Raw genomic sequence first — 144,179 nt, forward strand, 5'->3', positions numbered from 1 at the left:
AGATCTTGCTCGTTCAGTTCAGTGGCTCAGTTATGTCCGACTCCTTGCAACCCCATGGACTGCAGCACACCAGGCCTCCCTGTCCATCACCAACTCCCGGAGTTTACTCAAACTCATGTCCATCGAGTCGGTGATGCCATCCAACCATCTCATCCTCTGTCACCCCCTTCTCCTCCTGCCTTCAATCTTTCCCAGCATCAGGTCTTTTCAAATGAGTCAGTTCTTCACATCAGGTGGCCAAAGTACTGGAGTTTCAGCTTCAGCATCAGTCCTTCCAATGAATATTCAGGACTGATTTCCTTTAGGATGGACTGGTTGGATCTCCTTGCAGTCCAAGGGACTCTCAAGAGTCTTCTCCAACACCACAGTTCAAAAGAATCAATCTTGCTTGTTAATCACTGTCCATGCTCCTGTGAAACCTGGGGAAGGATTCTCAGTTCTTCTCAATACTAAGCCCAAGGTGGCCATCGCTAATTCCTTCATTCAAAATGTTTTTGTGTCACACCCTATTCCAGGTACCGCTTAGAGTTGTCCATGACCCAGGTGCCAACTGCAATTTCTGATCCTCTAGCTCAGTGTCCTCATGGGAGGTCCAGGCCAGAGAGGAGGATAACCTGCCCACCATCACACATCAGTTATCAAATCCAGTCCCTTGACTCCTGGGCCTGTTTTCTTTCTCATCCATCACAATGCCTCCCAACCAAGCTCCCTATTAACACTGTAAAGCTCCCTTTAACACTGTAACTAAACTCAATATCACAGTGAGGGACTTCCCTGGTGGTCCAGTGGTTAAGAATCCACCTTGCTGTGCAGGAGACGCGGGTTTGATCCCTGATTGGGGAACTAAGATCTCACATGCAGCAGGGTGAATAAGCCTGAGCACTGCAACTGCTGAACCTGGACACTGCAGCAAAAGATCCCGCATGATGCAACAAAGATCTTGGGTGCAGCAACCAAGACCTGACACAGTCAAATAAATAGATAAATAAAAATCTTCCCCCCAAAACCACAATGAGCACCAGCCCTGTGTGAGGAACACATCAATTTCTTGTCACTTGCTTGTCAGGAAGCCACAACAACTAGCTGAATTCTTGCTGCCAGCCCAGAGTCCCTTTATCATTTACAGATGGGATTGTGTTTGGTGGCTTAACTTCACCAAGCAATTTACATACATCCTATCTTGCAAGGGACCTCATAATGTGAGTAGGAATGAATCCATTTCATATATAAGGATACTGAGGTCCAGGGTGGTAGACTGGCTGGTCCTCAGAGGTCACACAGCCAGTAGGGGCCCGGTCAAGGTCTGAGCCAGACTCCATCCAGAAGCTGAGTGCCTCTCACTGCACCTCGTTGCCTTTCTATGCACACGCTGTGTTCATTGCTTCATTCACCCTCAGACTTGTTATCACTTGTCATGGATTTAAATTTTAAACTTCTTCCTTCGAAATAGCCTGCTTTCATTTGGCTTTGGCTTCTGCAACTGTGCAGTTTGAGAACAATATGAAAATCAGCATTTCATCAAGATGTAAAGCTTGTTAAGTTAGATCTTGAAATCCCTAAAAATTATTCTTCCAGGATCCAGCACAACAAAGGATGCTTGAATTGTCAGCATTTATTTTGAAAAAACAAAAAAACCAAAACTGAAATAGATGTCCTTGAATTTCTAAAATATAAGCCCAAATGGAGACAGTTGAGGGATTTTCCATCCTGTGAGTTTTTTTGTAGTGAAGGAACCTCATTGCAATAGTGTAGTGAACACAGTGGAGTGAGGAAAGAGAGGAGCTGAAAGTGGGAGACGGGGGCCTGCTGTGTGATTTTGGAAAGTGTTCTCCCCTCTCAGGGTCCCAGTTTCTCCATCAGTCTTATGAAGGATTGGACTATTTCTGTAACTAGTCCTCCTTCAGGAAATTCAGTCCCAAGTGCAATTGTTTTTTAGTCACTAAGTCATGACTGGCTCTTTTGCAACCCCATAGACTGTAGCCTGCCAGGCTCCTCTGTCCATGGGATTTCCTAGCCAAGAATACTGGAGTGGGTAGACATCTTCTCCAGGGAATCTTCCTGACCAGGGATTGAACCCATTCCTCCTGCATCGGCAGGCAAGTTCTTTACCACTGAGCCACCAGGGAAGCCCATGTGCAATAACAGGGATGAAACTTGTGCCTGAGAGTAGCTTGATGATCAGCCCAGACCATACCAGCATCCACCCCAGGCCTACAGAGACCCCACCCACCCACGCCACAGGAGGGCTGGAAGCTTCAGGGCCTTTCCAGACCCTGGTCCTTTTTGTGTTTCATCTACTCCTCTATCTCTTTCCAGCTGCATAGGGGCCCCAGGGAGGCACGGGCAGGGGTCCCACCTTTGGAGAGTGCTGATGAGAAGGAAGGATTCAGGCAGAGGAAGAAGGAAAGTTCTGGAACCCCACCACAACCGGGAAGCCATCCCAGCAAATCAACGAAAAGGCTTTGATGGGGAAACCAGTTCTCTGGCCAGAAGTCTACCTGTTTGGGAGCCAGTACTACTTACAGGGGGCCTCCCAGGTGGCACTAGGGGTAAAAACCCACCTGCCAGTGCAGGAGACCTAAGAGCTGTGGGCTCGATCCCTGGGTCAGAAAGATCCGCTGGAGAAGGGCATGGCAACCCACTCCAGTATTCTTGCCTGGAACATCCCATGGACCAAAGAACCTGACTGGCTACAGTCCATGGGGTCGAAAAAGAATCACATGACTTAGCTACTAAACAATAGCACAACTCACCTTCCTGCTGGGACCTGGCTTCTCACTGGAGACTTCTACATGTTTTCCTAGAAGTATCTTTTCTCTGCTGTCTCCTCCTGGGTCAGCTCTGGCTCCCCGGCCCCCCAAACATTCCCCACACTTGCATCTCTAAAAGCTCTTTCTAACCTGGAAGATATCGTCTGCCTTCCCCCCGACCCATACCAACCATGATCCTCCAAGGGCAAGAACTATGTCCTGTTCTCCAACTTCTCCAGCCCAGCTCCTGGCCAAGAATGGGTGCTCCATGAACAGCTGAACTAAATTCGGTTGCCTTGGGTAAGTTCCACTTATTTAAAATGTTTCAAGAGATCTGTCAAGATTTGAAACAAAAACGAAAACCAGAGTTGACAGTTTCAGGCCCCGGGAGCCTCGGTGGTCTGATAAGAGCTTGCCAGTGCCCCATCCCCCATCCTGAAGGCTGAGTGATTAGCGTGAATCTGAGATAGAGTGACATTCTGATGGAATCCTCTTCCTTTCTTTAGCATCCCCTGGCAGCCTTCTAGCACCAGGTTTGAAATGGCTGTTGATCCAGCTCCTGTTTCAGGTCTTGAATATTCTCATATAGAAATGCTATGTGAAGACTTCATATCTGAGGGAACAGCCACCACCTAAGAGTGTTTCCAAAAAGGCCACTTGCTCCTCCTCCTTTGCTAGGAAAATGAAAGATTCGACTGCCATTCAACTCTGAGTGGTGGCCGGTCTACTGGTACGAGCATCACTTCTGGAGTCAGGAAGATCTGAATTAAAAATCTGGTTCTGTAACACACTGGCCGTGTGACCTTGGGCAATTCTGTTCCCCCTCTCCGAGCCTCACTTTTCTTATCTTTGAAATAGGAACAGTATTAGTCGCTCAGTCATGTCTGACTCTTTGCAACCCCATAGACTGTAGCCCACCAGGCTCCCCTCTTCATGGAGTTCTCCAGGCAAGAATATTGGAGTGGGTTGCCATTCCCTTCTCCAGGGGATCTTCCTGACCCTGGAATCAAATATGGGTCTCCTTCACTGCAGGCAGTTGATTTTACCATCTGAGCCACCTGGAGTGTTATTCAGGATTTAAAAAAAAAAAAAAATGTGAGCACCCAGGATGGGGCCTGAGGCACAGTCGGTGCTCAGCAAGTGGTAGCTTTGATCTTAATGTTTGAAGGTGACTCCAGGCAAGTCACATGATTCCAGTTAGTGGTACAACCTGCTTCTCCAGTGGATCTTAGCCAAGTAGGTTGAGGACAACTGGACTCTCCATGAAGTCATCTCCATGTAAAATGCATCTGAAACACCCCCAGACCCCTCCTTGGGAAAGGAGTAAGGAAAGGGGGGCGGGCCAAAGCCCACAGGATACCCAGGGAGGAGGCGGCTGGGATCTTGAATAGCCCATCTCCATTGCCAACTCCCCTGCAGTGTTAGTTAGATAAGGTCTAATTATAGATCTTCATAGATCTTTATATCCTAACCCTTTAACTTTTGGGAAAGCAATGCTCAGTTCTGGCCCATCAGTGGGCATTTCCCTTGTTCTGCCTCTGCGCTAGGCCAGGTCTTACGAGGAACGGGAATCAAAGGAGGTGGACAGCAGGGCTGGCCCGGGAGCTCTCAGTAGTCTGGTGGTCATCCGTGTTTACCTTTCTTTCTTCTTTCCTTCCTTCCTTCCTTCCTTCCTTCCTCTCTCTGGCTGCTCCAGGTCTTAGTTGCAACACATGGGATCTCTAGCTGCCACATGCGAACCCTTAGTCGAGACAGGTGGGATCTAGTTTCACCTGACCAGGGATGGAACCCAGGCCCCCTGCATTGGGAGCACAGTATCTCAGCCACTTGACCACCAGGAAAGGTCCCAGCATCCATTTTCTTTAATCACACCTTCCCTAAGGCCTGGCTTCCCTGGTGGCTCAGATGGTAAAGAATTTGCCTGCGATGCTGGAGACAAGTGTTCTATCCCTGGGTCAGGAAGATGCCCTGGAGGAGGAAATGGCAACCCACTCCAGTATTCTTGCCTGGAAAATCCCATGGATAGAGGAGCCTGGCAGGCTGCAGTCCATGGGGTTGTAAAAAGTCAGACACCACTGAGAGACTAACATTTTCACTTTTCCCAAGATCTGGCCTCATACATGCTGCAGTGCTGAGCCGGGTTCTTGTGTTGGAAACTGAAGTCTAGTTGGGATGGGGAAGGGGGTGATGGACCTACGACAGCTGTGGCCTGGCAGGGAAAACCCCCAAAGCCAGGACCTTCCCATCTCCCCTGAGGAGTCAGCCACTGCGTGGTCCCCGTGTGGAGGGAAGAAGGAAGCAAAGGGCCGATCAACTGAAGATTAGAGATGCTAAGGCAGCAAGCAGGATTTACCCCAGATAAGCAGAAGCGTTTACAGTGATAGTGAGGGCAATGGAGAGCTGGGTTTTAGGAAGAGACTGAAATCACTTTATTAAAAAAGGATTTTCAGAAGCTTTGCCAGGTGTGAGGAATGCAATCTTTCTTTGATATTCCCTTCAGACACTGAAGTCAAGATTTCTGTTGCATTTAAACTTGTGGATGCTGGATTGTCATTCACTGAGTGGAACATGGGCCTCAGGGTCCCTTCACCTCCATGACAATCTGCTTTGGGCTCCAAGTATAATGAAATGCCTTTTGCTCTCCCCTCCCCCTGGTAGCTCAATTGGTAAAGAATCTGCCTGCAATGCTGGAGACCTGGGATGGATCCCTGGGTTGGGAAGATCCTTTGGAGAAGGAAATGGCTACCCACTCCAGTATTCTGGCCTGGAGAATCCCATGGACTACAGTCCATGGGGTCACAAAGAGCTGGACACAACTGAGTGGCTTTCACTTTTACTTCACTTCCCCCATGCCAACCATGAGCCTCTTGAGGGTAGGGTTAGTGTCTCATCCACGATTGAGGCTCCATAAACATTATTTTGAAGGAATGGATGCTGACGGCAGAGGTGGAAGCGGGCTTGAGCCAGACTCCGCTGAGGTCATTTATCTGCACCCTCCCTTGAATCATTTGTTCTGATTACCAGTGGGGAGGTTTAAAGCCCTAGCCCATGGTGGCTCAGATGGTAAAGCATCTGTCTACAATGCGGGAGACCCGGGTTCGATCCCTGGGTTGGGAAGATCCCCTGGAGAAGGAAATGGCAATCCACTCCAGGACTATTGCCTGGAAAATCCATGGACAGAGGAGCCTGGTAGGCTACAGTCCATGGGGTCGCAAAGAGTCGGACATGACTGAGCGACTTCATTTCACTTCACTTCACTTCACTTCCATGCTCAGTCTAAGAGACCACACGGAAGGACAGAGAGGGATGTCAGTGTCAGTTGATGGACCTCCTTTGAACCCTTCCTGCCTTGTCTGTTGGCAGGATGGAACTGAAAGGGAATGCAACCCTCTGGGAGGTGAAGCCAGGCAGAGGTGACGATAAGAGGAAGGAATAGGACAGTAGGCTGGAGGGTGAAGGAATGGGAGGGAGAAAGAGGCCACAGTTCAGATACAGGGAGAGAAGGGCGGGTGAGATGGAGGGAGACAGGCATGGCGGGAAGGATCCCAGCTGGCACCAGGAGATGGGAGAAGTTGAGGCCAAGGCTCATGTCCTACATGAAGGATGCTGCTCATCCCACTGCACAAATACAGAAGAGCTTTCAAAATGGGCCTGGTGCTTTGGTCCATCATCTCCACCCTTCCAGCTTCCTCTCTTCCTTGGAGACACAGACAAGGCTGGATTCCCCATCCATCTACACAGCATTCCGAATGGATCTTCTGGATGAGGTCTTGGGTGGAAAACCTTAGTTGGAATGAGATCCTTCTCCCCAAGTGACTCCACCTTCTCGCACGGGTTCCCCACTCATCTCGCCTCCACCCTCTGGTTAACAGACAGCTGGAGCCCCCCTTCTGAGGATGATGGCTGGAGGCCCACTTTTCTGGAACAAAGCAGTGATTTCCTCCAGTGCCATCATGGACCCCCTCCTCCACCAAGTCCTCAGGGAAGGGCAATTTGTGGAAACGGAGCTGCTGGGTAATAGATTTCTCTGTCAACATGATGAGTGAAAGAAAGACCGAGGTAATTACCAGTAATGCACTTCAATTATTGCCTCTGCCTCCCCATCCCCCCACCCCCCCCACCCCAGCAACACATCCCCATTTAATTTTCATTTAAAACAAAACAGTTACAACAGACCCAAGGCTAAAAACAGAAATCCCTTTCAGCTCCTGGCAAATTAGCAGGGATGTCTTATTATGGAAGCGGTGGGCGATGAACTTCTTCCAGAGCAATACAGGAAGCGGGCCTCCCGGTCACCCGACGTCCCCTGCCACACAGCTCCGTCCTCCAAGGCTCCAGGCAATTAACCTTGTCCCTCCAGGACCACAGAGCGCCCTCCCCTCGCAGGCCCACGTTAGCCTCTTTCAAAGCCCTCGCCTGAGCCATTCTGTCAAAAATCAGTAGCACCTTGAGGAGGCCTGAGGTCAGGGGACTTCCTTGCTACACAGGAAGGCGTGTTCTATCAGAAACGGGAAATGTTCTCAGCCCCTCAGATCTTGGGCGACTAAAAATAAACGAATAGGCCTTAAATTAACTTTTTCTTTCTTTGGCCCCCTCCTTCCCCTGACTTTCCACCAAGACTTTTCAACTTGAAGGAAAAGCATTTATTATCTGAGAGTGACACACAGGAAATTAGACTTATAAATTGTGCTTAAAACGTTATAGTTTCCAACTTTCTTTAATGCTAATCTTAATGCTAATAGGTTGTGAGATATGTGTTTAGACTTGAGAGATTTTTTTCTTTTTCTTTTCTAATTAATTCTCGGCTTCAGCACATGAAGCATTTGTGGTGGAGGAGTTCCAGGAGTTTCTACACTATTGAAGAAGGGGCCTGCTAGAGGGGTTCGAAGGGCCATTTTCCTAAAGAGACTTTCAGAAAAATTCAGTTTGTCCAGAGAATCAAAGCACTCACTCTCTACTGATGAAGTTCAGAAGACAGGATTTGCGTTGATATCCACTCTGACCCAAGCCACCTCCACCATCCTGGTCTGGATTCTACCCTGCTGTCTCAGGTTCTCTCTGTTCCTGTCAGAAATTCCCACAAAGTTTCCCATTGGGACCAGGTTCTCCCAGCACCACCATTCTATTTACATGACTCCTCACCTGGGCTCCCATTGGGCTCCCTCACCTCCACGTGTATTCTTACAATGAAGGCCCTTGCCTTTTGGCATTTGTATTGTTTTTCAGGAAGGGCTTACCAGGTGGCGCTAATGCTAAAGAATCAGCCTGCTAATGAAGCAGACATAATGAGACTCGGGTTTGATCCCTAGGTTGGGAAGATCCCCTGGAGGAGAGCATGGCAACCCACTCCAGTATTCTAACCTGGAGAATCCCACGGACAGAGGAGCCTGGCCGGCTACAGTCCATGGGGTCGCCAAGAGTCAGACACGACTGAAGGACTTGGCACACACATTCTTCAGGACAGTTGTTATGTGAGAAAAACTCATAATAAGGCTGAGAAGCGCCCTCCTCCAGGGCAGGGCTGACATCTCTGGGCCCTACAGCCCCTCCTAGACACCATGGTAACACCATACACACCAAATCAGTGTGGTGACATGAGGGAAGGAGTCAGGAACTCTGGGTGTGTCGCCAGGTACAGGTATTGAGGATGGGAGAAGGTGTGATGTGGGAGGGGACTTCTCATGGTTTTCCAGATGAGCCAAAGACCTTGCCGGAAGTTTAGGTTGATGGATTTGGGGACCAAAATGAACCCCCACTGGTGATTTGGAAAAGAAAACTTGCTTTCTCTAATCTTCAAGAAGAAAAATAAAATTGTTGTTGTTCAGTTGCCTAGTCATGTCCAACTCTTTGTGACCCCATGGACCGCAGCACGTTAGGCTTCCCTGTCCTTCACCCATCTCCCGGAGCTTGCTCAAACTCATGTCCACTGAGTCAGTGATGCCATCCAACCATCTCATCCTCTGTAGTCCCCTTCTTCTCCTGCCTCAGTCTTTCCCAGCAACAGGGTCTTTTCTAATGAGCCAGCTCTTCACATCAGGTGGCCAAAGTATGGCTTTCTCTTATCTTCAAGAAGAAAAATAAAATACATGGACTCTACAACTATCAGTGAAAGAGATTGGCTAGTTGGTCCCCAAACCACCTCCCATTTCTCCTAGACACACCATATGCTGTCTTTTCCAGCCTCCCTTGCAATCAGCTGTAGTCACGTGACAGAGTCTGTCAAATAGAATTGAGGAGCCATGCCACATGTTCCTTCCCCTAGTCTGTCCCTTCCCTTAGGTAGAGATGGGGGACCCAATGATGCCCTAGTCTAGGCTCTCAATCAGTAGTTTTCAACTGGGGACAATTTTGCCAACCATGTAACACTGTCACATCTAGGGGTGTGAGTATGCTGTGCAATTGGCATCTAGTGTGTAGAGACCTAAAGTGAAAGTCACTCAGTCGTGTCCGACTCTGTGACCCCATGGACTATGTAGTCCATGGAATTCTCCAGGCTAGATAGAATACTGGAGTGGGTAGCAATTCCCTTCTCCAAGGGATCTTCCCAACCCAGTGATCAAACCCAGGTCTCCCACATTGCAGGAGGGTTCTTTGTCAGCTGAAACCAAGGATGCTGCTAAATGTCCTACAAAGCATAGGACAGCCCCCTCCAACAAAGATTGCTTGGGTTCCAAAATGTTAAAATGCCCAAGTTGAGAGATACTGCTCTAGATGGAGGGAGCCTGGGTCTTGGAATGGCCGTGTGACTCTGCCAGCCTTCCTGGCACTGTCATAGAACAAGAAAGAGATCTTTATCAGCTGATGCACAGATTTTTGGTGGTAGTTTATTAGAGGAGTCAGGCCACTTTGATAGGTCTGCTGTTCCCTGACACTAAATACACCACCTGAAACAGGAGGTGGGCTGGTACACACCAGGGGGTCCCCTATGCTCCCCCAAGCCACAATCTCCATGCTTGTGACACAGTCTCAACACTGTAAATTCCTATTGCCCCACCTCTACTCCACCTTGAAAAAGTTAGATGTGTCCACAGGTGTCACCTGAAAGTCACTGCGATGTCTTTGAAGGTAGGGACTGAATCTCAGGCAAGTTCAGATGAGTTTAATAAGCTCTTTCAGAGGGTCTTTGCCATTTCAGTCTTTGCATATAACTGAGGGTAGAGACCTAGCTAAGCTCTAGTCTTTGCCCTCGAGGAGTCATCAGTCCAGTGGGAGGGACAAAAACTTAAAAAGACGGTGGAACACTAAACTAGCAAACATTGTAAGGAAGATGGGCACAACCTGTGAGAACGTCACAGACTGTCACATGACACAGTGGCTTCCTTTCTCTGGGGCTCATTGCTAGAAGCCAGGGCTCCTTGGCCACACATGGAGGAAGTGCTGGGGAGAGCTGAGGGCAGCCAGACCCTGTTGATAGCACTCGCCAAGTTCTTCATCAAGACACATGACCGCTGCTCTCCTCTCCACAGCTCCAGCCCCGCCTTGGTCTGAGGCCTCTGCTTCACACATCCACGTGACAATGAAATCTCTTTTGCCTCTAGCCGTGTGTTCCACCCTTTGTGCAAAAGTGCTACAAACTGCACGTAAGAACAGAGCAGTCACCAGCAGAGCCCCACACGTGCTCAGTAAATATTTACTGAAAGAATGAATAGATAGATGAGCACCTACAGGTTTATGCAGCCAATTCCTTCTAACAAGAATGGCTTGTTTCCATCTTTTCCTCCAAAGGCTTATCTGGTCTACTTTTCTGGTTATATCTCCATGTCGCTATACAGACTAAAAAACAGACAAGAGCAAGATGCAGGCTGCAGAGGGGACACAGTAAAGAATGTGCCTCCTAGACTTGGGGACCAGAAAAGGTTTCCAGATGGAGGTGACATCTCAGTTACAATTTGCAGGAGGCATGGAACTGGGAGAGGTCGGGTTGAGGATGTGAGACGAGGAAACAGAGCTACCCATATGATGGTGGTCCCTCAGGGGAGAGAGAAAAAGCTGTTTTTGAGGAGCAATGAGTTTGTTGGCAGAGGACAAGGTGAAAAATGACAAGAGCTGAGCTCGACAGGTGAACTGTGGCCAGACCATGCAAGGACTGTCTGATGGGGGGTAGGAAACTATAGGAGGCTTGAAGCAAGGAAGACATGGTCCTCTGTGTGCTCCGGAAGGATCAGTCACACTGCCTTCTTGAGAATGGATTCAAGGTGTACATCCGGAGATGGTCACAGTCATGGGAGGGGGGTGGAGGGGTGTGCTCCCAGAACTACAGTGAAACTTGGATGAGACACTGGACTCTAATTCCATCCTTCATACAGGTGCCAGAGAGATTTTTGCAAACACTGATCTGACCATGTCCTGCTTCTGCTCCAAGTTCTTCATTGGCTCCGAGTGCCACAGGATCAAATACCAACTCTTCACAATCAAGCTCCCGCAAGGTTCTGCTTTGTTTGTGTCTTTCTGGATGGCATCCTCTCATTATCTTGAGCCTTACCTTGGCAAACCTAGAACTGCTCTCCCACTTCAAGTCTCAGCTTTTGTATCTTCTTCTTCATAAAATAAATCCTCTTTGTTTCCATCCAGGCCAGGGTTGTGCCTTTCCTCTGTATTGTATTCTGATTGGCAATCTGCCCACCTAGACTGGGAGCTTTCTGAGGACAGGAATTGAATCACTCAGCTGAATGAGCCCAGCACCCAGCATGGTGCCTGAGCACCACACATGCTCAGTAAATATGTACTGAAAGAATAAATAGATGGAGGAATACCTACAGGTTTATGCAGTCGATTCCTTACAACAAGAATGACTTGTTTCCATCTTTTCCTCTGAAGGTTTACCTTCAAGGTCTTCAAGGATATGTTAGTTAGAACTAAGCGCTACATTAAATAGCTCTCAAGAAGGTTGTAGCTTTAAAAACAAGAGGTTCATTTCTTTTTCATACAGTCATGGATGCTGGGTGGGATGTTTGGGTGGCTGTTCCCATAGTCAGGAATCCAGGTTCACTGTGCCCTGACATCTTCAGCTTGTGAGTTCCAGGAGGGAAATGCATGGAGGTGTACATTCAGAAGATTCTATTGCTTAGGTTTAGACATATGACATATCACACACCCTTTTTGCTCCCACCTTGAGGACAGATTTTGGCATGGTGCCAAGTGAGCCTCAAGGAAGGATGGAAAACATGGGTTGTCTGGGCAACCAGGTTGCCAGCTACCTGGGAGAGCATGATGTGATGGAGAGTTGACCAGCTTCATCATAAAATCTGGCCCAAATGTCACCAACCTGAAGATTTCCCAGCCCCGTGAGCCTGTGGGAATTTCTTGTTACTCAGCATCAGTGGATCCTTGTGCTTCCTACTAACATGGCCGAGATCATACACCCTCTGGCTCCCTGTGCCTGTGCTAGCTTCTCTCCTTTTCAGAATAACCAAGAAAACCATTTATATCTTTGTTTTCTCCCCTTTGACTTTGTAACAGGGCAGCAGAAAGACCACTGCAGTCAGAATCAGGAGAGCTGGCTGATTAGCTGAAGGCAGCCACTGTCCCCTTTCTGGGTCTCAGTTTCCCCAAGTACATTAACAAAGAGAGTGGGCAAAGTGCCTTTTAAGTTCTCTCCCACTTCTATTATTCTGTGGTCCTGGGTCCTCGATGAGCAGATCTCAGCCCTCAGCCCTGGCCTCATTGCCCCTTCTCAGTTCTTCAGGAAACTCAACTCTGGGCTCGCTGTGGAGGGTGCCGCTGATCACCACCTATGCATTCATAAGCCTGCGAGAGAGAAAAAAGCTGGAAGAACTGGATCCAAGTCTTGGCTTCATCATTCTGCAGCCTTGTGCAATGGGTGAGTATTTTCCTGAATCTGCCTTCTCTTTTATAAATGCAAATCCCCATATCTGCCCCATGATGCAGTCATCTAATAGGGAAGATCAAGTGAGAGCATGAAGGTGAAAGCCCTTTGGAAACAGTGCTTGCGTGCATGCTCAGTTGCTCAGTCATGTTGGACTCTTAACAACCCCATGGACTGTAGCCCGCCAGGTTCCTCTGTCCATGGGACTTCCCAGGCAAGAATACTGGAGTGGGTTGCCATTTCCTACTCCATGGGATCTTCCGAACCCTGCATTGGGATGCAGATTCTTCACCACTGAGCCACCTGGGAAGCCATAATATATATATTATGTATCAGTTCAGTTCAGTTCAGTTCAGTTCAGTCGCTCAGTCATGTCTGACTCTTTGCGACCCCATGAATCGCAGCACGCCAGGCCTCCCTGTCCATCACCAACTCCCGGAGTTCACTCAGACTCACATCCATCGAGTCGGTGATGCCATCCAGCCATCTCATCCTCTGTTGTCCCCTTCTCCTCCTGCCCCCAATCCCTCCCAGCATCAGAGTCTTTTCCAATGAGTCAACTCTTCACATGAGGTGTCCAAAGTACTGGAGTTTCAACCTTAGCATCATTCCTTCCAAAGAACACCCAGGGCTGATCTCCTTTAGAATGAACTGGTTGGATCTCCTTTCAGTCCAAGGGACTCTCAAGAGTCTTCTCCAACACCACAGTTCAAAAGCATCAATTCTTCGGCACTCAGCCTTTTTCATAGTCCAACTCTCACGTCCATACATGACCACTGGAAAAACCGTAGCCTTGACTAGATGAACCTTTGTTGGCAAAGTAATGTCTCTGCTTTTCAATATGCTATCTAGGTTGGTCATATATATATATATCATATATATATATGATATATATATATATATATATATATCATATATATGCTATGCTATGCTAAGTCTCTTCAGTCGTGTCCGACTCTGTGTGACCCCATAGACGGCAGCCCACCCGGTTCCGCCGTCCCTGGGATTCTCCAGGCAAGAACAGTGGAGTGGGTTGCCATTTCCTTCTCCAATGCATGAAAGAGAAGAGTGAAAGTGAAGTCGCTCAGTCATGTCTGACTCTTAGAGACCCCATGGACTGCAGCCTACCAGGTTCCTCTGTCCATGGATTTTCCAGGCAAGAGTACTAGAGTGGGGTGCCATTGCCTTCTCTGATCATATCTCTCTCTCTCTCTCTCTCTCTCTCTATATATATATATATATATATATATCTCACAGCCACCTGGGAAGCCCTTTTTGGAAACAGTAAAGGGTTATATTTCATTTAGCCTTAAAAATGTGTATTTCCTAGAACATTTGCTGTTTTACAGTCTGAAATAACCACATTTTTCTCCTCATGTTCCTGGAGCTTCCAGAAGCAGGGTAAGGAGGAATGGGTCCGGGGCAAAACATTTCTCAAGAGCCTCATTTCAGGCCAGCACACCCACATGTGGCCCACCACTCCTTCCTGGGCAGGTGGGAAAACACCAGGGCTAGTAAGTGAGCCCTTGAGACCGAGGCAGCCAAAGAAATGGGGGCAGACAGCATGAGTCCCCTCTGGGCTAAGGCATTTCAGGGTTGCTGTGCCAGGATGACCTTGGATGCCACCTGCAGAGATGGTGGCATCAGGGGACAGAGAATCTGACTCCCTGAGTCTGGAGTGACCATACAATTTGCCACCCACACTGGGACATTTCTGAGAGTGAGAGAGAGGGGCCAGTGATCATCAGGGTGGCATGGCCAGCGTAAGCCCCAGGCAGTCGGCGTGTGCACTTGGTCCTCCTCCCTGAATCTCAGGCTAGAGGGGAGCCCAGGGACCTGCTCGGGACTTAGAGCTGGTGGCTTGTGTCAGGCTGTGCCTTCCGGCTCTCAAGGCTCTTAGGGAACATTGACCCTGATTAATTCATTCACATCACCAGGTTCAGTTTCCACAAATACTCCACGAGGTAAGCATGATTTCCCCCAGTCAACACAGCGACCACAAAAGGTTATGGCAATGAACTTGTCCAAGATCACACAACTAGTTTAAAACCCAGCTTTGCCGAATTCCAAAGTTCATGCTCTTTCTTCTACTCCATCACGTGGTCTTCCTCACAGCCCAGCTCGACTTCCTAACTCCCAGAAGACCCATGAGAAGAGGCTGGAGTTTTAGAATGAAATGTCTGTGGCCCCCGCCCCATTAACCCCCGAGAACACAGCCCCCTGGCCGCCCCTCCACCTGCAGGGCTCAGAAGGCAAGTGCCCATATTTCACTTAAAAAAAAAAAGGAAAAGGAAAGATCAAACGCCCTCTGCCAGTGACTTTAACTTATTTATGGGCTTGATTTTTTTTCCCTGGATCATTTCCTTTCATTCCTGCCAGAAGTCCTTGCTTACAATCCTCCCAAGTTATTAATAAAAGAAGTCAAACGGTAGCAAGCGCAGGGGGACGTTCTTGGCTCCTGCTGATGTTTAGTTTGTGCTGGAAGCAGATGTTCTCACCCAAATCATAGACACTTGCCAGGCCTTTCACATCAGTCCCCTTTTCAGAGGAGGACAGAAGGAGTTCAGAGGAGAAAGCTGATTTCCAACTCCAGTAAGAGAAAATGAAGGATAAGGACCCTCACTCAGATCATTGTACAGACGATGCACACGTGACGTGCCTGGCTCTGTGTGAGACACCAAGGACCCCGCCTGAGCCAACCAGCCCTGACCTCCTCCCAGCCCCCTCCTTCTGCCTTACTCAGTTGAGATGTCTCAGCAATTTCTGGTGAGATGGTAGATGACTACATGACTCAGTTCTGCTTTGCAGTCTGGGCTAAGGCTTTCTCAATAGCTTTTTTTTTTTTTGAGTTCTGAATTATTGTTGCTATTCAGTCACTAAGTCATGTCCAACCTTTTGCGATCCCATGGACTGAACTATGCCAGGCCTTCCTGTCCATCACCAACTCCTGGAGTTTACTCAAACTCATATCCATTGAATCAGTGATGCCATCCAACCATCTCATCCTCTATCATCCTCTTCTCCTCTTGCCTTCAATCTTTCCCAGCATCAGGTCTTTTCCAATGAGTCAGTTCTTCACATCAGGTGGCCAAAGTATTGGAGTTTCAGCTTCAGCATCAGTCCTTCCAGTGAAAATTCAGGGTTGATTTCTTTAGGATTGACTGGCTTGATCTCCTTGCTATCCAAGGGGCTCAAAAAGTTCTTTTGAGGGTTTTCCATAAGAAGTTGCAGAAAACCTCCAACAAACTTTTTGGCCAACCCAATTAAAAAAGAAATACTCAACAGAGAAGTTCTGGGCATATATCTAGGGCAAGTACACTACCTATGTCTTTTGCAGTGAAGACTCCTACCCCAGAAGAGGAAACTAGGTAAGTAGTTTCTCAAGGGAACTTTATCTTGGCCAGGATCCTGTCTCCCAACTCGCCATCCTGGCCTCTACTGAGCCACTTAACAGATTCATGTCCTCCTGGTTGTCTGAATAGACCGTTCCTCACCCTGGATAACCAAGTTGAAAAGATCCTTCTTGATCTGAACAACGTACCTGTTACAATCTTCTGTCCACTCTTTCCAGATGGAAGGAGCCCTGCGATTGGCTTGTCGATGAATGAAGAAGACCCAAGAGCCGGCAGGCAGAGCACAAGTTAGAATGAGCTTCGAGAACAACACGAGGGTGATGGCAGCCAGTGGGAGCCCCGAGAAAGGAGAGTCTGGGCCCAGGGCCACTGGGCAGGTGCCAGAGATACCGAGCAGAGGGAGGGTAGTTGAGGGAGTTGTTGTCATTCAGTTGCCCAGTTGTGTCTGACTTTGCAACCCAGTGGACTGCAGCACCCCAAGCTTCTCTGTCCCTCACCATCTCCCAAAGTTTTCCCAAGTTCACGTCCATTGCATCAGTGATGCTATCCAGACATCTCATCATCTGACACCCTCTTCTCCTTCTGCCCTCAATCTTTCCCAACATCAGGGACTCCATCCCCTAGCCGAGGGAGGTGGGGAGGACAAAAGGCTTCTGACTAAAAGCCAAAATAGTTTGTTTCTAGTGCCAGCTTTGCCCCCCATTGGGCTGATTCACCTGTTCTGGGCAGACCTCAGCTTCTTTATCAGGAAAAGATATTTTCAGGGAAGAGGCTTTCTGCTTCCTTTACCTCCAAAGCTTAGGGACTTCCCTGGTGGTCCAGTGGTTAAGACACTGTACTCCCAATGCAGGGGGCTGGGGTTGAATCCCTGGCCAGGGAACTAAGATCCCACATGCACTGTGGGTGTAGCTAAAAAAAAAAGTGTGGCTGTGAGAATCAAATAACAGAAGAGAAATGGCCACGTGACTGGTATGTCTGTTCTAACTCGATGGTAATCTTGTGATTATGAGTTTGTCACTATCAAGGTTTGGGGGGCTGACTGTGTCCAGGGATGCAGGGAGGCGTGAATTCCATGTTCTCCTGCCTTGATGTGTGTCCACGAAGGCACGTGTGGATTCTGTTAGGAATGGGATTGGAAGGGATTCTGTTAAGTTCTAGAGGGTGTTGGGGCTGGCAAGGGTTTGACGGTACAAACCCCACGTTCATTGTAGCATCACTGACTTGTCTCCATGGACGGGCAACCTTCCCCTGGGTCTTGGTTCACAGCAGCCCTGAGGGCTGAGATTGTGAACCCAGGGGTCCCTCTGGGCTGACCCCCACCCCAACCCGCTGAGTAGCTCATTTGCATGTGGCCTCGTTGGTTTCCGTGATGAAGCCACACAATGAGGCAGTCACCCTCAGCCGTTGCCCTCTGGGCTCCAGCCTGGGGTCCGCCTCTCTCTGTGAGCTCCATTCATCCCAAAGGACACGCAGCCTTTGGCTGGGGTCGCCCACCCTGGCTCCGGAAGGTTTCAGGGCCCCATCTCTCTGTGGGGGTGGCGGAGGCCGGTTCCACGCGTCACGGGACATTGCTCACATTCTTGGGGAGGGCGTGGAAGGGTGCCAGCCAGTCTCCCGGGCCAGGCCAGCCTGGGGCGCCCTGGAGGCCTGGCTTCTTCCCTCCTGGGTCTGTCCCGGGCTCAGTGGCACTTCCTCCCTCTGGCTTCTGCTCATGCCACCCAAGTCTGGCCTGTTACCTTTGGGCCAGGGAGGGCAGCTTAGGGGTGGGAGTGCCCTTTCTGCCAGGTTCCACTCTGTTCCGAGACAGGTGACGGGGGTGTGAGTCCAGATCTGCCTCCATCCCACTGTGTGACTTTGGCCAAATTGCTTCCCCTCTCTGGGCTTCTGTCTCCCCACTCGTAAACTGAGCTTATCAACGTTTGTCTCTCAAGATGGTTAAATTTTGAGAGACAGTCAAATCAAATTTCAATAAACCTAAATTCAATTTAATTTCCAGAACAATAAATCAGATGAAATGTGTCCCCAAGCCTCTGCAGAGTCAGTGCCAACAAGGGACTGTGGAATTGAGCTCAGGGTATGACTTTGGTCATTTTCTCTCTCGGGCTGCCCCGCACCTGGGAACGGGGTGACCGTCCCTACGCGCCCAGTGCACAAGGGTGCCATCACCGCAACTGAAGGGCCAGAGAAGGAAGCCCTTCGTGCGCCACAAGTCCTGTCCTGGCTTTGTGTCATGTCCTCTGAGATATCAAGCACTCACTGAAACGGTTTAAAAGCCCCTGGCATCCACTACATGTGGGCGGGTGTGGGGGAGGGGAACAGGGGTGTGCCTGATGCCAAACACACACGGTAGAGACTTCAGGAATTCTAATGGTCGCATCCGGTGGGTCTTCCCCTCGACGTGTAATTTCCCGTGTTCATTGAACCCAGGCAGGCCCTTTCATGCATGTGTTTCTGATTCTGATTAGACGCGCTGACATCACTGAAACGGTATGCCCGGGGTTAGTCTCACGACCACCAGGCTGGGGGTGCAGGAATTTTGGTGCCAGAAAAATTGGATAATGTGGGACAGTCTGACTTTGCTCTCCAACTTCCAAAGTCTCCTGGGACTCTTCTAAGCTGGCCTGAGGCTGTGGTCCCTGTCACACACACACACATACACAGGGAGGATGGGGCTGTGGTCCCTGTCTCACACACACACACACACACACTCATGGAGGATGGGGCTGTGGTCCCTGTCTCACACACACACAAACACATACACACATATACACACACACATATACACGGAGGATGGGGCTGTGGTCCCTGTCTCACACACACACACACACACACACACACACACACACACACACACGGAGGATGGGGCTGTGGTCCCTGTCTCACACACACACACACGGGGGATGGGGCTGTGGTCCCTGTCTCACACACACACAAACACACATACGCATATACACGGAGGATGGCGCTGTGGTCCCTGTTTCACACACACACACACAGAGGATGGGGCTGTGGTCCCTGTCACATACACACACACACACACACACACACACACACGGAGGATGGGGCTGTGGTCCCTGTCTCACACACACACACACACACACGGGGGATGGGGCTGTGGTCCCTGCCACAATCTCACACACACACATACAAGAAGGATGGGGCTTCAGTCCCTGTCACACTCACACACACACTCACACAGAGGGAGGATGGGGCTGTGGTCCCAATCACCAGGCACCGAGCCTCTCACTTGCCCTGGCTCCTTAAGCAGGGAGCAGCCAGGACTTCGGTGCTGGGGTCTGAGCACCTGCCTGCCTGAAGAGCCATCCAAGAGCCTTGAGGGCTGCCTCGCACAATTCCCCTGCCAGTCCAGCAATGACCGGGGGCAGGGAAGGAGAACGCCAGGTGAGGATGCCGGGTGAGGAGGCCAAGCAACCCAGACTTGAGACCTGGCATTGTCCCTCCTGGGATTCTCAACTGTGGGTGTCGTTTCCTTCTCTCTATCACAGCATCCAGATCTGGAAACTGGTTATGGTAAGAATTAATGCCAAGCACTTAGCACAGGGGGCTTCCCTGGTGGCAGACTGTAAAGAATCTACCTGCAATGCAAGAGGCCCTGGTTCAATCCCTGGGTCAGGAAGATCCTCTGGAGAACAGAATGGCTATCCACTCCAGTATCCTTGCCTGGAGAATCCCAAAGACATAGGAGCTGGGCAGGCTATAGTCCACTGGGGTCACAAAGAGTCGGACACGGCTGAGCAACACACACACACACACACACACACACCCTACAGACAGGGTGTCCCCGGGGTGACACAGTTGTGCGCATTTACTGATGCACATTTATCTACACGCTCGAGACGCCCAGAGCAATGCCTGGTACTCACAGCTGCACCAGTGCTGAGATTTGTCTGGTCTTTGCTGAGCACTTGTTCTAAGCTCTGCCAGGGACCACCCAGAGAAGAATACATCCGTTCTCAAGCAACCTTCAAATCAGGGTGGCCAGTGCTCACACCTCTGACCATGAAACCAGAGCCAAAGCTGGAGCCTTGACTGAGAGAGGCCGGGGCTGGGTGCTGGGTGGGAAGGAGGCAGGCAGGCCATCAGCGAAAGGACTTCAGGGAGGAGGAAATTCAGGGCCTCCAGGATGAAAGGGGAATTCTTTGGACAGAGACAACAGAACAGAGGACACAGCAAAGAACCTGTCCTTCGGGTCTAGAGAGACCGTGGCTCACACTGCATCTCTGTCTGGAATGTTCCAGGATCTTCCGTCATCCTCCAAGCCTCAGTCCAGGCAGAGCTCCCTCTGATCCCCATCTCAGGCAGCCATGGAGGTGTCAGCTCACCCCGGAAGCCCCTCCAATGGAAACACTCACTTCCCTGCGTTGTTCTCGTCTCCTCTGCCCTCCCAGAGATGAGTGTTCTTTGAGCCAGATGCCAGATCCTCAAAGCCCAGGGAGGATCCCACCCAGGTGAGAGATGAGGACCAAAAAGCTCAGAGACGAGAAAATGGGGTGGGCTATTAGGTGATGGCGCCAGTTCAAGGTGGATGATATGAAGCCATCCACCTGGTTGTGTATGTGTCAGGAATTCACTCATAGTGGGAGATGAATTAAGAAGTGACTTTTAGAGCCAAATTATGGGGGCCTTGAAATTCAAGCTTAGGAGATTGGGCTTTTCCCCCAGAAGTGTCTGAATCAGTGTAGCTTCTTTTATAAATACGCATCTACCATGCCCCTCCCCACTCCCCAGCCAAGACCAAGGTCAACAGCTCCAATGTCTCAGGGCTTTCCTCTAGCTTCCTCCCTCCTTCCTTCTCTTCTCCCTTCTTCCCTCCTTTCCTTCTTTCCATCCTTCCTCCATTTCTTCCTTACCTTCTTCCACCAATATTTATTGCAGTTGCAAGGTAAGGACTCTGTTTCCAGATATTCTGTTTGCAGATTAACCAGATGAAAATCTTATCCTTGAGAAACTCAAGATCTAATGCAGAAAATGATGTAAAAACAAGTAATATAGTGTGCTATAGTCTATATTAGGAGAGTCTGTGGGAGCATGGAGGAAATCAAGTAACCTAATTTGGAAGTAATCTGGAAGACTTCTTGGAGGAGGTGACGTCTAAGCTGAAACCTGGGCAGTGGTTAAGACTTCTCAGCAGGAAGAGAGGAGACGCTTGGAGAACTCATTCCGGGCAGAGAGAACTGAGTGTGCAAAGGCACAGGGGTGCAAAAGCAAGGAATCTGGAGCAAGTATGAAAGGTAAGCTGGAGTGCAACATACATGAGGGACACAGACTGAGGGATACTGTGTGCCAGGCTAGGGAGCTGTAGAGCACCGGGTGGCACCAGGAGCCACCTTGGGGCCTCAAGCAGAGTAAGTGATGTGAGTTCTCTTTATGAAAGATGGGCCTGGCTGCACACCTCAATGACCCAGGTGTGAATTGCTGGTGGCCTCCACTCGGGAAATGGGGTGTGGATAGAGAGAACAGGATGGACTATGGCCAGTGGAATGGGCAGGATAAGATCATGGGCTGGGGGGAAAGGGAGGGCAGAGGAGGAACCCTGGAACATGCTGGGCTTTCTGGCTTTGATGATGCAGGAGAGATGGCAGAGCCAGACGCTGGGATCGGCCGTAGGGGCAGGAGTGGACACTTTTCTTTTGATCCCACTCCAGCCACATTTCACAGTCCTTTGGGGTCAGGGTGAGCTGGGTGTTCCAGCAGGGCCACATCTCTGTGCCTGATTCATCTTTGGAGAGCTGGTTATTGTACCATTTGATTGCATCTGCATGTGACCCCTTGGTCCTCAGGGGCTGCACACCTCAGATGGCTGCACTTCTCTAGAAGCTACGCCCCTTTGTGTGCCAGGCTGCTGTTGGCCACTAGGGTTGCATGTCCTACATCTCCAGCCAGACCCCGGCCATGCAGGGCAGAGGGCTGCCCAGGGGTTTTGGAGTCAGATAGGCTGGGGCAATCATCATCCTTCGCCTACCCTGGGGCAATCCAGGAAGACTTCCTGCAGAAGGAAGCTGAGACCCAGCTGAGACCTGCTCAGCCAGAAAAGGAGTCACAAAAGAGGCTTCGGTGGAGTAAATCCGTTTACATCGTGTAAACAGGGAGAGAATGTTGGCTGCATGTTCTACTTGTGAGTATTCGGCGAGGGAGTCTGAGAAAACTAGGAGGCGAGGGGCCGTGACAGCAGAGCCGTTCTCTGTTCTAAGGGAGCCACCAGCAAAATACGGTCCACAGGAGCTCAGAGAGCAAGAGACCCACTGCTGGGGCAGTCAAGGAAGGCTTCCTGTAAGAAGAAAAGCCAGGCAGAATGGGAAAGACAGCCTAGGTGCTGATGAATAGCAAGGAGAAGGGCCCAAACCATCCAAGGACTGGGTGAGCTGTGGGCCTGGGAAGAGCCGTTGTGGGGGCCTGGAGAAGGGTCTGTTTGCCCTGGGACTCAGGATCAGCCCCTCCCCATCCCCTGCTTTGTATTTCCAGCTCTGTGGTTTCCTAATTTATTTGGCTTGAAATTTGTGTCAAACTTTTTTTTTCCACATGTAATTGAAACCTAACCTCTAAATGCGTGTTCATTCCTGAGGGAAATTAAAGGTGATTTCAAGCAGGAAGATCACAGATCTCAGAAAGGGAGCCTGGGGCGGGAAGGAGCGGGAGGAGGCGGGGGAGCCCTTTTTTTGCCAGAACACCCGGCTGCTGGAGCCCCATTGGGTTAGATTTGCTGCCCTGATTGCACTTTCTGGAAAGAGAGCCTGGGAGAGCCTGGGTGACATCTGTTGTCCAGGGTAAGGAGGTCCCCTCAGGACCCCTTACCCAGCAGAGAGCCGAGGCAGGGTACCCAGCTCAACTCACCTCCTCGGAAAGTTCCCCAGCCCCATTCCGAAGGGTAGATGACAGAGGACTCTTAGGGAAAAGCGTCCCTAGTCCCCTCACTCTGGAGCTGTGTGACCTTGGACAAGTGGCTCAGCCTCTCTGAACCTCTCTGCACCTCAGTTTCCTCATCTGCACAGAAGGAATGGAAATAATACCTGAGAGTTGCAGCAAGGATTCATTTCAGTGAGATGGTGCCCATGACGCCCTCAGGTCTGGATTCTGATGGAATCTAAGTTGGCGCCTCAGCAGTTGAGGGAAATGGCCTTTGGTTAAACATAGGGACTCAAGCAAGACACACATTTTCCTTAGGGAGTGATAGTGGGTTTCATAGGTGCTTTTGACACAAAAGCTAGCTTTTCTTCACTTTCCTGCCCATCCAAAGATATTTTAAAAGGCTGCAACCTCTTCTGTGCTAACCATACTCCATGTATTTGCGCATTTAATACTCACAACAGAAATTAAGAAGAGATTATTGGAGCTCCCATTTTATAGATGAGAAAACCAGATCAGAAAAGCAGTGTGATTGACTGAAGGGGAGGTATAGTAGAGCCTCAGTGAGTCCTCCCAGCCCCCTTCACCACCTGTCTTAGAGCCCTTCTTCCTGGTCACCTAGATGGACATACACATTCCTGGTCTCCCCAGTTCTGCATGGCTCTGTATCACCAACAGTGGGCTCGGCACCATGGAAAAGGATGCTCAGGCGACTTTCCTCGTGGCCCAGTGGTTAAGACTGCAGGCTTCCACTACAGTGGGGCACAGGTTCAATCCCTGGTCAGGGAACTAAAATCCCACATGCCACACAGTGCAACCAAAACAACAACAGCAAAAATAAAAATAAATAGTTCCTTGTGGGAATTCCCTGGTAGTCCAGTGGTTGGGACTCTGCACTTCAATTGCAGGACGCATGAGTTCAATCCCTGATTGGGGATTCTGCAAGCTGCTCAATGTCACACACACACACACACACACACACAAATGAACAAAAAGGGATGCTCTGAACCAAACTCACAATGAAAGAGGTGCCACTGACTCTCTCACCTGGACATCTCTCAGGTAGTCTTGGATAGCAAGCTGCTTCCCCTGCCACTGAACCTGGGACCCTCTGCAGGGACCACCCAAAGAGCAGGCGGTATCGCACTCCAGACTCCCGGGCCTTGAAACCAAAGGGCAATCTGTGGTTTAGGCATTTGTTCTGTGTCTCTAAGGCAGAAATCTGGAAGATGCAGAAGGAAGATTCCTTTTTGTCACGATGAAGTCTTGGCGGGACTTGGGGACAGGGATACAAGGTCAGTCTCCTCAGGAGGAAGTGAGCTCTCTTCTCCTGGAGGTGTCAAGCAGAGAGTCTAGACTGACCCTTGGCAAGAACACCACACATCACAGAGGGGACTTGGGTTTCCACTGGGAGGTCTAGGTGAATGCCCCCTGCAGAAACCCTGTCCCACCTGGGGTGGCATCAAAGGTGTTCCCACACTTGCTCCTGGCCTGAACCCCCATGAGTGGTCCTCTCGAGCTTTTTTCTATTTGTCACTGGTTATTTTTGTTAAAGGACTCCCCTGGTGGCTCAGTGGTAAAGAACCCGCCTGCCAATATAGGAGACACGGGTTCAATTCTTGGATTGGGAAGATCCCCTGGAGAAGGAAATGGCAACCCACTCCAGCATTCTTGCCTGGGAAATCCTATGGACTGAGGAGCCTGGTGGGCTACAGAATATAGGATCTCAAAAGAGTCAGACACAACTTAGTGACTAAACCACAGCAACAGTTTCTGTTAAAATTCCCAACAGGCTGCTCTCTCACTGAGATCCAAGGTCTGCTCTCTGCCCAGCTGAGGCCAGCCTGTGAGGGGCCCAGGTTGGCCTGTCTCACCAGCTGGTCCCTGCCAGCCTCCACGGGCCTGGTCCTATCAGCAGAATGTCCTGCCTCTCCACCTCCATGCTTCTGCTCTAATGGAAAGCATCACGTATTGCAGGCAGGACAATCAGAGATGGGATCTGGGAGCAGAACCCAGGAGTCTTCTCTGTTAAACTTGGGATATTCTGGTGTGGAAATGCCCCCCTCCTCACCTGAGGGTAGGGGCTTCTTCGGCTCCCATCTGGGCCCTCAATCCATCACTACTCAGCCCTGACTTCCCAGGACCTCTGCTGCTCTTCTCTGGTGCTTTTGACAATGCCCAGGACAGAGTCAGGATTCCAGTTGGCCCTGGATCACACTCCACCAAAATCCTGGGGGAGCTGTGTCCACACCATCGTGACGAGGCACTGGGCCACGGCCACGTGCTCATCCTTGCTGTCCATTGTGCGACACTTCACTGGACACTATCTGTGTCAGGACGGGGCACTCGGCACGCAGGGTAGACGGGGAAGTATCCTGTGCTCCCAGCTGGACAGGCGCAAAGGAAACAGATCACTGGGAGACGGGTCAGCAGACTTTTTCTGTAGAGGAAGTCAGTAAATATTTCAGCTTTGCACTTATGGTCTCTGAAGGAACAGCTCAACTCTGGCATTGTAGTGTGAACAGAGCAACAGGTAACAGGTAAGTGAGGGAGCCTGGACCTCTGTGATGCAAGGTCCCCACCTGTGCACTGGCCTGAGAGCTGCAGGGGCTGAGGGAGCGGGCAGCTGCCTTGCAAACCACACAGACTCTGACTTAAATCTGTGTGTGCTTTCTTTTTTTTTTTTAATTTTATTTTATTTTTAAACTTTACATAATTGTATTAGTTTTGCCAAATATCAAAATGAATCCACCACAGGTATACATGTGTTCCCCATCCTGAACCCTCCTCCCTCCTCCCTCCCCATTCCATCCCTCTGGGTCGTCCCAGTGCACCAGCCCCAAGCATCCAGTATCGTGCATCGAACCTGGACTGGCAACTTGTTTCATACATGATATTTTAAATGTTTCAATGCCATTCTCCCAAATCTTCCCACCCTCTCCCTCTCTCACAGAGTCCATAAGACTGTTCTATACATCAGTGTCTCTTTTGCTGTCTTGTACACAGGGTTATTGTTACCATCTTTCTAAATTCCATATATATGCGTTAGTATACTGTATTGGTGTTTTTCTTTCTGGCTTACTTCACTCTGTATAATAGGCTCCAGTTTCATCCACCTCATTAGAACTGCTTCAAATGTATTCTTTTTAATGGCCGAGTAGTACTCCATTGTGTATATGTACCACAGCTTTCTTATCCATTCATCTGCTGATGGACATTGTGTGTGCTTTCTGTTGAACACTTTCCCTGTGTTTATTTGGCTGTGCCAGGTCTTAGTGTGACATGAGAACTCTTAGCTGTGGCATGAGGGATTTGGTTCCTGACCAGGAATCAAACCTGGGCCCCCCGCTTTGGGAGCATGGAGTCTTAGCCACTGGACCACCAAGGAAGTATCTCCCCTTTATTTTTTTTTTTATTGTACACCTATAGTTTACCTATTGAGCACCAAGAAGTACACCAAGAGGGCTCTTCACACTCATTATCTTATTTAAACCTTAAAACAATCCAGTTGGTTATTGCCCACATTTTATAGACAAAGAGATTGATAGAGGAAACATTCTGATTAAGTAAGCTCCTCTTGTATGCAGCAAGCCTCTCTGTCCTAGACAGGGAGGGGGTAAGGTTCCAGTGAAAACCCCTGTGTTTCAGCCACACAAATCTTGGTTCTTCTCTTGGCTCTTCATTTATCATTTGGGTTGGAGAAAAACATCAGTTCCTTGAGGCTTCATTTCCACCCCAGAGAAGCGGGGATCTTGTGCCTGCCTTCCAGGATTTCCTTCAGAATTAAAGAACCGGAGTTGATGCACATGAAGGGCCTGGTACAGTGCCCAGTATGCAGTAGGTGCTCAATAAACGGACGCTGGCTAAAGAAATCAATCATGGGGCCCTGTTGTAGGAACCTCACAAACCCCTCACGCATCCTTCCTAGAGGTCTGTGTTCCGGAAGAGATCTTTGGCTGACCCTGGGCCCAGGGCAGAAGGCCTCACTTCCATGTGGTTACAATTGGCCCTTTGAGGGGCCGTCACCCGAGGGGACAGAGCCAGCATCCCCCCTTCTCCACATCAAGCGGTCGGATTCGAGCCAGCCACCAGAGAGGGCCATCCGGGGGCAGAGGCCGGGCAGTGATGGATAACCTCGTCCCGGGACGCACACACAGGGCAATCTCAGGGCCTCCTGCCTGGGAGGCGGCCTCCTCGGGGCATGGGGGCCACTGACCCGGAAACAAATTAAAGGCACATCTGTTGGGAGGCCATTTCCAGCCGTGGCTCCGAGCGGCCGCCTGCATTCTTGGAACAAGGGGGCTGTGTGTGTGGTGAGCCAGGCTCATACTCTTCAGGCCGAGGAAGGAGCAGCCGTGGGGGGTGTGGGGCCTGAACAGAAGGAAGGGCCAAGTGAGCCTCAAAGAGGGAGTTGTTTTTCTGGGTCTTGAGTGACTAAGAACATAAGATATCAGGACACTGGATGTTGAAGGATTTTCCCAACACTTAAGTCAACAGATCGGCTCTCTGTACTTGAAATAACTGAGGAGGGGCCCTCTCCTCCAATTTCTCATGGACATTTGGACCCCCTCTTATGATAATGCCTGGACCATCTTGGCTTATGTATTACAAGGGGTGGGAATTCCCTAGCCTCCAAACTATGCTATAGGGCACCTTGACATGCTTGCTTGTCGATAATAAGACAATATTTTGTGTCTGGGTCCTCCATTCAATGGCTTCAACGTGCCTCTGAGGCACCACAGGGTAATGCAAGCTCAGTAAATATTCTATGGATGGATGGATAGATGGATGGATGGATGAAAAGTGGATGGGTGGATAGACGGATGGATAAATGAAGGGTGGATGGGTAGATAGATGGATGGATAGATGAAGGTGGATGGGTGAATAGATGGATGGATAGATGAAGGGTGGATGGGTGAATAGATGGATGGATAGATGAAAAGTGGATGGGTGGATAGATGGATGGATATATGAAGGGTGGATGGGTAGATGGATGGATAGATGAAGGTGGATGGGTGAATAGATGGATGGATAGGTGTATGGATGTATAGATGGACAGATGGATAGATGTATGGACTGATGGGTGGATGGATGGATGACAGAAGTTATAGTGAATGAATAGTCTGTGATGGACACAGAGAACAAAAAAGAAGATAAAAAAACACCTATATTCAAGACATCAAAAGAGACTCTGTGGGAGAAGGCAAGGGTGGGATGATTTGAGAGAATAGCACTGAAACATGTATATTACCATATGTGAAATAGATTGCCAGTCCAGGTTCGATGCATGAAACAGGGCACTCAAGGCCGGTGCGCTGGGACAACCCTGAGGGATGGGATGGGGAAAGAGGTGGGAGGGGGTTTCAGGATGGGGGACACATGTACACCCATGGCTGATTCATGTCAATGTATGGCAAAAACCACCACAATATTGTAAAGTAAGTAGCCTCCAATTAAAAAAAATTAATTAATTAAAAAAAAACACCTAAGGTATAGCCTCTGCTTTCAAGACTTAGCATTCTCTCCATATGTAAAGAAGTCTAACCAGACCTTCCTTAAACCTAAAAGGCTAATTCTTTAAGGCCCAGCACAAATACCACTTCCTCTGTGGAGCCTTCCATAAGGTTAGCCTTCTCTCCACTCTCCTCACCCAGTAACAGAAAGAAAATTTGACAGACACCGTCAAAAAAAGAGGAGAAATAAATTCTGGGACCTTGAGTCAGGCTAATGTACTTGGGGGAAATGGAGCAGCCAGCAAGATTTTTTTTCCAAAAAGAATTACATGAAAAATATTGTCTGACGTGGTTGTCTGCCTGAGGACTTTAGCTTGTGTGAGAGTCGCCATTGACTAAGCTCATTGACCCATTTGTTGAACAAATACAGTCTGCAAGCGCTCGCTTACTCTGGGGCCGGCTTTACTGGAAGAATTGGGGAATCAGCATAAATCATCAAAGTCCTGCTCCCAGGCTCTCACAGCCTGATGGAGGAGGCACATTAGCTTACAGGTAGGCAGCATGGTGGCATCAACACCACGCAGTAGTGAAGGACGGCGCTTTGAAGCTCGACCATCTGGATTTGAATCCCAGACTCACCACTGTGGGACCTTGGGAACACCGCTTGACCTATCTGTTCCTCAGTTTCATCATCTCTGAAATGGGGATAATAGATTAGAAAGCACTGAGGACATAGGAAGTTCTATTTAAGGGTTAAAGAAAATAGCAGAGGAGAGTTCCTGGTGCTTCCTGAGAAGAGCAATGTCAAGCAGCTTTCAGGGACAAAGCCCAGTAAAGTAGGTGGCATCCTAGTGGGACCTTACTTACTCCACCATTACTTAAACTTGCAGCCACTTTCTGTGTTCCATGCAAAGAAATAGAGGAAAACAATAGAATGGGAAAGACTAGAGATCTCTTCAAGAAAATTAGAGATACCAAGGGAACATTTCATGCAAAGATGGGCTCGATAAAGGACGGAAATGGTATGGACCTAACAGAAGCAGAAGATATTAAGAAGAGGTGGCAAGAATACACAGAAGAACTGTGCAAAAAAGATCTTCACGACCCAGATAATCACGATGGTGTGATCACTGACCTAGAGCCAGACATCCTGGAATGTGAAGTCAAGTGGACCTTAGGAAGCATCACTACGAACAAAGCTAGTGGAGGTGATGGAATTCCAGTTGAGCTATTTCAAATCCTGAAAGCTGATGCTGTGAAAGTGCTGCACTCAATATGCCAGCAAATTTGGAAAACTCAGCAGTGGCCACAGGACTAGAAAAGGTCAATTTTAATTCCAATCCCAAAGAAAGGCAATGCCAAAGAATGCTCAAACTACTGCACAATTGCACTCATCTCACACACTAGTAAAGTAATGTTCAAAATTCTCCAAGCCAGGCTTCAGCAATACGTGAACCATGAACTTCCAGATGTTCAAGCTGGTTTTAGAAAAGGCAGAGGAACCAGAGATCAAACTGCCAATATCTGCTGGATCATCAAAAATGCAAGAGAGTTCCAGAGAAACATCTATTTCTGCTTTATTGACTATTCCAAAGCCTTTGACTGTGTGAAGTGAAGTGAAGTCGCTTAGTCATGTCTGACTCTGCGATCCCATGAACTGTAGCCTGTCAGACTCCTCTGTCCATGGGAATTTCCAGGCAAGAATACTAGAATGGGTTGCCATTTCCTTCTCCAGGGAATCTTCCCAACCCAGGGATGGAACCCGGGTCTCCTGCATTGCAGGAAGACTACTTAATGGCTGAGCCACAAGGGATTTGACTGTGTGGATCACAACAAACTGTGGAAAATTCTGAAAGAGATGGGAATACCAGACCACTGGACCTGCCTCCTGAGAAACCTGTATGCAGGTCAGGAAGCAACAGTTAGAACTGGACATGGAACAGAAGACTGGTTCCAAATAGGAAAAGGAGTACGTCAAGCCTGTATATTGTCACCCTGCTTATTTAACTTATATGCTGAGTACATCATTAGAAATGCTGGGCTGGAAGAAGCACAAGCTGCAATCAAGATTGCCAGGAGAAATATCAATAACCTCAGATATGCAGATGACACCACCCTTATGGCAGAAAGTGAAGAAGAACTAAAGAGCCTCTTGATGAAAGTGAAAGAGGAGAGTGAAAAAGTTGGCTTAAATCTCAACATTCAGACAACTAAGATCATGGCATCTGGTCCCATCACTTCATGGCAAATAGGGAAACAGTGGAAACAGTGGCTGGCTTTATTTTTGGGGGGGCTGCAAAATCACTGCAGGTGGTGATTGCCGCCATGAAATTAAAAGACACTTACTTCTTGGAAGGAAAGTTATGACCAACCTAGACAGCATATTAAAAAGCAAAGACATTATTTTGTCAACAAAGGTCCATCTAGTCAAGGCTATGGTTTTTCCAGTAGTCATGTATGGGTGTGAGAGTTGGACTGTGAAGAAAGCTGAGCGCCGAAGAAGGGATGCTTTTGAACTGTGGTGTTGGAGAAGACTCTTGAGAGTCCCTTGGACTGCAAGGAGATCCAACCAGTCCTTCCTAAAGGAGATCAGTCCTGGATGTTCATTGGAAGAACTGATGTTGAAGCTGAAACTCCAATACTTTGGCCACCTGATGCGAAGAGCTGACTCATTTGAAAAGACCCTGATGCTGGGAAAGATTGAGGGCAGGAGGAGAAGGGGACGACAAAGGATGAGATGGCTGGATGGCATCACCGACTCAATGGACATGGGTTTGGGTAGACTGAGGGAGTTGGTGATGGACAGGGAGGCCTGGCGTGCTGCGATTCATGGGGTTGCAAAGAGTCAGACACAACTGAGCAACTGAACTGCAACTGCTGTGTTCTAGGCTTTGTGTCAGGTCCATAGTAAACTCTATCTTCGGTCTTTCCCCTGTAAGCAAGTGTGATCCTTAGGCTCACTTCACACAGGAGGAAACTCATTCAGCAAGGCTAAGTAACTTGCCCAAAGTTACACAGCAGGTCAAGGGCAGAGCCAGGCTGCAAACCCACGCATTCTGGCCTTTGGCTTTGCCATTTAAAACAGGTTCATAAACATTTCAGGGTCGTGGTTTGCACCAGGCAGGTAATGATGGTACCTACTTCCGGGTGAGACTGGGTGAGTTAATGCATGCAGAGCAGTTGGAGTAGCACCAGGCACACGGTCTGTTTTGTGATGTTGGCCAATACCATCCTCTCGCACTCCCCAGTGGTGGTCTGACCACGATGCTCGGGGATCTCAGAGCAATGCGGATACCCAGTGGGCAGCCTCCCCTCGACAGGAAAGGCTCCAAGTTCGGAACCCACGTGTCTGTCACCGTGGCAGTGGTGGGTCGGGGGGCTTCTCTTCTTTGTGGACAGCATGTGGTTTGAGTTTGAAAGTTTACTTCCTCAAGGTCTAATGAGCCTCTGAAAGTGATTAAGCAGAAGACAGAAAGGTTAAGCCAACGCCTTTTTATCGGAAGAAGTAATATTGAGCCTAATGTCCCCAGTTCCTTTCCCACCAGCTCCTGTGATCTCTCCCAAGAAGGGGCTTATTTCCTGATGTGGTGGAAATTCCAATCCAAGTCCCCAAACCTCCAGGCAAGACAAGGGACTGGCTGGCATATCCCTGCCCCTACCTGCATCTAGCCCCTCACCTTTTGAGGGAACCTGGCTGGGACAAGCCAGCCCCTCTCTGCCTGTTGTCCTCAGGGATGGAGGCTCCCTCGTGTCTCTTCTCTGCTCAAGCTCTTTCTGCTTGAAATGCCCTCGCAGCTTCCCCGCTGGGAATGTCCCTGCTCTTCTCCCCAGGTGTCCAAGAGGCTGGCCTCACTTTTGGGGTATCCTCTTGACTGAGCAAGGGGTCCTCCTCCCTCTATTGATATAGAGCTATTACCTATCTGGAATCCCAAGTGAAAAGTTTAATGGCATCAGGCAGAGTTGGCCGAAGGAAACTACTGCTTGATGCCAGAAAGGGGGGTTCAGCACCCCAGCCTAGGAGGAAGCCCCCTCTTGGACTGCCTGCTATTAGAGGGAGACGCTTCTGCTGGCCCCCTGGTTGCACCAAGGGCTTGTTTGAGCTCTGGGTACCTTGCTGATCACAGGGCAGTGACTGTAGGAAGGTGTGGATGGAAGCAAACATCACCTTGACAAGTGGCATCCACAGAGAAGCAGAGGGTAGGTCTGCATGGGGTTGCTCCGATTGCAAGGAGACTGTGAATAAACCACGAAGTGTCCAGAGGCCGGCAGGCCTGCGCTGGAAGCAACGGTTCTATCTTGCTCTGACACACGTCACTGTATGGGCACTCCTGCGTTAGTCCTCCAGTTGCAGAGCCTGGGAAGAAAAGCAGTTTTCCTGCCACTAAAACTTAAAAGTAACATGATATCTTATACTCCAACCACTGAACTGGTCCTTAAATGCCCTTTATCATATCTACACTTAATCAGCTCACGTGCTCCCAACTCCAGGCACGGGGACCTCACTACCTCTCAAAACAAACTTTTCCAGCATTTAAATACATATATCTATATAGATAGATAACTAATAAGAGCCTACTAAATAGCACAGGGAACTCTATTCAATACTCTGTAATGACCTATGTGGGAAGAGTATCTAAAAAAAGAGTGAATATATGTGTATGTATAACTGATTCACTCTGCTAAACAGCAGAAACTAACACGACATTGTAAATCAACTATACTCCAATAATTTTTTTTTAATTCAAGTATGTTTCTGATATTGAATTGGAGTCTTAAAACAACACCTATTCATTAAGGGGTGGGAACAGGAGTGCCACAAGCTTCAGGGCAGATACGATCCTTTGAAATGGTACTAAACACAAAGCCAACCCTGAAAGAACGTCTAGAGATGGTGAGAGCTACTTTAGAGCTGAACACCACAAACTAAGAGTAAGAACACATGGAGCCTGGTCCCACCGTCCCCCTTCCTTGCCTGTAAACTGCGACTTCATCTCTTCAAGCCTTAGTTTGCTTATCTGAAAAAAATGAGGTAAATTCTTGCCCCTTTCCCAGGACTATTAGAATAAGCAAATAAACTCTTGGGTGTGAAAGCGCTTTGAAAAGGAAGAAGCACTTTCTCAGCGCAAGATGTTATCATTAATAATGATGATGACTATCGTGAGTGTCGGTGGTAGTGAGAATAACAATAATAATTCATCCAGTAGAAAGTGTCTCTCCTCGGAGTGTCTTACAAGCACAAACCCAAGATAAACATTCAACCTGCCGACACGGAGGCCAGAAGACAGAACTCAGCTCTGGGGAGGTTTTTTTGAGCAAGCTGCCCTCCAAAGGAACACACCCTGCCCCGCCTTGGAGGAGTGAACACCCCATCACTGGAGGCATCCAAGCAGCCTCTGAGTAGCCCCTTGCCTCTGATGAAAGGGGACTACTTCTCCAGGGGGAGTGGGTTAGCTGGGTGAAGCACAAAGCAGAGATGTCTCAGAATACTCTGGCTCAGAGGAGACAACTCCAACTGTTATTTGTTGCTCTGGTTCCCGTTTTTCACCTGCTCTGCCCTTAGCAGCAATGGCTGTGCCCTTGTTAATTCCCATTCTTGGTTCCTGCGGGCTCCCTGCCCCCACATCCATCCCCCTCCTCTCTCCCAAGCCGTGAAGGTGGGGGTCCTGCATTCCTCTGTCAGGAGCTTCGAAGGGCCCCCAGGCCAGCTGGAGCATCTAGGGTGGTCAGGACACCCCCGCCCGGGGTGGGGGTATGGAAAAGAAGACTCCACGACCTTCCTCTGCGGTTATCTCCCCCATCTGTAAACAGCGCCCGGCCCTCCCCGGGCAGCCTCAGCCTCACACTCGGGGTGACAGCGTGTTTGGACGTTCCGGGACCCTCACCCAGCCGCCTTTGTTCTCCGGGTTTAATGAAGGGACTGCTAAAACCCCACTTGCCAGATAAGATGACAGGGCCGTCTTTTAGGGTTATGGATGGTACACAGAGGTGACAGGACGAATTCCTGTGTGCTGAGGGGTCTGAGTGCACTGCCTTTTGTCCAGTGGTGGGCTCGTCTCAACTGGTACAAGGTTGGTCCTTCAGCTTCCAAAACAAACATTTCTGACTCAGGCCAAAAGATTAGAGGAAGACAGCAGGAGACAGGCTTTCTGTCTCCCACCCACCTACCCACCGCACGAAGCCCCAGCTCACCAAGCAAGGGCTGTTCCCACCTACTGCTCAGATAGGCTCACCTCCGATTTCCTTCATATTCATGATGACAGCCACTTCTTGTTCAGTGCATTTTCGTTTACAAAGTGCTCTTACTTCATTCAACTTGCTCATCACAACTACTTGAGAGTCAGGCTCTGGAGGAGGCCCCTGGATGACGTTGCCTGCTTTACTACTTATATTAGCATTTTGAACTTGGGCTAAATCCCTTACATTCCTGAAGATGGAAATTGTCGCCTGGCTATGGGGGGACCACTGTTCATTGGCATAGTGGGAAAAGCCTGTAACCGCCACCTTCCATACGAGGCACCGTTCATTTCACCTGGGATGGGGGCTCAGGAGGGTGGGACTCCTCTGCCGTGTCTGCTGAGTTCCAGCACCCAGAAGCCCCACGGGCTGCAGTAGGTACATGCTGCCTTCTGGTTCACTGCAGACACAGCTGGTGGGTGGGGGAGAGGGCTCTTGGCATCTGCCAGAGTGGTCCTGGAGGAACCCGTGTATCCATGTAGAGAACCAGGCTCTTGTCCTGACTTGGAGGGTCTGTACCCCACAACCCTCGGGGGCATCTCTGGCTGTGGACGGAAGTCCTCCCTGGGCTCTGCTGCCATTCAGCACCCCGGGGTCAGGGGAGCTGCCCTCCTCCAACCACTGGGCACTGTGCCCACACCCTGCCTCCACATCCTAGGCAGACTGGGTCCCAAAGTGGGGGCCAAAATTTACAGCAGCTCAAGAAACAGTCTCTTCCACCTCCCCACTTCAACACACACACAACCACACACAAATATACACACATACATACACACACTCAACCACACACACATACACACAACCACACACACAATCATGCACACATACACACAACCACATGGACATAGAGACACACACAATCACACACACATACACACAACCCCCCACACACATACACACAATCACACACAAAACCACACACACATATACACACAACCACACACACATGTACACAACCACACACACATACACACACAATCACACACATATACACACACAATCACACACACATACATACACAATCATACACATATATACACACAATCACACACATATACACAACCACACACACATACACACACAGATACACACAATCACACACATACACACAACCCCACACACATACACATATACACACACTATCAGGCACACATACACAGAATCACACACACATATACACACATACACACAATCACATACACAATCACACATACAACTACACACACATATACACGCAATCACATACATACACACACACACACTGAGTTCCTGTGTGTTCTGCTCTGACTGGTCTAGGGACCAGGGCCTGATTCCTTGGACCTGCCCAGTCCCCAGGCGGGCTGAATGACTAGAGGTAACACCCAGGGGTCTTCTCACTTGTGAGTTGTTCAGAACTCGGGGAGCAGGGTCAGCCCTTTTTCTTGATCTCTTTCTCCAACCTTTAAAGGCCACAGAGATGAGAGGAGCCATGACATCAGTACTGGAGGTGTGGGCCCAATTAAGGGCCGGGTGGTACCACTGCTGTTTATTTTCTTCAACGTTGAGCCATCTCTTCCTGCGCTTTTTATTTCGCCAGAATCTTGCTCTCTCGCAGGGCTGGTCGGTAAACTGGGTCAGTGGCTGTCCCAAGGCAACGATCAGGTGGGGAGGTGTGCTTCCCTCACACTGTCATCTGCCTTGGTTTGCCTGCAGTTGCGTCTCTTCCGTCCCCACCAGGAGCGGAAGCACCACCAGGGGCCCAGCGGCCTTGGTGAGCCCACCCACCGGAGGAGACTAAGGAGGGGCTGGTCAAGGGGTCTGTCAGCCCAGCAGCCCAATCACAGGTCCGAGGGCTGGGGCCGACAAAGGCCCCTGGGGCAGAGTCTGCGGGGTAGGGGTCAGCCTGATGCATTATGTAGCAGAAAATAGACTGCGACAGAGAACAATAAACACTGGGCCTGGAGAGCAACTTCCTGGCAACTGCCCCGTTGGTGCAGAAATGCTTCTTCATCCACTTTCTTCCGCCCACTGACACAGCCACGGGCAACTCCTACTCACGGGAGGGCCCGAAGTTCCGTCCTGCTCCTGGTCTCCACCCGCCCTCATCATCCTTCACCGGTTCTCAAGAGCCTCTGCCTCAGTCTCCCTGCCTTCTCCACCAGGGCTAACCTTCCTGAGGCACACGGTGACTGCAGCCACCCACAGCCCTCAGTGGCTCCCCATTGCCCCAGAACAAACAGTGACGACTTGGATGGCAATCCAAGCCTTCCTCAACTCCCAGGTCACTTCTTTCGCCCCACCAGGCAGTGTGACACTTTCTGAATGTACTTTCCACTTTCTGGCACATGCTGTCATTGTTGTTTAGTGGTTAAGTCGTGTCTGACTCTTGCAACCCTACGGACTATAGCCCATCAGGCTCCTCTGTCCATGGGATTTCCCAGGCAAGAATACTGGAGTGGGTTGCCATTTCCTTCTCCAGAGAACCTTCCCAAGCCAGAAATCGAACCTGCATCTCTTGTATTGGCAGGAGGATTCTTTACCACTGAGTCGCCAGGGAAGCCTGGCAGATGCTGTTACTACTGGCTGAAATGCCCACCCTGCCTCTGTTCTTCCTCACCTACAAATCTTCCCTATTTTTCAGTCTCTAATTAAAAACTCTCCCTGTCACTGTACACTCCTGCTCTGTACACTCAATTATTTCTTCCTCCAAAACATATTCCTCACAGCTTCCTTTTGTAGTTGTCTTTTTATATGTTTGTCTTCCCACGTCACTGTCAGCTGCTTGAGCAAAAGGATGGTGACTTATTCGTTGTTGTGCATCCGTCCCGGCTCTGGAAGAGCTCAGATCAAGAGGGAGAGGCAGACGTTTAAACAAACGCATGCAGCAAAGCTTTAGAGGTGACACGGCAGAAAGACGCATGGCATATTTGTTTAAACGTCTAGGTCATGGGAGCCGTCGGGCAAAGGCAACGAGAGAGGAAATGGCTGGTGTATACAAGGGAACGTAGAAGTTAGTTGAGTACTACTGGAATGTTCCTGGGGAAGAGGACCAGGCTTGTATGTTATGCTCACTCTTTGAAAGATTTTTTTCATTACAAATCAAAATTAATAAACTATTGTAATATCACAAACCCTCACTCATCAGAGTTTAAGTCTCTACTAATATGAGACATCCAAAATATTAATAACACCAAATCTCAAGGATAACAAGCAACAAAAAGAGAAGAAAAACCTAGAGAACTCAGATCATGCTCTGCTTGGTCACTTTGCTGACCAAAGGGAAAGGGCACCCACAGAAGATGTTGAGCCACGAGCTCCAGAGGTGCCAAGTGGACAAGAGAAGAGGCTGCAGAGAGGAGAGATGGAGAGATGACAGGAGGGCAGGATGGGGGAGGAAGGGTTGGGCGTAATTTATCAATAACTTCAAACAAAAGGAAATCAAGTTGACAGATTGATAACAGACAAGTATACTTTTTCTACTTTGCTTCATCCCCAAAGACACTTGACTCAACAGGGAGAAAAATGTTTTTAAATAGCAGATGACAGTAAGAAAAGCTGATAATGAAGTCGAGGCACCAACTGCAGGGTACAGAATAAGGACACCGATAAGGAAACTATTTAGAAATTGAGAAGGGAAATTGACACAGGTCAGTTAACTCAACATTCTGTCTACCTGCTCAAGTACACAAACATAAAAAAAGAACAGTTTACAAGGGAGGATCAATAGCCACACAGGAAACTGTATTTCTGGTCACTTCCCAAATCTCTGATTAGACCAGTCCTCAGAAATGTCTCCTTCTGTTAACCCCATCGCCACCATAATTTAGTAGCACATTGATTTACTCATCAATTATTTGGGGAATGTCTACATGCTAAGTTAATCTCATTGGTCTCCTCACTGATACACCAGTTGTACCTAGAATAGAGCTAGACAGATAGTAGGTGGTAAAAATGTTCTGGTAATAAAGAAAACATAGTGTATACACACAATGGAATATTAGTCAGCCTTGTGAAAGAATGAAATTCTGACATATATTACAACATGGATAAAACTTGAAGACCTCATGTTAAGTGTTCATTAAGCCAAAAAGAAAAGAACAAATGTTTTATGATTCTCCTTATATGAGATACTCAAAACAATTAAATTCATAGAAAAAATAGAATATACATTATTAGGGGCTGGGAATTGGGAGTTTTTGTTTAATGGGGACAGAGTTTCCATTTAGGATGATGAAAAAGCTCTGGGGATGGATGGTGGTGATGGTTGCGTATCAGTGGCAATGTACTTTATGCCACTGCTTTGTAGCCTTGAAAATAGCTAAAATGATCAATTTTATGTTATGCGTATATTTTACTACCCAAAAAAGGTGCTGATAGAGCAAAAGTTTCCGAAAGTGTAGCAAACAAATGCACAGCTTTCCTCTACTACTCTGCGCCACCCCCCCACCCCCACCCCCAGTGTAATTCACAGTAAGCTCTCTGGCTGGAGAGTTGACCAAAGGGAATTCAGCTTCCCGCTCCCTGGACTGTTTACTCAGGTCAGGAGATTAAATAATTGGCCAATAGGGTTAGGTAACACTGAGGGCTACCATGAGCTCCGTGGCCCTACCAGCTGTTCATCAGAGAGAGGGCAGAGGGCCTCAGGAAGGTCAAAAGAATGAGATGTATGGTGAAATGACGTTATCTGCACTGTCAACACACAGAAAGGGAACATTGACATGCTCCCCTCTGAAGTTGCATGGATTTTTGTGTTCAAAGACTCACGGGGAAATTGTTTATGGATGAAATATTTGTTCTTCTCTCTTTGGGGAAAAGTTTCGGTCCTTCTAAGCTCTTTAGCCATATAGTCAACAGATGAGCCAGTGGTCCCCACTTTCTTGGGTCCATACTATGCTTTCACTTACTTGAATTTTGGGCTGTGCATCTGCAAAAATTAAATTGCACGCATAGTACACAGTTCCTCTGGCGCCTATCAACCATGTACCTGCCTAAACAGAACTAGCGACTACACTGATTTCCTTCTCTTATACATCCACAGAGCAAATAATCATGTAATCTGGTAAGCGAGTGGTCTTTCTTTCCCACTGCTTGACATTTGATCATTCCTCTATTTTTTTTTTTTTTTTTTTGCTGGTAGCAAGGCAAGTCCCACTCCGCAGTGTCAGATATAGGACCCTCCACCTCCATGACTTGTCCAACAGACAGCATCATAGCACGTATATCTTCAGTTACAGACCAATGTCCACCAATGAGATTTGGTCCACAGACCAGTGAGATTCGGTCACGTTGACACCACAGACATTGAACTTGAAATTAGGTGTTTTCTAAGGGGTTGAATTTAACTCCTCTGATTTTCAATCTCCTCTCGTGCTGTATTAAATTCAAGGCAAGCATTCTTTGAGCTTATGTTCTGTGCCAAAAGCTACCTTAGGTGCTGTGCCTGGAATCCAGACCAGTTGGTAAGTGATCCGGTGTGGATGGACAGAGGATGGAGCACCCATGTCCAGTAGCCTGAGTCCTAGTCTAGGCACTTCCGCTGTTTAGTTTTGCCTGATCTTGTGTCTTCATCTACGAAACAGAGAAAATAATAAGACTTTTTATTGAGTGCCGACTGCAAGGAGATCAAACTAGTCAACCCAAAGGAAATCAGTCCTGAATATTCATTGGAAAAGCTGATGCTGAAGATGAAGTTCCAATACTTTGGCCACCTGATGCGAAGAACATTGGAAAAGGCCCTGTTTCTGGGAAAAGATTGAAGGCAGGAGGGGAAGGGGATGACAGAGAATGAGATGGTTGGATGGCATCACCAACTTGATGGACACAAGTTTGAGCAAGCTCTGGGAGTTGGTGATGAACAAGGAAGCCTGGTGTGCTACAATCCACGGGGTCACAAAGAGTCAGACACTACTGAGTGGCTGAACTGACTGAACGACATATGTCTATTATCCCCAATTCTTTCAACCACCACCTCTTCATCATTTTTTCAGATAAGAACAATGGAGTTCAGGGATTGGAATGACTTGTCCAACACCACACAGCCAGCACATAGCAGAACTGAATTTGAACCCGGTTCCAATCTGTCTGGGTCATAGCCCATGCATATCTAATAATACAGAGCCGATTTCTCTCTCACTGGTTAATTTGTGAGTATTCCATGAGATAAGAACAAAAGGCCAGGCAAGTTACAAGAGCCTGTCAAATTTAAATTAATATTTTTTATTTTATTAGGAAAAATTAAAGATACATGATTGAGAAGTAAGTGGTATTTTTACTGTTTTTTAAAATAATTTGGCATAACTTTTAAGCAGTCCTACTGAAATATAATTCACATACATTTCACCCATTTAAAATGTACAATTCAGTGTTTGGTGGTATATTTATAGTGTTATGCATCCATCACAAAAATTTTAGTACATTTTCATCCCCCAGAAAAAGAAATCCCACATCATTTAGCAGTGCCAGCTCCCCAGCCCTAGGCAACCAATATCTACTCTCTGTCTCTATGGATCTTCCTATTCTGGACATTTCATATAAATGGACTCATACAGTCTGTGGCTTTGGACTAGCTTCTTTCACTTAGTAAATATTTCCAAATTTCATCCGTGTGGTAGCATGGTATTATCGCATGTATCAGAACTTCATTTTTAATATCAAATAATATTTTACTGTATGGATATGACACATTTCATTTATCCACTCACCCACTGATGGGCATTTGGGTTACCTGGCTTTTTTGGCTATTATGAATTATGCATCATTTGTCTTTACTGAAATATAATTTATACACTATAAAATGGATAGATTTTCAGTACTTCGTTTTTGAAAAAGATCTCCCTGGGGAACCACCACCCCTATGAAGATAAAGACCCTGATGCTGGGAAGATTGAGGGAAAGAGGAGAAGGGGATGACAGAGGATGAGATGGTTGGATAGCATCACTGACTCAATGGACATGAGTTTGAGAAAACTCCAGGAGATGGTAAAGGATAGAGAAGCCTGGCGTGCTGCAGTTATGGGGTCACTAAGAGTTGGACACAACTTAGGGACTGAACAGCAACAATGGTGAAGATAAAGAACATTTTTAGCAGCTACAAAGCCCCTTCTGGTCAATCCCTCCCCCACCAAGGGGCAACCTCTGCTCTTGATCTCTACCTCCGAAGGTAAATTGGCTTGTCTGCAAACTTCAAGGAACTGGAATCATACCCTTTGTGTCTGGCTTCTTAAACTCTACGTAACACCTCTGAGATGCATCCACATGACGTTTGCTCTCACCCGGCTTTGAAAGAATACACAGTATTTGGACAAGTGAAGCAGAGAGAGAAAGGACCTTGGTGGAGGGGAGCCACACAGGACAGGCCAAGAAGGGTAGGCAAAGCTCGGGAGTTCTGGCTGACCTTGAAGGGAGACTCACAGGGGCCAGGACTGTGCTCAGACTCCAGGATGCGCCAGAGGAGGGTTGTGACGAAGAGAGAACAGACGACGACTGTGGAACAGGGCCACCCTGCCCCAGACCTTCATCTTTGTGTCATCTGACCCTCCCAATGGCCCTAGGAGGTTGACAGTCAAGCCCTCTCTCTCCAGACTTCTCCAGCGCCCCCTGCAGGTCTCACACAGGTGCCTCAGCTTCCCCTCTGGACCCTCGTTTGACCAACTAATCCTCCACTCCTCGAACCCTTAGCTCTGTCGTGAAGCAGAGCCGACTTGAGCACAGCCCCTACCCCACCCCATCCCCAAAGGCTCTGTTGAAAGAGGCGCCACCTCCTTGGAGACCCCCAGCCTGGTTGCCACCTCCCCCAGGCGGCTTGTCTGCACCCCGCCTGCTGGCATCATGCCCTCTTCCTCTCTCTTGCACCAGGTAGCATGCCCACCGCTCAGCCTGGCTGGCTAGGATGATGTTGAAACACGCATGTGATGTCACATAATTAACGCCCATCTCCGGATGCTGCAGGAGCACACCATCAGGTGAGCGAGCTGTGGCAGCCTTGGGCTCACGGGTGCGATCCCAGGCCCCTTTCCCGAGAGGGACCACCTTACCGGACCCCAAGAGTAGAGGCCCGCCCCAACTTCTACAGTCCTTGGCTATCGCTTTGTGTCACCCTCCCTGTCAAGGTGCCAACCTGACCAGGATCAAAAGACCAGGGAGGTTACGAAGCAGAAAGATGGCTCCTCCTCCCAAGGACTGATGAGTGGGAGGGTTTGCGGTCTCAGTCCTGTGGATAGTCCAGATGGGCAGGGGGAGATCTGGTTCCAGCCCCAGCCCCTCACTTTCATGCTGGGGGACCTGGGACCGTCCTCCTCTGTCTGGTCTTCAGGCCTCTAGGCCTCCCTATCCAACCTTGCTGGGCTCTCATGAGGCTGGAAGAAAATCATGCACAGGGAGCTCTTTGGGAAAACATAATGTCCTCACGAATCAGCCCTGGGAGATGACCTTTCAGCCCTGATGTCCTTAGTCACATAAACTGTTGTCCATTTGAGGCAGGGAAGGAGGAAGAAGCTGACATTACCAGCGTGGCCACCCTGAATCGGCTCTCTCTCAGGCCCCCGCCGCCCCTCCCGGAGGAAGGCCTGAGGTGTGTGGGACATTGTTATCCCATTTCACAGGAGCAAAAACTGAGACTCAGAGACATTGACGTGGATCTCAGACCTAAGCATACAGTAGATGCTCAGTGCTTGCTGATTGTCATGGGGACAGCGCCACGTGAGAGGGCTAACATCAGCTCTACTGAATATTGACCACAACTAGCAGAGTTGATATAGTGTTTCTAGTTGGGCCATTGAGAATTATACCAATATTGTGCTCTTCAATTTTAGACGATTTTTGTTTATTCACTTGATTGAGCCAAGTCTCAGCTGCAGCACGGGAGATCTTTAGTTGTAGCATGTGGGATCTAGTTCCCTGACCAGGGATTCAATCCAGGCCCCCTCCACTGGGAGCTCAGAGTCTTAGCCTCTAGACCACAGGGAAGTCCCTTTGTTGATTATTGAGTTGTTTTCTTATTGTTGAGTGTTTTCCAGAAAGGTAAATAATAGAATATTTTAAGACTTAATATTTGTGTATCTGAAAATCCCTGGAGTTGATGACCCCATTAGCTCTGAGTTTGGGTCCCAGCTTCACCACTTCCTGGATGTTTGACTTTAGACAAGCTATTTAAACCTCTGAGCTTCAGTCTCCCTATTGGTAAAATGGGATCATAACAGTACCCTCCCCTGCAGGATCACTGTGAGGATTAAATGAGAAAGTGCTTTGAAAGGTCCCAGCACAATCGGTGGCCTGCAACAGAGAGCAACTCTAGAGATGGGAGTTCCCTCTTCTACTCAATCTCCCTTTCTCTCTCTTTATTTTTTGGCTCAGTAATTTTTCCCCAGGAGGGCAAGTTCTGTTCTGGGAGAGATTCAGGGAAGATGGAAAGCAATTCCTCTGCCCACAGTTCTCTTGTTGCACTCGGAGGAGTCTGCAGAACTGGAGAAGATGAGTTGGGCCTGGAAGGCAGGCAATCACCGGGTCAGGCTGCAGACTGCTGGGGAGAGACATGAAGGTGATGACCAAAGTGCAAAGCATGTTTGCTTCACAGCCAGGGTTCCGGACCCTGGACCAGGTGCTCTGTGCACTCTTTAATCTCACCAGCAGCCTGCCGAAGAAGGCCGTCTTGTCCTCCTGTTAAAGACACAGAGATTGCGACTCTGAAAGCAGGAACTGAACCTTTCTCGCTGCCTGGGGCCTCTTGAATGCCAAAGAGCAAAACCGGAGGAGAGACTGTTTCCGGACAATAGCCTATTAACACTCATTACCCATAAAACGGGTAGTTTTCAAATAGCCAGATAATTGAGGCCATTGGGTGGAAGGGGGCTGGAATTACCTGATTAATTGCCTCACTTCTGGGCCTCACGTGTTTAGACACAGCCCAGGAGAAGCTGTTGGTGCTTTGAAGTCTTCCTGCACTTTCCCTGTCTCTGCTTTTCCAGTCTGAGCCTCCAACCCCGCTTCCTGCTTTGTGCGAGAGCGCCCACACCCCATCAGTCAATGCAAGACAGCCATAAACTTTTATTCTTAATCCTCATTTGAAAAAGCAACCCTTTTGGCCTTTTCTCTGCTTTTATCTAGATCCAAGAACCACAGATTCATTCATTCATTTGTTCCTTCAATAAAAATGTAACCAAGTACCTAGCGACCTGCCAAGCCCTCTTCTGGGCTCCAGGGGACACAGTGGCAAAAACAACAACAACAAACAGAAATAGAATGGGGTGATTGGAGCTCCAATACTAGCTCAAGGCAGGAAGACTGCGGCGAATGATTGAATCCCCCCAGACTTCTTTCTTTCTCTGTAATATGAGGACAGAGACAGTGCCTGCCCCTTAGGGTTTCTCAGAGAACTAAAGGACATATTCTCAAAAAATAAAAACAAAATCAAACTCCCTGCTCATATAGAAATTACATTCTAGAGGGGAGAGAGACAAATAAACAAGTACATATACAATATTCCAGATGGTGAAGCTTTGGAGAAAAGACAGCAAGGTAAGAGGGGCGTAACTGACATCTGATGGGTTGGGGGAGTCTGAGCAGAGGAGAGGAAGGGGCTGTGTTCAGTTCAGTTCACTCAGTCATGTCCATCTCTTTGCCACCCCATGGACTGAAGCACAGCAAGCCTCCCTGTCCATCACCAACTCCTGGAGTTTACTCAAACTCATGTCCATTGAGTCAGTGATGCCATCCAACCATCTGTTGTCCCCTTCCCCTCCCGCCTTCAATCTTTCCCAGCGTCAGGGTCTTTTCAAATGAGTCAGCTCTCCGCATCAGGTGGCCAAAGTATTGAAGTTTCAGCTTCAGCATCAGTCCTTCCAATGAACACCCAGGACTGATCTCCTTTAGAATGGACTGGTTGGATCTCCTTGCAGTCCAAGGGACTCTCAAGAGTCTTCTCCAACACCACAGCTCAAAAGCATCAATTCTTCGGCGCTCAGCTTTCTTTATAGTCCAACTCTCACATCCATACATGACTACTGGGAAAACCATAGCCTTGACTAGATAGACCTTTGTTGGCAAAGTAATGTCTCTGCTTTTTAATATGCTGTCTAGGTTGGTCAGGGGCTGTGTGAGCAGGGGCTTCTCCGCTCAAAGGAAACAGGCGGTACTAGAAGTCCCACATCTCAGGGAACCCCTCAGTCCTGGGGACATAGGGGTGCTGGTCACCCTGGGAGCAGGATGGACCGAGTCTGGAGTGAGCGTGGATGGAGCAGATTCAGCATGGCCAAGAGCATCCAGCAGGAGGGTAGGGGCCTGAGCAGGGTGGCACACACTACGCAGGCTTTTCCTCTTGCTGCTTTACCTTTCCATAAACTCCCTCAAGCTACCCTGAAATGCATCAATGTCAGGGAAGAAAGGTGTGCTTTTAACAAGAGAGGATGGGGAGATATTGATCTTAAGGAGCACCTAGTATAACATGTGGTGTCTTAAAAAATGCTTCAGAATAACCCCAGGAGGCAGAACTGTCGCCATCTCTGTTTTCCAGCAAAACAAGTCGAGGTGGGAGGGGCTCACCAGCCCATACTTTCCCGGCCGTGAGCCAGGGTTTGGAACCAGTGGCTGGCTCCCAGGACGCTGCATGTCTCCCCATCCCTACACACGTGTCGTCTCTTGTCCCTCCATCACGTGCTGGCGAGGCGGGCAGGACAGGGAGGAACCTTGCACTTAAAAGATGGGGAAACTGAAACTCAGAGTTGAGAGGGGTTGGTTTATCATAACAGAGTCAGCGGTCAGTTCACACCTTAATTGAGACTTCGTGAGGCCCGATCCTGGCTTATTCTTTCCTCCCGTGACACTGGACAACAGATAATGCCTGTAAAGAAAAGAGATTGTCTCTCCCCAGCCCCCAAGCCAGGCTTCCTATAGCGGCCAGACTCCCAGAGGAGACCTGAGGTCTAGTGAATCGGTGGAGTCAAGGGGCATTGCCAGGGCGGCCCTGGGTCCCTTCCTCTATCCATATCTTCCCCCTCCCCACCATGGCTGGGTGGGTGAGGGGTCCCCTGCCTCGGGGGAACCTGGGGGACTCTCCTGGACCACTTTCCGCTCCTCCACCCCCGACACAGCCCTGCAGCTCCTTTCCCAGGGGGGAGAGGATTATTTGTTTTTCCTGTTGCCCTGATTTATGGGCCGCTTTGTTCTTTATCTATTTGCACAAACTCAGTAAAGTGACCCGCTCCTTCCCAGAGGTCAGAGATTCTGTCAACACCTCAGGGTCACAGGTCAGCCGACCTGCCTGGGGTGGAAGGGGTTACAGGAGGTCACCTGGGACCAGCCCGGTAGATGCCAATTTTGCTCAGGCTCTGTGGCTGCACATGGGGTCCTTCCTGGGCAGATGAGAGAAGTGATCCCAGGCTGAACACCTACTATGCACCAGGTTCTGCGCTCAGTCCCGCCCTCACCTTCCGACAAGAGTCCTACTGGAGACAGCTCTTCCCAGAGGTGGGAGCCGAGGTTTTGATGGAAAGATTCACCCAATAAGACACCTAGCGGGACTCACTGTGGGTCTCCTGACTTGTCATTCCAGGCATTTCCACATCACATTGTCCTGCCGAGGTACACAGATCAGGAAGGCTCCACTGACCAGGACTGACTTACCCCTCTTCTAGCTGGGGGCTTGGATCAGAAAGGCCAGATGGCTCTCTGTCTTCCTTTCATCCTCCCTTCTGTTGGGGACCACTATCCTCTCCTCCCACCCCACCCCATGCTTTTCTGTGTACCCCAGGATGGCTCCCTCACAGGGTCTCTGGGTCAGATCAACATGAAGGTCACGGGCAGACAAACTAAGCCACTCCATGGGCAGACAGCACCATGTACATTCACAGGCAGGTCAGAACCCCCTGCCCAGAGTCCAGTGCCAAGCCCCAGTGTGCCTCTGAGGGGTTCAGCAAGGAGGCCCACCTGAAGGGCTCTACAAATGGCAGGTGCCCACTGGCTGTGTGGCCTTGGAGAGCCGTCATCTTTCAAGCCCAGTCTCCTCCACTAGTACAATGGCATCAACTTCCCAGGAATGGAGCCAGCGTCCCTCAGAATAAAGCATGGGCATGCTCTGTGAACTAAGAGGAAGTTCAGTCTCTTTACGTCATAGATGAGGGATAGAGGCCCAGAGAAAGAAATGAATCTCTGACGGGGAGCAAAATGGGTCCAAACTGGCTTTCCCTAAGATGCGGCTCCACCAGACTGCCTGGGAAGCCACAGCACTGGTGTGGGTCCACAGGCACCTGCTCTCTCCTCTTACCCTGCAAACATACCCCCCAAATGGATTCACCACACACAGGAAGTTTGAGAAATCTCTCAAAGGACCAGCCTTACTCAACCAATGCTGACCTAATGTCATCCAGTCTCCTCCAACTGGTTCCAAGTCAGCCACTTGGAATTCTATTCAGGTCAGCCAGATGAACTCCTCGAAGCCCAGAATAACCAAAGAAATTCAGTCACGATAAATGCAACTCAATTAAATTTGAACCCTGCCAGCTCAATGTTTCCATCTCACAAAAAATCCCATCATCTTCCAACTAGTATCCAAACAGTCCAGTCCAGCATAACCCAACCCACCCAATCTAGCTCCTTTCTGAGAACAAATATCCCAACCCAGGCTCAGACGGTAAAGAATCTGCCTGCCATGCAGGAGACCCTGGTTCGATCCCTGGTTTGGGAAGATCCCCCTGGAGAAGGGAATGGCTACCCACTCCAGTACTGTTGCCTGGAGAATTCCATGGATAGAGGAGGAGCCTGGTGGGCTGTCATCCAGGCCTGAGTGACTTTCACTTTCACTTTTTCAGACTAACCCTATCAGCGCACACTGATATGATGGCAAATGCTTCCTCACCCCAAACAACACAGTTCAACCTATGGCAAATGTCTAGGCAAATGTCTCTAGACACATCTTGAAGATAAAAACTTTTTTTTAAGATGAGAAATCAAGTCTAATGAAAGTAGCACCTTCTGATATTTCCAACTATTTACCCTTCAATAATTCCTTCAAGGTAAGCCTTCTTTTGATCTATCCTGCACCCTGTTCTCTTTCCATGCTCTACTCAAGAATTTCTTGCATCTTCCACTTATATCCTGTGTGTCCTTGTCAGCGCCCTGGGCAGCCCTGGCCTCCAACACAATGACATACCAGGAGATCTCAACCCATGGTTTCTCTCTTCATCCTTTTCCCTGAGACTTACTGAGACTCTTGCTAGCCCAGGGGAAAGCTTTATAGTATCTTTTACTGGTTGTGTGGATGGAGTCCTCTTAGTCACACCGTGAGCTTCTGGAGCCCAGGACCAGTGTGATCGTAATTTGCCTATTCGGTGATGTACAGCAATTTCAGTGATCCTTTTAACCATGCACACTTTTTACTCTACATGTCATCTTTGTCTTTAGAATCTCACTCTCCTAAAATGTACAGTTCTATTGGACGGCTTTTCCTTCACTCTTGCTAGATAGCTGACTCATTTCCCATTCTGTAGCTAGATTAAGTTTTTAAAACCTGTCACTTGTAGACTTAAAAATCCTTGGCTGGCTTCCCATTACCCTTGACAAAGCCCAGACTCTGTAACATGGCTTCTCAGGTCCTTCACAACAACATGTCCTTCACTTACCCCATCAACCTCAGTTTCCACTGTCATCTGCTCTCCACCCTCCTCTGGGTCTTTGCATTTACTACTTCTGATACTAAAATATCTCTACCCCACTATCCGGTTAGTTTCTTCTCAAGCTTAAGTACTTAGCTTAAGAGCCACTTTATTTCAGGACTTCCCAGACCCTTAGACTAGATTTGTTTCCCTTGCAATAGATCCCCGTATCATTCTACTCTTATCAATTTTATTGCAGTTTCTTGTGTAAAGACCCCCTTTCCCCATCAATGTAAATTCCATAATGGCAAGGACCGTGTCTACTCTTTTTCTTTGACATCCGGTGTAGGAAATAAAGTGGAATGAATGAAGGAGCTGCTGCTGCTGCTAAGTCACTTCAGTCATGTCCGACTCTGTGTGACCCCAGAGACAGCAGCCCACCTGGCTCCGCCGTCCCCGGGACTCTCCAGGCAAGAACACTGAAGTGGGTCGCCATTTCCTTCTCCAATGCATGAAAGCGAAAAGTGAAAGTGAAGTCGTTGAGTCGTGTCTGACTCCTAGCAACACAATGGACTGCAGCCCACCAGGCTCCTCTGTCCATGGGATTTTCCAGGCAAGAGTACAGGAGTGGGGTGCCATTTCCTTCTCCCAATGAAGGAGCTACTTTCCATTAGCTCTGACATAATTACGAAGTTTCCACTTCACTCATTCATTTATTATTTCAACAAATATTCCTTGAGGACTTTTCACATACCAGACACTGCTATGAGCTCTAAGAGGTCCAGTGAGAAGAACCTCACCTCTTCACATTTACTCAGGTCTATATATATCTATAAAAGGACCTTCCAGTTTATTCCTTCACTCCACCATGTATAAACTGGAGACCTGCCTTGTCTCTAGCTCCATGAGGACATAGATGGGAATAAAGGTCTGATGAGCTCAGACTTTTCATACTGTTCATGGAATTCTCAAGGCCAGAATACTGAAGTGGTTTGCCATTCCAATGGAAAGAGTGACAGACTTTATTTTGGGGGGCTCCAAAATCACTGAAGATGGTGACTGCAGCCATGAAATTAAAAGACACTCGCTCCTTGGAAGAAAAGTTATGACCAACCTAGACAACATATTAAAAAGCAGAGACATTACTTTGCCAACAAAGGTCCATCTAGTCAAAGCTATGGTTTTTTCAGTTGTCGTGTAAGGATGTGAGAGTTGGACTATAAAGAAAGCTGAGCACTGAAGAATTGATGCTTTTGAACTGTGGTGTTGGAGAAGACTCTTGAGAGTCCCTTGGACTGCAAGGAGATCCAACCAGTCCATCCTAAAGGAGGTCAGTCCTGAATAGTCATTGGAAGGACTGATGCTGAAGCTGAAACTCCAGTACTTTGGCCGCTTGATGTGAAGAACTGACTCATTTGAAAAGACCCTGATACTGGGAAAGATTGAAGGCATGAGGAGAAGGGGATGACAGAGGATGAGATGGTTGGATGGCATCACCGACTCAATGGACATGAGTTTGAGTAAACTCCGGGAGTTGATAATAGACAGGGAGGCCTGGCGTGCTGCAGTCCATGGGGTCGCAAAAAGTTGGACACAACTGAGCTATTGAACCGAACTGAACTGAGCTCAGACTGGATTTGTAGGTAGGGTGAAGTCAGGGAAGGCTTCACAGAGAGAAACATGTGAAGGCCTCAGAGATTGCGAAACAGTTTGCTAGGCTGCCAAACGTATAAGAACGGAGGCAAAGGGAGAGCATCCTGTGAAGGTTTGGGCCACAATTTTGGACGGCAGGGGTTAGGAGAGAGCAGCAAAGTGAGAGAGAGTTCCACTCAGCCTTGCCTGGCCTCTCTTCATGATAGCTCGCTCACTCGGGGAACACCTTTGGACCACCTGAGGACAGAGCCCACTCCTAGATAAGCATCCACTAATTTATCCTCATGAAGGACAGGGAAGTGAAATGATTTGCTTACAGGAACCTAACGGTAAGTGACAGAGCTACAGCCCAGGTTTTCCTGAACCCACAGACCAAGCTCTTTCCCCTCCATTCTGATTTTCAAGGAAGGCCCTGACAAAGGTTCACCTTCCTGGGCTTGGAAGGGAAGATTTAGAAACTGTCTTGTTTTGGGGAAAATTCGCTTTAGTGAGACTCCTTCTAAACATGCTAAATGAATATCTGAGGCAATTATTCAGATAATTAATGTCAGGAACACTCCCACAGATCTTTTTCCTCTCAATTATCAGTATATTTCAGGTATAAAGTGGTGGGTTTTTTACTGAAATTATTTGGTTAATTGACTTGCAGGTGTGGACGCATTCTCAGAAGGAGGAGATTGCCAAATCCACACGCCCAGACCCCGGCCCCAGGCACCTTGGCACAGGCAGACCTTTGTAAGTGAGCCATCTAGTAGGAACAACAGTTATTATTACAGGAGAACATGAGATGCTGGAAATTTGGCATGTGCACAAGTGCAGGATATATATCGCCCACTCTTCCCCCAGAATTGCCTGTATGGGCACAGGGATTAATGAGCTGCCTGGTTATTATTTTTAAACTGACCTGGTAGAAAATGTGGCTCCTGGAAATACTGCCGGGAGTTTTGAAATGAATATGTGCAGGAAATGGTTAAACGTCAGAGAAAGGAGAGCTCTTCAATTACCTAAGCAATCCCCCTCACTTGAGGGATGGGAAAACCAAGGCCGGAGAAGGGCACTCCCTGCCAGGGGGCCACTTTGTGCCCTCCCAAGGACTCTTCCCTGCAAGCCCCCAGAGACAACGGCATCTACGGGGCACATGTGGGGTCTGATGATATCTGGGCAACCACATCCGGGGCTTTTGTCCTCACTCTCCTGTCGGTGTCTTCAATGCACCAGGCGTTTAATCATCACAGAGGCTGTCGTTACTATCTCCATCTTGCAGATAAGAGAAACTGAGATTCATGAAGCCAGGTGGCCTTGACAGAGCCCCCAGTATAATCATGATGATTTGAAAGCCCATATAATTCATTGACCAGCTGGGCCTCCATCATGTGTTTGAAGATAGCAATCTGGAATGGATATAGTGAGATTGAGGAGAAGAGACTAGATATGGAACTTAGTCATCATGTGACTTCTGGAAAGTCCCTCCTTGTCTCCAGGCCTCAGTTTTTCCACCTTTAAAATGATGCTGCTGGGGACTTTCCTGGTGGTCCAGTGGTTAAGACTTTGCCTTCCAGTGCAGAGGAGGTGGATTCTATCCCTCCTCAAGGAGCGAATATCCCACAAACCTCATGGCCAACAAAACAAAACAAAACAGAAGCAATGTTGTAACAAATTCAAAAAAGACTTAAAAAATAAGAAATGACGCCATCAGACAAGATACTTAAGGTCTTTCAGGAACCCCAGATCCCATCAGCATCTCCATCCTAAAGCTCCACGTGCCCCTGCAAGGGGCCACTCCAGGTAAATCCACCCTATCACCCACTCCATCCACAGACACTCATTCAGTTCAGTTCAGTTCAGTCGCTCAGTCGTGTCCGACTCTTCGTGACCCCATGGACTGCAGCACGCCAGGCCTCCCTGTCCATCACCAACTCCCAGAGCTTGCTCAAACTCATGTCCATTGTGTCAGTGATGCCATCCAACCATCTCCTCTGTCGTCCCCTTCTCCTCTGCCTTCAATCTTTCCCAGCATCAGGGTCTTTTCGAATATACTCATTCAGTTCATTTCAGTTCAGTTCAGTTGCTCAGTCGTGTCTGACTCTTTGCAACCCCATGGACTGCAGTACGCCAGGCTTCCCTGTCCATCACTGACTCCTGGAGCTTGCTCAAACTCATTAGGGACACTTATTAGGGACTCATAATGTCCTGTCTGCTGTTCTATCCACATGCTCCATCATTCCTCACGATTATCTCTTACGAGAGGAGAGAAAATTGAGGCTCCTTGTCCAGGCTGTGCACTGACGCTGATGCAGATCTGGGGCTGGTTTGGGGTCACATGACTCAAAATCAGGGCCCCTCCCCCCAGGACCAGAAGGCTTTCCAAGTTCACAGGCCGAAGTCATCACAGGAGTTTCTTTCTGGCTCTGGCATCTAGGCAGACAAGGTAAAACGTGGGAAGGCTACCCCTTTACAGGCTGGTTTGGTTTCCAGGGTCCAAGGTCCAGGGCCAGGATGTTCCGCTGGCCTTCAGGCACCTCAGTAAACTGACCACAGCCCAGTTACCAGTCGGGCCCAGTCTGGACCTTTCACTTATGCTCTGGGGCAGAGACTTGGTAGTTTGAACCCAGAGTCAGCTGAGGCCCCAGAGAGCTGAGGATCCTGCCAGCTGTGGCCTCAGAGAAATGTGCTCCAGGGTCCCCATGGGACCAGAAGATGCACGAGGAACCATCCGCCAGCCTCGGGGCTGAAAGATCAGACATTCCTGAGTCCCGCCCCCACGCACAGCACTCCCACACAGACCCCCCTCGAGAGGCACAGACAAGAGGGGGATTCAGTTCAGGCACAATAAGCTCACAGAATGTGTACCCACCCTCCATCTCCTATCTGATCTGATGCATATCCCTGGGCCCCACTGCCCCAGCCCAGATCATGTGTCAAACAGGCAGAGCCGGTTCTGAGAAAAGCCCTGCTTCCTGCGGTGCCCTGGTCTCCGTGTGCTCAAGGGAGGTTTGGGTTAGAATTCAAATTCCTGGCTCCAAGAGACCAGCTTGCCGTGGTGACCTCCGTGACCTTGGGCAGGTCCCTTCCACTCCTGGGCCTCTGTTTCTTCATCTGAGAAGCCCTATCCTGTCCACCTTGTGAGGTGTTTGAGGGTCCAGTGGGAGGTCATCTGGGTTTAGAACACAGGCAGTGGCCGCCAAACTGTGCCCCTCCCCACTATGGCCCTTTTCTTTTTCTTCTTCTTCTCTAGGACCCCCAGAGTCAGCCTCACATACACAATGAGCTCAGGAAGGATGTTGAGTGGACAGGTGTCATTCTCTTAGACCAAAAAATAATCTGAACCCCCGCTCTGTACATTAGCCACGCCTGAGTCTCAGCAGGAGCAGAGCCTGTCCCCATGGTACAAGCTGAAAACAATCAGTCTTGATATTGCCAGTCTGGAGCAGGGGCTCCTGTCTTGGCCTTCACCATCAGCTGCAGCTGCCTAGACCTGACTCAGGGCTGGTGATCCAGGAATTGGGGACCCTCTTTGGTGGCAGTCAGGGGTCAAGGGAAGCAGAACCTGCAGCAGATGGAGCTCCAGGGAAGCTGTGCCCTCTTGGCTGGTAGCTGTGGCCGTGTCCAGGGCCCAGTGTGCAAGGCTGGGCACATCAATGAGCAAGCATCAGCATCTAGTACTCGTGGTGAAGGTGCCCACCCCAGGCCTGGGTCTCCAGCCCTCCTGCACTCTCAGTAGCACCCCTTTAATGAATCTTCTTCTTTTCAGGGACTCCTTGCAATTGCTGGCAATTAAGAACTTGCCTGCAGTTTCTGGCAGTTAAGAACTCTGATTGATAAAGATGCCAACTAAGGGATCATTTACCAAATTGTCTAAAGACTTGAGTTTTGGTCTTGGTCTTCATCCTGACCATGTGTGACTTTGGGCTAATCTTTAATCTTAGAACCTTCATTTCCTCCTTGGTAGCATGCAAATTATAAGAGCTGCACATGGTATTGCTTGAGAGGGTAAATGAGGTCATGTATGTGACCTTTTTCTATGATGAAGATTTAAAGCCTGGATCATGGCCTCGAAGGCTACAAAATTCTTCACTAATTGCCCACCTCTTCCCTTTGCTAAAGCCATTGCCCTTCCTTCATTTACCACTGAGGCAAACTCCACATACCTTCCCAGTCCTGTTTCCAACTTCCAGCCCAAACTCTGCTCAGCAGATAGATACTTTGTTTCCATTTATCCACCCACAGATTCTTCCCTCCTTTCTGTTTACCCAGGTCCTATCCAAACCCCTCCCCAAATTTTCCTTCTTCACCTGCCGTGAACACCCCTTTGGAGCTCTCCCGGGGGAGCCTAGCAGAAGGCCATTCCCCTGAGTCCAGGGGCTGTCTCCTTCATCTCCAAACCCCCAACCCCAGCCCCAGGCCTAGCACCTAGTGGGTCAAAACAGTCAGCCTGACAAGTTTGGAACAGTGCAACTCAGAGCATTCCAAGAAAGAGAGGACAGGGATCAACATCCCCATCTGAAGAATGGGAGAAACTCAGCCTGGGAAAGGACTCGTCTAAAGCCAGCATGGAGAAGGAAATGGCAACCCACTCCAGTGTTCTTGCCTGGAGAATCCTGTAGACAGAGGAGCCTGGTGAGCTACAGTCTGCCATGAGGTTGCAAAGAGTCAGACACAACTGAGTGACTGAGGATTGAGGAAAGCCAGCATCTGCAGGCAGGTCTGATTCCAGCCCCAAGGGTTTCCCCTTCCTCCAGCCTGAACCCCCTCTTGTAAACACTGTCTCTCTTCATTTGCCCTGCAAGCCAAGGGATTTCAGCAGGAGTTCAGTTTGCTAATGGCTTGGAGGGATATCACAGGGATATTACAGCCATGTGACTTATTTTGTTCAACTTCTTCACTCCCTACAAATGTCTATATATATATATAAAAAAAGAATGAAGGGAAAAAAAATTTAGCGGGGAAGAAACAATTGTTGTCTATGGAAAATTAGAGGTCTATTTTGGTGCCAAAGCAGGGAACAGGCTGAGAAAGGTGACAAAAACAGTTTCACAAAGCTGTGATTGGTCTGACTTTCTCTTGGGTGACAAACAATTTGCATCTTTTCCCTGGAGAGGAATCTCCGGATAGTGAACGTTACCAGCCTAGGCTGACAGTGGACCTGGGAGGAGACTGAGTCTCGGGGCATGGCAGGGTCCTTGGACAGCGTCCAGCCGGAGCCCTTGCTGTGCAGGGAGAGGAAACCGAAGCCCCCACAGGGTCAGAGCCTGGCCCAAGGCAGAGGTGGGGTCTTGAAGAGCCTGCCATCCAAGGCCTCACAGCTGAAGGAGCCCGCCACATCACACCCCCCCATCCCCAGGACCCGGTCATCAACTCACTTCTGCCCTGGAAACTGCCCCTGCCCCTGGGTGAGCAGTGTTTGGGCAGGAAACATCTGGGCTGAGACTCTGGGGTTTGTGCCTGAAGCTTTGGAGGCTGCAGGGTCAGGCTTGCATTTGAAAAAGATTCTTGCCCAGTGGCTTGTCCAGTGTATCTGATACCCAGAGCTTATGATTTTTCTAACACCCCCTCCTCTGTACAACCAAATGATTTTCAGCTATCATCAATGCTTTCTTGATCACTTCTTTAGCTTTGGTTTTTTAAATATATATTTTATTTACCTATTTTTGGCTGTGCAGCATGTGGGATCCCTGGACTAGGGATTGAACCCGTGCCCCCTGTAGTGGAAGCCTGGAGTCTTAACCACTGGATCCCCAGGGAAGCTCCACTTCTTTAGTTGTAAAGCGAATAGTTAGCAATTACAGAAGAAAAATGCATTTCACTTTAAAGATACTATGCAAATTCAGTAAAATATTTTATGTACAAACTAAATTTTGTACTTGCTGAACAAAAGAATACTCCTCACGGTTCACATCATTTCACTACTTTAAACTTTAAACACAGATATAAGCTCCAAGCAATCACATGAAGAACTCATTCTATATAAACTATATATTATATATATATATATATATAAAATGAAGAATTCATTATATATAACCTATATCTTCTCTATGTATATGAAGAACTCACTCTATATAACCTATATTATATATATATATGAAGAATTCATTCTATATAACCTATATATTTTATATATATATATATATATATCTCTTCTATATATAGAGCACAGAGTCTTTATAACCTCTGTGCTGTCATTATTTCAAATCTATTACTTAAAGTCAGTAATGAGTAGTACCATGGGGGTTGAAGATGTGATCAGCACCAGAACAAATCAGTCCTGAATATTCAGTGGAAGGACTGATGCTGAAGCTGAAACTCCAATACTTTGGGCACCTGATGAGAAGAACTGACTCATTGGAAAAGACCCTGATGCTGGGAAATATTGAAGGTGGGAGGAGAAGGGGATGACAGAGGATGAGATGGCTGGATGGCATCACCGACTTGATAGACATGAGTTTGAGTAAGCTCCAGGAGTTGGTGATGGACAGGGAAGCAGTGGTATTCTGCAGCCCATAGGGTTGCAAAGAGTCAGACACGACTGACCGACTGAACTGAACTAGAGCATTGAAAGTGAAAGTGCTAGTCGCTCAGTTGTGCCTGGCACAGGGTAAGGTCTTCAAGCAATAGCAGCTCTGGTTAATACTGAATTGAATTAGTCATGAGAGTCAGAGCGGGAAAGGCAGGGGATGCAGAGGAAAGGCAATGGGTGGAAGGAGTCTTGAGTGTTACTATGCAGTGGCTAGTCACAGAAAGACATGTCACTTCACGTGGTGCTTGGAGGCCTTGCCAGATGAAGAGGGCAGCTTGGAACCTAGAGGGCCATGGAGTCGACAGCCCAACACCCTCACTCACCTGTCCTGGCCCAGGGACCTCAGGCACCCTGCCCAGCATCCCCTTCAGGAGCCCCACATGCCTCCCTCTCAGAGCCCAGTCCATGCCTCTTCCCTGGTGGGTGCCCCCACCGTGGCCTCCATCACCTCTCCATCACTGGAATCACCCACCCCTCCACCAGCCCCCTGCCTAGCTCCTCTTGCCCCATCTAGCGGGCACCTCAACCTCCTGGGGTGGCATAAGGCACAGCCACCCACCGTGTCCTCCTATTCTCGGGGCCTTCAGAGGTCTCCTGCCACTGTGCAAAAGATGAGGGAGTGACCAGCTGCCTTCAAGGGCAACCCAGGGCATCTACAGAAACTTGAGCAGTGGTAGAGCCTCCTAGTGCCTCTGTGTTCTCAGGTGGCTTATTACATCACTTTGGCTTGAGTCACCTCCCCACTCTAGACCCCAGTTTCCACATGCCTAAAATGAAGGACCATAAATACACGTGGTGCAAAGAAGGGAGTATTAACCTGCGTTTGAGTCACTATCATCACCATTTAGAATATGCTGGCATGTTGTAGATTTCAGCAAATATTTACTAAACAGATGGATGAGCCAAGAGAAGTCTTCAGAGGACTTAACATCTAAGCAACTCTGAGGTTCAGACAAAGTAGTAGGTGCTCAGGTAGAGGGGTCACCTTGTCAAAAGTGACAGAACAAATCAAGGGACTGAGGTATATGGGGGTTGGTTAGGGACAACCTTCGATATCGCACCACCCTTGACTGCAAACCACAACCAGAAGGTGTTGCCGACCCATCCAACCAGGCAGTTGTTGCCAGCTGCTTATTTTTGGTCTTCTTGGAAACCCAGACAGAGGAGTTCCAAGGGGTTGGGATCATGATTCCAGCCCCCAGACCTGCCTCTGGCTCGTTTGTTATTCTTTCTGCATTGTGAGGCGCTGTCATCCTACTCCGGGAAGTGCATACTTCACACTTTGTTGGATGGGACAAAAGAACTTAGGGGGCCAAAACAGAAGTCAGATTGTTGTATTGTTCTAAATAAGAATGCATTGAGCTGCTGCCAGAGCTTCAAAAATGGCAAGAACGAATTCTGTATATTTTGCTGCCAGAGAGCAAAAATATTATTTTTGGAAGGTGTCCTGTAGACACTCCCTTCACCACATATCAGGAGATAAAATGTTTCAGTTACTGTGCTCTCGGCATTGTGCAATGGAAGGATGGAAAGACCGGCTGGCTGTGAGTGCCAGTGGTGGAGGAAGGTCTGGGAGCCCTGAGACTGGGGTCAACCCTGCTCCCAACCCCCAGGCCATGTGACCCAGGGCATGGCCCTGCCCCTGTCCTGGTGACAGGCTCTTAGTGTGAATGAGCAAGGAGAAGGTAGAGCGTCTCCCAGCATGGCTTCCATGGTGGGAATCTGGGCAGGCTGACCCAACTGGAACTCAAGGATGGAGCATATAGACTTGAGCCGCGATGAAAGCTCCACACCCCAGTAAGAGGAAAGAGGAGATGAGGGGGACACACTGAGTTGGTGAGACCCTCAGCATCCAAAATGACCTTTCTGCTCCTCAGACTCAGCATCTGCAGCGGGCAGTTCCCAAGGTATCTACAAACCGGGTACCCTGTTTGAGGCTCTCAAGTGGAAGGCTCCCAGGGCAGAGACCATCAACGAAGCTTTTGCCTTAGGAAAACTGAGGCTCCAAGAATCCAAATCTACCTGACTCTTCATCCCAGAGTCCTTCCACACCCCTCATGCCCACCTTCTGAGGATGCAGAAGAAGGAGACATAAACCCTGCCTCCTAGAGCACGCAGGCTCTCTGCTGCCTGAATGCGGGTAGAAGCCTTCACAAGATGTCTGTGAAGAGCCCCAAGGGGGACCAGAGCCCAATACCTCAAGAGGCCACAGCATATTACAGGCTTGTTTGAGGGACCCATCAGCTCCTGCTCAGTTTAAAGAGTCCCAGGTTCAGGGGACAGTTCCTTCTCTCCCTCCCAGCTCTCAGATGTTCACAGTGCTTCGAGGGGCAGGGACCGGAAGGCAATAGAAGGGATGGGAAAGGAACTTTCATCACAGATAGGATTCATGAGAAGACACAGTCAGCTCCTCCTGAGAGCAGAGACTTGATAATTCCAAATGTTCTCTATTTCTGGCCTCAATCAAGTTCTCCTTCTTCAGTCCTGTCCAAAAAGCAATCATAGTTCCATGAAATTGAATGCTGGTGGTATATCCACAGGACTGAGCACTGTGCCCAGGCTTCATAATTGTCTCGGGTCTAATTCTCCCTGCCGTCCTGGAAGATACATGATGGCTTTATCCCCACTTTACAGGTAAGGAAATGGAGTCTTAGAGGTACAATCTGTACCCATGAGAAGTCAAATGTGATAAATATTCATTTATTCAATGTTAGAAGGTGCTGTGCACTCAGTCGCTCCGTTGTGTCCAACTCTTCTGCAACTCCATGGACTCTAGCCCGCCAAGCTCCTCTGCCCATGGGATTATCCAGGGAAGAATACTGGAGTGGGTTGCCCTTTCCTCCTCCAGGGTACCTTTCCAACCAAGGGATGGAACCAGCATCTCTTGCATTAGCAGGCAGATCTTTACCACTGAGCCACCAGGGAAGCCCCTTCGATGTTAGAGACAGGAATATTAAAAACCAAACTATGCCAAGCCCATATTAGTCCTTTTGTTTTCTCTATAGACATTAATTTTCAGAGAATGTTCGGTTCACAGCAAAAGTGGGTGGAAAGTAGAGATTTCCCTTGTGCCCCCTCCCGCACACAGGCTATGACTCCTTTTGAAGCCAGAGAAAACCTTTCCTACAGCCTCTGCCTGTCTTCTGCAAGTGAGGTGAGTAAACTGTTCCATACAAGCCAAAGTTCCAGATTACTGACATTTTCCATTTGAAGTGATAAGCTTTTTATATTTTCAACCACTGTGTTGGGAGTATGAAATGGATTAGAGGGCATCCCCGACTTCTTTACCAAAGTACAGGGTGTAACAGAGAAGAACAAATCCGACTCCATATTGGATCTATTCTTTTAGCTCTAATGTTTGTGCTCCCTGTCCCATGCTTAGTCACGCTGGCCCTGCACCTTTGTAAAAGAATGTTGCCAACAGCCTGCAATATATAGGACAGTCTATTCTCAAGGCTCTGACCTTTAAAGGTGTAATGCTTTTCCATTCAAATAGAGATCAAAAGTTTCAGAACAGAAAATACCATTTATCTTGCTGGAGGTTTACAGGAACATTGTGACCAGATCTAGGAGGACAGCTGCAAGAACAAAGGATTCCTGTACCAAAAAGTTTGCCACAACCAGCCATACTCCTCCCCTTGCAGTATAAAAGAAGCCCGAATTCTAACTCAGCTAAGATGGTTCTTGAGATATTAGTCCATTATCTTCTCTGCTGGCTTTCTGAACAAAATCTCTATTCCTTGCCTCAACACCTCATCTCTAAATTTGTTGGCCTGTTGTGCAATGAGCTTGGACTTGGTAATGAATACAACATTGGTGACTTTAAACAGACTTTGATTTACTGTTGTCCTCTGAAAACACCAAGCTGAGGGCTGGGTGAACCTGCACTTAGTGACACCAACCTGTCTTCAGCAACTAATTCTGTTTTCTTTCCCAAAACCGCTCCCTCTAGCTATTGCTTCTCTGTAGCATCTCTTGATGTGTCCTCAGTTGCTTCTGAACCTTAATTCTCACTACCAAAGCAGAGAAATTAGGTTTTCCAGAAGAAACTAGACACCCAGCATGATTAAGTCAATCATTTTCATTCCATGCAGAATTGTATGCCACCAAATTTGGCCAAGAAAGCACAAGGTTGGTGGATGAAAGTAGCCTTTGCAGAAGTTACTCTCCTTGTTACCAGGTATATGCCCTGCTTGCTTTCAGGGTGATGGCCACGCTCTGGAGTTGAGTCTTCTACATCTGACCCCCCAGATGGGCGGAATGTTGATTGGATTTTAGCCAGTACCAACTGCCATACTGGCTAGGTAGAAGTGAGGACGACTACGGTGTTGGGCCAATCCCGGAGATGGCGCAAGAGGGAGCTGAACCCAGATACCCAAGAGGAGACTGTCTTTTCCAGAGCCACCTGGGCTGTGACTGTGAACTGGGTAGGAAACCACAACCTGTGAGGAGGAACCATTGCATCAGGAATTATGCGAGGTTCACCTTTACATACATGATCTTATTGAATTTTTACAGTAACCCTATGAAACGGGGCTTTCCATATGGGGAAATAGGCTCAGAGGTTGAGGAGGCTGCCCTTGGACTTGAAGGTAGTGAGGGTCAGAGCCTGCATCTAAACCCAGGCTGCCTGACTCTGAAGCTAGTGCCCTTCCTCCCATGCCTACGGCCACACGATGTCACGACGTACGCTTCGCCCATGTCACCAAGAGCTGCCCTGAGAGGACCATTGGGATTTAGGGCTTGTGCAATTGAAAACTGAGTCATCCATCTTGGCAATAGGACCTGATTAACCCCAGGCTAATTTTAGATTTCCTCACAATTGCTCATCTTAATATAGAACAGCCCCTAAGGATCGTGTTGGCCAATGTTTTGTTTTTGTTTGATGTGACCAGAAAAAAGGAGGACAGCAAAGGAGATGAGGTAATGGGTATAATACCACCCACCCATCATTCTGCTCCTTTGAAGGGTTTCAGGAAGCTCTGATAAGGGACTGCGCCAAGAAGCCCCATCAGTTTTTTTCCAGCTATTATTCAAGGGTAGTGTCCCTCAAGATATACAGTCTTTAGCTTCCAGGGTGAGGAAAAATAGAGCCAGCCTCCCCTGGGCTCTCTGACGCCTCTGACATATAACGGGTACTTTCAGAACAGCTACGTGTTTCAAGGTGTGGAGGCAGGCGCGATGGGAAAGGGAGTAAGACCAAGATGGGTACCAGTCCCTCGGTGACTGACACAAGCCTGCACATCATGCAGCCAACACAGTGCCAAGCCCACGGTATCCTTGGATACATATTGTGAATGGATGTATGGCAATGACCGTGGCCACGTTACTTAGAATTTTAAGATTTTTTAAAGCAACTTATGTGTTCAAGTCAATTGTCCTTAAGTAAATTATCGTAAACTACAAGAGAATGGTTCTTGCTCATCATATGTCTACTTTTGAGATTTGAGGTGTGGTTCAGCGGGCTTCTCTGATTTAAAGGAAGAAACCAACACAAAGCTTTGCTCAGCTACTTATGAATCAACCCAGTTCCGACTTGCGTTATTGATTTGTTGCGTGACCTTGAGGTCCCTCAGCCTAAGTTTTTGCTTCTATAAAACGGGGAGAAATACAGGCATACCTTGGAGATGCTGAGGGTCCCTCACCACACCACCACAATAAAGCCAATATCACATGAATTTTATGGTTTCTGAGTGTATATAAAAGTTGCATTTATACTGTATTGTAGTCTATTAAGTGTGCAATAGCAGTATTTCTTTTCAAAAAAAGTTGTCATCCTTTAATTTTGAAATATGTTATTGCCAAAAAATGCTAGTCATATCTGAGCCTTCAACAAGTTCTAATCTTTTTGCAATAGTCACGCCAAAGATCATGGATAACAGATCCCATAACAAATATACCAACAATGAAAAAGTTGGAAATATTGCGAGAATTATCAAAATGTGACACAGAGACATGAAATGAGCAAATGCGATTGGAAGGATGGCTGCAATAGACTTGCTCAACACAGGGTTGTCACAAACAACTCGTAATCAACACAGTATCTGTGAAGCGCTATAAAGTAACCCGCGGTAAGACAAGGTCTGCCTGTACCCCTCAAGCAGACACCCCGGCCCAGCGCTGGTCACCAGGGCTCAGCTGGGCACAGGTGAAACATGTCATGTCCCCAGTCTTCCACATTCTTTTCTCCTCTAATCTGCAAAAATTTTGTTCAATGAAAAGTATTAAAAGACATGAAGGGACTTCCTTGGCAGTTCGGCGGTTAAGACTTCACCCTTTCACCTTTCAATGCAGGAAATCCAGCTTCAGTCCCTGGTTGGGATAAGATCCCTTATGCCTTGTGGCCAAAAAACCAAAACATAAAACAGAAACAATATTGCAACAAATTCAATAATCACTTTAAAAATGGTCCACATAAAATAAAAGACACTTTAAAGGTGGGGAAACTGAGGTATCTAATAAAGAATGTTTGATTATGAAACCAAAGACATCAGGAGTCCTGGTATGTGCCTTGGGCCCTAAGACCCCCTCAAACACCAAATAAGGACGTGGAGGAGGTGATGCCCTAAGGTTCTTTACGGGAAACTCATAGGACTGACCACCCTCCCACTCTGGGTGCCCTCTATGATGCAAACGGGTGGGATTCAGGAAGCCGTAGCATCATCTTTCCACACTGTGAGGCCACCATCCTCCATCCCCTTCCCCCTTCCCCGCCCAGTAAGAGCCACCTCTCAGAAGCACAGGGGTGCCACCCCCCTCTTCCCCGGCCTGAGGCCTGCGGGTGATTAGAGGGAAGATAACATTCCAGGGCGCTGAGGGTGGGGCGGGCCGGAGGTGTGGATCAAGGCCCTGCCACTGCCCCCCACCTGGTCTGGGCTGGTTCTCTCAGCTGTCTGTCGATCACGGCTCCAGGCGCTTCTGCCCCCAGCCCTGGGAATGTCAGGAATCCCCTCCCAAACTCCAGCGGCTCCTCTGCCCGAAGCCTCCCCTCCCCACCCCGCCTCCCGAGGCATCCATCAGCTCTGGCCTTTCAGGAATGCGCTCACTCCTGGCACCGCCAGGGCCGGGAAGACGGCTAATCCCCGGGCGCATTCATCACTCATCTCAGGGAAAAAGAGCTTGCGGCGGCCAGGGAGAGGACTTGCCCCAACCTGCCAGTTTGGCCAGGATGGAAGGATGGACGGATGGATGGATAGATGGATAGAAGGACGACACCAGCTGGAAGGGCTGGAAGATGGCCAGGACTTGCCCAAAGACCCAACCAGAAAGCTCTTCTCCCCCTCTTAGCAAAGTCTTTCTACCTCCAGGAATCTTGATAACAGGAAACTTGGCTTGTTTGATCGTGAAGATGGTGAAAAGGAGTTGACTCCTTCCTGTTGTTGGGAAGAGACAAGATTGGTAAAGCTGACAGTTCAGGGGCCAGGCATGACCTCACCTTAGGGACCAGCAAAAGCAATGCTAATCCTTCCCAAGCTGCCACCTCATTCCAATTCAACAGCTGCCTCTGAGGTGGGGACAGAAGCTCTGGTCCACCCCCCAGGATCCTGGCATTTCCAGCTTCCTTGCCTTGTACACACTCTTCCCGTTGCCTCCCACCCTGGTCCAAAAGGCAAACCTCTAGGCATGCATTTCTGCTCTGATGGTAATTTTGCCCTTGCCTCCATCACCATATTTTTCCCAGTGATGGGTCATTGTCTTAGCACCTGGGTGTTTCCCGTGCTGTACTAAAGCCCCTGAAGGTAAAAGCCATTGTAAATAATGAGACAGTCCCAAACTGCCATTTCCTGGCTGTGTGTCCGTACCAAGTTAGTGAACCTCTCTGGGCTTCCACTTCCTTCTTTGTAAAATAGGGATTAAGACTTCTCAGAGTCCTACTGACAAGGACATTCTCAAGTCTCATCCCAAATATCCAGTTCAGAAAGACATCTAGGTACCAGCAGAAACACCTGCGAGTTCGTAGCTCCTTAAAACAAAATATACAAAGCATGCTTCTTCCTTTACGGCCTGGACATTGGAATGTTTCCTTTGTTTGTGTCTATTCATCTTCCATCTTCATCCTTGAAGTTTTGGTTTTAATTAGTTAATTCAACAAATATTATTAAGCATTTCCATTTTTTCCCCCCAGATTTACATTCTGAATTTTATTTCCTTATTGAAGTACAGTTGATTTACAATGTGGTTTTAATTTCTGCTGTCCAGCAAAGTGACTTAGGTGCCCATAGACAGATATTCTTTTTTATATTCTCCTCCATTATGGTTTATCACAGGACATCGACTATTGTTCCCTATTATTAAGCATTTCTTATGTGTTCAGTGTTGTGATGGGAGTTTGGAATACTGCAGTGAACCTGGTCCTTTACTTGAAAAGAGAGACTCGTAAACAGGCAGATACTGAAAAGTCCTATGAGGGGTGAGCATTGGCTGGGAAAAGGCATTCAACCTAATGGATGCAGGAGGGAGGTATGCAAGGAAGGCTTCCTGGAGGAAGAGGCATCTAGGTGAACACCTGTGGGATAAATAGGAGTTCTTAGGCAAATATGATGAAAGAAGAGGGGACACAGAGGCCCAGAGAACCCTCCACAGCTCCAAAGACACTATGGCAAGCTTGCTTCACACAAGCTGTGTTTCCAGGGAGTCTTCCCAGAACTCCAGCCCAAGGGGGCCCAGAGGCTGGGAGCACAACTTCAACACAAACCATCCAATCCACGGAGGCCTCTCCATGGGCTGGTCCAGTCTCAGGGAGGCATGCAGGAAGGGTGGAGGGCACACGGCCTTCAACTGGGGTAATTTTAGATGCATTGTCACTCCTGCCCCGGGGCCACCCCTCAGCCACTGAGCTGGGAAGGGCTCCTGGTCTCCAGATCTTGAGAGGATGTGGGCTTTGGAAGGAGGCCAGGTCCGCAGCACAGCAGGCCAAGTCCAGGCAAGGCCCTTCCTCAGTGCGGGCAGGCCCTGGACACCCCTGTCAATATCACTAACACTGAGGAGGCCCTACTGCTGATCTGGCATCCCTAAAAGGAAAATAAAGCATATCAAAGGCCGTTCATTTGGGGGCAGAGAGATCCTAACACTGAGAAATAGGGGAACAGGCAGAGGAACAGAAGAGGTGAGCATGGCTGGGTGCAATGGCCTTGAGCTTGGAGCTCCTAGTTGGCCCCTGGGCCTCCCCAGGCACTAGGTACATGAGCTTCGTCAAGTTATCTAACCTTTCCAGAAATGAACTCGAAAGCAGCAATATTCCTCCCAGGGTGTTGTGAAGAATGCATGAGCTCATCCAGGTAAGTGGACTAGCAGGGTATCATAGGATCAAGGAAATACTGGCAAACTATTAACCACGCTGCTGCTGCTGCTGCTAAGTCGCCTCAGTAGTTTCCCACTCTGTGCGACCCCATAGACGGCAGCCCACCAGGCTCCCCCGTCCCTGGGATTCTCCAGGCAAGAACACTGGAGTGGGTTGCCATTTCCTTCTCCAATGCATGAAAGGGAAAAGTGAAAGTGAAGTTGCTCAGTTGTGTCGGACTCTTCACGACCCCATGGACTACAGCCCACCAGGCTCCTCCATCCATGGGATTTTCCAGGCAAGAGTACTGGAGTGGGGTGCCATTGCCTTCTCCGATTAACCATGATTGATTTCTTATTAAAAGCCTCAAATCCCCACCTCAAAGCCCCAGCTTGGGTCTCAGTTCTAGTCCCCAGCTGGTGTCTCCCCCTCTCTCAGCCTTGTTTCACTACCTGTAAAGTGAAAGGTTTTGAACAGATTCAGAGGTTCTCCTCCAGGCAGGGGAGAGAGGACGAATGTCATTCAGGGCCCAGAGTGTTTGTTCTGACTTCGAAGTTCAAGGCCATTCAGTCAACCCCCGGAAACGCTGATACCATCCCTCAGGGGATGGGCACCTACAGGCAGTGGCTACACATGGAAATGCTTTGGAGACAGAGAAAAATAGAAAAGCTCTGAGAATCTTCCAGTGAGCTGGGAAGTCCCATGGGTGGGAAATTTCTGAGAAAATCAGATTGGACAGGACATTATGGAAAATAGGATTCCTGCTCCCCCATCCCCTGCAGTATTAACAGAGCTAACTTATGATATTATTCAGCAGGCTAGCTTCTGGGAATATATCTGAAGGAAATGAAATCAGGATCTTGAAGAGATACCTGCAGTTCAGTGTTCACTGTACATAATTCACAATATCCAAGACATGGAAGCAACCTAAGTGTCCATCACCAGATGAATGGATAATAGAAATGGTATGTGGCACATGTGGAAGCTCAAAAAAAAAAAAAAAAGAGAGCTGATTTTATAGAAACAGAATGTTGAATGGTGGTTTCTGGCAGCTGGGAGAAATGGAGAAATATGGGTCAAACGGTATAAGAGGCACCCAGTCATAAGATGCCTAAGCACTGGGGCTCTAATACACAGCATAAGGACTATAGTTGATAATATGGTATTACAGCCTTGAAATTTGCTGAGAGTAGATCTTAAACACTCTCACCACAAAAAAAAAAAAAAAAAAAAGGAATTAACTATGTGAGATGATGGATGTGTTAGTTATCTCAATTCTTGATCGTGGTCTTCATTTCACAATGTGTATGTATATTAAATCATCACGTTGTACTATTGAAATATATACAATTATATTTGTCAATTACCTTTCAGTGAAGCTGGGCAGGGGGTGGGAATCCATCTTAAAGAAAAAATTAAAAAGGAATGGACAGGAGTGAGGAAACCTGAGTTCTAGGGTGGCATGGATGAGTCCACCCACAAAGTCTCAGTGTTCTCATCCTTAAGGGACAGAACAAGGCCCCACTTGGCCACAGTGAGATGACGTCAGGAGGGTGCTTGCATCCAGAAGAGGCAAGACTCCTGCACCTGTGACTGGGGTCCGAGAAGTGTGCTCACTTCAATCACTTCCCAACCCAGGGACTGAACCAGAGTCTCTTGCATTGCACGCAAATTCTTTACTGTCTGAGCCATGAGGAAAGCCCCCCCAAAAGAAAACTAGTATTCTCGCCTGAAAGATTCCATGGACAGAGGAGCCTGGCAGGCTACAGTCCACAGAGTCGCAAAGAGTTAGACATGATACAAGGCTTCAGGAAAGAGATTGATCGTCTTTAAGAACATTGATGCAAAGGCCCCCCAAAACGTATTTACAAATTGAATCTAGCAGTATTTAAAAATTTGAATACCTAGCAACCAAGAGACCTTTATTCTGGAAATGAAAGGCTGGTTTGATTTTATAAAATCTATCAATGTAACCCACCATGTTAACATTTTAAAGAAGAAGTGCCACATGATCACATCGATTGATGAAGAAAAATCATTTGACAAAATTCAACACCCACTGATTTAAAAACTCCTAGTAAACTAGGCTTGGAGAAGGAAATGACAACCCACACCAGTGTTCTTGCCTGGAGAATCCCAGGGACAGCGGAGCCTGATGGGCTGCCGTCTATGGGGTTGCAGAGAGTCGGGCATGACTGAAGCGACTTAGCAGCAGCAGCAGTAAACTAGGACCAGGTGGCAATAGTGGTAAAGAACCCGCCTGCCAATGCAGGAGTCATCCGAGACACAGGTTCAATCCCTGGGTGGGGAAGATCCCCTGGAAGAGGAAATGGCAACCCACTCCAGTATTCTTGCCTGGAGAATCCCATGGACAGAGGAGCCTGGCGGGCTATAGTCCATAGGGTCGAAAACGGTCAGACATGACTCACACGACTTAGCACAGCACAGCAAACTAGAAATAGAAGGGAATGTCTTCAGCCTGATAAAGGACATCTATGAAAAGTCTACAGCTAACATTCTTTGAATCTTAAAGTACAAGGAACAAGCAGGCTGGAGTGGTTGAGGACCCAGGGGCAGGGTGGCACTGGTTACAGACCTTGGACTGAAAGCAGAAGTCTGACAGGGAGGAGAGAATGCCCGTGGGGGACAGAAGAGGGGCGCCAAGTGCTCTGGCTGTGTTCCAGAGACCCTCAGAGGAGACACACCTCCCACTGCCAGGCGCTTTGTATGCCATGTCATTTAGTCCTCGAAACCACCCAGAGCAGATGAAGCTGTGATCCTCAGTTTACAGATGCAGAAATTGAGGCTCAGCTGGGCAAATCACACACCACAGATCCTACTGATGATGGTCGGCAGTGCCTAGACTTGGAGAAGGGGCAACAAATGGAACCGCATCTCAAGCCAGAACTCTTGTCTTCTGCTGCCCACAAGTATCGGCTTCAGCTTCTCGCATAAAGTATCTAGCAAGCACAAAACCTACTGGTTAAAGTTATCTTCCCTGATTAAGGCTGTTGGTGAAAGTGTACTTGTGATCCCAAAAGGCTGTGTGAATTTCACACCTTGCGCTTCTTGGTGGGACTCAGGCTCCGCCAAGAAAATCATGAAGCTACAACTATAACCAAAGCCCAAGTTCTCAGACTATACATAGTCTCCAGCTGTCGATCCATGGGAATTTGCTGCTCACTTGCTCCTACAGAGGCTCTCCAGGCTGCTGCATTAGGAACGAGGGACAAGGATGAAACCTCGATCCATGGGTGTGCAGTGACCAGACCTGCTGCTGCCAAACCCAGATTCCAGTCCTTGATCTGCTCTCATGAGCTGTGTGACCTTGGCATGGAGGACACTAAGCTCCTCCTTGCCTCAGTTTTGTTATTTTTTTAAATGGGAGATAAAAATGCTTTCAGGCTTCTCAGGTGGCTCAGTGGTAAAGATATTGCCTGCCAATGCAGGAGACGCAAGAGACGTGGATTCTATCCCTCGATCGGGAAGATCCCCTGGAGAAGGAAATGGCAACGCACTCCAGTATTCTTGCCTGAAAAATCCCATGGACAGAGGAGCCTGGTGGACTACAGTCCCTTAGGTCAAAAAGAATTGGACACAACTGAGCAACTAAGCAACAAAAAAATGCCTTCATGATATAGTTACCAACTGTCTGACCATAGCAAACGCCAGTGATGATTACGACAACACGCTCTCAGCCAGACAGGGGTCCTCTACTTGACCTGAACATGGATGATCACAGGGCGGCTAAATGGTTCCTCTGAAAAGGTGGACACATACAGGTAACCAACATCTTCTTTCTTGTCCATGTGCAGGGAGCCCAGCAGCTCAGAGGATCCCTGGAAGAGCCTGGAAGCTCTGAACCTGAGGCTAAAGGACAAGATCAGACAAGGGGCAGCACCCACTAAGGAACTAGACCCAGATGGAGCTACCTCCAACCTTGGGGAGAAGTTCCCATCCAATACTCGTCTTCTAGGGAGCAATTTCCCTCCTCCTTCTGGGAAATGAAAAAGCAGCCAGATGCATGCTTTTAAAAATAAACTATGCAAGAGAAAGAAGCAGAATATCATGTGTTTTGCTCCCAAACCAGTCTGAAATATCTGAGAACCACAGAAAACTGTCAGGACTCAGCAGAGCTCTTAAGGTTTGTTTCAACATTTGGGGTGAAAAACAAAGGGATTCAAATCTGTACTTAAAAGCTGTCATGGGGCATTTGGGATTGCCATAACAATAAGCATGTTTCTCCATCAAAAGAGAAAGGCAGATCGGGCCCCATATAAAAAACAGCACCGCTAATTGGAGCCCACAGAGGAAGTATTTGAGATCACCAGGACGAAGCTGTTCTATCATTTACAATGATTAGGAAGAGGGGGTTTGCCCTGTGGCCAAGTGAAAAGAGATTTTTATAAACACGTAGAGCTTAGAAGTTTAAATCGAACACTCAGGAGCCAGACAGCCAAGGTTTGAGATCTGGTTCCACCACTTCTAGGCAACCCTGGGCAAGTGACTTACCCCCACTGGGCTTCTGTTGGATTTTATGAAAATTAAATGAGCAAATATTTGTTAAGCATCATGTCTGGCTTGCAGTAAGTGCTATGAAGTGTTTGTAAAATAATAATATTTAAAATTAAAGGTGGAAAATTTGCAGTGCTTTTGAAGCCTTTTCTCACATCCGCTGGGCTTTTTACATTTCAGTTTTATCAGTGTTGATTCCTTCAGGATCTCTCAAGTACAAGATGAATGCGCTGTGAATTGCATTTCTAGCTCAATTCAACTTTTTTCTCTTGGGGTCTTACTCCATGATAAAAGTTGGGGAAGGGACTCTTACTTTTAAAGATTTGTCAGGTTCTTCACAGGAAAGTTCTGATCAAGAGGGTTTTATCATCTGACAAGCCTGGGAACCACTAACTCAAACTGAATTCCTCCTTAATCAGTCTTAATCAGTAGGAATCAGGGTTTGGCCAGCTGCTTTCTTTAGTACCAGGATTTTGCCCACCGCTCTGTCATCCAAAAACAAAAGAGAAGGGACTTTCAGGCACAAAACTCCCTTAGGAAATGTGGGGCAGGAGTTTCTAGGGAAGGAACCAGGAGACCCTCCTAGAATTTTCATTCCACCTGTGAGCTTAGTTTAGAGAAAACCTCGTACCATTGCAGCGGCACGTAATACTGACCCCTTCAGCTCTTAGGGCAGTGGGTGGGGCTGGGCAGTCCAACTTGCTACTGGGTGCTGGCACTCAGAACATCTCTGAGAAGCACTGGCCAAGGGAGGGTTCTTCGGTGTGGGACCCTAGTCCTCCCAGGCACCGGGGAGGTGTTAGGTCAACATTGAGCGATGAATAGTGCTTGTCAGCAGCCTGGGTTCAGCCCACAGGTGTGGATCCCTGTACCAGGGCCACAGGTACAGAGCCTCACACCAACCAAGGTTATCTCTGAACTGACTGAGTCCCGTAACAACTGTTGCCAAAAGCCTCTCTGATCCTTACCAGCCAGCTCCCTGATCCCATATTAGGTAAAAATGCCCACCCCAGTGCACATCCTTCAGTGCCCTAACCAATCACCTAATGCCACCCTTCCGGCAGGAATTTTCTTTGTCTCGCAGTTATCCAAATTGCCTACTACCCCACAGAAAGCACTCGCCCTCCCCTGAGCCGTTCCACTGTTCTCTAACAGCATCCCGTCAACTCTCCTTGGTCTGTCAAGAGGTTGCCCACTGTGATCGCAACACCCGCTTTATCTCTACTCTTTGCTCTTAATAAACTCTCTCCTTTCTGCAGTACTCTGCTTCTGGAAATTCTTTTCCAACCCCGCTTAGACGACCACAATCCCAGGGAGGATCACTGAGGAGCACGTGGACCAGCCATGCTCCACCCTGGCACTGAGCAAAGTCCGTGTGGGGCTTTTCAGTTTCACATATCCATCTCGTTGCATTCTGGATTGCATGTCTTTCCTCTCCCCACACTCACCGCTCTCAGAAGGGTCCCATAGCCCGGACTCCATGGACCTCCTGCCCTCCGCATAGGTCAGCCAGTGAAACCACATCCCAGTTGCTGACCGGCTGCCAAACCACAGCCGCCGGCACCTGCCACCGAGCTGGCTGAGTGGCCTGGCTCCATTCCCAGCCTGTGCAGCTGGGAAAGAATGAGTCAGCAGTGTCTTGCCTCCTTGGCCTTAGGTGGAGCGTGGCCTAAAGGCCACAAAAAAGTACAAAAAGTACATGACTTGAGGATGGCTCCTGTGGAGAACACACTGAGACTCAGAGTCTCAGCGATGGGAAAAAACCTTAGAGGCTTTCTTGCTCAGACCCTCTTCGTGTGCTCAGGGAGCTCAGACTCTGGACCCACATGGCATGACCCACCTGTGTGACCCTGAGCAAGTTAATGGCTTCCCATGCCTCAACTTTCCCATCTGTAAAATAGGGATAATAATAGTACTTACCTTACAGGGTTGTTGGGAAAATTAGATTAGTTGGTCTCTGTACAGTGCACGTGGCACATAGCAACACCTGACGTTAGCTGTTGTTGTTATTATTTAGAGAAATCCCTTCCCCACTAAAGGCTTTTCCAGGGATGTGATGATTTCAACCTGCAGAGGCAGTAACCCACATACCTGGCTCTAAGTGGTCTCTCCCTGGGCCTGTATTCTAAGAGGCAAACCGTGGACAAGACGGAGGCCCGCCCAGCCTCCACCTCTCGTGAAGACTTACAAGGAGGCACCACAGCCCCTGAACCTTTCTTGACATGTCTGGGTCTATTTTGGAGACCAACAGAAGCTACAGGTGTCCACTTGCTATGGTACATGCATGAGTGCTAAGTCACTTCAGTCTTGTCTGACTCTTTGTGACCCCGTGGACTGTAGCCCACCAGGTTCCTCTGTCCATGGGATTTTTCAGGTAAGAATACTGGACTGGGTTGCCATGCTCTCCTCCAGGGGAATCTTCCTGATCCAGGGATCAAACCTACATCTTCTGCAGCTCCTGCATTGCAGGCAGATTCTTTACCACTAAGCCACAGGGGAGGCCCCCATTTGCTGTCAGGGAAGTTCAAAAGCCAAGGTCAGACCGTCATTGATTTTAGCTGCGTCTTCCACCATCTTATGGCCTGAGCAAGGCTGCAGTTACCTCACTTCCCTGAGACCCTGGACGGGGTTGAGCTGTATCCCCCTGAAAAAAAGCCAAGTCTTTCCCAGAACCTCAGGATGTGACTTAATTTGGAGATAGGATGGTTGCAGGTATAATTAATCAAGATGAGGACATATTGGAGAAGGGCAAGCCCTAAATCTGGTACGACTGGTGTCGTTACAAGAAGGGAAGACACGGAGTCACAGACCCAGAGGGAGGTGACCACGTGATGACAGAGCCAGAGGTTGGAGTGAAGCGTCTCCTAGTCAAGGATGGCTGGTGACAACAGAGGGTGAGAGAAAGGCAGGGAACAGACTCTTCTAGAGCCTTCAGGGAGATCACGGTCCTGCCTACAAATTGACCTTGGACTTCCAGCCTCCAGCTCTGCGAGAGAATCAGAGTCTGTTGTTTCAAGTGCCCTGTCTGCAGGTAGGGGGTGCCCAGTCTGGACAGGCCCCAGGGCCTCAGTCCCCACCCGCAGACTTGTCTCCTGCTGTGCTCTGCATCTCTCTCGGCATGTCTGGGATCATTCGTTCTTCAGATTTGTCCAAACCTTTCCTCTCGAAGGCTTCTCTGTTCTCACTCGCTGGTGGCCTCCCTCCTTCTCTGAGAAGCAGTGACTTCGGGGCACCAAGTCCCAGAAAATGAAGGCCCTTTCAAGGCTGTCTTCTTTCCTAGGATGTCCCTGGAAGTCTGACGACAGGGCTCTGGCCCTAAATGCGGGACGCCAATTACAGAACACGGCAGCTCTCTCCCATGCCCACATCCACCAACAAGCAGAGGGAGGGGACGAGGACCAGGGAGGGGAGCTGAAACTCTACAGGGACAGTGATCTGGCGTGCTGCATGGGGCCTCAGATAGGAGACAGCTGGCTGTCAGAATGTTGCTTTGCCACTGCTAAGCTGTGCAACCTTGAGCAAGTCACGTCTCCTCTCTGGGCCTCCATCTCCCTGTCTTTCCAAGAAGGAGCTGAGTTGAGGGACATCCAAGGCCCCACAGTGCCTGTTGCTGAGGATAGCAGATACCCCTGGAAGCCACCCTCCCTCTCTTCCCACCCGTGGATGACATGTCAGCCCTGCTGCAGGACAGGAATGACAGTGTGGTCATGGTCCCCAGATCAGAAGATATTAAGGGAGAGACCTCAAAGACAATGCCCAGCAGAGAGGATCAGGCAGACCTGGGACAGACAGGCCCCCTTTTGGGTGAACCCAGCTCCTCTGCTAATTGTGCAGAGAAGGGAAGCCCTGTTTCTTTGCAGTGGCTTTTGTGTTAAAACCTGGGCCTGCTTACGAAAATAATCACACACAAAAAATTCTCCTCGCCTCCCACTCTACTCCCCCAGGCCTTCAGCTTTCTTGGAGAGGGAGGGGCTGAGAGAGTTCTGGAGAGCTAGAATCAAAGGCAGTAGAGAGGACCAGGGGGAAGGCGACCACAGAAAGAGAGAAAGAAAACCAGTGAGGAGAGGCTTGCTGGGAAGGAGTTGGGGGCTCGGCGAGAGAGAAGGAACCATGGTGGCACTTCCTCTGGGCTTTCCCACGCTCTGCCTCGTCCGGTCCTTGTGTCCGAGTCTCTCTCCTCCATTTCTCCTTCTTAGCTCTCTCCTTTCTCACAGTTCCCTCCAACATCCTCCCACACTCTCTTCTTCCTTCCTGTGATGGCCTGAATTGTGTCCCTCAAGATTCCTGTGTTGAGGCTCACCACACCCCCCCAGTACCTCAGAATGTTGTATTTGGATATGGGCTCTTTTTAAAAAGGTGATTAAGTTAAAATGAGGTCACTAGCATGGACCCTGATCCAATAAGAGTGGTGTCCTTACAAGAAGAGGAGATTAGAACACAAATGTGAACAGAGGGAGCGTGACATGCAGACACAGCTAGAAAACAGCCATCTGCAAGCCCAGGAGACAGACCTTGGGTTTCTACCAACCCTACAGCTTGGCCTTGGACTTCTAGCCCCCAGAAGTAAGGGGAAATAAACCTATGTTGTTTAAACCTGTGGTTCTAGGTCACAGCTGCCCGGCAAATTGATGCACTCCTGTCCTCCCCTCTTTCTTCCCAGCTGCCACACCACCACCAGCACCCCATTACCACAGCTGTCCACTGCAGTGACCACCAATTCCTATGACATCAGGAGCCAGAGAACTTCCCAAGAGCCAGCTGATTTGGTTCTGGGCCAAGCAGGCCACTGGCTCGCCGTGTGGCCTTGAAGGACTCACTTGTTCCCTCTGGGCCTTTTTCTCCTCTAAATTCTACCCAGGTATTAATTACCTGGCTTGTTAGGAGAGTCTCATTTAATTTCAATGTGACAACTATTTGTTAAATGGTGAAAGAATCACAATGAAAGTTGTTATTTGTGTGGCTACAGTGGCGGCAGGCGGGGGGCAGGATGGGATGGTGGCAGTCGGGGAAGAGCTGCCAAATGCATTCCAACAAGTGAACAGCCCATAGATACTCTTGTTTTCTACAACATAAAGGATATTCCAGGACTTGGGACAAAAAGCTAAGATGCTACATGTTTCGACTTAGTTCTGATTTAACACACTTCAGAGGCAGGCGTCCAGCTTTGTGGACAGGCAGTGTCGACTCTCCTGGCCCCGCTCTGCCTTCATCATGAATGGCCTTTAACTCAGCTCTGTGCTTGGCAGTGAAGCAGGGAGGCGGGTCTGCACACAGCCTGGGGATGTCTTGGAATCATGAGAGCCCACGAGGCAGCATGTAAGAAAATGGATTTTTATTCGCATTGTGTGGTTCATTTCCTCCAGGATGCCAAGCACAGGGAGGAAAACGCTGGGTGATCTTCACTCGGTCCCTCCCCACTCTTTGAACCTGGGTTTGCCCATCTGTAACATGAGCTGGTGGAATGAAATGACCTGTCGGGTTCCCTAGCCCCCCACCCGTGAGCCACTTCCAGAGTCTATCATTCTGAGTTCCACGGGTTATCACCGCAAAGAAGGAGTGAAGCTGGTGGCTTCAGGGAATTCTAGGTTTCCAGTTTCCAGTCCAAAAATAAACAGCCTTCCAAGTTCAAAGAGAAGTGCCTTTCACAGGGAGGGCTCACTCGACAGCGCAAGGCTTGTGGGAGGAAGGTTTCAATGAGCTGAATGTGAAGGCACTAAAGCCATATGAAACGACTTTGCCTTAAAATACACAACTCTGCCAGCGAGAGGGAAACGCTCCAGGCACAATGTGGCTGAGACTTTAGCAAACCCAGAACATGTGGCTTCTTAGCCAAACCCTTGGCCCCCACTCTCCACCCCTGCAGCCCCACACAGAGTCAGAGTGACACACAATCCCTATTGGTTCCTAGGCAGAGACTTGAGGATCCCGGAGTGTCTGAGACGGATGCTGAGTGGGACTCGCAGGATTTGTCCAGGAACATCCTCAGTTTCTCCGAACATCCTGGTGTAATTATTAATAGCTCCCCTCTCACACTTGAGTCGGAGTATGCAAGAATATTATATAGTCACCCTCTCCAGAAGGATTATGTGCTGCAGAATATGTAACCTGGAGACCAAGGCTGTCAGTTTTACATCTTGTTAAGCCATTACTTGGAAACCTTCTACAAACACAGGTTGCTAAGTCACGTCAGTCGTGTCCAACTCTTTGTGACCCTGTGAATTGTAGCCCACCAAGCTCCTCTGTCCATGGATTTCTCCAGTAAAGAATGTTAGAATGGGTTGCCATTTTCTTCTCCAGGGAATGTTTCCGACCCAGGGATTGAACCTGAATCTCTTATGTCTCCTGCATTGGCAGGCAGGTTCTTTACCACTAGACAGTGTGGGACACCTGGGAAGCCCACAAACAAGGAAGGTGGGATGGATACAAAATCAACAAAAAAATGGAACCTGCATCTCCTGCCTGTCCCAGATTGGACAGAACTGCTTACAGACATCTTAGCACAGCCTTCAAGGCTGTGAATAACTTTTCTCATTTCTTCTACTAGTCTCCTTTCCCTAATCCCATGCAACTATAAACCAAAAGAGAGAGAGAGAGAGAGAGACTTACTCTATTCCTATTTAGAATAGGTAAGTATACAGATGATTGGTGAACAGCTGGAGAGAAATGAGATGAGTGCTGTGCTCTGGGAACCAGAGTATGAGCTTGAAGAATAAGTTATTTTAAATTTCATTTCCTTCCTAAGATGTTCCCTGGCCTGAGATAGCAGAAAGATTCAGTGGATGAAATGAATCCATACTTCAGCTAGACATTTGACAAAGTAGGTCATGTTCTCCTTATGGACAAGTTGGAAAATAGCATGGCTGCAAGGTTCACTTGCTAGTAATCCAAAGAGAACCAAAGAGAGGGCCTCACCTGGGCTCAGTGCTCAGCAGCAATTGAATTAGTGCTGCGACAGGAAGTGGGCACAAGGCAAGTCCAGTGTGGATGAACCACCACTGGAGGGAAGGTGACCTCAAGGAGAGAAATGTTAGGATCCAAGGGATCTGTGAAAATTGGTGATGGTTCAACCAAGAGGCTATGAATGTGCAACCTATCTCCCTGTTCCAGTCTAAGGACCCAAGCAGGAGGTGCTGGAGGAAGACTGGGAGCTTCCATCAGCACAAGGCCAATGTCAGTCCCCAGGGATGGGGCAACACCAAGCTAAGGCCAGCACATGCTGCATTGATTGAATTTCAATGCCCAGAATGAGAACCTAGGAGACTCCACCCAGAGACAGTCTGGATAGGCCCCACCTGTGATAAGGGACCCAGAGGTTAGTGTCAAGCAGATCAAAGACAAACCCCTCAGAGAAGGGAGTGTGAGGTGGACAACCTGGAATATACAGTGGGCAGCATGGGTGAAATATACAGGGGGGTGGTTTCATCTCCGTGTAAGGGAGGATTCCAATGATCAGAGCCTTTAACGGCTGGCATGGTCTGCCTTGATACATGGTGAGCTCCCCATCACTGGAAGCATGCAAGCACATGCAGGGGAACTACAACCTGCACGTTGCTGGGGGCAGGAGGACTCAACCCGTCACTGGGAAAAGTGAGACCATTCATTGTCAGGATCACTTCCAACTCGGAGCATGCCAAGTAGCAGGCACTCAAAAATATTTACTGAATCAACACGTGGGTGATGGAACTACTCAACCAGGGACTCAATACCTCCCAGACCAGGACCACAATCGGACTGGTGAGCCACTTCTTCCTCCATCAACTGAGAGGGATTTTGCTTTCCCTCCTCACTTCTTGGGGCTGTTATGAACATCGCATTAAAACAGAATTTTATGTCGTGATGATCTAATTAATGGGCATGAATTTTGCTTTGAAAGAAATGTACAAGGCACCATATAAAGACCACAGCTGTTGTAAAAGTCAGCCCCGGAATGGAAGTCTCACAGCAAGCGTAGCCTTCCCATCATAACAATTCTGACAAGAAAGGGACCCCCAAAGAATTTGGCTCCAGCCTTTTCAAGGAAAAGACATGGAAGTCTTCAAAGAGAGATAAAGTAATTTGTATTTATATGAAGTCAGTAAATTCTCTTTTTTTCCTCCCCAGTTCCCACAATTTAGCCAGTTAAAAGAACCCTATTACAAAACAAACCACTCTAAATAAAGAGAGGAAGTCAGTCGCAGCGTAGACCTTGTTTAAAGAAATCATTTCAAATCCCACACAAGAAAAACATACACCGGCCCTGATAAATGCTCTGGAAGCCGGCGGGGCCGGGGAGGCGCGCGAGGCCATCTGGGGCAGAAACGTAAACACCCGCGTGCAGAGCGGAAAAGTGTGGTCGCACCCCGGTCCCTGTGGCCACAGGATGGCCTGGCAGGAGGGCACCCAGAGGCAGCGCGTCTGGCAGGGGGGCTAGAGGAGGTGAGAGCCCTGGACACTGTGCCTGCCAGAACCCGGACCACATAGATCGAGACTAGAAGGTCCTCCATAGATTTCTCCAGGGGGCATCAGCAAACTCAGAAGAAACAGCAATTTCTCTCTACCATAGGCCAAGGAGGCAGAGATACGACTGGGTGGAAAAAGCTCCAAGACTCAGGCTTGGCTCTGAGCCCCTGTGAGACGTGGTTTCCTGACCTGCCAGAGCCTGGTGTGGTAAGCGCTCAGCTAGGAGGGGTTCCACTAAAGAAAGGTCTTTCTGCATTGAGTGCCATCACTGGGCCCAACCCACAGCACCCCAACTTCAAACAAAACCTCAGCAGCCACCAGCCCCTTGAACATCCTCCCGGCCCTGAACATCCCAAGGTTTTGACTTGGCAAAGCCAGTTCTCTCTGCTCAGAAACATCCCCCTCTCATCCTAACAACTTCCCGACTCCACTGTCCCTGCCCTGTGAGCCTGGTCTGAAACTCTATTACAGAGTGAGCTGCTTTCTCTGGATTTTCCATCATTTTCTAGTTCATCACAGTGGATTGCCAAAAGCCATTTTCTAACATCTCCTGTGCTAGGTCGTGAGTGACTCGAGGGCGGAGGGGAAGCTTTGACTTCTCAGTGACTCCTCAGAGCAGGAAGAAGGGGCCAAGGACACAGGAAGGGACAGCAGGCAAAGGGTCTGGGTTCCGTGAGGCAAGATGTGGGAGGACGGATGGAACAAAGGTGAAAACGGAAGGAAAGGACCCGAAGGCCGGGGCTCCTGGTGACTCCTTTGACTGCCTCTCCCTGACCCCAACACCCTACACCCGTGTCTGCAGCACAAGTGGCTTCCTCTCCTAGAAGACACCCCTGTTCTTAGTACTATCATTTGCCCCACCTTGCAAATTCCCTTTCCTCCAGGAAACCTTCCCCAGCCTTGGGTCAAGTTCGTCCCCTTCAGCTTGGAGCTTCCTCCAGAGGCGCCCCCGTCACAGCTCCTCCCTTGCTTCCTAGTAGTTTGTAAGCCATGTAGGTCATTGCTACCCTGGCCATTATTGTCACCAAAGATTCCCAAGGACCCTCAGCAGAGACCACTGGTCCTCAGGACCCTCCCAGCAACTGTGGGAAGCAATTGGTCAGGGCCACGTGAAGGGGTGGTACGCCTGCCCCACGCCCAGCCCACGGGGCTTCAGACAGATGCCCCCGAACTCCTTTCTCATGTACCCACATTGTCTCAATGTTGTTCCCAAACACACCAAATTTAGCAGCAGCCACCCTGTGTTCCCTCTACCAGAGCAACACCAGAGAGGGCCAATCTGGAGCCCAGGATGCAATGTTCAGCTGGTGACAGAAGGTGTGAAGACGTGCAATTAGATCCCTGTTAAAAAGTTTCAGTAATTTCTCCACTGCAGAATCGATCGCTCTTGTTTATGCAAATTCCCTCTGTTACTAGAAATGCTTGTTTCTCTAGCTTTGAGCTGAGATGGGTGCAAAACCGGAAGCCTCAGTTACTGCAAGGGATTGTGAAAAAAACACCTGGTGTGTAGTAGACTCATGAAATGGTTATGTGCATGTACGCTAAGTCACTTCAGTCAAGTCCAGCTCTTTGCGATCCTATGGACTGTATGGGATTATTGGGGAAGGTCCAACAATTTACCAGTGGTCCATCTTCCATCATGGAGCCCCCAAACCTGCCTCTCTGGGTACTTGGGCCCTTGAGGGAACTCCACGCCTGGGATAGGAGTCAAGCCCTGTTGTCATGGCAGCAAGCTCTGCCCTTACTCAAGACACAAATCTTCAACTGGTAAAGACTTCACCCTTCCAAGGAATGTTGCCAATGACTCCCTAAACCCAGAGAGGTTTTTCCTAACACAAATGTATTTTTCTGGAATTTCTAAGGACCAGATAATTTTCCCTTGGTATATAAGATCAGCCCATAGACCTCTGGTTGTTTAGTTACTAAGTTGTGTCCCACTCTTTTTTTGCTACCCTATGGACAGTAGCCCACCAGGCTCCTCTGTCCATGGAATTCTCCAGGCAAGAATACTGGAATGGGCAGCCATTTTCTTCTCCAGGGGATCTTCCCAACTCGGGAATCAAACCTAGGTCTCCTGAATTGCAGGCAAATTTTTTACCACTGAGCCGCCGGGGAAACCCATAGCTGGGAGAAAATAGCTTTCTCCTGCTGTGTGCTCACCTCACTGTATTGTTCTGAATCTTGGGACCCTTTTCCTTTCTCAGCCCAATAGGGAGCTCCCCAAGGGCAGAAATCAAGCTGTTTTTGCCTCTGCATGGTGTCAGGCGCGGGTACTGGCCTCAACATTTCCAGTTGAATAAGTGAGCACTGCTCCCTACTCACAGGACACAGCTTTGACCTGGAGATGCTTTTGTCTCCCAAGGAGGTCATAGTGCAGAAAATGGGCTGCAAGAAATTTTAGGTGGGTAGACATTCACCAAGGATGTCTAACTGCTGACTTTGCTGGGTGCTGGGACAGGATCCAAATTATACAGTCCTTGACTTGGGGAGCTCACAGTCATTTCCATGTAGTTAGAGCTGCTGTGGAGGTTCCAGAAACAGATTTTCAGAGACCAACATCTCATTTTGCAAGAAAGCATGGAGAGGGGTGGGCCTCCGTCATGCAGTGAACAGCAGGGCCAAGGCTCCAATTCAGACATCTCTGCTCACAAAGCACATGTCTACTTACCACTGTCTGTTCTCTCTGGGTAATCCATGAGGTATTATGTAATTAATTCAAATACTTATTAAATGCCAATGATAAGTACGCCTCTGTGCCCTGAGCTGGGGATGTACTGGGAGCCTGCAGACACTGGATGTGTCTTCATGGGGCTTACCACCTGGTGGGTGGACAGACATGCCAAAGAGAACTTGTGAGTAATTGATACTGTTAGGAGGGCATCAGGGTGTTGGGGGAAGGCAGTCATGAGCATCACCTGAGGGTCTTCTGCATTCATTCACTCTCTCATTCATTTCATTCCTTCTATAACCAGTTGGGCTTCCCAGATGGCACTAGTGATAAAGAACCCACCTGTCAATGCAGGAGACATAAGAAATGAGGGTTCCATCCCCAGGTCAGGAAGACTCCCTGGAGGAGGGCAGGGCAACCCATTCCAGTATTCTTGCCTGGAGAATCCTGTGGACAGAGGAGCCTGGTGGGCTATAGTCCATAGGGTCACAAAGAGTCAGACTCAACTGAAGCAACTCAGCCTGCAAGCATGAATGAACCTCAGAAGGGACTTTCTTAGAAGGATGTCAGGAACTTCACGTAGAGGATAGGTGATTAGGGAATGAACAGACGGAGCTCCAAGGCTTGAGAAGTAGAAGGCAGGACACACAGCGGCTCCCTCACAGTGGAGAAGGTCAGAGATGCCCTTTTCTGCAGCTTTGCCCACCAGGGACACCTGAGGGACCTGAAACCTCTCCCTTTGGCCCTCACTCAGGAGCCACTGGGATTCAAAGACTGGGGAGACAGCATCTAACGCCCTGTTCCCTGCTCTACAGGCAGGACAGGGAAAATCCAGACCATAAGCTTCAAGATTGGGAAGCTTCCTTCCCACTTCCACAAAGGCCACACATTCCAGGAAAAGTAGCCACCCCAATGGGAAAGTGGGTTGTTATCTGGAGGGGACATTGGATCTTAGCAGACAAGAGCATCACAGGGCCACATCAGACTCTGCCTCTTTTTAGGAACTCTGAGGTTCTACTCCATTTGCAGCTGGTCCAGAATAGTCTCTCCAAATTTTGCTGAAACGGGAGCTCCAGTACTTTGGCCACCTGATGGGAAGAGCAAACTCATTGGAAAAGACCCTGATGCTGGGAAAGATTGAGGGCATGAGGAAAGGGGGGCAATAGAGGATGAGATGGTTAGATAGCATCCCCGACTCAATGGACATGAATTTGAGCAAACTTTGGGAGACAGTGCAGGACAGGAGAGTCTGGCAGGCTGCAGTTCATGGCGTCACAAAGAGTTGGATACAATTGATTGACTGAACAATAACAACAAAATTTTGCTGAATGAGTAAACGAATGAAAAAAGAAATCTGTAAGATGGAGATAGTGCTTTCTCCCTCTTTTAGGTTATTGTGAGCATTAAGTAAGATAATTTGTGAAAAGAACATAGGAGACTATCCAGCAGAAGCAAACACTCACTAAAGGCTAGCAGTGAATATCCATTTCAGCACATCAGCACAGTATTGCCTTGGTGGGGTATGTGTGCTGCATGGACAGGAGAGATGCGCAGGAAAGGGACTCCAAGGCCAGCACATGATGTCTGTCATGTGAAAATGAGAGAGTGTCCATCTCACACTCAACAATCTGGCAAGAATAAAAAGTCTGACGGCATCAAGTACTGGTGATGATAAGCAAGTGGAACTCATTTCTACTGTTGTAAGTACATGCAAACTTTTTGGCAATATCTAGCAAAACTGAAGATGGATACACCCTATGATCCAGAAGTCCTATTTATCTATCTATACATACAAATACATATACAGACATACATATATAGATAGATAGATAGACATAGATATACAGATTGAGTGAGTGTTACATGATCATTCGTGTCCAACTCTGTGGCCCCATGAACTGTAGCCCACCAGGCTCCTCTGTCCACGGGACTTTCCAGGCAAGAATACTGGAGTGGATTGCCATTTCCTTCTCCAGGGAATCTTCTTGACCCAGGGATTGAACTCAAGTCTCCTGTGGCTCCTGCATTGACAAGCAGATTCCTTACCACTGAGCTACCTGGGAAGCCCATATGCATATTAATACACACACACACACACACACACACACACATCCAAAGAAAAATTTATAAGTGGATTCCATAAATGGAAAAATCAAGGGAGAAATTTTAATATAAAACTATGAATGTAGGAACTCCCCTGGTGGTCCAGTGGCTAAGATTCAGTGCTCCCAATGCAATGGTTCAGGGAACTAGATCCCATATATCTTAGCTAAAGATTCTGCATACTCCAATGAAGATTCAGCACAGCCAAATTAAAAAAACAATATGAGTATAGATGAATAAACTGTAATAGAGACATATTATGGCATATCATGGCATCCAGTCCCATCATTCCATAGCAAATAGATGGAGAAACAATGGAAATAGTGACAGACTTGATTTTCTTGGGCTCCAAAATGACTGCAGATGGTAACTGCAGCCATGAAATTAAAAGATGCTTGCTCCTTGGAAGAAAAGCTATGGCCAATCTAGACAGCATATTAAAAAGCAGAGACATTACTCTGCTGACAAAATCAGTCTAGTCAAATCTATGATTTTTCCAGTAGTCGTGTATGGATGTGAGAGTTGAATTATAAAGAAAGCTGAGCACTGAAGAAATGATGCTTTTGAAGTATAGTGTTGGAGAAGACTCTTGAGAGTCTCTAGGACTGCAAGGAGATCCAACCAGTCAATCCTAAAGGAAATCAGTCCTGAATATTCATTGAAAGGACTGATGCTGAAGCTGAAACTCCAATACTTTTGCCACCTGATGGGAAGAACTGACTCATTGGAAAAGACCCTGATGCTGGGAAAAATTGAAAGCAGGAGGAAAAGAGGAAGACAGAGGATGCGATGGTTGGATGGCATCCCCGACTTGATGGATGTGAGTTTGAGCAAGCTCTGGGAGTTGGTGATAGACGGGGAAGCCTGGTGTGCTGCAGTCCGTGGGGTTGCAAAGAGTCAGACACTGCTGAGTGACTGAACTGAACTGAACTGAATGCAATGACTCAACTAAAGCCTGCATAAAAGCATGAATGAAACACACACAACTCAGAGCTTTATCCTTGCAGGACTTTTCTACACAAGGCAATCAGTCACAGAAATGATCATATATAAACACAGTTATTTCCTCGTTTCTTAGGAAGACAGAAGAATATATCTGTTTTTTTAATATTTCCATGTTTTCAGAAAAAGCTTGTGGCCCACTCAAATGAGTTGGGAAGCATGTCTATTTTATTTATGATTTAAAGACAAAAACGGTCTGTAAGTATCATCAGTTCTTACAATTGTAGATGAAGCCTAAGCCAAGGTCATGGGGTGGGCAGGATGGGGGGATGTTTTCCTCGTTACATGGCAAACACTGACACATATCATGGGAGCCCAGGCCAGTCATCACTGTCAGAATCCCCCAAGCCTGCGTGTTCCAGCTCTCTCCCAATGGGCAGGGCAGAAGGCAGGCTTTTCAGAATCTTTCTGATAACTCATCTCCATACCCTTTCAACCTCTCTTCCTACATTAACCCAACCAATTGTTAGGGCACATCCCTAAATTCTATCGGAGCATCCCAGGTGGTGCCAGTGGTAAAGAATCCACCTGCCAATGCAGGAGACATAAGAGACAAGGTTCGATCCTTGGGTCAGGAAGATCCCCTGACGGAGGAAATGGCAACCCATTGCAGTATTCTTGCCTGGGAAATCCCATGGACAGAAGAGCCTGGTGGGCTACAGTCCATAGAGTCACAAACAGTTGGACACAACTGAAGCAACTTAGCACATATGCACACGAAATTCTATCTGCCCTTCAAATTTAGCCTCATATTAGCAACACATAATATGGTCTCTTCTTGTCCTCAGATTCAGCTCAGGTATCTACACAGGCATGAACATTAGATGCTGGGGCAATGACAATATTGTGATAAAGATGCACTAAGGGTGACTTCAGTTTAGGGATGGTGCTCTCCAAGGTGTCTGTAGGACTTGGGTTGGTAAATTCAGCATGTGTGATAAATACTACCGGTATGAATTAGTATGCTTATGACAGAGAAATCGCAATGTGTACAGCAGGCAGTGATCAAGACCATCCCCAAGAAAAAGAAATGAAAAAAGGCAAAATGGTTGCCTGACGAGGCCTTATAAATAGCTGAGAAAAGAACAGAAGTTGAAGGCAAAGGAGAAAAGGAAAGATATACCCATCTGAATGCAGAGTTCTAAAGAATAGCAAGGGAAGATAAGAAACTCTTCCTCAGCAATCAATACAAAGCAAAAGAGGAAAACAATAGAATGGGAAAGACTAGAGATCTCTTCAAGAAAGTTAGAGATATCACGGGAACATTTCATGTAAAGATGAGCACAATAAAGTACAGAAATGGCATGTACCTAACAGAAGCAGAAGATATTAAGAAGAGGTGGCAAGAATAAACAGAAGAACTATCCAAAAAGATTTTTATGACCCAGGTAACGATGATGGTATAATCACTCACCTATAGCCAGACATCCTGGAATGTGAAGTCTAGTGGGCCTTAGGAAGCATCACTATGAACAAAGCTAGTGGAGGTGATGGAATTCCAGTTGAGCTATTTCAAATCCTGAAAGATGATGTCGTGAAAGTGTTGCACTCAATATGCCAGCAAATCTGGAAAAATCAGCAGTGGCCATGGGACTGGGAAAGGGTCAGTTTTCATTCCAATCCCAAAGAAAGGCAATGCCAAAGAATGTTCAAACTACCACATAATTGCACTCATCTCACATGCTAGCAAAGTAATGCTCAAAATTCTCCAAGCCAGGCTTCAACAGGACATGAACCGTGAACTTCCAGATGTTCAAGCTGGATTTAGAAAAGGCAGAGGAACCAGAGATCAAATTGCCAACATCTGCTGGATCATGAAAAAAGCAAGAGAGTTCCAGAAAAACATCTACTTCTGCTTTATTGACTACACCAAAGCCTTTGACTGTGTGGATCACAACAAACTGTGGAAAATTCTGAAAGAGATGGGAATACCAGACCACCTGACCTGCCTCCTGAGAAATCTGTATGCAGGTCAAGATGGAACAGTTAGAACTGGACATGGAACAGCAGACTGGTTCCAAATTAGGAAAGGAGTACATCAAGCCTGTATATTGTCACCCTTCTTATTTAACTTATATGCAGAGTACATCATGAGAAACGCTGGACTGGAAGAAGCACAAGCTGGAATCAAGATTGCCGGGAGAAATATCAATAACCTCAGATATGCAGATGGCACCTTTATGCCAGAAAGTGAAGAAAAACTAAAGAGCCCCTTGATGAAAATGAAAGAGGAGAGTGAAAAAATTGGCTTGAAACTGAACATTCAGAAAACTAAGATCGTGGCATCCGGTCCCATCACTTCGTGGCAAATAGATGGGGAAACAATGGAAACAGTGAGAGACTTTATTTTGGGGGACTCCAAAATCACTGCAGATGGTGACTGCAGCAATGAAATTAAAAGATGCTTGCTCCTTGCTTGAAGAAAAGCTATGACCAATTTAGACAGCATATTAAAAAGCAGCAACATTACTTTACCAAAAAAGGTCCATCCAGTCAAAGCAATGGTGTTTTCAGTAACCATATGGATGTGAAAGTTGGACTATAAAGAAAGCTAAGCACGAAAGAATTGATGCTTTTGAACTGTGGTGTTGGAGAAGACTCTTGAGAATCCCTTGGACTGCAAGGAGATCCAACCAGTCCATCCTAAAGGAAACCAGTCCTGAATATTCATTGGAAGGACTGATGCTGATGCTGAAACTCCAATACTTTGACCACCTGATGCAAAGAACCAACTCATTGGAAAAGACCCTGATGCTGGGAAAGATTGAAGGCAGGAGGAGAAGGGGATGACAGAGGATGAGATGGTTGGATGGCATCACTGATGCGATGCACATAAGTTTGAGTAAGCTCCGGGAGTTGGTGATGGACAGGGAAGCCTGGCATGCTGCAGTCCATGGGGTCACAAAGAGTCGGACACAACTGAGCAAGTGAACTGAACTGACTGAATGTGTTCCATCAGAAGAACTCTTGATTCCAGAAACACTGGAGGAGGTGTGACATAAAGCTGGACTCTGACCAAATATATTCCAGAGGTCTTTCTCTTCCCCAGCCAAAACCTGTGACTCCACCTGTATTTCCTATCTTTGGAGGATGGCATTCCACCTTCTATTCCCTCACCCAAACCAAAACCCACAAGGTGTCTTTGACATTCTTTTTCCCCACTCTGTCACACTTAATCTGGTACTAAGTTTCAAAATCATATAGTTCAAGCTAAAGCTGATGAGTGTTGGATGCCCAAGAGTGGTGGTCCTTGAGCAGAATGTGGGGTTAGCACAGCCCAAAGCTCTGGGTCTAATCCTATATCCAGGATTAGCAAATTGATGAGTATTTTCCACCTGGTTTATTTTATTTTATTGTGGGATCTTAGTTCTCCAACAGGTTCCTCAAACCCGAGTCCTCAGTAGTGAAACCACAGAGTCCTAACCACTGGACAGTCAGGGAATTCCCCTTATTTGACCAATTTTAAAGGGAAGCAGAAATGGAGAATAAGAGAGGCCTGGCCTTCCACTCCTTACCTTGAACCTGGAAGGAGAAGTGAAACATAGCTATAAAATCTCAATAAAGTGCCAAGTTTTAAGAGAAAGGCTGGCCAAGGGAGAGCAGGGATCAGGGCCAGGCAAGGAGGGGTGGGGTGTCCTGGCCTGTATTTTCAAGAACACACTGAATTTCCCAAGATAAAGAAGGAAATGGAGAAAGAAGGCAAGCAGGTCTCCAGGCCACAAGACACCAGAGGACAAAGGCCAGGGAGCAGCCAAGGTCAGATGGGCTGAAGCACAGGGTGCTAAGGACCCTGTGCCCTGGGGGTGGGTGTGCTCCTCCTGGGGGTGGGGAGGTGGTTGGCTAATGGATCTGGTCTCTGGCAATCTGGTCTGGGCCCCCTAATACACAGCCCCTGCCCAGCCCCACAGCTGCCAGCTGCTGTCTGTCCTTTTGCTTCTTGTTCTGAGCAGCTGGTCCTGTGAGAAAAGCAGAATTTGGGTCAGGGTTGGGAAACCCAATAGCTTAAGTGTGGGGAAGAAGCCTGGAAGAACCCCAATCCTTGGAATCAACCCTTCTGACTGCCCGGGCCCCCTCCCACCTCACTCTCCTGTGTTATTACGCCAAAAGGGCCCATGGTCCCATGCCACCCGCTAGGCTGACCTTTCTGAAGATGCTCCTAGTGGCATGACACAAAGAGCCATAGAAGAGTTCCCACAGGGCCCCCAACCCTGGGGTCTACCCTCCAGGAATGAACATGCAATCAAGCAGCACACTTTATCTGTGTCCTTATTTCAGCAGGCTGGGGAGAGGGGCATAGAGAGGAGATTTTGAGTACCAGCAGGAAGATCTCTGAACCCTGCCTGAATTCACCACTTATTAGCCAAAACCATGGGAAAGTGACTTAAAGCCATCAGCTTTGCACGGATCCAACCACCCACTTTTCTGAATCCTGTCTCTCTAGCTATCCAGGCCCTACAGCAAGATCTGCTGATGACACTCCTCCCTGGGGGTCTCTTGGTTCTTCTGCACATCTGAGCCCCTTTCTCAGTCCCTGGGCACCTCACCTTGTTCTCCAGACCTTTCTACATGCCACTGTCCACAGCCTTCAAGGTTCATGTCCTTAATGGCAAGGCAAGGATGCTGGATCTGATTTCAGAGCTCCTATGGTCTCTTGGCGTGCCCCATGAGTATCTCCACTCTGTCATCAGTCCCTTAATAAACCAAACCTTGGCCATGAGTGGGTCTCTCTAGTCCCACTCCTCAGCTCCCTCAGGATTCTCTCCAGGGTTCCAAGGAGACACTCATCTAGAACCATTGATTCATGCAACAAAATGCCACCAAACTATCAACCTACCTCCTCCTGCATGTAAATTGTACACTGTCAACAACTCTGTATTATTATCCCATGGCACACATCAGTAAACAAAGTCCAGAGAGACGCACAAGGAAATAGAGACCCAACAAGCCCCAGAAATCAGATCACCTGACTCCCTGATCTGGCCATGCACCCCAAACCACCGCCGTCTCCCTGGCCTTCTCACAGAAGCTCTGAGAATTAACACACTTTGCAAAGAAAGTTACATGAGGCTATTCATGCCTTCCCACCTTCCAGAGGTGTTCTGAGGATGTGCACAGACAATGCATGTGATGGTTCTTGGAAAAGCTCAAAGTGCTATGGAAATACGAGATTCAGTTGCAGCCAAGCCTCTGCCCTTCCACTCCAGCATTTTTTTTTTTTTAACTGCAGAAGAGAATGAAGCAGGGCCCTTCCTGACAGAGGCTGCTAACACCTTGAACATAAGGAAATCCTTCCACCACAGAGCAGGCTCCAAGCTAAACAGGGGAGAATTGTTTGGAAGGGGTTTTCATTTCCTTCTTCCTACCCCCTCTCTCATGCCGAGTATTCAACAGGCACTAATTTCACTTTATAAATGGAAACTGAATCATTGCATTCCAGGCTGGAAGATGATTGGGAATGAGAGTATGTCCGAGGTCAAGACCTAGCCACTTCCTCTCTGGACAGGAAGTAGACTCTCCAAATTGTTCTTGCAGGGCCTCCCAGTGATAAAAGGCCAGCTTTGGCTCTGGACTGGGAGAGCTCTCTGCTGTTTTCAAATCTCACTTTAAAGGAGAGACAGAGGAAAGAGAAAAGCCCGGATGCCCCTCTCTAAACAGGGATGTCAGCTCAGGAAGGAGGGGTTTTGCAGCTGCCTTTTGGTGGGGGGTTGTCGACAGCATAAGAATTGTTTAAAGTCTGTTGTAAACACAGGCATAGAGTTATGGTGAGTCAGGCAGAAGTGCTGCACCCTCTCTCAAACACTGCACGGGGCCTCCCAGGGCCGTCAGGGCCCTTCTCACAGAGTTGGCTGGTCCAGATTGTGAAGATATAGGGAAGGTTCAGGCCTCTGGAGGGCACAACTAACCTGGCACAGGGCAGAGTGCATCAGAAATGAAACAAGCTCCTGTATTTGTGATCCAGCCTTGGGAGCAGGGCAGAGAGGGGCACTGAGAGCTGGAGCTACAGTTGCTGGGCTGCACCAGGCTGGGATCCCCTAGGAACAAGGACTGGCCATTTGCCCCAGGCTTTCCAGCTCCTGGGCCTCTCAGGTGGCTCAATGGTAAAGAATCCACCTGCCAATGCAGGAGATGTGGGTATGATCCCTGGGTGCGGAAGATCTCCTGGAAAAGGAAATGGCAACCCAGTCCAGTATTCTTGCCTGGGAAATCCTGTGGACTGAGGAGTCTGGTGGGCTACAGTCCACGAGGTCACAAAGAGCGGCACACGACTGAGTGACTGGGCTCATATGCACGTGGGTCTACGGACAAACCTGGGTTCACATGCAGACTCCATGCTTACTAAATGAGAGGTCCTAGATGAAGCCACTCAACCACCCGGGGTCTCCACTTCCACACCTGTTAAACTGGACATAATGACACTGAAGTTTCAGAGATACTATTAGAATTAGAGATCATATCATGCCTAGAAATGCAAGCCCGTCTTGGCTTGGAAAGCTGAATTTGTTCATTCAAATATCTATTGCCCAAGACTCAATGCTCAATCAGCCACTGTCATTGAGAAACCTAGATCTTCCTAAGCAAAAGAAGGCTGAGAAAAATATGCTTGCTTGTTGTAGAAGTGAAGCCTGAACATATAAAGCACTTCTAAAGGTTGGTAAAGAATGAACAAGCAGGAAAACAGTCACATGGGCAACCGCTGTTAATGTACTGGCAGATTTTCTTTCAGTTTTCCATTTCATTTTTTTTAAAGTGATTATCCCACTTTGTATCATTTTTCTACTGCTGTAGAGCAATTATGCAATTATAACAATAACATAACAAACTCAGTGGCTTAAAATAACACCCATTTATTTTCTCTCACAGTTCTGCTAGGTCTGAAGTCCAATTAGGCTCCACTGGGTTCTCTGCTTACAGAACAGGTCAAGGTCAAGATGTCACCTGGGTCTTTATCTAGAGGCTGGGGAAACTGTCCTCCAGCCCCTGGCAGGTTGTTGGTTGAATTCAGTTCCTTACAGCAGCAGGACAGAGGTCTCTGTTTCCTTGCTAGCTATTAGCAGGAGGCTGCGCCCAGCTTCTTTCTTTTCTTTACCAATGACAATTGTTTCACACATCAAATGACTAGATAAGATTCCATTAAATGGATGTATCATGATCTGTATAATAATTTTGCTAAGTAATAGCGACCATGTAAGACATACGTGGTACTTCATGGTACTATTGTTGAATTAATTCCATAGGGATGGCAAGTCATTGCCCCCGAGGAATAATGTAATCAGTTTTGTATTTTATAAAGATTATCCAGTCAGCAGTGGAAATGATTGACAGAAAGGAGACCAGGTAGCATTAACAAACTGATGGTGGGGGTCTCCAGGGAATTCAGGTGAGCGAACTTCAACTGATTTCTTCACGAAGCATCTCATGCCTTCAGTCTCTCACTTATTCAGCAAGAAAATACCAAGCACCACCCATGCACCTGGCATTCTTCTGGGCCTCGAGCATACAGAGGAGGAACGCATCGACCCTCTCTCTAAGGAACTTATCATCTAATAAAAGAAATATGTGCATAGTCTAAAGGCAAGTTATTGGTCCTGATGATTTTTTAGACAGGATCAAATGAGAGCACAGAGGAGAGGATGGCCGATTCTTCCAGGGGGCAGAAAGAGAACAGAAGGGAGATGCGGAAGGAAAAGTCATGAAAGGGAAGTGCTATGGGTTGAACTGTGCCCCTCCCCCTCCCCCAGTGCATCAGAACAAGGCCTTACATGGAGACAGGGTCTTTTTTTCTTGGCTGTGCTGGGTCTTCATTGCAGCACATGGGTTTCTCTAAATGCAGAGCAGCATGTGGGATCTTAGTCCCCTCACCAGGGATCAAACCCACGTCCCCTGCAATGGAAGGTGAGTTCTTAACTACTGGACCACCAGGGAAGTCCCTGGAGATAGGTTCTTTGTAGAGGGGATGAAGTTAAAATGAGATTAGTGAAGTGAAAGTCGCTCAGTCGTGTCCGACTCTTTGCGACCCCATGGACTATACAGTCCATGGAATTCTCCAGGCCAGAATACTGGAGTGGGTAGCCTTTCCCTTCTCCAGGCCATCTTCCCAACCCAGGGATTGAACCCAGGTCTCCCACATTGAAGGTGGATTCTTTACCAGCTGAGCCACAAGGGAAGCACAAGAATACTAGAGTGGGTAGACTGTCCCTTCTCCAGATCTTCACAACCCAGGAATCGAATGAGATTGGGGTGGGCTTTACCCAGTATGAAGGGTATCCTTATAAAGAGAGTGAATCTGGACACAAACACAAATTCTTTGTGACTCTTTGCAACCCTATGGACTATCAACCACCAGGCTCCTCTGTCCATGGGATTTCCCAGTCAAAAATATTGGAGTGAGTTGCCATTTCTTTCTCCAGGGTATCTTCCTAACCCAAGGATTGAACCTGTGTTTCGTGTATTGGCAAGCAGATTCTTTACTATTGAGCCACCTGGGAAGCCCACAGTCTAGTATGATCGGTATCCTAGTAAAGAGAGTGAGTCTGGACACAGACACACACAGGAAGAATGCCATGAATATGAAGGCAGAGAGTAGCGTGGTGTGTCAACAACAAGGAGCACCAAAGATTGTGAGCAAACCAGCCTGGAACAGATCCTTCTGAAGCACCTTCAGAAGGAGCATGATCCTGCTGCCATCTTGACCTCAGATTTCTGGCCTCCAGGACTGAGATGATAAGTGTCTTCTGTTTAAGCTGCTCAGTTTGCAGTGCTGTGCTATGGCAGCCCTGGGGAAAGTGACATGGTAAAGAGACCTAGGGAAAGACTATTTCAGGGCAACACCATGGGAGGATGAAGTAGGCTTATGAGTTTGGGGCACAAGGCATGGATGGGGATACAGGAGCTGAGATGTAGAGGTAGCATTGGGTCACTAATGGCCCTACTGGCTGAACTGAGGACACTGAGCTTCAATCCAGAAGGTGACGGAGACCCATAGAAAAATTTTGAGGGGGTCAATGCATGGGGCTTGGTCACCAATGGCATGTGATGAGATAGAGAGGCATTAAAGATGATGCCTAGATGCTTGTAAGTTATTCTAACTGTCGCCAGTTTCTAGAAGAGGGAAATGCAGCCCATTAGGCCGGATGAGCAGGCAGGCACCTTTTAGTTTCTCCTGTGGCCCAGAGCGGCAGCTCGTCTAGTGACCATCCGAGTTCAGGCTGCCTCCTCTGCCGACCACAGCGTCATCTCTGCCCAGAAGGGGAAGGCAAAGACTATCATCGTATATGCTTTGCACACCCCTTGAAAAGAAGAAAAGCAGTGAGTGTTTCCATAATCACCACTGCCTTGGGAGCTGCCAGGAAATTCCAACAGGAAACTCCCGTTTGGAAGTGTTTTGTTTTGATTAGAACATGTTTATTCCCCTCCAAGGATGCACTTTGGCACTGAGGCTGAACCAGGCGCCTGTGCTTGATATGGACTCCAAGAGGCCACTGGCCACCCCTGAGGGTAGGGGGAGTGGCCAGACCGTGGCAGCCACATCCGAAGAGCCCCAGGACCAGGCACAGCAGAGGCAAGCTATGGGGGTGAGGTCCTAGAGGACCCCCAAGACTGGCAGCTGGAGAGGCATCTTTGAAGAACGAGGATAAGCCACTTCAAGAAGCACCAGATGCCTTTCAATTTGGCCTGGGACTCGCGAGGCCCAGATGAGCTCAGTTCCTGAAGTTCTGTTCCAAATTGCCGTTTGGGTTGATATTTACTTCACAACAAAGACCCAGGAGAAGATGAATCAGCCTCAGCTCTTTGTTTAGGAAGCTCCTGCTTAAGCTCTTCCCAAACCAGCTCCACCTCAGTTTCCAGGCACCAGGAAGGCCGTGCCCGTGGTCAGGACAGCCCTGGTAAAACCAATGGAACCCAAGAAACCCGAAGCTTCCTCCTCTCCTCCTCTCCATCCATTTCACCTTAGGGCCCCCAGAGAAGAGATTCCCAGAACCCTGCTCCAGGGACACCCCACAGATATTCAGCACAGAGAGCCCTCCATTCTGCCTGGGGCAGCAGCCTTCTGCCAAGGTTGGACCAGGCTTCCTAGGCACTCTCCTTCTTCAGATGCTTTAATGAGCCTTTAGAGGCAAGCCCTTCCCACCCCTGGGTCAGTCTCCCCAGGAACGTGCAGAAGTCCAGAGCACAGCCTTTGGTTCTAAGCTTGAAGACCAGGCTTGGAAATTCTAGTGCCCACTTCCCTCAAGTTCCCAAAGCCTCTGGTCAAAGGCTTAGGGAATTCTAGGCAGTACTCCAGAGCACACTTGGGGTTTGGTATCAGGCATTTGAAAGGACCAGATTCACAACCAGGATTCCCTCCCTTTTTAACATTCTAAGATGTTTAAATGGTCCATGAGGCCCAGTGAGCAAGGGACAATGTTTTTCTTGTCTCTGCCACTCAGAGACTCCTCGATGCTCAAATTCTCAAAGAAGAAAGGAGTGACTCCTTCTCACCTATTCCTACCACCCATCATCCTGCTATGGAGCTGTTTCTAAATGTGCTATTATTATTCAGGTCTTCCCAGGTGGCACAAGGATAAAAGATCTACCTGCCAATGCAGGGGATGCAAAAGATATGGGTTCGATCTCTGAGTTGGGAAGATCCCCTGGAGAAGGAAATGGCAACCCACTCCAGTCTTCTTGCTTAGAGAATTCCATGGACAGAGGAGCCTGGTGGATTACAGTCCATGAAGTCACAAAGAGTTGGACATGACAGCGTGCACACATCTTCTTTGTTTTTCAGGAATGGTGAGGCCAACAGATCAGAAGATGATTGGGATTGAAATGACAGGTTGCTGCAGTTCTCAAGAGGAGGGGACATGTCATACCATGCAGGGCCACACGGAGAAGCATCAGCGTCAGTTAAGAGGCAGAGGGCATGTGGGGAGACCACGGGCAAGAATCTTGACTGTGGTTTTTAGAGAAAGGAATAGGTGAGGCTGAGGCTTAGCTGGTTTGAACAATTTCAGCAGGCTCTGGGGAATAGGGGCTGTCCCCAGCTATACAGTACTTGACCCTTGGATGATTAGGGCAGGTGGATAATGGCTGACAAGAGTGAGAGCCCCATAGAGGAGGTGGTTGGGGTGTGAACTCTGAATTTGCTGGTTTGCATATGAAAGGCACTCTCAGTAAATCAGTTACAATCTCTAGGGATTGGCTAATCCTGGGAGGGTCAGTCCCTCCAGGTCAGTAAGACCTAGATGTCAAAGTATCAAAATAAAAAGACATGTTTAATATGAGGGCTGACAGGACCAAGTGCAGCCTTGGTAGTGGATGCTAGTAACCTTCCTTCAAAGGATACACAACATCTAACAGTGTATAAAGAGTCTTGGCCTCTCAGGAGTCTCAAGGTAGTTTTGGTGGATGGAACAGAATGATAGTTGCCATTTTACAGAAGATTAAAATCACAGATGAAAGTGAAAGAGGAGAGTTAAAAAACTGGCTTAATATTCAACATTCAAAAAACAAAGATCATGGCATCTGATCCCATCACTTCATGCAAATAGATGGGGAAACAATGGAAACAGTTAGAGACTTTGTTTCAGGGGGATCCCAAATCACTACAGATGGTGACCACAGCCATGAAATTAAAAATTGACCCTTGGAAGAAAAGCTATGAGCAACCTAGACAGCATATTAAAAAGCAGAGACATTACTTTGCCCACAAGGTCCATCTAGTCAAAGCTATGGCTTTTTCAGTAGCCATGTAAGGATGTGAGAGTTGGACCATGAAGAAAACTGAGCATCAAAGAATTGATGCTTTTGAACTGTGGTGTTGGAGAAGACTCTTGCAAGTCCCTTGGATTGCAAGGAGATGCAACCAATCCATCCTAAAGGAAATCAGTCCTGAACATTCACTGGAAGGACTGATGTTGACGCTGAAGCTCCAATACTTTGGCCACCTGATGCAAAGAACTGACTCATTGGAAAAGACCCTGATGCTGGGAAAAATTGAAAGCAGGAGGAAAAGAGGAAGACAGAGGATGCGATGGTTGGATGGCATCCCCGACTTGATGGATATGAGTTTGAGCAGGCTCCGGGAGTTGGTGATAGACAGGGAAGCTTGGCATGCTGCAGTCCATGGGGTCGCAAAGAGTCAGATACGACTGAGTGACTGAACTGAACTGAAGTGAAAAGCACAGTGAATGATATGGCTTGCCCAAAGTCGTGCATAGCAAGTGCAGATCTGGGCGTAAGAGCAAGTCTCCCTGGGAATATTCATAGAGTCTGCTTTCCCCACTGCCTGTTGGGGAGAAAAGGAATAACTATGTAGAGAAAAGGCTGGATCATGTGCTTATCCTTAACTGTTTTTGGAAGGGGAGAGAGAGATTGTCAGCAAACATGTTTTCCTTTGGCTACACAGATAGCTGCATCAATGGCTGAATAAGTATGTGTTTAATTGAATGAGGCACATTAAAAAGCAATCAACACTTTAGTGGCTTCATTTATCATTTTAATACTATCGCACGTTGTTTCTTGCTTTATAGTTAATTGAACTTCTCATACATTGTGCCACTTGATTTGATTCAATTGAACACTTATTTAGTGAAGTTGATTCTGCATCAGGCTCAGAGATGGAGAAACAGAGAAAACAAAATCCTGCATCTGCCTTCAAGGTATAGTGGTGCCAAGACAGAGGTGACACCATTCTACGACACACTGGGCAATAAAGTCAAGTAAGGACTAGGTACAGTGACCACACGGAGAAGGAAATGATAGACTCTTTGGGCAAGTAGTATTTAGGGAAGAGTTATTATAGGAAGTAATATCTGAGCTGATTTTTAGGCACAAGTAAGAATTCCCCAGATGAATAAGAAAATATTCCTATGTCTGTTGATGAGAATAATACGTGGAAAAGCCCAGAGGAAATGGAATATTTGTCACTGAATCATTTTGATTGTTCTTGGCTACAAGTAAAAGACTCAACCAAAGGTGGTTGAAACAATTTTTAAAATAGAAAAACACGGACTTCCCTGGTGACCCAGCGGTTAACTTTTCACCTTCCAATGCAGGGGCTGCAGGTTTGATCCCTGCTTGGGGAGCTAAGATCCCACATACCTTGCAGCAAAAGAACCAAAACATAAAACAAAAAGCAACACTGTAACAAATTCAATAACGACTTTAAAAATGGTCCACATTAAAAATATTTTTAAAAATAAAGGTAAAAGATTAAACTTTGTGCCATATAGTAAGTAGTCCAGAGGTAAGGAAGTTTCAGGGTTCGTTAATTCAGCAATCTAATGACATTATCACAGGCACAGCTGCCTTCTGTGCTTCTGTTTTGCATCTTCAATGATAGAATTTTATTCTAAGACTTGCCCCTCATGGTCTTGAAAAAGCTACAATAGTTTCAAACATCACATTGAAAATAAGAACATATCTATAGATCATCAGTGCTTTAGGTACATTCAGGCTGCTATAACAACATATCACAGACAAGGTGGCTTATTGAGAGCAGAAATGTGCTTCCATGGCCAACTTCTTATTTCTTCACAGGTGGACGGGGCAAGGGAGCTCTCTGAGGGCTCTATTATAAGGGCACCAATCCCATTTTTAAAGGCCCCACCCTCATGACTTCATTAACTCCTAAAAGCCCCATCTCTTAATAACATCGCCTTGAGGGGGTAGGATTTCAACATATGAAATTTAGAAGTACACAGACATTTAGTCTATAGCAATTGGGCTTGCCAAAGTACATTATTCTAAAAGAACTGAGTTGTAGCTGTTTGTTTTATAGACTTCCAGTTAAATGCTTGTTAAATTCAATTTGGCTTCCTTTTTACATATTTGGGAGTAAATAAGCTTTTCAGATCTCAAACATTTCCATAGGCTCCTATAAAGCTGATAGACCCTAGACACTGTGTATTTAGTGTCTAATGATCAAAGCCACTCTGACCCTGAGGGCTTCAATGAGGAAAAGAATGGATTCTTTCTGCTCCCACATCAGGCCTTGAACTTGATTGACCCTATGTGACAAGGGCCCTAAAAATACATGGTGATAAAGGCAACGTCCGTCTCAGTAATAACAAAGGCTCAGAAATGCCTCATGTGTATACATGTGCATACACACATGTACACACAGGCACTCACACACATACAGGTTCCTGCAGGCCCCGAGGCTGTCATCACCTGTGACTGGCATGCCTCCTAGGACCTGGGGCCATCTGAGTCCTACCCTAATGACTCAGGCCTGCCAAAAGGTTTCCAAAGCACCGTGGACCATAGCATCTTTCTTGAAAAACAGAAACAACAATTGTTGTCTTAAAGAACAGAAAGAGAGAGAAGAGTGACAAGTGGCAACAAGAGGTCTTGCTCTCTGGCCTGAGCAGATGTTTCTGGCAGTGCCCTGCTGGGGAAGGGCCCCCAAGCCCTGGAGCCAGTTCCCAGATGGAGTCCTCAAGGTACAGAGCTGCTTGGGAGTGTAATCCAAAGACGCAGGAAAATTCAGCTGAGAGTCCAGAATGCCAATGGCCCAGTCAGTTGGGAGCTGTCAGCCTCAAGAAGGTGCCAGGCCTTGGCAAGGGACCCTTGAAATCTCCTGCTTTGTTGTGCTTAGTTGCTCAATCATGCCCAACTCGTTGCGACCCCATGGACTGTAGCTTATCAGGCTCCTCCGACCACAGGGATTCTCCAGGCAAGAATACTGCAGTGGGTTGCCATGCGCTCCTCCAAGGGATCTTCCCAACCCAGGGATCGAATCCAGGTCTCCAACATTGCAGGAGGATTCTTTACATTCTGAGCCACAAGGGAAGCCCACAAATACTGGAGTGAGTAGACTATCCCTTCTCCAGGGGATCTTCCCAACCCAGGAATCAAACTGGAGTCTCCTGCATTGCCGGTGAATTCTTTACCAGCTGAGCTGTTAGATCCCGAGAAATTCTCTCATGCAAGGTGCCACCGACGAGGGAAGTTGAAATGTCTCTCAGTGATAAGCTCAAGTGCTCCTCTCTGGCCTGGAAAGAGAAGTGAAAGCTTGCCGATGGCTCCTGTTTCCTGAAAGGCAAGATCCTAGCTCCTAAACATGGCACTCAGGGGTGTCTGGGACTGGATGCATGCATGCTAAGTCACTTAAGTTGTGTCTGACTCTTGGAGACCCTATGAACCATACCCTGCCAGGCTCCTCTGTCCATGGAATTCTTCAGGAATTCTCCAAGAATACTGGAGTGGGTTGCCATGCCCTCTTCCAGGGGATCTTCCCAGACCCAGAGATCAAACCCACATCTGCGGCTCCTGCATTGCAAGCAGATTATTTACCACTGAGCCACTGGGGAAGCCCCCGATGATTGGATACTTACCCTTAAATTTTTCTTTTTAAATTCAGCTTTCTTCAGAGTCAAGGGCCTCCTACTTATCCTTCTGCCTTTCCTCCTAAATCTCAACCACACCTGGCTATGGGTTCCTCCCATGATGAGCCCTGAATCTGTACCTACCCATTCTTCAGGGACACCACCTCCTTGAAGCCTATCAGGATCTTCCCTTCTGCTCAGCAAATGCTGAGCCAAATGGCATTTTGTGCATCTTTACATAATGGCACTTATTTTGCTGAACTGCAATTTTTTATGTGTCTGTCACCACAAAAATATGTGAGCTCCTCCTAACAGGAGTTTTTTTTATTCCTTGAAGTGTCATTTCCCTATGGTAGGTAAATATGAGAGGAATGAATGTAGAGTATAAATATTGATTGGTTAATACATGAAACTCTAAATGAATCATTGAGAGTGAGTGGAGTGGTAATATATTTCAAAAAGAGATGACAATCTGTGCTATTAAGTTCCCTAAATGCTCCCTGCATGGAAGGACCCCCCACCCCCCACCTCTAATAGGGCTTCCCCTCTTCATAAAGAGGACTGGGAACACCTGTGAGAATGGCCAAAATCCAGATACTGACAATACCAAATGCTGATGAGGGTGTGGAGCAGCAGGAACTCTCGTTTTTGCTGGTGGGGGTGCAAAATGGCTCAGCCACTGCCCAAACTTCAGAAGACAGTTTGGCAGTTCTTACAAAATTAAACATTTGTTGTTATTCAAACAGTCATCTCCAACTCTTTGCAACTCCATGGACTGCAGCATGCCAGGCTTCTCTGTCCCCCACTGTCTCCTGGAGTCTGCTCAAACTCATGTCCATTGAGTTAAGTGATGTCATCTAACCATCTCCTCCTCTGAAATTAAACATCCTCTGACCACATGATCCAGTAGTTGCGCTTCATGCTATACACCCAAAGGAGATAAAAAATTTATGTCCACACAAAAATCTGCTCATGGATGTTTTTATCAGCTGTCTTCACAATTGCTAAAACTTGGAAGCAACCAAAATGTCCTTCAGTAGGTGAATGGATGGTAGGTAAAACATGGTGCATGCAGACAATGGAATATTATTCACCACTAAAAAGAAATGAGCTATTAAACTGGGAAAAGACACAGAAGAAACTTAAATGCACGTAAGTGAAAGAAGTCAATCTGTAAAGGCTGCATACTATATGATTCCAACTATATGATACTGTGGAAAAGGCAAAACTGTGAAGCCAATCAAAAGATCAGTGGTTGCCAGGGGTTGTGAGCACAGAGGTATGAATAGATGGAGCACAGAAGATTGTAGGCAGTGAAACTGCTCTGTCTGTAATGTTCTGTAATGTCTGCTGCTCTGTAACGATGGAGACGTGTCATTGGACACTCTGGCCCAAACTCATGGAATGGACAATACTGAGAGAGAACTCTAAAGTAAACCATGGACTTTGGTGATTATAATGTCAGCGTAGGGTTTCCCTGGTGGCTCAGTGGTAAAGAATCTGCCTGCCAATGCAGTTCAATCCCTGAGTCAGAAATATCCCCATGAGAAGGAAATGACAACCCACTCCAGTACTCTTTCCTGGGAAATCCCATGGACAGAGGAGCCTGGCAGGCTACAGTCCCCAGGGTCACAAAGAGTCAGACACGACTGAGCAACTAAACAACAACACAGTGTGTCAGTCTAGATTTGTCACGATCGGTTATAACAAGTGTGCCTCTTGTTGGGGGCGGGGTGGGGGACATGCTGATAATGGGGGAGGCTGTGGACGGGGGAGCAGGGGGCATATGAGAAATCTCTGTTCCTACCTCTCAATTTTGCTGTGAACCTAAAACTCCTCTGAGAAATGAAGTCTTAAAAAAAAAAAAAAAAAGGAGGCGAGAGGACTCTTCTCCACCGGGGAGGGCCCGGCGGGGCTGTGGAATGGCTTTGCAGCTGCCGCTAATTCTAACCATGTGCAGCGTGCTGGGAGGGCGGGCCGGCCACTTCATTACTTCGTGCTTAAGGAAATGCCTCCCAGCTCTGCACTTGCCTTTTTAAATTTCACAACCACTAAATCCACTCCCAGCATTTGTTTTTTATAGCGAATGAAAGTAGAGCGAGGGCTCTGCAACCGAGACCTTCTAGAGAGCTAGTCTGTGAGCAGCATGAGACAACCAGGGTCCGGGGGACCCCCAGCCTCCCAGCTACCAAACTGCCTCTCCAAACAGACCTAGGCCCATCCACAGTCAGCCGAGCTGGGGTTAGAAAAATTCCTCCCATAATAAAGCCTGAGTCCTCTTTTTTTCTTTTTTGGCTACACTAGGTCTTTATTGCTGGGTGCAGGCTTTCTCTAGTTGTGGCAAGTGGGCTTCTCTCTAGTTGCGGTTCCCGGGTTTCTCACTGTGGTGGTTTCTTTTACTGTGGAGGCTCTAGGGCGTGCAGGCCTCAGTGGTTGCAGCACGCAAGCTCAGTAGTTGTGGTGCCTGGGCTTTGTTGCCTCAGAGCATGTGGAATCTTCCTGGACCAGAGATTGAACCCATGTCCCCTGCATTGGCAGGCGGATTCTTAACCACTGGACCACCAGGGAAGTCCAAAGCCTGAGTCCTTTAATCCGTGAAACGAACTTAAGAGCACCCCACTGGGGACGAGACCAATGTAGGTTTAAATTCTAACTATGCCACTTGTAAGCGGGCACCAGTGACATCCGCTACAACCCCAGACCCCCAGGCCACAGTACTGCCTGCTGGCTTCTCCTCTGTGAGTTTCTGGGGGGCTTTTTCTTCTGTTTGGTTTTAGTTCTCCCAGCACTAGGCTCAGTGCCCAGCCCATAGCTAACATACAGTGGAAGCCTCTGGGCCTTTGGTAACTCACAAGGTGGGAAGAGGAAATGAGATGGTGGAGGAAAAGGGTCCTGGGGATGTGAACTCTGGGCTCGGGAAGACTGCCTTTTGGAGACAGAAGGGCCATCCCTAAAATTGGGCCACTTGGCTGTCCTGCCTTCTGCTATGGACAACACCAGCCTGGGCCACTGTCCCCCAAGCAAAGTTCAGATCAGAGGGCAGGTGGGGATATGGCCCCCTAGGCTTGACCTTTATATGACCTGTGACATCACAAAACTCCCTATGATCGCTACCTGACCCTCCGCCAAAGGCTGGACACAGATTACGTGATCTAATCCTCACAGCAGCCCCTAGGGCAGGGACGCCGATCCCTATGTTACATATAAGGAGTTTGACCCTCAAGGCCCGGCCCCCGGCAAAGCAGCCCAGCTGGGCCAGGACAAGAGCCAGCACCTGAACCCTGTCCTCCCGGATAACCCCAAGCTCTTGCTTTCACCAGATCATTTGTGGGCTTTTCTGCCTTTCCATCCCACATGGAAACCCACCTTTATGGAAACCAACTAAGTGTCCCGGAAACCACCTGCCCAGGACCCTCCCAGGGGTTTGCATGAATGACTGATGAATTACCATCAGTCCAGATCTGCAGGATGGCCCAGGGGAGAGAGCCCCAGCCTCAGCAGCAGGGCCTGGGTGCAGAGGCTGGTCCAGCCGTGGAGCAGCCCAAATAAGAGTGGCAGCTTATAGCACTGTTTCCTGGGCCTGGCCCATGGACTGGCAGTTCTGCAAGTTGTGAACTTCCTTCAGTTTAATTTTTTTTTTTTTTTTTTTTTTTGCTGGGTATCCATCTTTTTTTAATTTAATTTTTTTTAATTGGAGGTTAATTGCTTTACAGTATTGTATTGGTTTCTGCCATATATCAATATCAATCAGCCATAAGTATTTTTAAGATTTCTTTTTTTGATGTGAGCCGTTTCTAAAGTCTTTATTCAATTTGTTACAATCTTGTTCCTGTTTTATGTTTTAGTTCTTTGGCCAAGAGGTATTTGGGGTCCTAGCTCCCTGACCAGGAATGGAACACACACACCCCTGCATTGGAAGGTGAACTTTTAACCACTGGACATCCAGCAAAGTCCTTTGGTTTTGTGTGTGTGTGCGCGCGTGCGTGTGTGTGTGTGTGTGTGTGTGTTAGTCACTCAGTCATGTCCAACTCTGTGACCCTATGGATTGTAGCCCACCAGGCTCCTCTGCCCATGGGATTCTCCAGGCAAGAATACTGGAGTGAGTTGCCATGCCCTTCTCCAGGGCCTTTGGTTTTAAATAGAATAAAAAAGGAAAGGGATCTTGCAGGTATTCAGCCCCCTGGCCCAGCACTAAAGATCAACTCTGCCAAGTGCTCAGCTTTCCAAGCTTTGTTCTCACCGTCCCTTCTGGCAGCCACATCTCCTACCTGCAGAGGAGGCTCACACCAACCCCCATCCCTTCCAACTCTGTTGCCTCTTCCTCTCACTCGACAGAACTCCTCTGAGCCTTCCCTGATCAAGGGACTGAGATGCCCAGAAGAGTCAAACACGGCTCCTACCACAAAGGAGGTCAATGTCAAGGGCTTCTCAGGCTATAATGCAACCTAACGATGAAACCAGCTATCTGCCCAGCTTCTCTCCTGACCCTGCTGCCTTCCTGGCATGAAAGGTAGAGAGACTGTGCCAGATGACAATGAGAAATGAAAGGAGAGGGAAACCCAACTCAGGTTAGACATCTGCAATTCAGGAAACTGAGGGGGAAGAGGGCATCACAAGAAAATGTACATCTGGAACTAGGATTGCTCTCTAAGAACGAGGAGGGGGACCACCTGGAGAAGCTGCAGGCTCCATGAGGACTTGGGAGGAGTATCAGCTGGGCCCCTTGAAGGCCATCCCCCTGGAGCTGTCCACCTCTAGAAACCACGCTGGCGCATAGTGTCATTAGAGTAAGGCTCTCAGAAGGGAGCCCTCCCACACCATGGATGGGAGTGTAAATTGGTGCAACCGCTATGGAGAACAGTATGGAAGCTCCTTAAAGGACTAAAAATAGACTTGCCATGTGAGTCAGTAATCCCATTCCTGGGCATATATCCAGAGAAAGCTCTAATTCAAAAAGATATGTGCATCAGTGTTCAGTGAAGCACTGTTTACAATAGCCAAGACATGGAAGCAATGAAAACGACCATCCACAGATGAATATGGCATGTGTGCGTGCCTGCTGTTGTTCAGTTGCTAAGTCAGCAAGTCATGTCTGACTCTTGAGACCCCATGGACTGTGGCCCACCAGGCTCCTTTCTCCATGGGATTCCCCAGGCAAGAATACTGGAGTGAGTTGCCATTGCCTTCTCCAGGGGATCTTCCTGACCCAGGGATGGAACCTGAGTCTCCTGCATTGGCAGGCAGAGTCTTCACTGCTGAGCCCCTGAGGGAGCTCATATATATAGTAATGTATAGGAATATTACTCAGCCATAGTAAAGAGTGAAAAAATGCCGTTCGCAGCATCACGGATGGACCTAGAGATTATCATACTAAATGAAGCAAGTCAGAGAAAGACAAATACCATATGATATCATTTATATGTGGAATCTAAAATATGATACAGATGAACTTATTTACAAAATAGAAAACAGACTCACAGTCATAGAAAACAAACTTCTGGTTACCAAAGGAAAAGGAGGGGGAAAGGATAAATTAGGAGATCAGGATTAGCAGATCAAACTGCTATATGTGAAACAGGTAAACAATAAGGACCTACTGGATAGCACAGGGAACTTTATTCAGTATCTTGTAATATCTATAATGAGAAAGAACATGAAAAAAAATACATATATATGTATAGCTGAATCATTTTGCTGTACACCGGAAAATAACACGACATTGTAAACCAACTATACTCAACTTAAAAATTAATTAATTTTTAAAAAGTGAGGCTCCCAGATTCCAAACATAGCCAGAAGCTACTGCTCAAGGAGGATATGGAAGCCAGACGGCAAAGAGCCCCACCCACAGACCCAGGCTATAGGAGGTCCCTCCAGGCCCCCACAGCAGCGCCCTTCCTCACTGAGTGTGCTGTCCTCTGGGCCAAGGAAGCTTCACTCACCTGAATCTCTGCCCCAACTCACTGTCCCAATACCTGAGGCCCTGGGCTGCCCTGCCGACCACTTAGCTCCGAGCCTGCTGGCAAGTCCATTCTCCCCAGGACTGACTGGGCCCCTGGAGATTCACCCCAGATCCTCAGGTATTTGAAGGGTCGCGATGAACAGAGCTTGGACTCGATAGGTGGAATGTTCGATGAGATCCCCTTCCATTGAGAGAGCCAGGGTTGTTGGAAGAGAAGGGAGGCAGGCTGCAGGCCTGGAGTGTTCACTGTACTCTGGCCTCAAGCCCCTTAAACAGAAAGGAAAAAAGGAAAAATCAGAGGAAAGACAATTTGCACAGCCTTCCCTGTCCCTCCTCCCCGACTTTCACTCCCCGCCACCTCGGGCAGGTACACAGCATGACTGCCGCTTGCCAGCACTTGCTAAGCAACCAGGAGCTATTGGGCTGTTTCTCTCAGTTCCCTCTGGTTGCTATGGAAGCTGTTTGAGAAAACCTCTCCTGCCAACCTCCAAGGCTTTTTCATCAGAGCCTGGTGGAGAGCGCCTTGCCAGTCAGGCTGGGCAGCAGAGCTCAGAGGACAGGGTGGAGGGTGGGGCCAGAGGCTACAGGACTGCAGGCAGCCCTGTCAGTCCACCCTGGCCCCAGACCAGGTCACCAGGCCCTATCTGACAAACACATCACTCCCCAAAGGGATCCTGTCTCGTATGCCATCCTCTTTGCCTTCTGGCTTCTGGCCTGACTGTCTGTCCCTGGTCCCAGTGGCTGTGCCCCGAGGGTGTCAGATCCTCTACCCAGAAGCCATGGGAAGATGAGGAAGACTCATCCCCTGTCGAGCCTCAAGATGAAATCCCTACAAGCCCTCGTTTCTGTGCTGCTAAGATGAGCAACCTCCCAGCGCATCACTGGGTGAAGGCCGCCTCCATCTCCTCTCCTGTGTTATTAATGAGCCCCTTCTGCCAGCTGAGCTGGGTGAGAGCCAAGGTGTTCATCCCACTGCAGGGCTTCAGGGGACCTGGAGTTCTGGAAGGCAGCACCCCATCTCCTCAAGAGGAAAGCGGGCGCCTGCTGCCAAAGGGACCAGGTATTCCACAAAGGATCGGCCTAGGAGGACAGGGAGGCTGAGACGTGTGAGCTTGTTGCCTGTGCCTTCTTCCACCCATGCTGGGAGGGAGGCATGGGAGCATGGGATTCAGGGAGGGTCCAGGAGTGCCTGCCCCCAGTTTGAGTAGCAGCTCTACCTGCTGGCTCTGTGATCCCAGGTGAGGGCCTCCGTGTCTCGGAGCCTCTGTTTGTTCTGCCTCAAAATGGCAATAACAGTTCCCACCTGGTGTTGCCGGGAGGGTGAAATGGAGAGATGCCCCACCCAGAGGGGGCACCCCATCCGTGCCGATGACCCCTTCGCGAGCTCTGTACCTCAGGGGTGTCTGCAGTTGTGGATGGTGAGAATCAGAGCAGCCAGTGACCCGGAGTGCGAATCAAGCCTGATCTCTTGATCTGTTCAATTAGAATGTGTGTTCGCACACAAGCCTGCTCTTTATCTGTTCAGCTAGAGTGTGTGCTCACACAGTCTGTGAGACTTGTTCCCTTCCCACCTAATCTCGCTGCACCAGAGAGAGCCTGGGCAAAGTGATGTCCAGTGAGTATTTGTGGTGGCGCTAGAGGTAAAGAACCCGCCTACCAAAGCAGGTAGACATAAGAGACCCGAGTTCGATCCCTGGGTTGGGAAAATCCCCTGGAGAAAGACAAGGCCACCCACTCCAGTTTCTTGCCTGGAGAATCCCATGGACAGAGGAGCCTGGTGGGCTACAGTCCATAGGGTCACACAGAGTTGGACACGACTGAAGCGACTTAGCAAGCATGAAAGTACGTACACAGAGTGAAGGTCATCTCAGAACCCAGGACAGGAGCCCTTCCACTCTGGGTTTTCATGCTCAGATCCCCAAAGGCAAAGATTCTTGTTATAAAGGATGAAATTTTTTAAAAGACAAGAAATAGTCCTGCGGACCCATTTCTGAACACAGAATTACTCAAGTGAATAAAACAGCAAACAGGAAATCAAGAATAGAGTCAAAAGAGGCAAAGCCAAGTAATATCAGGCTTTGGGCATCAGTTTGGGGCTCCCTGTCAGCACCCCAAGGATGGTCCCAGCATGAGGACAGATGACCCCACATTCATCACACCCCATCCTCTTCTTGGTTCATTGTGATCTTGGCCAAAGGCACCTGTTGAGGATCCATTTTTTTCCTTCTCAAAAGAAGAATCAGAATCGTCATCTGAGAGAAGGAAAGCATGCTCATTAAAAAAAAAAAAACTCCAATAAGTGCAAAGTGGTTCGATTAAAAGAACAAAAAGGTGATTGCAACTGATTTCTGGAAAGTCAGAGTTTATTGTTAAAATTTTGCTTTGAATTTGAGACTGAAAAGCTTCAAGGGGAAAAACTATAATGAATACAGGCTTTAAAGGGTTTCTTCATTTTTGAGGAAACAACTCAGCCTCCTTTTCTCAGATCCTAAGAAACACAGTTTGAAAAAAAAAATGTTAAGACCCAACCTCACATTCCCAAGAATCTTAGACTTTCAAAGTTGGAAAAACCTCAAAGTCCAAAACTTCAGCCAATCTTTCAGTTCTCCTTGAAGTGATGAGAACAGGGGCTTTGAATTCAGACAGGACTGGGTTCAAATACCCAATTTGGGCTTCCCTGGTGGCTCAGATAGTAAAGAATCAACCAGCAATGCAGGAGATCCTGGTTCAATCGCTGGATCAAGAAGATCCCCTTGAAAAGGGAATGGCAACCCACTCCAGTATTCTTGCCTGGAGAATCCCCATGGACAGAGGAGCTTGCCAGGCTACAGTCCATGGGGTCACAAGGAGTCGTTCATGACTGAAGTGACTTAGTACGCACACACAAGGAAAGAACTACCTGGTCCAGGCACTCTCCTGGGTGCTTTCATATTTGAGCAGCTAAAGAATGTGTCGCATGTCAGGTTAGCAGAGCTGGGATTGCATTTCCCAGAATTCTCCTCCCTACAGGCTTCAGATTTCAGACTGGCTACAGAAAATATTTGCAGGAGACCTGGAAGGCGAGTGTGAACCCCCAGCCATTCTGTGATGCTCTGAAGGCAGTGGGGCCAGACACTGATGCTGCTCCCACACTTTGTCACTGATCTGCGTGTCCGCCTTTGTGGCCTGGGGCGGCAGCCACACCTGCCCTTCCGGCCTCTAGCAGTCCCAGGCCAGATGTACATGCTGTCGTGTGGGGAAGGACACCAACTAACCCTTCAGGTCGCCTGTGTGGCTGAGGACGGAGCGGTGACGGTGAGAAGAGGACCCAGCTTTCCTGCTGGTTCCAGTTTGGCCTTATCCTCTCTTATGTCATGTCCATCCCTCCTTGCCCTGCTGAGGACAAGACCAGCACACAGAATGCTTGACCAGCTCCCACAGTTACATAAAGTCTAACTCTTACTTTTAAAAATTTCTCATTCTATTTTGTTTACTGTGGTTCTGTTTTTTAAAGGAACTCCTAAGGTAACTGATACAGTTAGTACAAGGTTATGCTAAGAAGGTAGCTTCTGGAACTTACCACTAAGTGCCTCAGTTTCTTCATCTGTGAAATGGGAGTAAGTACTGACTTCCTAATTGTGAGGTTTAAATGACTTAGTATGTGTAGGTCGCTTAGTTAGTGTTTATCACCTCATTGAGCAGTCTTATTACCATCATTTCATACTGTCTTTACAAATCTACAGTGAGATAAGGAATATTGTTCTACTCATGATTCAGACAGAGAGATTCAGAAAGTTTCCATGACTTACCCAAGGTCACTCAGATGGAAAGTGAGAGAGCTGGCATTCCATCTCAGGTCAATTTGTTTCCAGACTGTTCTCAGCAGGGGCTTCCCTGGTGGCTCAGAGGTTAAAGCGTCTGCCTGGAATGCGGCAGACCCGGGTCGATTGCTGGGTCGGGAAGATCCCCTGGAGAAGGAAATGGCAACCCACTCCAGTACTCTTGCCTGGAGAATCCCATGGAGGAGCCTGGTGGACTACAGTCCATGGGGTCGCAAAGACTCGTAAAGAGTCGGACACGACTGAGCAATTTCACTTTCACTTCCTATTCTCAGCAGAAGTTTCTCCCTCCTGTCTCCTTCCTCTAATCCATATGGAATGGTGTCTCTTTGGAAAGCTTCCAAGCCTCTCCTCTCATAACAACTCTTAGTCATTTTAATCAAGAATGAAAATACTCTGTCTTTAGACAGATTCAAAGATTTTACGGAAAAGAGAAGTTTCTCCTCAATAATGAATCCTTTTCTGAACACTGTAATCCTTTTCTGTTCTCACATGACTGATTTTGATTTTCAATTAATCCACAATTATGTATCAGCACTATTGTCTGTCCAACATTGTGCTGTTGGAGAAACAGGTGTAGTGGTCTAGTGGGGAACCTACAGGACTTGAAATTGGAAGATCTCGACTTGCCCATTCCCTCTGCAGTTTCCACTCTGAAAACACAGTGATAAGGAAGAAAAGTTAGGACCAACCTAGATAGCATATAGAAAAGCAGAGACATTACTTTGCCAACAAAGGTTCGTCTAGTCAAGGCTATGGTTTTTCCAGTGGTCATGTATGGATGTGAGAGTTGGACTGTGAAGAAACCTGAGTGCCAAAGAATTGATGCTTTTGAACTGTGGTGTTGGAGAAGACTCTTGAGAGTCCCTGGGACTGCAAGGAGATCCAACCAGTCCATTCTGAAGGAGATCAGCCCTGGGATTTCTTTGGAAGGAATGATGCTAAAGCTGAAATTCTAGTACTTTGGCCACCTCATGCGAAGAGTTGACTCATTGGAAAAGAGTCTGATGCCGGGAGGGATTGGGGGCAGGAGGAGAAGGGGACGACAGAGGATGAGATAGCTGGATGGCATCACTGACTCGATGGACGTGAGTCTGAGTGAACTCCGGGAGTTGGTGATAGACAGGGAGGCCTGGCGGGCTGCGATTCATGTGGTCACAAAGAGTCAGACACGACCGAGCGACTGAACTGAACTGAACTGATAAGAGGGAAAAACATCACAGGGCATGGAATCTATTCTCTGGAAGAGACACGAGCACATCGATGGAAGAAAAGTTTGGGTGAGGGTCCAAAAGAGACCATGAGGGCGCACTGAAAGGATCACAGAGGTAAACACCAGGGACTGGTCTGAGTATATCAGCTCCATCCTCATGACAACCCTGTATGGTGCTCTTATTATAAACTCATTTTTTAATATATTTTATAAAGAAGAAAACCAAGTGCAGGGAAGTTATGTGCCCAAAACAACACACACTTAATAAGCAGTGAAACCAAGAGTTAACTCCCAGGAGTCTAGGCTCAGAGGGTGTAGTCTTAACTTCGCAGTCACACCTGCCTCTCAATGAGTGGAAATAAACAGGTGAGGCTGGGAGTGCTGGGGGGAGACACACCCAGCAGGCAAACAGGAAACTGGGCGCCCAAGGGACTTAAAAGGACAAAGTCATGAATGAGACCGTGGGAGACAGGGAGCACTGTGTTGAGGGGTTCAATCTCATACGGGTGGCACCATGTATTTGTAGAGTTGACAGCTGGGTCAGTCTATCTGAATGAGGTTATTACTTAAAAAAAATTTTTATTGGTGTTTAGTTGCTTTACAATATGTTAGTTTCTGCTGTACTAACAGAAAAGTTAGTGAATCAGCTATGTGTGGTGCTGTGCTTAGTCACTGAGTCGTGTCCGATTCTTCGTGACCCAATGGACTGCAGCCCACCAAGCTCCTCTATCCATAGGGATTCTCCAGGCAAGAATACTGGAGTAGGTTGCCATGCCCTCCTCCAGGGGATCTTCCCAATCCAGGGACTGAACCCAGACTCCCACATTGCAGGTACATTCTTTACCGTCTGAGCCACCAGGGAAGCCCATGAATACTGGAGTGAGTAGCCTATCCCTTCTCCAGGGAATCTTCCCAACCCAGGAATCAAACCAGGGTCTCCTGAACTGCAGGTGGATTCTTTACCAGCTGAGATACCAGGGAAGCCCGTGAATCAGCTATCAGTTCAGTTCAGTCACTCAGTCATGTCTGACTCTTTGCGACCCCATGGACTGCAGCTTGCCAGGCTTCCCTGTCCATCATCAACTCCCAGAGCTTACTCAAACATCTGATTTCGGTACTGACCATCTGGTGATGTCCATCTGTGGCGTCTTCTCTTGTGTTGTTGGAAGAGGGTATTTGCTATGAGCAGTGTGTTCTCTTGGCAAAACTCTGGTAGCCTGTGCCCTGCTTCATTCTGTACCCCGAGGCCAATTTTGCCTGTTACTCCAGGTATCTCTTGACTTCCTACTTTTGCATTCTAGTCCCCTATAATGAAAAGGACATCTTTTTTGGGTGTTAGTTCTGGAAGGTTTTGTAGGTCTTCACAGAACCGTTCAACTTCAGCTTCTTCAGCATTACTAGTTGGGGCATAGACTTGGATTATCATGATATTGAATGGCTTGCCTTGGAAATGAACAGAGAATAGGATCAGCTATACTTATACATATATGTCCTCTTTGTTACCACAGAGTATTGAGTAAAGTTACCTGTGCTACACAGTAGGTTCTCGTTAGTTATCTATTTTATACATAGTAGTGTATACATTTCAGTCCCAATCTCCCATTTCACCCCACCCCTCCTTCCCCTTTGGGGTCCATACATTTGTTCTCTACATCTGTGTCTCTATTTCTGCTTCACAATAGATTCATCTGTTGGAATAAAATCATTTTTGAAGCACTGCCAATCAGCTCCGTGGTGGTATGCCAGAGGCCTACACACCTGCCCCAACCTCCCAACTGTGGAATAATGGCAGTGCTGATGGGTGGGGTACGTGGTCATAGTGGCCATTAGACTGGAATGTATCTCAGGGCTGAGACTCCTGGTCTAAGAGCTTGGAGTTCTCATATTGGCCCCAGCTGCTTGTGACGGGGGGTGAATGACCTCCTTACTCTGAGCTATAGCTTCTCCAAGAGTAAAACGCAGTGGTCAATAGTGTCCTGCTTTCTTCCCTAGGCTACTCGGAGGCTCAAGGTGACCTGGGTGACAAGTGTTAGATGCATATCGGTAAGGGGTGGGGATGATGATGTTTCCATAGTTGTACAAAAAAACAAAACACTAACATCTTTTGCCAGATAGAATGAAAATGATTGAAAAAATAAACTAGTATTTTTGACAAGCCATACTCCATTGAAAAGAAATTTTAAGAGAAAAGCCTTGAACAACAAAGCCTCCCAGACAAGTCCCAGCTTGGCAGTATGCCAACTCTGAGATCCTAAGACCAGCCTTGGAAGCCATTAGCAATACTATGTCTGTGCTTATAGTCACAATTGCCCTGCACTGGAGAGTCATTTTTTTCTAAATAATCAAATTGATGTTTTTATACCACTACCAGATAAAACTGGTATGTGTCTCTTTTCTTTCCTTTCCGCTCACCCTCCATCATCACCACTGCTGAACTGTAGAGACTGAGGTGTCTCACTATAGCCAGAAGAATGAGAAGAAGGCAAGGCAAATGGTCCAAAGTTACACCCAGGGCCAGAGAAAGCCACTAAGGACATAAGGGCCACCGTGGACTGAGTCTGACATGTATTAAATTCAACTGAGCAAAATTTATGCAGGTCACAATGAAAATGCTGAAGTATCTGATGGGGGCTCTTCCCAAGGCTCACCATCTAGTTGAAAACACAAGATAAACTATTGTTCAGTGGTTAAGTCATGTCTCACTCTTTGTGACCCCATGGACTGCAGCACACTAGGTTTCCCTGTCCTTCACTGTCTCCTGGAGTTTGCTCAAAGTCATATCCATTAAGTCGGAGATGCCATCTAACCATCTCATCCTCTGTTGCTCCCTTCTCCTCCTGCCCTCAATCTTTCCAAGCATCAGGGTCTTTTTCAATGAGTCAGTTCTTCACATCAGGCGGTCAAAGTATTGGGGATTCAGCTTAGCATTAGTCCTTCCAATGAATAAATGAATAAGATAAACTATGACAACACTATATTTACATTATACTTGCAAAGAATCCTAGGGAAACTGCAGGTGATTCCTACTACACGGAGGTGATTTGGAGGGCTCTTGGAAAAACAACCAAAAGACAGTAACATTGGAGCTGAACTTTAAACATGGACTTCACTGGTGGCTCAGATGGTAAAGAATCTGCCTGCAATGCAGGAGACCTGGGTTCAATCCCTGGGTGGGAAAGATCTCCTGGAGAGGGGAACAGCAACCCACTCCAGTATTCTTGCCCAGAGAATTCCATGGACAGAGGAACCTGGTGGGCTACAGTCCCTGCGGTTGCAAAGATTCAGACATGACTGAGTGACTAACACTTTCACTTTCACACTTAAACATGGAGGCCACATGTATCACTGAAGTAAGGGACAGTTGAGGGGATCCCAGGCTGAGTAAAGAGTATGAGTCAAGGCCTGCAGGCCTGGGTGTGCATGAAATGCTTCCGTGAAAGCAAGTGAAATATGTATGATTTGTACAGGGGTGAGAGTGAATGGTATATAAGTTAGGAATGATTATGTTATGCTGCAGTGACAAACATTCCCCAGATCTCAGTTGTTTATAAGATCAAGAATTGGAGAGGCTGCATGTCCATCCCTATCTGCTGTAGTTCTCCATGTCATCCTCACTCCAGGACCTTCACAGGAAGCAGAGCAACTGCCTAGACCTGCCTGTCCACTCTAGTAGGAGTAGTCACTTGAGGCTATGTAATTTTCAGTGGACACAAGGGGCTAGTGGCTACCGTACTGGACAGCATAGATATTACTGAACATTTCCGTCATTGCAGAAACTTCTCCTGGATGCCTGGTCTAGAAAAGGGGTTTACAAACTACGGTCCATGAGCCAAACCCAACCGGTTGCTTGTTTTTATAAATAAAGTTTTATTGCAACACAGTCATGCTCATTCACTTGTGGATTACCTATGATTGCCTTCACGTGGCAATGGCAGAGCTGAGAAGCACCACAGAGATCGTAGAGCCCGCAAAGCTGAATGCATTTATAGAAAAAGTTTGTTGACACCTGGTTTAGATCACTCTCCCAGTTGTCATAGCAGAAGGTAAAAGCACTCCAGCCCATATGTACCTCTGCTCACAATTTACCCGGAAAAACTAGTTGTTTGCCTCCAGCCAACCACAAGGGAACCGGGAAGTGCAATATTTACCATTTGCCCAGAAGTGGGGAAAAACTAGAAACACTTGGCACATTGGGACAGCCACAGGGGGACAGGGCTGCACATAAGGCAGAAAGTAAACTTAGAGTAAAGGGCCCCAAGGTTTGAATGTTACGCTGCGGGCGACGGAGCATTGGCAGGGGAAAGGTCTGGCTCCATGAAGCGAATCAGTGCTGGGGACAGCTGGAAATTGATGGGAGTGATCAATATTGGCACAGAGGACAGCAGGACAGAAATGAGAGGAAGAGCTCAAGAGAGACGCGATGACTCCAGCTTTAGACACTCTCACAGGTGACTGGGTCGTAGCCCATTCCCAAGGCAGCAGAATAATGACAGCAAACATTTATACAATCACTTCCTGTGTGCCAGGCACTATTTTGACCATTTAGTATATTTTGCCACCTTTAAGGGCTTCCCTGGTGGCTCAGACAGTAAAGAATCATCTCCTGGAATGCAGGAGACCCAGGTTGCATCCTTGGGTTGGGTAGATCCCCTGGAAGAGGAAATGGCAGTCCACTCCAATATCCTTGCCTGGAGAATCCCATGGACAGAGGACCCTGGTGGGCTATAGTCCATGGAGTCACAAGATTTGGACGCAACTGAACGACTAACACACTCACCACCTTTAAACCTCTCAACAAGCCTGTGAGGTGGGTAGCGTTCTAGCCCCACTTTCCATACTAGGGAACTGAGGTCCAGAGGCGTAAGTGACCTGGCCAAGGTCACACAGCAAAGGAGTAGCATCTGGCTGCTTAGGGGTCCAGTGCTCAGAACAAAGTCCACCTGCAGCCGTCACAGCATGCTGATCACTAGCCCAGGCGTCCTTCGGGTCCCCTGTTCCAGCTCTGTTGACTCTGTAGAAAACTGCCCAAATTTACGGATTATGTGGACTGTTACTTTTTACTCTCCAAAACACATTAAGTGATTTTGTCTGGAAATGTTTTACAAGCCCCAATTATGCCTCCTACATCCCCTCCCCAGCGCAGCCCAGGTCCCCAGCCAGGACTGTAAAAGAGCCTTTTCTTCTTTCTAAAGCCTCTTAACTCTCTGCCCCCAGAGAGGGCTGGTTCTCCCCGAGTCTGGGAAAAGCCAAGCTCCCGTTCTGGCCCACGGGGAGGTTTTAGACGGACCGTCATGTCTCAGCTCTGCTCTCCCTCTTTTCACAAGACTCTTTAATTAGGTTCAGAAACATGTTTATGATCCTGAGAACCAGCCCGTGTTATATTAGGCAAGTTCAAAGCTCCATTTCCCCCAACAACTCTCAGAACATTTCAGTAAACTCAGAGGCCTGGCTCAGAGCCAGGCCTGAGCAACATCAGACTGCGGGCGAACAGCGCCTCCAGCACCTCTGCTCTGGGTGGCTTCGGAAAGATTCAGGCTTAGATAGAGTTTTTCACCCTGGCCGCTCTCTACTGGCCCAGTGACCTCGGATATATCACTTAACGTCTCTGAGCCTTGGCAGTCCATCTGCGACACTATGGACTGTAGCCTGCCAGGCTCCTCTGTCCGTGGGATTTCCCAGTCAAGAATACTCGAGTGGGTAGCCATTTCCTTCTCCAGGGGATCTTCCCGACCCAGGGATCAAACTCGGGTCTTCTGCATTGCAGGCAGATTCTTTACTATCTGAGCCACCAGGGAAGTCCCTGATTTGGGGAAGGTAAGTTTATTTAGAAGTTAGAAAGGTAGTCACCATGGCTATGGAGAGTATGAGAATTAAATGATGGATAAGATTAGTCAATTTCCCTCTACACTGCTGTGCAGGTTCCTGAACTCTCCCCCATCCCCCTCACCCTGGGGACCTGATGGGGCCAGCCTCTCAGGGAGGTGGGCTATCAGTGTGAGTAGAGGCTCAGACCCCGCCCCCAGGAGGCTGCACTTATATTCTCTCTTTAGAAAGAAGCTCTCCCCTCCCCCATGAGGAATTTGCTTCAAATACAGGGACCTGGCATGAAAACCTCCAGGGTGCCAGACAGTGGTTTTTGCAGCCACAGAGTAATAACCTACATGCAGCAAAACCCCTGTCACAAAGTCACCATGGACAACGTACCAACTTCACAGACAGGTGCCCATGCTATGTCACTTCAGTTGTGTCCGACTCTGTGTGACCCTATGGACCGTAGCTTGCCAGGCTCTTCTGTCCATGGGATTCTCCAGGCAAGAATTCTGGAGTGGGTTGCCATGCCCTCCCTCCAGGGGATGGTCCCAACCCAGGGATTGAACCCGCATCTCCTACATCTGCATTGGCAGGTGGGTTCTTTACCACTAGCGCCACCTAGGAAGCCCCCACAGACATGGTCTCAGCTAATTGTCACTGCTCAGAGAAATGGGTGTGAGTCTGATGCCTTTTACACCTCATGAGACGCAGATTCAGTGAAGACAGCGAACTGGCCTAAGAGGTCACAGTGGGTCAGAAGCAGAACGAAGATAAAGGCCCAGATCAAAGCCAGTCTAACTCCAAGCCACCCCTGGTTGTGGGACTGCACCTCCTCTTCTCTGAGGTGAGAAAGTTAAGCAGAACCACCCAGAACCACTGGCAGGCACCTCCCAAGCAGGCCTGAGGTGATGTGCTTCTTGGGCTTTTATCAGCAGCCTCCCTTCCCTGGTCCTGAGGTCTGGAGCATCCTTTAGGAACCAGAGGGCTCACAGAGACCCAGTATCTTAGACCCCATCTGACCCCTCCATCTGTCCCCTCACCCCGCGAGCTCTCCCTCTGGTCTCCCATGAGCATGGGCCCCCTAGTTCCTTGGCCTGGAGTGTTTGGAGCCCTTCCACCTACCCAGCACAGCCAATCTCCCCTGCCCTCCTTTCCCGGCCCCATGGTAGCTGAAGGTGGCCATAGAGTGCCATGGACAGAGCACCGAACAGAGAGTCCAGAGGCCTGGTTCTCCACTCCACACTGCCGCTTTACTGTGTGACCTTGGGGGAAAATCGCCTCCCCTCTCTGGGCTTCACACGCCACATATTTCAAAGTAGATTCAGCTGAGACATCTCTGAAGAGCCATTAAGCTCACTTGGTAAAGAATCTGCCTGCAATGCCAGAGGCCTGGGTTCAATTCCTGGGTCAGGAAGATCCCCCTGGAGAAGGAAATGGAAACCCACTCCAGTATTCTTGCTGTAGAATCCCGTGGACAGAGGAGCCTGGCAGGCTACAGTCTATGAGGTCGCAAGAGTCAGACACGGCTTAGCAACGAAACCACCACCACCACCATCCCCACAAACAACACAACAAGGCTTCTTCACCTACCCCCAGTCTCCATCACCACTGGACCTCGGCCCTAACACCCATCTGTTCTAGAGAGTTTAGTGGAAGAAGCTTAGGACGGGCTTTAGGGTTTTTACTGCACTATAGCCAAAACTCCCTCGGGAGATATGGAACTTTAAACTAACAGAGTCCACCTGAATTTGGAAGTCATTTCTCCCAGTTTCCCATTGTATGACCCCAGTGCGGTGAACCCCATGCTGCATGGTATGGACTGAACTACCAAAAGCTCCAGCACAGGTGGGCCCGGGCCGCGGGGGCGGGGCTAGCATGTGGCCCCGCCCTTTCTTCTGTTATGGGGCCACCAGCAAGTCACCCGGGGCGTCTGGGGCTTGGCCATCTGCTCGGGAAAGTGGGCTTGAGAATTTCCTGGAGTTTTTCCCTTGAACGTGCTGTGTCTGTAAGACATATACATTAAGTGGTGTGTGTCTTTCACTTGAGTCTCTTTCCTTTTTTTTTTTTTAATAACAGTTTTATTGAGATGTGATGTACATACCATACCATCTACCCACTTAAAGTACACGATTCAGTGGTTTTCAGTATAGTCGCAGTGCTCTGCGAGCATCCTTGCAATCAATTTTTGAACGTTTTCTTCACCCCCCAAAGAACCCCACATCTGTTAGCAGTCACTCCCCATCTCTCCCCAAACCCCCTCACCTAGGCTACCACTAGACTGCTTCCTATCTCTGTGGATTGGCCTCTCTGGACCATTCTGTTTCTTATCAGTGAAGTCCGGCCCTATGCGTTCTTTGCCGTCTGGCCTCTTTCATTGAGAATCGTGTGTGTAAGCTTCCTCCAGGCTGCGCCTCGTCTCTCACCTCCTCTGCCCCCACCGGTTCCCCGGCTCACCCAGTAGGGCTGCAGCCTTGGCCACGGGCTCACCTCTTTGTCAGGGCTTCCCAAACACCAGGCTCCCCTCCCTCTGGAATGTTCCCTCCACTGTCTGTGCAGGCAATCAGCGCTAGGCCCCCTCAGCCCCCTGCCTCCTGCCCCAGGAAATACATTTCTCAGTTCTTTCCACAATTTGAAAGGTTTTAAGACAAACTGACTTGCTGTTGACAGCACTAATTCCTTTCTTCCTCTCCATTGCTCCTGTCTCTTCTCTCTCTCTTTTTTTTCCCTAAAGGAATTTTTTTTGATGTTGTGTGTATGGGTTTTCTCCCAGCCTCCAGCTGTCACTTTGGTATGGGGATTGATGTCAAGTAGCTCTTATTGGCTCCTGCTCTATTCCAATTGCTTCATATACAGTATCTCATGTTCTCTCTGTGGGGCAGGCATCGTCATCCTCGTCTTATAAATGCAGGCGCTGAGGCTCAGGGAGACGGCGGGATTTCCCGAGGTCACCAGCAGCAGATAGCAGAGTCAGAATTGGGCCTTTGTCTGTTTTGCTATTCTGCCTCCCCAGGGACCAGTGCTGGGGACCAGTTGATAGTGGTTTTGACAATCTCTCCCTTAGACAGGATCGAACCCACTGCAGAATCCTGGAACGTCACCACAGGGCACGTTCGTGCACATTGCTCAGAGAAGGTCATCCAAAGTCCTCCTTCCACGAAAGAGCCCACAAAAGCAGCTTTATTGGTGTCAGTTCAGAGGGGGGTGTTTAAAGATCTGTTTCCTAGCACTTTGTTACAATCATCAATGAAATAAACCATTGATCCACTCATCACTTATCTCTCTGCACTTTCTTCTAGTTACGAAGGCTTTGATGGCTCTTCATTGCCTACAGAAGCATTTCCAACTTCCTCCATGTGGCACAAAATACCCTTCATGGTCAGGGGAACTGCCTTCTGTGACACAGGGTCCCTGAGATGCCCTCCTGCATTTTCATTTTCCACTTCTCAAAAACTTTCAAAAGAATAACATTAAGCAAAAACATTTATCAACTAAGATTACCTATGTGGGATGCATTGGACTATAAGATGGGGTCTTGGAGGAGCCAGACCAGGTGACTCCTTACCTGGGAGCCAAGGTCGTATCCTGAAGCAGCAGCCACAGAGGGATTCCACGTTGATCAGTGTGTGGTCAGATCCATGTGCTAGATCGGAAAGTATGAAGTTGTAGCAAAATAGGCAACAAGGTCAATAAAGGCCCGTGTAGTCAAAGCTGTTGCTTTTCCGGTAGTCACGTACCAATATGAGAGTTGGACCATAAAGACTGAGCGCTGAAGAATTGATGCTTTCCAACTTCAGTGCTGGAGAAGACTCTTGAGAGTCCCTTGGACGGCAGGAGATCAAAGCAGTCCATCCTAAAGGAAGTCAATCCTGAATATTCATTGGAAGGACTGATGCTGAAGCTGAAGCTCCAATACTTTGGCCACCTGATGCGAAGAGCTGACTCACTGGAGAAGACCCTGATGCTGGGAAAGATTGAAGGCAAAATGAGAAGAGGGTGGAAGAGGATAATATGGTTAGATAGCATCACGGACTCAATGGACAGGAATTTGAACAAACTCCAGGAGACAGTGGAGGACAGAGGAGCCCAGCATGCTGCACTCCATGGAATCACAAAAAGTCAGACACAACTTAGTGACTGAATAACAGCAACAATAAACTTGACAAGATGCAGAGGAGGTGCACTAGTCAGGCCCTGCTGTAGGTAGGGCTCCATGTTACCTAACATGGTAGGCAACATGTAGGCTCCATGTTACCTGTGAAACAGCTGGTGACATCTTCAAGGAGGATGAAGAATGTAGGTGCAGGTCAGTGACAGGCAGCCCTAGTGACCATGGCTCCAATTCCACGGAACCCAGATATGGGGGTGTGGGAACCCCAAAACCAGGTCTCCGGCAGAGGGGCAACATCTCAGTGGCTCCTCTACAGGGCTGGGGCTCCCACCAAGCAGCCAGGTCAGTCAGCCAGCCCCGAGGAGACCAGGGAAAGCATGAAGTCATCTGTTTACACCATTTCTACTCCTACTTCTGTTTTTCTCCTTCTGCATACAACTCTCTGCAGATGATTCTTGACTGTCATCCCTCAGAAACTCCCGGTTTCAGATCCAGAGTCTCTGGCCAGGCGAGGGAGTAAGGACAGGGAGCCTCAGGGGACTCGGGACCGCAGAACCCACACTTGGGCTAAGATCTTCCTTTCCAGGCGGGGGTCTGGAAATTCCCCATCCCCCGGCAAAGTCTTCTGCCGGACTTCCAGGCCAGACTTCCGGCTGCCCTGGGCGCCCCTAGCTTTATACACACCCCACCCCATCCCACCCCCGCCTCTAAGCTCACCTACTGGTTCAGTCCAGGCAGCCCCTTCCTTGTAGAACAGTAGAGAAAAACACAGGCCAGAGTCAGACCAGAGGGTTCAAGTCTCAACCCCACCATTTAGTAGCTATGACTTAGGAAATTAATCTCTCTGAGCCCCAATTTTCTTCTATTTAAAAACAACTGACCTTTTAGAAGTAATAAATAACCCTGACGTTCACCAAGCAGCCTCCACAAGTGGAGTGAGATCCGACACCTTGGCCCACCACCTCCGTAGAGTAGCGATCACCTTATTCAGTCGTTCAGTCGTGTCCGACTCGTTGCGATCCTATGGACTGCAGCACGCCAGTCTTCCCTGTTCTTCACTATCTCCTGGAGTTTTCTCAGATTCATGTCCATCAAGTTGGTGATACCATCCAACCATCTCATCCTCTGTCATCCCCTTCTCCTCCTGCCTTCAATCTTTCCCAGCATCAAGGTCTTTTCCGATGAGTCGGCTCTTCGCATCAGGTGGTCAAAGTATTGAAGCTTCAGCATCAGCCTTTCCAGTGAGTATTCAGCGATCACCTGGGTGAGTTTAAAGACTAAAAACAATGCATGCACAGGTCAACTCAGGACAAGCAGGGCATGGTTGTCTTCCTATCCTGGCCTCCCTTCTTCCACATTTGCCTGCCCTGGGTTGTCAACTCCCAGTTGCACCCAGAACACCAGCTGATTCAATCCCCTCAGTGCCCTGGGGCTTTTCCAGGACAGAGACAGGCTGTAAGTCAGCAACATAGCTCCCTCCCTCACCCCCACTTGTATTTCTTTCTCTTTCCTTCTCTTTCTCTCTCTCTCTCTCTCTATATATATATATATTTCCCCCCCACCCCATAGAAAATAGTGTCTTTAACAGACTTTGCAGGTTTCAGAGCTAGCATTTAGTGAAGAGGTTTGTGTCATTCGATTCTCCTACTAGTGTTGTGGGAAGTTTGGGACATCAAGTGTTTGTTGAGTGAATAAATGAGTGAATTTAAGTGCCTTCAAAGTCCCTAGAAGAGGATCAGATGGGCTGGCCTGGCACGAGGAGCAGGACACCTGCCAGCTGGGGCCTGTTGGTGGTCTCCCGCGTTGAGTAAAAAGAGCCAGCGAGCCTGTCCTCTGCTCTCCCTCTCTCCCTACCCTACTCCCCACCTCCCCTCCCCACCCCATCTCTGTCTCCCCCACCTCCACACTGGCGCCCCCAGCCATTTCCTATGGGGCCTGAGATCAGTTGACCCCAGGAACAACACAGCTGACACCCCACCCCTCACTTCCACAGATAGGTCTCCACCCAGGTCCCCAGCCATACTCAGAAGGTGCTCACAGCTGCTATTATATTTTTAAACGATGCCTTGTCCCCACACGTTAGTTCTAATGATGCTGCTTTGACTAGGTGAAGAATTCTTTTCTTTCTTCTCAGACTGGAATTCGCAACATGTGTTCTCAACCCACCCCCATCAGACTCGAGGGAAATGAATTCTGGGCATGCCTGCTTCTTCCAGCAAACCTCGTCTGATCCAAGGACGACAGTCATTAACTTATTTTTCTAAGTAATCCTCTGCTGAAAGCTGTGAGCCGCCTGGGGTGGACGAGAGCAGGGTTTGCAAGGAAAGTACTGGACGGGCAGCTCATGCCAGGACAGACAGCTTCCCGGGAGGAAGGGGGTGGGGCGCACAGAGACGTGGGCTCGCTCCCAGAACAGGACACAAATAGCCATTTCAAATCAGGCTGCCTTCGCATCCTGGGCTTTTGTCGCTGTCTGGGGAGTATTCCATCAGCCTGCTAATCACTCACATTCAGATCTTTGTTGTCAGCAGAGGCTTCTGCACTTATCAAATCAGATTAATGGTGGAAGCAGCCTCTAACCTACGTTCTAAAACACAACACCCTGCAGAAAATCCTGAAACCTGGCCCAACACCGAGAGTTATTTGATCAAATCCTTTGAGGTCTTCCTCCCCTGGCTCTTCCCTGCCTGTTCTTACTCCAACCACATCCTCCCGCGGATCAGCCCCTAATCCGGTTAGGCTCCTGATAAGCCAAAATACACTTGTACCAAGGGTTTCCCAGGTGGTGCAGTTGGTTAAGAACCTGCCTGCCAATGCAGGAGACGGAAGAGACAAGGGTTCGATCCTTGGGTCGGGAAGAGCCCCTGGAGGAGGAAATGGCAACCCACTCCAGTATTCTTGTCTGGAAATGACAGTTTTCTTGAATGGAAATTTCCATGGACAGAGGAGCCTGGCAGGCTAAGTCCATAGGGTCGCAAAGACTCAGACATGACTGAGCACTCTCACACACACACACACACACACACACACACCCCTTGCACCAGGTGTTTCTAATCCTGAAGCAGCCTTCCCCAGTTTTCTGACAACAAATCCTCACCACCTCTCACACCTCCTGGCCAGAATTTGCCACTCCTGAACACCTACCTCTGCCCCCTCCCCATCTTAGAAGGCTGAAATTATTTATGTTATAGCTGACTCTCCTCTCCTGCAGCCCTTCCTCCCCATGAGACCAGCTCCCTCATCTCTGTTCCCCTAGAGCCTGCACACGGTAGGTCTGGAGCACCTGCTTGTTTGGTCAACAGGAGATGGTGATTGAGTATGTGTCTCCTTGAGCTGGACACTGGGATAAGACGATGTCACTGACAACAGGTGGAATAAAAGGTGAGTTTCAGGTTTCCCAGGCCTCAAGGAGTATGTGGAGATGTTGAACTTATCAAAATTAAATAAGCATTACCCATAGTGAAAAAGCTGGCTTACAACTCAACATTTACAAAACTAAGATCATGGCATCTGGTCCCATCATTTCACAGCAAATAGATGGGGGAAAGTGGAAAACAGTGACAGATTTTATTTTCTTGGGCTCCAAAATCACTGGGGATGGGGCCCGCAGCCATGAAAGTAAAAGATGCTTGCTCCTTGAAAGGAAAGCTATGACAACTTAGAGTATTAAAAAGCAGAGACATCACTTTGCCAACAAAGGTCCTTCTAGTCAAAGTTGTGGTTTTTCCAGTGGTCATGTATGGATGTGAGAGTTGGACCATCAAGAAGGCTGAGCACTGAAGAATTTTGAATGCTTTTGAAATCATGGTGCTGGAGAAGACTCTTAGTCCCTTAGACAGCAAGGAGATCAAATCAGTCCATCCTAAAGGAAATCAGTCCTGAATATTCATTGGAAGGACTGATGCTGAAGCTGAAACTCCAGTACTTTGACCTGATGCAAAGAACTGACTCAGTGGAAAAGATCCTGATGCTGGGAGAGATTGAGAGCAGAAGGAGAAGGGAGTGATAGAGGATGAGATGGTTGGATGGCATCACCAACTCAATGGACATGGGTTTGAGCAAACTCTGTGAGATAGTGAAGGACAGGCAAGCCTGGAGTGCTGCCGTCCATGGAGTCACAGAGTCAAATATGACTTAGCGGCTGAACATCAACAACATAGCCAAAATACCATACAATAAAAAATACAAAGGGATATGGGTCAGGGCTCCAGTCCTGGGTACGGTTTCCAGGAAAGGACTTAGGCATGCATGCAAAGGAGTTCCAATTCACATGGAGTGTGTGCTCCTGGCCAAATGAGGACCCAGATACATGGGAGGAGGCCATCCCTATGGACCAGGTAGTCAGGGAAGGCTTCCTGGAGGTTGTGGGCTTGAGCCAGATTTTGAAGAATGGACTTAGAATTAGAAGCACTGCAGGTATAGGGCACAGAATGAGCAGAGCAAACAGTAGGAAAGGGAGTTCAGAAAACTGCCCCCTGAAAAGAAAAGTACAGAAAGATTTTACCTAGTAGAGGGTTCTGTGAACTGAGAAGGTGTGGTAAGACTTCACAGAGGTTATATTTTCTTTCTTCTTTTAAAAATTTCAAATGAGGTATGCAGAGCCTCAGGTCCTTATCACAGGTCACTCCCACCAACCCTCTGCCTGATGGGCTGATGGGGCACCTGTGAAATGCAAGTGGTAAAGCAAATAGTTTTTTAACACTCTTGCTTCAATTTAGTTTGAGCTATTTCTACTTCATATTCTTCAGTGTGTGTGTTCGATGCTCAATTGTGTCTGACTCTTTGCTACCCCAAGGACTACATAGCCCTCTAGGCTCCTCTGTCCATGGGATTTTCCTGGCAAGAATACTGGAGTGGGTTGCCATTTCCTCCTCCAGGATATCTTCCCAACCCAGGGGTCAAACCTGTGTCTCCTGTGTCTCCTGCTTTGGCAGGCAGATTCTCTATCACTAAGTCACCTGGGAAGCCCATAGTCTTCAGTACCCCTTGCTAAAGTGTAGGGCAGTGAAGGGGGGAATGGAAACAACACAAGCCTGGCAGATACAAGTTCAAAACCTGACTCTACTTCCTTCCAGCCACGAGGCCCTGAGCATCACCGTTATCACTGTCATTCTCACCATTATCATTAGGAACATCTACTGAGTACTAACTCTGTACCAGACACGGTTCTAAGCCTCTACAACAATCCTCTACAACTGACTATCCCCATTTTACAGATGAGGAAACTGATGCTCAGAGAACAAATAACTTTCCCAAAGTCACCCGTAGTTAAGAGTGGCAGAGCTGGGATTTGAACCACGGTCCTCACACTGAAACTTCAGTCACCTCAGCTGTAAAATGAGGACAACAGTGGCTAAACCCTAGCTGTCGTTATGACGTGACAGGACGTTATCATCATTCCCCGCATTCCCTGCGTGTTCTTGAGAGTGAAAACAAAAGCCCCTTTAATGTTTTCAGAAGCATCGCCTTCTCCTGCTTCTAAAGGGATGTAGGTCGAGTCTCAGCTGAGCAGATTTTCTGGAGGGAGAAGTCATCCTTTGTACTCATCTTTAACATTTTTCTTTGTTTCTAAGGAGCCGTCCTTTGCATTTACCGGCTCCCTGCCACCCACAAATTCTTTTCATCTCCCAACCCTCAGTTGTCCCGACTTGCAACCTTTGCTAGGCAAACGTGCAAACAGCTGCTTTCTCAGAGAATTCCAGTCCAGAAACCTAGGCGTGCCTCTTCTGATTTCTCCTTTTCCAATGTTAGAAAAGCCTCCTGGAGGAGACAGGGACTGTTTCAGACTAATGAGGCCTGGAGTTTTGCCGTGAGTTTGCCTCACAGAGGAGGTAGTAAGTTCATATTAAGACCACCAAGCCTTTCTCTAGTCTAGATCTTACCTGCCAAGTCCCCCTCCAAAAATATGATAGAGCGGAGTGGGGCAGGCATGGAATCTTTTGCAAGCAAAGACACGTTCCCTCCATGCATGGAATTCGCTGCCTCCAATAATAACAAGCATGCAAATTGGTAGCATTTTTTCCCCTATTGCCTCCTATGCACCGAGCACTGTTTGAGGTCCTTCCCAGACATTTTAATAGCATGATTATAATCTCTCCATGGATGAAGCGCTCTTCGGAAGCCCGCCCCATCCCCATTTCACAGATGAGGAAATTGGCATCTCCCTTCCCTCAGTGACCCTATAAATAAACAATGCTCTGTGCCTGGTACAGGAAATGCTCTGTGTATCAGGGAACATCATTCACCAAGGCAAGTGCTGAGGTTACGGGCACCTTGGAGTGGAATATATTATCACCAGCTCAAGCGTGACGACGCTCAGCCACCCCAGGCCACGAAGAGTAAGCACGGGGATGAACAAGTAGTTTTCCCACACCTCCCTTGCCTGCTCCCAAGAGCTGAGGCTGCTCAGAGGGAAAATTTGACCTCCTCCTCTGCTCCCTAGGGAGAGGTCATGGCATGTCTGCACCTACAAAGCACAAGGAGAATGGGCAGAGGGAGGGCAAGCCTGGAGGGCCCAGCAGTGGAGCATGGACTGCAGAGATTGGTGGGCATGTGGTTTACTTAATGTGGTGGGCTTCCCAGGTGACGCAAGTGGTAAAGAATCCGTTTGCTGATGCAGATTAGACATAACAGATGTGGGTTCGGTCCCTGGGTCAGGAAGATCCCCTGCAAGAGGGCATGGAAACCCACTCCAGTATTCTTGCCTGGAGAAGCCCCATGGCACAGAGTTGGACGTGACTGAAGCAACTTAACACTCATGCACGGTTTACTGTGATACTCTCAACCTAGATTCATGCCCGACACACAGCAGCACCCAATAGGTACTTACAGGATGAATGAATGAATGAGTTAAGTAACTTGCTCGTGAGCAGTCAGCTGGCAGAGTTGGCATTTGAACCTCGAGTTACCTCTTGAGGTTTATCAAAGCAGCGGCTTCCCAGAGGTATTGAGATACAGATGATGCTTAGATGCCTGAAGGCCCTTCACCTGCAAAGGAGAGACGAGCAGATTGGCCTCATAGGAAGCCCAAGGTCTTGTGACCAGAGACCCAGGCCCTGGTTCTGCCATGGTCACCCCTAGCTGTGTGCCATTGGGGAAGTCTCTTCCCCCATCTGGTCTTCACTTTACCTGTAAGTGGGATTCTTAATGCTTGCCTGCTCCCACAGAGAGTCAAAAAATATAAGGTACATAAAAGTGCTTTATTAATTGCAAGGGTGAATTAAATATCCATCGAGCGAAGCCCCCATGGGGCTCAGTGTCCCCCATGCTTCACAACTCTAGAGTGATTCCATCACATGGATATAATCTATGTGAATCTCTGCACCCCTCTGGGAATTGGTCAGTGCCCAACCTGTGCAACTGAACCCAGTAGTTCTAGCTTAGGGTCTATTTTTGGTGGGAACATGAACTCAGTACTGTGACCAGCAAGAAGATAGAAAAGCTGCCCCCTGCCCCCAGGAGCTCTCAGAGAGGAGATGCAGATTTCCAGAGATTAGGCCTGGAGAAGTCCCCCCGGACTTAACCTTGCAAGCTGCTTGCAGAATGGTCCAACAGATCAAAGGATGGGAGGGAGATTCTGCCCCAGGAGACAAATTCCAGGATCTACATAACTTCTCCAAAGGCTCAGCAGTAAAGAATCTACCTCCAAGGCAGGAGATCCAGGTTTGATCCCTGAGTCCAGAAGAGCCCCTGCAAGAGGGCACAGCAACCCACTCCAGTATTCTTGCTGGAGAATCCGATGACAGAGGAGCCTGGCAGGCTACAGTCCAGGGGGTTGCAAAGAGTCTGACATGACTGAAATGAATGAGCACGCCAACAGCTTTTCTCCATCTTCCAAACCCAGAGCTTTGTCTGCTCTTCTTTTCACCCAAGGATGGCTGGGTCCTTATCTCAGTGGGAGGGTGTGGGAGAGACTGGGAAGGAGAGAGTCTCACCCTGGCTGCTAATTCCTGCCCACCCCCCACTCATTCATCCTCTGCCCACAGCCTCACGGTATGGACAGGGGAGCTCAGAGCAACCAGACCCCGAGAGCATGAGACCTGAGGGGCCCACCCAGGGTTACGGGACTTGCAAGACCAATACTCAGTACCCATCCTGGCTGTCAGCGCTCCCAGTGATGTCTTTCCGCTGCCCGGTAACGGATTCCGGTGACCACTTGACTCCACTGGAACACCCAGGGAGGAAATGCCACCCCCTGGAATGCCATCAAAATAGTTAAAAATCCTTTCATTGGCCCATGGGGTGAGATGGCTGGAATCTGGGGAAAACACTGCAGGAGGACTTGTTCAGCAACACTGCGATTCACCCTGGAGGTCCCGGCCCCCATGTCGTGGCTCCCTGGGCGGGCCTTGGCCCCAACCCAGTATGTCACACCTTCAGTCTCAGTGCTCAGGGCTTTCCACACCTGTTCTGACACCCCTCACTGTGATCGCACCAGCCTGTTGCCACCTCCCGCATGGCATGGTGCTCTAAGGTCCTGGAGGGAAGGAACCACACTTGTTCAGAACTGACCAGGCAGAGAGGTGAAGGCTCAGCTCCGCCCACCCTGGGTGGCACCCTGCCCGTCTGGGCCCGAGTCAGGTGCAAACCTCATATCAACCCATACCCCCCACCTCTTGCCTGGGCCCCCCCGCCCCCCCGGCTGGCACAACATCAAGGTTCCATTCCAAGCAGCCTCGGAGCCCTCGCATGTGGCCCAGGGTCCCAGCCCCTCATTAGGCGGTGGCAGCTCTCACATAAGCCCTTTAATGTGGTGTGATGGCATTTTTCAGGCCTCTTTTCAGAAGGAAAAAAGTTAATAACGTGAAAGCTTTATTACCTCTCCCGTCCCCCTCTGTGAGACATGCCCTTCGGTCGTGCAACGTGGGGCTAGTTAAGGCCACAGCCCGGGATTTCCTCCTCTCTGGGAGTAAGTGTAATTACACACGCGGCCAGGCCAGGCCGTAAAGCGGCAGCGCACCCGGCCTCCACCTCGGAGGCTGGAGGAGGCCGGCTAGGTGTCGGCCGCCCGGCCCCGGGTCTGCAAAGCAGAAACATATGGGGAATCCATTACCTGCTCTACAAAGGAGGCGGCCTTGCTAATAAACGTATTTACTGGGTTAAATAAATACGGCGAGGGTTGTTAAAAGCCTGGCCTGTGACTTAAAGTCACCAACATTTTTCACTTGTCAGAAAGGGGCTTTTGGAAGCTTTCAGGCGGCCTGCCTTCCTGCCCATGTTTATGCATCCACTGTGCCCCCTCAGCTCCTCCTGATCAGGGGAAAAGAAAGGGTCTTTGTCTAGAGGCGTGGAGACCCTACGGGTGGGCAAGCGGATACACTCAGGCTATGTGTGCCGGGGGGGGGCCTCAGGAGTGGGGCTCCTGCCCCGAGCTGGTACCCGACAGAGCCCTGCAGCAAGACATCTTTCCAGAGCCATGCATCATTTGAGAAGGCTCAAGCCAGATTTAAAAAACAGCAATGGGACAGAGAAAGACAGATATCATATGACATCACTTACATGTGGAATCTGAAAAAAATGAGACAAATGAACTTATTTACAGACCAGAAAGAGACTCACAGACATAGAAAACAAACGTATGGTTACCAAAGGGGAAAGTAGGGGGAGGGAGGGATAAACTAGGAGGTTGGAAATAACAGATGCAAACCACTATATATATATAAAAGAGATAAGCAACAAGGTCCTACTGCATAGCACAGGGAGCTATATTCAATATCTTGTAATAACCTAAAATGGAACAGAATCTGGGAAAGAATAGATATACATACATATATAGCTGAACCACTTGGCTATACACCTGGTGGCTCAGATGGTAAAGAATCTGCCTACAGTGCAGGAGACCTGGGTTCAATCCCTGGGTTGGGTAGATCCCCTGGAGAAGGGAATGGCTACCCACTCCAGCATTCTTGCATGGAGAATTCGATGGACAGAGAATCCTGGTGGGCTACGGTCCATGGCATCACAAGAGCATCAGACATGACTGAGCAATTAACACATAAATCAACTGTACTTCAATTTTTTTACAAAACAGCATTTGTCAACATGACACGAGGTTATATAATAGGTTTGTTGCTATCTCCTTTTTAAAAAAAATAATATGGTAAAAGTCACATGACATATAATTTACTTATTTTAGCCATTTTAAGGTGTGCAAGTCAGTGGCACTTAGTACATTCATAATGTATACCCATCACTACTATTGGTCCAGAACATTCTCATCACCCCAAAAGGAAGCCTCATACCCATTAAGTAGCTACTCCCCACTTTCCTCTGGGGCTTCCCTCATAGCTCAGTTGGTAAAGAATCTGCCTGCAATGCAGGAGACCCCAATTTGATTCCTGGGTCAGGAAGATCCGCTGGAGAAGGTATAAGCTACCCACTCCAGTATACTTGGTCTTCCCTTGTGGACTTTCCTCTCCCTCTCCCAATTCTGACTTTCTACCTTTCCAGTATGGATTTGGCTATTCTGGGGCAATTCACATCAATGGAATCGTGTAACACGTGACTTTTCATGCCCTGCGTTTCCACCTAGTGTAATACTGTCGAGGCTTACCCATGGTAGAGCATGTATTTCATTCTGTTTTATGGCTGAGTCATATTCTATTATATGGCTAGGCCATATTTTGTGTATCCGTTCATCAGTTGGCAAACATTTGGGTTGTTTCTATCTTTTGGCCTTCGTGAATAATGCTGCTGTAAACTCGTGCAAGTGTTTGTTGGAATACCTGTTTTCAGTTCTTTTGGTGAGAGACCCAGGAGTGGAGTTGGTGAGTCATATGGTAATTCTATGTTTAACTGACTGAGGAGCTGCCAAAACTGTTTGCACTGTCCTTGGTACCTGGTTAGAAGCGGACAACAAGGAGATAACTTTCCATTCCAAATTTCCAGGTCTGAGAAGACATTGATGACATTTACAATGGTTACAAAGAAGGCTAATAGCTGATAAGATTGCACTTTGCCCCAGGCACCTAATTCCCACAGGCACCCCCTGCTCAACATAGAGACCCTTATCCTCATCGGACAGACCAGGAGGCCAGGGGATTTATGGTCACCCCAAATATATGCTTCAGGGATTTAACACCTGAATCTTCAGACTGTGGAATAATCTGTACTCTTGTCATCCCCCTGGACATGAGGATGTAGAAGAAATGGCACAGTCCCTAAGGGCCCCAAGAAGGCCTGGTGGCTTTTATTAAATGACAACTTGTTAAATGACATCCTAAACAGTGTCACACAGCAGGGCAGCTGAGGGCCTGGTCAGCAGCTGTCTGCTTTGCCTCCTGGGAGCCCATAGGAGAGGATACACCAGGAGACTTCACCGGGCTCCAGGCAGGAAAACACATGGCTTCAGATGTCACGTACCCGTGGACACTGGTGAGAGCGTGGATGATGTTGTACTGGCCTACTCACTCTTAGCCAAGAGAGCTTATTTTCCTCCAAAACAGCTGTTATAATATTAAGGTCATATTTGTTGGTTCCAGAAAGATGGCAAGTGACACACATCGGCCCTCTTCAGAGCTACTTGTATATCTTTGACCACACGTCTAGACCCTGTCAGTGGGAAATGGGTCCCAGGGAGGACTGGCGTTAGAATCCAGCATTGGGTGGCGGTTTCCATTTCCTATCTGGCCATGGTATTTATTTTACCTTCTCCTCTAGATTTTATTGTCATACCCCCAGTTACTTCTCTGGGCCTATTTTGCTTTTATTTTTGTTTCTCTTTAATCCTTTAGCTTCTTGTATGTCAGCCACGTCCCTCCTGCCCTCATTCCCCTGTTGCTTGTATCTGCCTCTGGTGACCAGCCTTCACCTCTCTGACCACTAACCAATCCCCACCATCTGGCAGATTCGACAGCAGCAAAAGAAGTCATCTGGATTTTGGTATCACAAGACCTGTTGGAGCCCAACAGCAGGACTAACCATGTCAGCATAGCTAAACAAGCTAAAAGACATAGCCCCTCTGAACCTCTGTTTCCTCACCTGGAATGATAAGCAAATCATGCAGGGCTGTCATGATGATAATTTAATTAAATAGCATCATCCCTAAAAGCACAATGCCTAGTGCAGCACTTGGCCTGGTGTGAGAAATCAACATCCCATTTACTCCTTTATTCGGAGGGGAGAGGGGGCGTTGGGGGGAGGGCAGTGAAGAGAAGAAGGAAACACTTTTAACTGAAATTATGCCATGAAACTCAGAATGTGTTACTCATAGAGGTCAACCATTATTTAGATATTCGAACTTCATTCCAACTTAATCCTACTGCATTCCAAATTGTGGATAATCAAAGGCATTGTTACACTTTAAGGGGTGTTGGCAAACTGATAAACTCTAAAGGGACACGAAATTCGGGGCACTGCCTCCTGCCCTTTAGGTCCCTGTAGGTGGGAAAGAAAGCCTTCAGCAAGTCCCCAGACCACTGGGACTGGATACCACTTTTCAGGCTCAGATTCACGTTAATTCTACTGCCCTGATTGGAGGAAAAACGAGTGAGTTTTCAAAGGAAAATGCCTTCCTCTGGGAACAGAGAAAGGCCTTTTGAGATAATGAGCAGGAGTTCGCCATCAACTTGATGCATGTCAGAGTCTCCAAAGATGAGCTGTGTGCAGCAAATGCCCGTCTTTCAAGTCCTGTTTATGGTTGGTTAAGTAAGCAATGGAGTGATCTGTCACCTCCGCTCTCCAGCCCGAAAGCCGAGAGAGCAACAAGCCAATCTGATGTGAAATGATTTGGACAGTAAGTAAATAAATCCCACCTTGATAAGCTGGCCCCTGCCGCAGCTCTCCCACGGGCCCTAAACATTTTGATTTAGGACCGATGAGGGCTTCCCAGGGGGAGGCCAAATACTCTTCTCCCCTGGAGGTCCCTGCAGAGAGAACCTCACCTCATCTGTTGGTGATAGTTTAGGTGGAAAAGGGTAAGTAGGGAAAGGGGTGAACCAGATGGCCTTTCTAGGTCTTCTCCACTAAGGAGTCTTAGTGACAATATCCAATTCCCCATCAAAGGCAACTAACTCAGCTTGGGAGTATGGGTCCAGCATACGACTTGCACCAAATTTCTGCTTGACTGATACACTGATGGACAGATTGATTCGTGGAGGGAGGGAGTTTCAAGGCTACTTTGCCCATGCAATTTTCAAAAATCTAATTACATGATCTATCTGCAGTCTGAATGGCAGATTACTGAAGTAGGGCATATAAACACCAAATCACCACTTCATTGAGTAAGGAGTCTCTCTTCCCATTTGGAGAATCTCCTGTGCTCTCAGTGGAAACTTTTTTCTTTCCCCAATGAGAGGTGGAAATGTTTTATTTATGTACAGCCTTTCCTAGGTTTACACCTATTTCCTAATCACTAACCATTCTAAAACCCTGCCCCAAACCAAGAAGCCATTTCCTTTAAAATGTCCCCAAACTAACAGCTTGCTTTTTTTCTTTTAGTGTTTTGAACTCTTCCGTGTTATATCTCATTCAAAGCCTGCCATAGTGGTTATGACTGCATGCAATGCCCTAGACAGATTGCCTGGGTTTGAAGCCTGGCTCCATGTTTATCAATGCCGTGACCCTGGGTGGGTTCTTTAACTGCTCTGTGCCATGTTTTCCTCATCTGGACCATGGGAATAAGGACAACTAACATTCAGGGTTGTCCTGAAGCTTAAATGAGTTCACCTACGTGAAGCGCTTACAATAGTCACTTTGCTGTCTTTCTTGCAGTTCACAGCAGATCAAAGGTGATGAAGCTGATTCAGCCACTCCCATTTGGCAGACGAAAGAGGCAAGTGATTTTCCAGGTCACGTGGTGAGGGGTCAGCCAGGCTCAGGCTAGAGTCCAGATGTCCCCAGCATCCCAGCGAGCATTCTTCCCAGGCACAAAATTCATGCTCAGCTACTACCTAAATATTACTCCATGTTGAGTGAGCTAATTGTGGTCCAAGGTTATGTGTACCTGAAAATTCCACGAGAGCTTTGCCTGAAAAATGAGAATTTCAGCTGTTGCGCAGGTCCACAAAGATGAGACTCATCCAGCAAAGCTTTGGGGAGCATAGTCATGTCATACTCCCTTCTCTTCCTTTTCTGTTTGGATTTTGAATACAGTGGTACTTTTTGATATCTTTCTCTCTTTCTTTTTCTTACTACTAAGAAATTCACTTACTTTTCTTTTTAGCAATATTTATATCTCTTTAGATTATAATGGAATATAACATTGTGTAGTGTGTGTGTGCTCAGTTGTATCTGACTGTTTGTGACCCCATGGACTGTAACCCACCAGACTCTTCTGTCCATGAAATTCTCCAGGCAACAGTCCTAGAGAGGGTTGCCATTTCCTACTCCAGGGGATCTTCCTGACCCAGGGATCGAACCTGCATCCCTTGCATCTCCTGCATTGGCAGGTGTGTTATTTATCGCTGAGCCACTTGGGAGCATTTATATTTCTTTAGATTATAATGGTAATACATTGTATAGTGTTGCAAATGTGGGAAACTGGTAAAAACCAAAAGAAGAAAAAAATTTAACTGTGCTCAAACCTATTACTCAGAGAAAACCAGTCCTTTAGTATATCCCTTTGTTATCTTTGTTCTATGTACGTGATAAGTATATATACGTTTTTTTTTTTCTTTTACATAATTTGGATCTTGGTGGTATGTGGCAGTGAGGGGGTGGTTTATGTAACATATTGCAAGCTTTTTGTTTATTTACCTTTTCATTGCTTTGGGGTTAGAAAGTGAAAGTGAAGTCGCTCAGTCGGGTCCGACTCTTTGCGACCCCGTGCACTGTAGCCCACCAGGCTCCTCTGTCCATGGGATTCTCCAGGCAAGAACACTGGAGTGGGTTACCATTTCCTTCTCCAGGGGATCTTCCCAACCCAGGGATCGAACCCAGGGATCGAACCCGGGTCCCGCTTTGGAGGCAGATGCTTTAACCTCTGAGCCACCAGGGAACACTCCATGGGGTTAGCTTTGGGGTTAGTTCTCCAAAATATAGACAAAGTAGCAGAGCACAGGATTAAAAGCAGGGCAGCCTGGGTTTGAGTCCTGTCTCAGGCACCTCTTAGCTGTGTGACCTCAGACAAGTTACTTGATTTTGCTGTGTCTCAGTTTTCTCTGGGTAAGATAGGGATAATAATAATACATGCCTGGGAGTGTTTACCTGCCCATAGAATCGAATGAGTTAGTGTTTGTACTAAAAAAATATTAGAAAGAAGCAACAGAGGTATAAAATTGGAGGTTGATGCTTTTGTTTGTCTGGACTATAGCTATACTCCATATAGAATTTTACAAACAGCAGACATACAGCCCAACTGAAACCAAAAAAGAAGCCTTAAAGCATATTAAGTAGGATACCCAGTCTTCCAATGGGAAGGACATTTGAATAATGACCATAATCATTGCTCAGTTACCTACTGTGTGCCAAACACAGTGGCTGTTTTAGGTATGCTATCACCATCATTTCATCAAGTTCCTTGTAGGAAATATGAGGATCTTCTTCTACATATTAAGAAAGTGAATCTCAGAGGGATTAAATGACTTGCCCAGGTTCACATAACTGAGGAAGTAGTGGAACCAAGATTCAAAGCCAGGTATGATCTACTCCACAGTGGAGCCCATTCATTCATTCATTCAACATTACACTCTATGCTAGACCGGGCATCTATGTGAGCATACAGGGGTGATCCTCGTTAGCATGGAGCTTACAGTTTAGTAGGGGAGAAAGGTGTTTGTCCAATTATCAGGCAAATAAATGTGACGTTGTAGCTGCAATGCAAGCTCTGAAGGAGAGGTCGATGTGCTTTGAGAACCTGTATTTGGGGTTTGACCTTGACAAGGAGGCCATGGAAGGTGCCCTTGAGGAAGTAATGCTTGAGGTGAGAATGATTCAGGAAAAGGAAACTGCAAAGTCTCTGCAGAAGAAAAAAGCATGGGGTTGAGAGAGACTGACAGACGCCAAAAAAGCATGGGGTTGAGAGAGACTGAAGAGAAAGAGGGGAAGGGTGGAGAAAGGGGAGACCAAAGAGAGGAAGGGGCAGCCATGTAAGGGTTCCTAGTGAGTCAAGGACCTTAGACCTTCTCTTAAGGTCAAACAGAAGTCATTAAAGAATTGCAAACAGGGCAGTGACACAGTCAGATTTCATTTCAAAGAGGTTGCTCTGGCTTCCATGAGAAGAAAACATTGTGTGTGGAGGGGGAGCAAAAGTAGATACAGGTTCACCAACCAATACCCCAGGTCAGCAATGCCATTATTCAGGACCAAGGATATGGAAAGAAGTGAACAGACTCTGGAGAGCTTTAGGAGTTAAGATTTCAGAGCTTGGTGATGAATTGGCTCTGGAAATAGAGGGAGGGGGAAGGGTCAAGGGTGATGCCAGGACCTCTGGCTTGTTTAACTGAGATGATGATGGTCTATTCACTGACCTGGTGAGTACTGAGGAAGACCAGATTTGAGAAGGATGATTATCAGCTTAGTTTTAAGGTAAGTCTGAGGTGCCATTAAAATACTCCCCCCAAAGATGCTAAACAGGAAGTAAGAGATAAAGTTCTAGTTAGAAGAGATGTTAAGGATGCAATTTTTTTAGTGGGCACCATCTTCTATGGATGAAGGTTAGTGGGCACTTGGTATTCTTCTGGGCTGTCTCCTATCTGAACCCCCTTTGGGAAAGCCCTTGCTTTAGGAGGAAAAGTCCACCTCCCACTGTAGAAGCTAAAAAAGCCTGCTTTGGGGATGACCTGCAGTTTAGATCTAGGACTGTATCTCCCAGAACCTCTGTGGCTCCACAACAGAGTTTGACTTGGCATTGACTGGGCATTGACTTGGCACTCAAGTAACTCCTTCTGCCACACAAAGGCAGGTCTTGGCCTACTTTATAGCTAGCTAAACCAAGGTGTAAATATCAAAAGAGAGGTGGTATATGATTGGCTAAGGAGAATGAGCTGGGTGAGGAGTCAGAAAGACTGGCTCGGCCACAGCTGGCCATGTGACCTTGGATAAGCTCTCCCACTCCTGCCTCAAACCCTGCCCCCCACCTTCATGAGCTCATGGACCTTGGGGATCACCAAGGCCCTAACCACCCCCAGTAGCTGTGTACTTGCCCCTAGCAGCTTAAGGACAACCAACCAAAGCAATCACCTGGTTAATTCAGAGAGAGGGATTATCTTCCTGAAATGAGAAGGCAGATTTTTATTTTTCTGGCCCTGAAGAATCGAGATTATTCATCCCCAAAGCTGTAAATAAGCCACCCAGAATAGCAAAGAGTTGAAAGAAAATGAGCTCATCAGCAGATTTAAAACAAAGTTCTTTTTTTCCTCTTTGACAATAAGATTTTTTTCTTTTATTCTACGCTTTCTTTCAGTATGAACTTCCTCTCATTTTGCTTACTTAAATGAAGGTAATAAAACAGTCCCAGGGGACATATGGTTACCGATAATTGAGACAAAGCAGAAGCAATTTGGGCCCTGAGAGGTTTTGCCTGCGCTGTCCAACAGATTTCTGTGATGACGGACATTCTATCCTGTGCGGTAGTTTAGTAGCTCCTAACAACATGTGGGCAGTGCAATTAAACAACAGGATTTTAAATTTTAATTAATATAAATGTAAACTGAAATAGCCACATGTGGCCACTGGCTCAGGTGCTAGGCACCTATATGTTGACAGCCAAGTGGACCTTACCAGGGACCTGTCTTCTGTCTCAATAAGAAGCCTGGGGGAAATGTACATTTTCCGAAGTTAATCATTTGGAACTTGCTTTGGGATGGGGATTGCAGGACAGGGCGGAATTCACTCCAGTGTCGTGTGTGGGTTTATTAATTATCTCGTCCTCACGCATGCTCAGTCATGTCCAACTCTTTGTGATCCCATGGACTGTGTGGCCCACCAGGCTCCTCTGTCCATGGGATTTCCCAGGCAAGAATACTGGGATGGGTTGCCATTTCCTCCTCCAGGGGTTCTTTCCCACCCAGGGATTGAACCCGGGTCTCCTGCGTCTCTGCGCCACCTGGGAAGCCCATTGTCTCATGATTGCTTTTGTAAAGGGACTACCTCTCTGAACCCAGAATTAGGAGCTCTGAATTCGAAGGCATTTATTAGGCTTAAATTTATGTGGTGTGAAATCTGTTAGATCATTTGCTCATCAGTGGGTTGTCTAGAAAAAAGGCCCATCTACAAAGGGTTTTCAGGGTGAGGGTCACCGGTGTAATAAGAAACATACCAAGCCTGGCCTCCAGCGAAAGACTGTGGGCTTTCAAGTCAATTTGGAGTTTGCGAAGTGGCCTTTTGAAGACCTTGCCATTGGTAACATTTCCTCTCTTATTAAGAAAAAGAGAGAGAGGCTGAGAGCGCAATTATTTTTCACTCTTGTTCAACTTAACCCAAAGGTAGGAGCCTCTTGTGGTTCACACTTGAAAGCGTGGAGTAGTTACATGGGACAGCCAGGCTGGGAGTAAACCTTCAAAGCTCATAGGTAGATGCTGAGGTGTGCCTATGAGAAGATTTGGTTAAAATGTGGACAAATCAGACAGGAGGACTGGTTTTCAACTAACCCCAGCAGTCAAAGGCATGGCTGATACTCACTGCAGTTTATCAGAAGAAATAATCCAGCTTGGTTTAGAGAGCAGCTCGTTTGTTCGACATACACCGGCCATGGGCTACGTGCAGGCTGTGAGCAAGGTTCTACGGGTGTAAAGCTGCTGGCCCCAGGGCGGGGGTTGGGGTCTCCCAGTGCAGAGACCCGGGGATAAATTCGGATGGAAGGAGCGTCACCCCCTGGAGGGAGCACAGAGAGCCCAGTGCAGGGGAGGGTGATTTTCGCTTTTTTTTTTTAACTTCATATTTCTGAAAATGTCCACAACATTTCCAGGGAAAGAAAATAGAATAATGAAACTTTGTAGGTGCTCAGGGATGAATTGAATCTGAGAGATTCTGTTACATTCGGGAGGAGGGGACAAGGGAACCTCAGATAGATATATTCTAATACTAATTCCCCTCAGGCCTGGCTCTCTTGACTCTCACCTTCTTCCAGGGCTTCTGCCTGGTTTAGGAAATTGCCGCCCCAGGAAAGGGGTGTTCCCCTATCGCTAGCATGAGCCACGGTGTGCAGGGTTGAGGGGGGTGCTCCCCAGCCAGGCAGGAGACATTTGTCTTCCACCAATTGTGTGAGGCGCGGGGAGCACAGATAGTGAACATTTCCTGGGGGCTGGAGGATGACATGTGCTGGGGAGAGGGGAGGCTGAATCATCCAGTCATTGGTGACAAGCTGGGGGGTTTGGAAGTCAAGGGCAATCAGGCAGCACCCCCACGGGGAGAGGGACCCCCATGGGAGAGGGACCCCCATTGGAGAGGGACCCCCAACAGGAGAAGGACTCCGTGGGAGAAGGACTCCCATGGGAGGGGGACCCCCACAAGAGAGGGACCCCCACGGGAAAGGGATGCGCTCACATTGGGTTGAGGAAGACCACGGTGCCCGACTGGAGGCCACAGGCCCGGTCATGGAGCCTCTAGGACTGTGCACATGAGAACCTTGTCACTTAAGCCAGTGTCTGGTGGACAGCAGGCGGTCAAGACAGGAAGGGTGAAGATCCGCAGGCCGAGAGGCCATTACAGTTCACACTGGCCCCCTCGCAGCCATCCCCCAGCCCAGCCCCCCCGGCACTGCCTTAATGCTAACCACCTGGCACCTGCCATCGGGGGCCTGACGCTGGCCAGGCCCCCTCGGGCACCTTTCATGTGACACTTCTCCTTCTTCGGCTTTCACAGGACAAGGGGTTACTGCCCATGGCGCTGGGAGATGAGAAGCAGGCCCTGGGGGTGAGGAGGGGTCCACTGGGGACCCTGGCTTCCCTGGGGCAGGGGCCACAGCTCCCGTCCCCACAGGATCCAGATTGGCAGGGGGGGAGTGAAGGCCAAGGGGGGGTTATCTGTGCTGACACCCCTCCACGCCCAACCTGCAGCCACAGAGCATCACCAAAAGGCCTGGAGAAGGTGACAGCTTTTCCAAGAGTCCCCAAGAAGCACTGAAGGTCGTTAGGCCTGGGAGCAATGTCAGATCCCTTCCAAGGATGAGGTTCACTTCCGCAGAACATGTCTGCAAAACCGCTGGGTCTCCAACCTCAGAACACGGAGAGAATTCAAAGTATTAGGCACCCCAACTGACGCTGTTACTGTAGGGGAATAACGTTGGTCCAACTTTATAGTAATTTTAGGCATAAATCTTTTCCAGCCAAGGCAACCCAGGAAGCAAGGAGGAGAAGAAGGGACTGGGGGTTCGGCAGTGCCAGGTTCAAGTCCTAAGGCTGACACCTCTAGCCACGGCTGTGAATGTGCTCAGTGGCTCAGTCATGTCTGACTCTTTGTGACCCCACAGACTGCAGCCTGCCAGACTCCTCTGTCCATGGGATTCTCCAGGCAAGAATACTGGAGTGGGTTGTCATTTCCTCCTCCAGAGGATCTTCCTGATCCAGAATCGAACCAGCATCTCCTGCATCTCTTGCATTATCAGGCAGATTCTTTTTACCACTGAGCCACCTGGGAAGCCCCTCTGGTCAAGAGTGGGCGGTGATGTGCTTAGTCACTCAGTCGTGTCCAGCTCTTTGTATCCCCGTGGACTGCAGCCCACCAGGCTCTTCTGTCCATGGGGATTCTCCAGGCAAGAATAATGGAATAGGTTTGCTAGGCCCTCCTCCAGGGGATCTTCCCGACCCAGAGATCGAACTCAGGTCTCCTGCATTGCAGGAAGATCCTTTACCATCTGGGCCACCAGGGAAACCCAGACCTTGGCTTAATTATGGAACTTAATTCCTCAAGGGGCAGAGACCACCCTGCCTGTTGCCTGAGGGTTGTGATGTTTCAATGAGACAGTGGCTAGGAAAACCTTCTGCAGAGAGCAGGCATGGGGAAGGGCGCTGGCTTTTCCTAGGTGCCAACTACCCATCAGGGGGTTCCCAGCTCACCCCCACCACAGGTCAATGACCTTCCTCTCCTCCCTGTGTTACAAAGGGTGGTTACTTAACTGGTATTGTGTGGTCTCACTGCACACAGCCAGGAAGTGGCGGCAAGTTTTTGAGTGTGAGGTCGGTCACTCTACACCCTTTCACAGGCCATGCATGAGTGTTCTGCAGAACCAGACCCAAAGAGGGGGCCACAGAAGATTCTACACAGGGAGAGGAGGCCCGGGAGGTCTTGATGTCTGGGTTCCCAGGCTGTGCGAGGTGCCCCCACCCTGAGGGGCTGCAGGGAGGACCCGAAGATGGTGTTGGATGTCCATGGGAATCTCCAGGTTCTCCAGTCACTTGGAACTGCCCCGGTGAGCGGTGATTTACGCGTGGCAGTTCTGAGGCCGCCCTGTTTGATCTCTGGCCTTAGCCCTGAGTGGCCATCCCACCCCCGTCCCCTCCCAGAGAGCTCCCATGACCAGCCGGCAGACAAAGAGATGGGGTCTGACTTCGGGCCCAGTGGGCAGGTGGCAGGGCAGAGGTGGGAAGGGAGAGATGTCCTTCAGTGTTATTTCCCAGGAGGCAGAGCAGCGGGGCAGAAAACACACAAGCTCTGACTCAGATACCAAAGTTCTAAGCCCAGGCCCATTAACAGGAGGTTCTGGGGCATTTTTTGTACCTTCCCTGAACCTCTGTGGGCTTTCCTGGTGGCTTAGACAGTAAAGAATCCACCTGCAATGTGGGAGACCCAGTGTGCAATCCCTGGGTCAGGAAGATCCCCTGGAGAAGGGCATGGCAACCCACTCCAGCATCCTTGCCTGGAGATTTCCATGGACAGAGAAGCCTGGTGGGCTACCGTCCATGGGGTTGCTATCTCCTTGTAAAGTGGAGGTGGTCTGGCCTGCTTTGAAGAGACATGGGGTCGATACAAATAGTCCATCTCTGGTTTAGAGAAGGCCCTCACTCTAAGCTACCCAGCATTGCTGTTATTATTTCGTCAGGAAGCCTACCCCTGAGGCAATAGCCTGATTTCCCTAATCATTGGCCCAGCTTCCCAGTTCAGTTCAGTTCAGTTCAGTCACTCAGTCGGGTCCAACCCTTTGCAACCCCATGGACTGCAGTATGCCAGGCCTCCCTGTCCATCACCAGCTTCTAGTTTGCATTAAATGAGAGAGAGGTGCACGGGGCTTCTTTCCAGTGGCAAATCCCTGAGTCCTTCCTCGGCATCGAGGGCCTATACAGCCCAAGCTGCTTCTGGGCGAACTGACCTCGGGCTCTGATGGCCTCGGACCTGAGCCCTCTGACTCGACCCCCGAGCAGGAGGGTGGGGAGGACGTGGATGAGGCTCCCCCGGTTCAGGTGCAGAGACTCTGCACGTCGGGAGCGTGGGCGCCATCCCTTCACCGAGAGCCAGCAAGTGGGCAGGGATGCCGCCTGGGGAGGTGGTCGTTTTCTAAAGGGAGCAGGAGCAAAGGCCAAAGACCACCACACCCTCAAATCAGGGCCCCCCGGGGTGGGCTGGGAGACCCATGGGGGCATATTCAGCCTAGAGGGTGAAGGTTGAAAGAAGGGCCCCCCTCGCTGCCACCTCTCGGGCTTGGCACACGTGTCCAGGACACAGCAGCACGCCTGGGCGCACAGTGGTCCCGAGTACCCAGGCGCTGTGGCTTCATTCACAGCCCAGTTTGGTGTCAGTACCCAGGTCTGTCCTTACCTCCCTGCAGAGTGGAGGTGGTGGGGCCGGATGACCCCCTCCAGCCCTTCCCGGTCAGCTATTCCAGCTTCCCCTGCTCCTTCAGGAGCTGCCACTGTGTCCCCTCTCC

The sequence above is a fragment of the Bubalus bubalis genome, chromosome 12, assembly GCF_019923935.1.
Source record: "Bubalus bubalis isolate 160015118507 breed Murrah chromosome 12, NDDB_SH_1, whole genome shotgun sequence".
Lineage (NCBI taxonomy): Eukaryota > Metazoa > Chordata > Mammalia > Artiodactyla > Bovidae > Bubalus > Bubalus bubalis.